Source organism: Tenrec ecaudatus, chromosome 3 (genome assembly GCF_050624435.1).
Source record: "Tenrec ecaudatus isolate mTenEca1 chromosome 3, mTenEca1.hap1, whole genome shotgun sequence".
Taxonomy (NCBI): Eukaryota; Metazoa; Chordata; class Mammalia; order Afrosoricida; family Tenrecidae; genus Tenrec; species Tenrec ecaudatus.
Window position 1 is genome coordinate 173,776,975 of NC_134532.1, and position 144,179 is coordinate 173,921,153.

General features: G+C 42.2%; 1 protein-coding gene and 1 pseudogene across 1 annotated transcript; one reads left to right on the forward strand and one right to left on the reverse strand.

The window, feature by feature from the left end:
* The first annotated feature begins 38,517 nt into the window (after positions 1-38,517).
* CORIN (corin, serine peptidase) lies at positions 38,518-119,761 on the forward strand. The gene is made up of 15 exons (XM_075543585.1): positions 38,518-38,605; positions 41,348-41,461; positions 51,588-51,695; positions 55,288-55,398; positions 58,982-59,098; positions 67,069-67,176; positions 77,286-77,517; positions 83,026-83,171; positions 83,896-84,003; positions 88,557-88,670; positions 91,472-91,582; positions 96,053-96,182; positions 116,787-116,903; positions 119,403-119,452; positions 119,583-119,761. Exons 1-15 carry the CDS (start codon positions 38,518-38,520, stop codon positions 119,759-119,761), a joined length of 1,833 nt encoding a protein of 610 aa, XP_075399700.1.
* Positions 74,500-74,825, reverse strand: LOC142443679 (macrophage migration inhibitory factor pseudogene; annotated as a pseudogene).
* Positions 119,762-144,179: the final 24,418 nt, after the last annotated feature.

Here is a 144,179-nt window from a genome sequence, read left to right on the forward strand (position 1 = left end):
ACAGATCCAAATTTTATACTTTCTCCAAAGTCTCCCTCAAGGAAGATGGAACAATATTCCTTGGCAAATGTATCCAGTCTATCAAACTTCTTAGGAACAAGCAATGGGTCCATGTCTGAACCAAGTCCCTCATGTTGCAGCATAAGACATTTCTTCATATTTAGTCCTTAATGGTGGCAGTGCTGACTCAATTATTACCTTCCACGTGGGAGGCCTGGTTCAATTCCTTGCCAATGCCCCTCACACACAATTACCATTTGTCTTCCAGTGGGAGGTTCCATGCTGCTGCGATGTCTGTTGGGCTAGATTCGGTAGAGCTTTCAGACTAAGATCCGAACTAAAAAGAAAGGCCTGGTTTTTTACTTCTGAAAAATTAATTCTATAGTTTTTGCTTATTTGGTTTTTGCTTTTTGTTTTCATATGTTTTTCTTGATATCAAATGCAGGATAGGTCAATCCACAGAAACAGTAACAGGATTAATAATTTCTTAGGGTTACAGTAACGCTTTGCTGCCATCTATAAAGTTTTCAGGGACTGGTTCCTCTGAAGCAGACAGCCAATTTCTTCTTCGTAATTTTTTCTTATTCTGGAATCTCTGCTGAAATCTATTTACTTTGGGTGACCCTCCTGGTATTTGAAATGCCAATGACACAACTTCCAGCATCACAGTAAGACACAAACCAACACAGTATGATGAACTGACAGACCAGTAGTGACACCTAACAACAAGTGTTATGGAAGGGGAGTTTGGGTGGAAATGGGGAGTTAATAACAATTAGTACATGAGAGAAGAAAATCCTCTAAAACTGATTGTGATCATGACTGCATACTCTTTTAAATATATTTAAAATATTGAATTGTATGATATATGCATTATATGATAATAAAATTATTAAAATAAAAATAAAGTAATGAAAAAATCCTATAGATCACAATGGTTCAATTTTTAACTGATCTTGGGATAGCACAGGTCCAGGCAGGGCACAGGGTTGCTATGAGTCAGGATTGACTGAATGACAGCTTACAACAACCATTCTTAATAGAGAGGGAAAAGTCTGGGCACATTCCTCCATGATATTTCTCCTGTTATATTTCAGGAATGCTATATCAATCATGATCACGGAACCAGTTTCATCAAGAGGTCCTGACACAAAGCAAATTGTGATTGTGCTGGGTGGTTTTCTTGGTTTTTTGTTTGTTAGTTTTTTTCTGGTAGCTATTCCTGATTCCATAATCATATTCTTTGATTTTAAGGACATTTGCTTGATGAGCCAGTTACTAATATAAATGTGCTACTTTGGTAGCTGAGTTTTCACTTTATGGTTATGTATGCAATCAATAGATTTTTGAATCAAATGCTTATTTGTTTATTTTAATTCCGTAGGTTGAGTGTTTTTGCTTTTACACTTTCATTTTCTATATTTTAATTATTCTAGCCTATAACATCCACTACTCATTTATCGTGTGTCATACTCTCCTTTGGACATGTTAGAAGGCGAAACCAGTCCCTGGAAAAGGACATCAGGCTGGTAAACTCGAGAGTCATGGGAAAAGAGGAAGAAGCTGAGGTAGATTGACACAATGGTTGCAACAATATCCTCAAACCCAGGAGTGATTGTGAGGATGGCACTGGGCTGGGCAGGGTTTTCTTTTGTTGTTGTTGTTAGGTGCTTGCCTACTCGATAGCATCTAACAACATCCCGCCCCACCATTATATTGTTTCATTATGTTTAATGCTATTTTCGTCCTTTTCATTGTTCTTATGTAAGCATGGTAATTCTGAACTCCCAATTCTTTAGTGTTCTCTCTGTTTCCTTAGAATTAATAAGAATCACTGTCATAAAGTCAATTCTGACCCATAGTAACCCTATATAGATTTTAAAGGTTCTACATTCTTCATGGAGCAGATAGCCTCCTCTTTCTCTGCAAGAGTGACTGGTAGGCTTGAACCCCAGACCTTACAGTTAGAAGTGCAATGTTTACCTGAAACTGCTGCCACAGCACATTATTCCATATAGTTCTAAAGAGTAAAATAATCTTTTAAAAAATCATTTTATTGGGGGCTCATACAATTCTTATCACAATCCATACATATGTACATTTGTTGCCATCATCATTCTCAAAACATTTGCCTTCTACTTGAACTCTTAATATCTGCTGCTCATTTTCTCCCACTCTCCCCACTCTCCCCTACCTCATGAACTCTTCATCATTCATAAATTATTATTATGTCATATATTACACTGTCTGACGTCTCCCCCTGCCCTCTTCTCTGCTGTCCCTCCCCCAGGAATGAGGCTATATGTAGATTTCTGTAATCAGTTCCCCCTTTCTACCCCACATTCTCTCCATCCTCCAGGTATCACCACTCTCATCACTGGTTCTAGAGGAGTCATCTGTCCTGGATTCCCTGTGTTTCCAGTTGCTATCTGTACCAATGTACCTCCTCTGGTCTAGCCAGATTTGCAAGGTAGAATTGGGATCATGATGGGGTGGCGGGTGGGGGGGGGGAGGAAGAAGAATAAAATAATCTTGAAGTGAGCATTGATTCTTATCAAACACCATTTTAAAATGTTGATCACAATAGCAACATTTAAAATGCACTTATCACTTTTCTGAGTTCTCATATTTTTGTCAAGTTTTTCTATTGTGGATATAAATAGATAATAGAAAGGTTTGGTGATTTGAAGTTAAATCCATCATGTTTCCTCCAGCTGGAAAAAAAACATCTGTCAACTTGTTCAAGATCAAGAGTTAACAAATTCTGACCCATGAACCACATCCAGCCAACAGCCTGCTTTGGTCAAATGACATTTGATTAGGGCATAATGGCTCAAATTTATTGATATAAATAATTGTGGCATAATTGAATGGTTGAAACAGAGGTCCTATGGAGTCTGAAATATTTCCTCCCTGGTCCATTACTGAAAAATTTTCTCAACTTCTGTTCTAGATTAATTTGTATTTGTTCCAGAGCATTAGAATGTTGGGAGACCTGGAATGAAGGCCTGCCTCTACTTTCTTTAAGGCCTGTGACCTTGGCCAAGTTGTTTTCTCCCTCTAACTTTTGTATATGTACTTCTACAATGGGCTGCGATCTGCATGGTTGCCAATTCTAAATCACCCACAGTTCCTTGGGTGTATAACTGGGCTTTCTATGCTTATAAACAGTTACAGTCTCAGAAACACACAGGGGGTCACTATGAGTCAGCATTGACCCGATGGCAGTGAGTGGGTGAGTGAGTTGGTATCTGGAAGAAGAGTATCAGTCTCATCCAGCTTTAAAATTTTAGAAATTCAAAAAAACTCTTGCTTTGGCTGCTGCTAATTGCTGTGGAGTCAATTCTGATTCATGGGGGCTCCACACGTGATGGTGAAACTGTTTTCTATAGGGTTTCAAGGGATGTGATTTTTTGGGAAGATCACCAGGCTTTTCTTCCAAGTGCCTCTGAATGGGTTCAAGAAGACAACTTCTTGGCTAGCAGTCAAGCACTTAATCTTTGGTGCCACTCAGGAACTCCCAGGGAACTCTATTTCATGTAAAATAATTTAAAGTTAATTATTTCCCCTTACAGATTAATTTCTATATCTATTACGAGTCCCCTTTGAGCTTACTCGGCAAACATTCAAAGTCACACACATATTCAAGGTTATAAAAATAATAATCCAGCTTGGCCATGTGAACTGCACCAAGTGCTAAGCATGAAGGCAGGCACTTTACCTTATCTCTTTTAGTCTTCAAAATAACTCTGCAAAGTGGGTGTCAGTGTTCACAGTTGAAAAATGAAGATGCTGAGATTTTGAGACTTAACACGCTGCTAAGAGGCAGAGCTGGGATTGAGCCCAATTCAAAGTGTAAGATCCAAGCCCTTGCTACTTAACCAACACTGTCTCTCTTTATTTGCCACCTTTATTTTAACTCTGCCACTGGAGCATATGGTGGTGGTGTGTGCTATTGAGTCAATTCCGGCTCAGAGCCAACCTATGGGGCAGAGTGTTTCTCTGGCTATAATCTTTATAACAGAATGGGTCTTTTCTCCTGTGGATTTGACTTTCAACCACTCACCCTCTGGTTAGCAATGGGGTCTTTTAACCATCGAGACATTGGGGCTCCTTGAATATATCATGGTGTGTTTGTCTGGGTAGACTAGAGAAACAAATTCATAGACATTCATATGTGTGTAAGAAAGAGCTCTTGTCTATAAAGCATCCCAGCCCAGTCCAGATCAAGTCCATAAGTCTGATATTAGCTCATAGGTCTGACACCAATCTATATATTACTCTTCAGATTCATGCAACACATGCAATGATGCCAAATTCGGGAAGATCACAAGCCAGAGGGTGGAGAATCTGGTGGATCCAGTGGCAGTAGAAGCATCTCAGTGCTGGCAGGGTTCTCCACCTGGCTCCTTCAGCTCCAGGGCTCTAGCATAGCTCCATGTGTCTTCTCCACAGGAATATTTCCCAGTGAGTGTCTCACCTCCAGAGAGCTATTTATCTCCTGAGCGCCTCCAAATGAAGTCATCAAGCTGTGATCTGACAGGCTAAACTCCAGCTCTTCACTCTTCAGTCTCAAATTGACTACAGATTATGTGACTACCACACATGGCCTAAACAAACAAACAAACAAACAAACAAACAAACAAACACAAGCAAACTTACTGCCATGGAGTCAATTTGTACTCATAGCGACCCTGTAGGACAGAGTAGAACTGCCTCTATGGGTTTGTGAGGTTGTAACTCCTTATCTTTCTCCCGAGGAGTGGCTGGTGGCTTCCAACTGCTGACCTTGCAGTTAGCAGGCCCGACGCATCACCCACTATGCCACTGGGGCTCCTTGTGTGTATGGCAGCACCTCCTTTATCCAAAGATCGCCACGTAAAAATTTCAGAACATTACCAATAACAAAAAGTGAGAAAAATAGTTAGCAGCCAAGTAGAGGTTCACTTCTACCCTTGAGGTGAGGCTTTTGACAACACTGTCTTCAAAAAGCAGAATTTTACTATTAAAAAAAATCTGCCCACTTCCAAAAAACTTTTACCGTATCCCTGTGAGTAGAAGCACACTCATTGGAAACAGAGAGTGGCAGAACTGCCGATGCAGGCATATCGATGGTAGTGGTTGCCAAGATTGGGTATAGAAGGGCCCGGGGGCTTACACTGCTAGGTGCGTGGTGTCTCACCTAAAGCTGGGAAGGTCAGACTTGCTCAGAGGTAAGACCTTCAGAAGACCCTGAAATACAGGTATGCAACTTCTAGGGGTGCAGTTGTACTTTGGCACACATGAGGTTGCCGTGAGTCAGAATTGAATCAATTGAAACTGGTGATGGTGAGACTGTGCATAAGGGAGGATGATAGATTCTAAAAGGCAAGAACTAGAAGCAACCACCCGTCTTAGACAGCTTAGTATCAGGCTTAATTCACCCCAAAACCACTGAGTGGAACAGAAACATAATTGCTGTTCATCATAAAAATCCTCGCGCAACCAAGAAGTGTTAGGACTCAATACACCAATTGAAAAAAACAAAACAACACAAAAAAACAACCAGAAGTCCAGGTGATGCAAGCAGTTAAGCTTGCTGCTGATGGAAAGGTTGTTGGTTTGAACCGACGTAGAGGCTCTGTGGGAGAAAGACCTGACAATTGGCTTCAGTATAGATTACAGCAAGCAAACCCCATGGGGCAGTTGACTTAAAGGTGTCTATCAACAATTTATGAAGGAGAATTAGCGATCCGCTTAACAACACAATACAGCAAATTTCCTTGATGGGGCTCTGCTAGTCATACACTTTGTAACTCCTTACAGAACTCATGATTGGATGAGGGGCATGTTAATAGATTACACTTTAAAGTTGGGTTGTTCAGGTTTGCCATCCTAAACAACAACAACAACAAAAAAACCCCAACATCACTGCCATCGAGTAGATGCTGACTCATAGCAGCCCTATAGGACAGGGTCGCATGCCCCTTGGCATTTCCCGAGACTGTAACTGTTAACCTGAGGGGCGGCTTTCTTCTGTGGGGCGGCTGGTGGTTTAGAACTGCCAACAATGCGGGTCTCAGACTACTGAGTAACCACCAAGCCACCGAAGCTCCTTTGCTTTGGTGCATTAGAATGAGTCATCTGAGAAGCAGGAGTTGGGGATCTCACTATCATTATGAAACAAAAGACAGACGGAAGTATGTCTTTTGAACCCTCATGTCACTGTGCTGAACTTCCACAATCTAGGACCCAGAGGGCTGTGAACCAGGGATGTGATTGAGAAGCAGCATCAGCCAAAGCAGAGGATCAACTCTAATAATTAGAAGCATGAGCCAGAGCAGCGATGAAGGCTTTCTGCCTGTGGAGCAAGTGAAGCGGAGTGCCTCTGGGCACGAGGCTGATTGGCAGGGTGGATTGCTCCCTGGCATTTAATCTAGGGAGCTAGGTTTGCTGTCCAATGCGGCTAGGACCAAGTGTCTCAGCCGGTGGCTTTTGGTGGACTGTCATGCCCTTTGGGCACTTAGCAGCAGCTCTAAAAGACTTTTTTGACACCTACCTGAGCACAGCAGAGCCCATGGGTCTGTGTGGCTGAGAGGCTAAGAATCAGAAAGAGGGTGCCTTATGGCAGCGGTTCTCAACCTGTGGGTCACGACCCTTTTGGGGGTCTAATGACCCTTTCACAGGGATCGCCTGATTCATAACAGTAGCAAAATGACAGTGATGAAGTAGAAACAAAAATAATTTTATGGTTGGGGGGGCGGTCATCCCAACATGAGGAACTGTATGAAAGGGTCGTGGCATTAGAAAGGTTGAGAACCACTGCTGTATGGGCATAGAGGTGCCCCTGTCCAGAACAATGGTCTTCTGAGTATTTCTGAATTCTACCCTAATGTCCCTAATAAGCCCCATACTGATGGGGACTATCCCTAAATTCTGTGCTTTCATTTCAGTGAATTATCTAACCCTGCAGAGAGGGGGTGAGGGCTTGGCAGGGGATCATTCGTGCCAGCATTGATAAAGGAGGAAAGAGGTAGAAGCGTCTGACCTCTGCCTTGTACATTTCAGTCTTAGACTGCTGTGAAGTGGATTCTCCTTCCCCATTGGAAAGCCAGACATGGCCCACACACCACGCGTGTGCACAGTCTTAATAATATTCTAAAAGGAATGCAGTGTCACCTAAAAATCAGCTTTAATTATTGGATTATTTCCTTGTGTGGAACAGTTCCTGGTTTAAAAATATGCTTAACTGTGAATTACCACCCAGTCCCCTTTATTAAAGAAATCTTTCTCCAGAATGTGACACATCTTATCTCACTTATGCATTCTGTACTATTGTATCCGTCTTTGGTCACTTTCTGGAGATGGTGCTGTAGTGATAAGCAAGTAATTGAAGTCTGAGGTCTCCATGTCATCTGTTAGCATGTTTTTCTTCTTACCTGTTTAAGTCTTAAGATTTTTCATAAACCTTTCATCCCCCAAAGTTTGAAAGAATGTATTGTTGTTTTCCTTTATTCTTTTTCATAGCAGAAGCCCATGTTCTTTCACAGCTTTTGTCATGGTTGATTTTGTTTAGTTTTCAGTATTTATTTGTGATTCGGGGACTCTGAGTGTCAGAGTCAAACTGCTTCATCGGCGTTTTTGGCTGTGTAATTTTAGGGGAACAAGTCCTACTGGTTTGGTGGTGAAGGCTGCTGAAACCTCTGAACCAAAGGCTCAAAGTTTAGTTTGAATCAACCAGCCTTTCCGTGGGAGAATGAGGTGGCTTCTGTAAAGATTGCAGCCTTTAAAACCCCGTGGGGGTCATTCTACACTGTCCTATGGGGTTACTATGGTGACTCAATGGCAACAAGTTTGGTTTGGATTTTTTTTTTTAACAAAATGATGAGGTCGGTGACACATTACAGACAGCCTTCAGCGTTTGCAACACCAATGTGTTGTATTTCAAAGGCTGATTTGTAAATGAGCTATCTTAAACATGAAATGAATTTTATCATGGAAACAATGCTGTGAGTACATCCCTAGGCTGACTTACCAGAAAAGCGTCCTTGATTGGTGCAGCCTATTAACATGCTCAGTGGCTAACCAGAAGCTTTTAATTTCAAGTCCATCCAGAGCACCTCTGAAGAAAGATCCTGAGGTCTCCTTCCAGAAAGTTAGCCCTGCAGTGTATGAAGGACACTTCTGCTGGACACACATGGAACTGCCATGCGTTCCCATCTACTTGGTGGCAGCTTGTGTGTTTTGGAGGAAAGTCAGAGCCCATACATGTAAATAAAGATTTCAGAAGGAAGGTTACCCAGAGTTCTAATGGAATGTGAAGGACCCATTTTCTTCCTGTCATCCTAAGTTTTATAACATTTATATAATCTCTGCTATATGGATAGGCAGCTAGAAAATGAGAATGAAATAATTCTCAGATTCTAATCACCTGTTGTGATGGTGAATGTTATGTGTCAACTTGGCAAGGCCAGGATTCCTAATGTTGCATGTTTTCTTCCATTTCATGATATGATGCAATTATCCTTCATTTTGTGTTGTAAATCCTACCCTCTATGTGTTACTGGGGCAAGCAGTGTTGGATTATCCACTAAGTCAACATGAGCTTGTTGTTGTTAGATGTCATCAAGTTGGCTCTGACCCATAGCAACCCTACGCATAATACAATGAAAAACTGCTCTGGTCTTGTACTATCTCACAGTTGCTCCGATGCTTGGGCCATTGTTGCAGCGACTGTGTCCCTGTGTCCCATTGAGGGCCTTCCTCATTTTTTGATGCCCTCCTACTTTACCAAGCATGGTGTTCTTCTCCAGGGACTGGTCTCTCCTGACACGGGTTTCCATGTGCTTATTTACTTACAATTTCACATTTTTTTCACCATCGTGAAGATTCTGCTATGACTTGCATTTGTCTCTCCCCAACTCCCATAGTGCTGTTCCATAGGATCAAAGCCTCTTTTCAAATTTACAATTCCTGGCTGGGAAGGAGTACCCAGTAATGAAGGTAAACATGGGTTTATTTGCGCTTACTTACTACTCTGCAGTGAACAGGCTCACATTTTTTTTTGAACCATAGATGTCATGAAGCCCTAGTACATCTGTTCACTGTAGATTAGTAAGTAATCAAACATAAGCTTTTGCTTAATATGCTTATTAGGCATTCCTCCCCTTGAGATAGAAATAGTATGGAATATATCATGAGTCACAATTGTGCAAGAGAGTCTCATCTATACTCAAGTCACACCCTACTCTCCTAGAAGAGAGCATGGGAGTATGACTTGCATCCAACATATAGGCTCTTCCTCTGGATCCTGCCTTTGGTTCCTCCTCATCTGCTCTCTGGCTCTTGGGAGTTGAGCCAGTGGCCTGCCAACTTACACAATTTTGAGATTGTCCAGCTTCCTTAAACTTGTCAGCCAATAGCATGTTTTAACTCTGTGAGCCAATAGCCTGCTGACTGTGAGTTCTTTCCTGCAACAATATGAATCAGAAGAACCTTCAACCTGATTCTTGACCCATGGGTTTGAGACTTGTCAGCTACCCCAATTTCCCGAAGCATTCCTTGAGAAAAATATCTAAGCACACACGTGCGTGTGAGCATGCGCACGCGCGCGTGCACACACACACACAGAGGCTGCAGAAAAGTAAGTGGATTTAAACAATAATTTTTTTCACACAGTTTTTGGAAGGCTTCTCACATGCATACTCACAGAACTATGTTATGCCCCTTGACCTTGGCGTCTCTCATGACTATGGTCCGAATGCCTCAAACCCAGCAACTCTTTCCCTCAAGGTGCTTGAGTCTAAGAACTTTCCATAACTTGGTCCCCTGTATCTTCCATCATGTTCATGGATATCTTTGCATCAAAATGTGTATTCATATACAAATATCCTCTGTCGACACTATATACATTCATGGTTATTCCCCCATTTCCCTACACTGACATGGTCTTGAATTTCTTAATTATTTTATCTTTGAACTTTAGTCTTGTAAGCAAGGTCAGTGAGACAATGGTGCATCAGCCTGAACAGGCATGACAGGTACCATGCCTCAGGCTCTCGGGTCTCAACAGAGCTTGCCCGTGGCTGAGCTTGAACCCCAAATGGTTTCCATGATGGTAGCAGCAGCAGGAGAAGCAGAAGCCACAGTGGTGACCTTGGGGACCATGGCCACAGCAGAGAGGAGACAATACACTTGGGAGCAGTGCTGGGATCCAGGGGCTGTCACGTCACTATCTGCGCCTGCAGCTGGTGCCTGTGGCTTCTGCACAATTCTTCACTCTCAGACCTGAGTGTTGGGACAGGAACTGCTGGCACTTAGTAAGTGGTGTCAGTACATTGTTACACAAACGTTGCCATAAAGCGGATCAGAAAGTTATCAGAACTCTTCAAAGAGTGAACAGTCTTCAGCTTTGAATGCTACAATACCGCCCCGGGAGCCTCCACAGGCTGCGAACAGAAATTAAGTTTAAAGATCATAGCAGTCAATGGAAAACAGCACTATTTTCTTTTCTTTGTTTGTTTTAAATCATTTGATTAGGGACTCATACAACTTTTTCACAATCCATACATATATCAATTGTGTCCAGCAAATTTGTACATATGTTGCCATCATCATTCTCAAAACACCTGCTTTCTACTTGAGCCCTTGGCTCCTCATTTTTCTCCCCCTCCCTCCCTGCTTCTCCCTTCCCCATGGACCCTTGATAATTTATAAATTATTATTATTTTATCATATCTACACCATCCGACATCTCCCTCACCCACTTCTCCGCAGTCCGTCCCCCAGGGAGGAGGTTATATGAGGACCTTGTCATCTGTTCCCCTTTTCTCCCTCTCCTCCCTCCACTATTTTCAAACGAAGCTTTGTATGGCACAAGAATGAATGAGGAAGATACTTTTTAAAAGGATAGTTTTTCTTGCCAAGGAATAAAGAGGCATTTTGAATTATGGGCAAACTCTGAAGCCACTTTTGATTTCTCTTTGAACCTCTGCAAGTTACAGAAAAATATTCCCAGGAAATATAGAAAGGGCATTGTGCAAATTATATTGAAAATTAAGTTCACACTTAATATGCACGCAGTGAATCCAGTCTTTTGATTTCCATTTTTCAACAATTATTAGTGCTAGCTACACTAAAATCTATATATCAAAATAATTGATCTAAAATCTCTTTCTAGCTCCAGTTAAGAGTTGCAATCAGCAGGAAGGTTCTTCTTAATAGTAAAAATTAATAGAAATTGCTTGCAATCTTGTATTTCCCAAGAGTGACTGATATTATCAATAGCACTGAGGGAAATTTGTGTTGTGGAAATTAGAAATGTTGATGATCTTAGAAATGAGTTTTCCTAAGAACAAGCCAGAAAAATCTTATGAACAATCAAGGTAGCATATTAACAGTACACCATTATTTATTATATTTTATTAAATGACAGAATATTATCTCTGTGCAAGTTGTAATTTTATGCTGTTCCTTATGTACATAATTGCTGTTATTACATTGCATAAGTAATAGGATGTTTTTAGAGGGAAAACATTACATTTCAGCACCTGTAATGGCACTTATATATTTTTTCAAATGAGAAAGAGAGGGAAGTCCAGATTTAAGCATTCCATTTTTCTGTGGGGACATTATGAGTCTGAATCAACTCAGTGGCCACGGCTGTATGCAAGGAACAAGATTCACCCCTAGAACTCCACTGGCATCTTGATTTTGGCCTAGTGGCTGCCAGAAGAATAACGAATGCGTGCTGTTTTAATCCACTAATGGTAAAAGATCATGAATGTGGTAAAGTCAGCAGTTCAAACTCACCAGCTGTTCTGTGGGAGAAAGACGAGGCTCTCTACTCCCATAGAGAATTCCAGTCTTGGGGACCCACAGGGGCAGTTAGTTCTACTGTGTCGTGTAGGCTGCTGTGGGGCAGAGGTGACTGGATGACAGTGAGCTTGTTTATTTGGTTTTGGTTAAGAGCGCACGTTAAACGAATGAAGTCCACCTGAAGGATTTCATCTCCTAAGGGCAGTATTGTAGGCAGGGAAACGTTCTTTCAAAAACTCCCAAACAAGGACAAACTGGTCGCTGTGGCATCGGCTCTGGGGAGAGCTGCCATCGGACCAGCAGGCCTTTCTTTCCGAGTGCCTCTGGGGGGTTCGGAAAACCAGCCTCCATCAGTGTTGGCACTGCCCAAGCCTTTCCAGGAGGCACTGAAATGAGGGCAGTTTTTATGAAGCAGTTGGTGCCTAGTTCTATGTACTAGGATAAGCGCTGTGGGTCTTTCTAGTGGAGAACAGTGACTGATTTTTTTTTTTCTTTCAAAAAAGCAATGTCTGTCAAAATTCCTAAAGTTTTGCAGTTTGGAGTTTGCAGGTATCACCAATTTCAAAAGAATGCTCCTGCAGTTGTGAAGAGTTCAATTTCCACCTGGGTGCCACGGTGAGACGTCGGGTTTGGAATGCAATTATTCTGGAGGCTTGATCCATGTGGGGACCCTGGCCATGGATTTTAAGCGTCCACTGTCATCCATAGCCTTCTGCAAGCCCAGTGTTCACATGATAAATTCCGATACCTTCCCCTCCTTTGGATTTGGAGTATATTATTTACAATTCTTGGGTCACACAGGTTGCTGTGCTTCTTCCATGTGGGCTTTAGTGACACCTTACTTTGGTTGAAGGCAAGCTTTAAAGATTCCAGACCCTATTTCTTCTGATAGCTGACACCATCTGGGTAAGCCTTCAGCAAATCCCCTTAAACACAGTCTAGGAATGTGAACAACCTCGCTTTCAGGCAGAAAACATGGCAGATGTAGTTAGGATACAATACAATACCTCATCATTTGATCTTCCTTTTGACCTATTTTCAAGGTGTTTCACTTTTTAATATTTTCAGCTTTCTTTTTGATTGAGATGTTTCTGTTTTGTTTAGTTATTGCTGTTGGTCCCTTCCTGTTTTTGTTTTGAATGATTTTCTGTATATGAAATCCAGAACAGGTAGATCTACAGAGAGAGTGTTCACATTATAATCAGTCACTGGATCGAGAATTTCCTACTAAGGGTGTGGCAGGGCTGGGTGGGAGGAATGGGGAACTGACAAGGAACATGAGAAGAAAATGCTCTGAAATTGGTGACGATTGCACACATCTTAATATGACTGAATGATTAAATTGCATGGCATGCGGAGGGTAGGCTAATAAAATCACTTTGAAAAAGAAATCTTTCAATAACGAATCACTTATGGAAAACTCCATTTAGTCTAGAAAAATCACAGAATACACAGTACAAGTAGATATACATCAAAAGCATGGAATGAAACTGGCAGAACAGAGACTGGGTTTCTGAAGTGATTGGTTGTTGTGACTGCAAAACACTTAACTTCTGCTATACATGCACAGCGTCTGTCTTATGAGGCATCATGCTTTTGTTTGTGTCCAAAATAAATGATAATTGTTAAAAAGAAATGTGATTTCCATTTATTTTTAATAAACAATGAAAATATAGTTATTTAAAAATATTATCACACACTTAGACCTTGCTTATAATATTGGAAAATAACTGGACCGAAATCAGTCTGGGTTGGAATCTACTTGATGACCAAGGGTTTGGTTTTGTTTGCTTCTGTTGGTCGTGTGGTCTCCCTCTGGTGGTTGGTGTTAGGAAAGGTACTGGCTTTAACAAAGACGATCTTCCCACTATCACAGGAACCCTGGTGGTATTGTGGATTATGTGTTGAGTTGCTAACTGCAAGGTCAGCAGTTTGAAACCACCTGCTGCTCCACAGGAAAGATGAAGCCTTCTATTCCTGGAAAGGGTTTAGTTATGGAAACTCACAGGGTCAATTCTATATGATCGATGAGTGACCCCCCCCCCCACTGTCATTGAGTTGATTCCAATTTTTTAAATCTTTATGGGAGCGGACAGCCTCACTACTGTTCTCCCATAGAGCATGGGAGTGGGGGGTGGTTAACTACTAGGCTTTACGGTTAGCCATCCAACTCTTATCCAGTAGCATGCCTCTGGACTTCAAATGGGCATTTGTCACTGAAACTTCAGTTTGGAAAACATCTTGAGAGGATTTTTAGCCTATTCCATTAAATCCAGGTCAAAGTGCAGATTTTATATTTTTACTATTCCAGCATTATGGGAAGCTTTCTTATTTTAACAAAAGTCAATCAATCAACAAGTCAACTAATCCGCAGCCTCCCACGTGTCACATGTCAAAATCAGACATAATTCCCCTAACTACGTAGCTCCTTTTTGCTGGATGGGTCTTGTAATTTGAACTGCTCTAGACACTCTCTGGGTTAACCTTAAAGTGCATTCAGCCGATAGTCTATACCCAACAAGAATCCTGCTGATGCCGCGGCTTAAGTGCTGATCTGCTAACTGAAAGGCTGGTGTTTCGAAACTGGCAACCACTCTGCTGGAGAAAGACGAGGGTGTCTGCTTCCATAAAGATTTAGACTTACACATTCTGCAGGGTTGTTCAACTATGTGTAGAAGCCAATACAAACTTGGTGGCAGTAGTTTGGGGTCATTATATGCCCAGTAAAGGAGCTCCCTGGTGTTGTCAGATGCCATCAAGTCCACTCTGACCCATAGCAACCCTATGCTCTCAGGACAAAATACCACATGATCCTGCACCATCCTCACAATTGTTCATATGCCTGAGCCCATTGATACAGCCACTGTGTCTATTCATCACAGAGAGTGCCTGCTTCTTTTTTGCCCCACCCCCTCCGCTTCACCAAATACGATGTTTTTCTCCAAGGATGGGTCTCTCCTGACAACATGTCCAAAGTATGTAAGATGAAGTCTTCCCATCCTTGCCTCTCAGGAGCACTCTGGCCATACTGCTTCCAATTCAGATTGGGTTGTCCTTGTGGCAGTCCATGGGAATTTCAGTCTTCTTCTCCAGCACCACAATCCAAAGGCATCAGTTCTTCTACGGTCTGCCTTATTCAATGCCCAACTTTCACATGCATATGATGCAATGGAGAGTGTCATGGTTTGGGTCAGGCCCACCTTAGTCCTCAAAGTAACAGCCTCTTGCTGTTCAATAGTCTAAAGAGGTCTTGTGTAGCAGATTCATCTAGCGCAAGATGTCCTTTAATCTCTTGACTGCTGCTTCCATGAACATTGACTGTGGATCCAAGTAAGACATAATCCTGACGTCTTAAACAGTTTATCCATTTATTATTATGTTACCTATTGGTCCACTTGTGGGGATTTTGGTCTTCCTGTAGGCTATAATCCTTGATCTTCATCAGCAAGCGCTTCAAGTTCTCCTCACTTTCAGCAAGCAAGCTTGTGTCATAGGATCCAGCTTCTCAAAAAAAAAAAATCCAGCTTCTCTCATTATTTTCTCAGCATATTATCGCATTAGTGCTCTGTCATTAGCGTTCAATGTGTCAGATCTGTTCTTCTGATGTTCTTGAAACTCAGTGGGAGAGACTCAAGGTTATATGTTTGGTCTTGTGGACTTGTTTCATTGTTCTTCAGCTTTATCCTGAATTTACAGATGAGTAATTGATGGTCTGTTCCATTGTCGTACCCTGGGCTGGTTTTAGCTGCTGATATGGAGTTTTTCCATCATATGCATATCATATACAGATACACATATATATAAAACTTATGTATACCATATTCCATCTAGGTCAGTCCATGTGTATAGTTGGATTGTTAATTTTTTTTGCAATGCACAAGTTGTTGGTTTTGTAAAATTCTATCGTGCAATCTCCAGCTTCATTCTATCACCAAGTCCATATTTTCTAATTACTGTTGCTTTCTCCTTGTTTTCAACTTTTGTGTTCCAGTCACCAATAACTATCAATGTATATTGATAGTATGTTTGATCATTTTCCAACTAAAGTCATTGGCAGAATTCTTTAATTTCTTCATCATTAGCTTTTGTGGCTGATGCATAAAGTTGAATAATAGTTGTATTGAATTTCATTGATAAAAGCTGATCACAGATAGCATTGTACTTCATGATGGATTTAGCAAGATCCTTTCAGACAATGACTGTCACTGTTCCTCTTGACCGTGTCATTCCTGACATAGTAAATCATATGGTTTTTCTCATTCAAAATGGCCAATACTAGTCCATTTAACCTCCAATGCTGAAAATATTGACCTTCATGCGTTCCATTTCTTTATGTTAAATCATTTTATTGGGAGCTTTTTAAAGTCTTATAGCATTCCATACATTGATTATATCAAGCATATTTGTACATATGTTGGCATCAGTAATTCCAAAACATTTTCTACTTGAGTCCTTGGTCCATTTAATCTTTGACTACTTCTAATTTTCTTAAAATCAGACTTTGCACATCCAGGTTCCAATCATCGGAAGATTTTTGAAATGGATTCTCTTTGAGTTGTGTCCCATGAGTAAGTGAAGATCCTGGAGGCTCCCCTCCCACAGGGTTTATTGGACTCACATCACCATGGTCAGCTCCTCTATAGTCACATTCCGAGTGTCCTCAGACCTGAGGGGGTCTATCTGTGGCAGCATCTCCGACAATGTTCTACTTCCTTTCTTTAGGCTTTCAGTCTTAGAAGATGCTTCGAAGCTTTGCACAAGGTTTTCATTGGCTTCTTCCTCTGAAGTGGTGAGCCGAGTCCTTCTTTGTCCTTTCAAAATCTGGCAGCTTCTCTGAAACCTGTTGACGTGGGGTGACCCTGCTCGCATTTGCAATACCAGGGCATAGCTTCCAGCCCCACAGCAACCCACAGGCCACCACAGTATGACACACTGAGAGACCAGTGGTGGAACTCCGTGGCAGCACAGCGGTCAAGTGCTAGACTGCCGATAAAGAGGTCAGGACTTAAAGGCCAACAGCTGCTTCTTAGCAGAATGACGTGACAATTTGTTTCTGTGAGCACCTGGCCTGGGAAACCCTTGGGATAGGTCTGCCCTATCTTACAGGGCTGCTATGAGCCATGGCTTTGGTTTTTGGCTTGGATATGTCCACCACCAGGGATGGGTTACTCATTAAGCAAGGTAAGCATGAACTAGTGACAAGTTTGTAGGGAGTAGCTTCACAGCATTTTTGATGTGGTAAAATCTATGTGAAACTGCTCTCTACAGATATTAGTAAGTACGCATAAGTAAGCCTGATCAATGATGCCTTGTCCCTGTTTGGGATTGTAGATTTGAAAGAGGCAAGGTGCTGTTGGACTGGGAGACAAAGAGTTGCCAGGCATTGCTAGAAGCAGAATCATTACTGTGGGGAAAGAGGGTAAAATTGTGCACTTCAGAGGAGTATTCCCATGTAAGCCCATGACTGCAGCCACCACACATCTGGGTGCTGGAGCTGGAGGGAAAGAACACAGATAAAGCGCCTTGCCCTCGCTGTTTCTGCGGATATATCACAGGCAGCTTACCCCATCACCAGCCACAAAGACTGACATACCTGACTGCTCATATCTGTGGATCTTTAGTTCAAAACCACTATGCACTTAGAAGACAAGTAAAGAAATCAGAGAAAATAATTGCACCAGAGAGCTCCAATATATCAATAGAAAAAGAAAACAGACAATGGGCAAAAGATATGATGAAGCAAACAGGGTGAAGGATTTTTTTATGTCTCTCTAGGAATAATTAAGGAGTCTTGGTGTTGGAGTGCTTAGGCATTGGCTGTGAGCTGAAAGGTCAGCAGTTCAAATCCACCAGCTGCTCCCAGGGAAAAAGACAGAGCTTTCTACTATCATAAAGAGTTTCAGAAACTCACTGGGACAGTTCTACCCTGTCCAATAGGGTTGTTATGAGTTGGCATTGACTTGATGGCAGTGAGTTTGGTCTGGGTTTGGTAAGAGTAATTCTATTCCACTGGCTTCTCTGTGGGAGAATGAAGAGGCTGTCTGCTCCCATAAAGGAGCCTTCAAAAGACCTGGGAGTAATTCAATCCAGATCCTATAGGTTGTTCTGTGTGGGAATGGATCCCAAGGCAGTGGGTTTGATTTTGGTTCGGGTAGTAGTAACTGGTAGATGTGAGATATTATTATTTCAAATTTGCTTCATCACAGGCTCCAGTTAAAGTATCCTCCGTAGAAAAGCCATGACTCCTTGCTCACGTGCTCAGTGAGTCTCCACAACTGCTGCGGTGGGGTCTGCCTGAATTTTCTCTGTATTTGTCAAGTAGGAGCTGTGTGCTGAGTACGGCTGCCATCTTGTGATTATGCAGGAAACTACACATGCCCTATTGACAGATGAGAGAATCTGGTCTTCTCCCAAAGGACCCACCCCTTACAGTTCTTCTAAACTGCTGACTGACTTTCCTGCCACAAAGCTTTCTGGGATTAAGCATGTTGGCCAATGAGCAGAGTTTCTTTCTTTCTTTTTTAAAGACAAGACTATATTACAATATTAAATATATATATATATATGACTTTTGATCATTTTATGTGCATAATTCAGTGACATTAATTACCTTTGCCATGCGGTACCACCATCCCCACCATCTATTTCCAAAACATGTTCAGCACCTCACACCAAAACTCCTGCACACTCCCCTCTGCCCAGCCTCTGGTCACCACCTCGCTCCTTGGGTCACTCTGCATTTGTCTATTCTAGATAGTTCTATCTAGATAGATATGCAAATAGGGCCCTCTAGTTTTGTGTGTTTGACATCTTTCACTTAGCCCGATGTTTTCAAAGGTCACTCACGTTGTTGTATGTATCAAAACCTCATTTCCTTTTATGGCTGAGAAACAGTTCATTGTATTTATAGATCACATTTTTGATCCATTCATTTGTTGCTGGATACTTGGATGGTCTCTGCGTTCTGGCAATCATGAATAATGGGAGAATCTGCCATTGTCCTTTTCTGCCACCTTGCTTTTCCTCTTTTCAAGGTTGGAGCAGACCACTCCATCATTCGATTTGGAGTCCATCTGATTGACAGATTATTTGGAACCCGTTTTTGTACATTTCCAGAGACTTCAATTTCTCTTAATCCCTCATCACCTCTCACCATCTCTCATTTTGTACCTTTTTCATGAATGGCGAAGGAACACTGGTGATGGAGTGGGCTATCCACTGTGTTTGCTAACCACAAGGCTGCCAGTTCAAACCTACCAGCTCCTCAGGGGAGATGGGGATTTTTGCTTCTCTAAAGATTTATAGCCTGGAAACCACAGGGGGAAGTTACAGGGTCACTAGCCATCAGAAAGGATCCCTGGTAATAGAGTGGTCATGAGTTGGGCTGTGATACATAAGCTCACCAGTTCTAAACCACCAGCAGCTTCTCGGGAGAAAGACGAGCTTTCATCTCTGCTTAGCAGTTGTATACTTGGAAGCTCACCCTGTCTACCTCGTCCCGTAGGGTCTGGTATGAGTGGGCATGGACTCGATGGTAGCGGGGCCTTGGTGATCATTCAGGATTGACTCAATGACAGTAAGTTTTCTTGACTATGTCTTGTTCACAGATGCTATTCCTCTTTGCCTGTACATAGGGTCATGTGAGACCTGTGAAGATTCTGAGGGGTAAAAGCTAGAAGATTTCCCCCTCCTACTCTGAGCATTTGGTTGTTGTGTACCTAATCTTCTAGCCTCAACAGGTTGGCAGCTATGATTCTGGAATGCAAGTTAATTAAATTGTGCTTAGATTTAGTCTTAGGCAAGGTTGACTTTTTCCATGTTAGGTTTAGTCTGTAACTAGGGTTACTGAGAGAGATTTTCTATAGCTGTGCTGGGAAAGGCATGCCATGGCAGAAAGGCGAAGGAAGCCGCGGAGACAGAGTTCAGGGACCTCTGTGTGTCTCTGGCATATAAATCATCTAAGCCTCCTTTCTCAGAGCAATTGGCTTCTTTTTCTGTGTACGAGTCAAACCATACGAGGAATTCGATCCCTAGATGCTGCTGTATTGGTTCCTGGGTGTGTTGATCTCTTCAGAACCATTGTTTTTTTTTCTCTCCCAGTTGTCTTGGTTGTTCCCAAGAATCCAGTTGCCCCCACTTTCCAAAGCTAAGTAGTCAGGGAAGTATTCTGCCAGGCTAGGGAATGGGAGACTCTAGTTAATCACAGGTTAACCCTTTAAGCAAAAAGACTTTCCCACAGTGTCATTATTTTTCAGATGTGAAAGACACACTTCTCAACCTTAGTAGACAGATCATTCTGCGCCTTACTTGATTTGTTGCTAGATGCTTCATATTCCGAGTCCCTGTGTGGTTGCCTGTTAACTGGAAGACTGAAGGTTCAAGTCTATCCTGAAGTGCTTGGAAGAAAGATGTGGCAATCTGCTTCTGAAAAGCCAGCCATTGAAAACCTGGTGGAGCAAAGTTCTGTCTGACACACATGACATCGCCACAAGTCAGACTCAACTCGGTGGAATCTGGTCTTGGCTTCAAAGCCTTTATTGATGACTATAATTATAGACAACCCCCAAAGGAACAATATTGTCTTCAATTTTTAGATAAAGATACTGAGACTGAATGAACTAACTTGCCCAAAGTGGTATGATAGTTTAATTCAAATTTGGTGCTTGTGTTGTGTTGCTGTTAGGTGTCATCCAGCTGACTCTGATTCATAACCAGATAAGCACATCAGAGCAAAACATTGGCTGCTCCTGCGCCCTCCTCCCAGTTGTGATTATATTGGAGCCCAGTGGAGCCATCGCCTCAGTCCACCTGGTTGAGTGTCTTCTGCCTTTTTGTTGACTCTCACTCTATCAAGTATAATATCCTTTTCCAGGGACTGGTCTCTCTTGATAACATGCCCCAAAGTATACGAGACTAAGTTTGGCCATCCTCATTTCTCAGGAGCATTCTGGCTGGGCTTCTTTCAAGACAGATTTGCTTGCTCTGCTAGCAGCCCGTGGTACTTCCATTATTCTTTGCCAACAACATAGTTCAAACACATTAATTTTCTGCAACCTTCCTTATTCATTGTCCAACTTCCACATGCATATGAAGCAATTGAAAATGCTGAGTCTTGGGTCAGGTACACCTTAATCCTTGATGTTTAACACTTAACATAGTCGTGTGCTGTATACTTGATGATACCAATGCATTGGCATCTTCGTTTGATTTTTTCCTTCTGGACCACTTTAATTTTTATATACCATGTGATATTCTGGACTACTTTCATTTGATACCCAGCTATAGATCCTGTCAGAGTGCATATTAATGTGAATGTCTCTGTGCTAATTTCTTCACCTTTCCCTTAAAAAAATCAAGATAGTGCTTACAAGTTGAAGTTAACTGATTACTTGGGGGTGGTTTGAACTTGAAGGATCAAATGGATACAAGTATCTAGGTCCCCCCTCCATTGCCTTGATGCAGCGGATACATGCTGTCACCATGGCTGCTTCAGGGGAGCCGGTTCGTGGGGTTTGTCATGATGGGTGAGAGGGATAGAGGCAGGGAAGGACACCAGTAGAGTGGCGGTGACGGGTTTCCAGATGCAGGCTGTCAGATCAGCAAGATAGGTGCATCCTACAGGGCTAGTGTTCTGAAAATGATCGAATTTTTAAGAATGAGAATATTTTAGGATATAGTTAAGTTACAAAAACCAACCATTACAAGTAGGTGGAAAAGTGATGTAGTGTGGCCTTCATGGAATGGGAAGTGAATTTGTAAACACCACAGGAATATGTACATCTGTTCTCCAAAGACAATTTCTTCCCAATGTTCTTTGCACAGTAGGTTCTAAATAGACATGAATGTTCCATTTCTGATTCTCACAAGGCACACAAGACCACAAGTTTACAGGCAGGGCCTCGAGTTTTTCCAATATAGAGAGTGAACTTAAAGTAAAGTAAATATATAAAGTGGACTTAAGTAAAAACTAAACCTTGATTAAAAATAAATGTTGTTTGTGTTGAAAATGAAAACACGCAAACTGTTAATTTGTAAAATGGAACCAATCCAATAAACGCCGCCATATAAAAGACAAAAACAACACCATGGTACCACTTTTCAAAATGATTATTTTTCTTTGTTCATCTTTCCCTTTACTCTTTCTGTAAATGCTGTCACTGATTTATATGTGTGATGAAAATATGGAAAATGTTATCGGGGTGACTTTCAGATATTACCATCTGCATGCCAGGAATTATTCTTTCCTCCCTAATTCATATCCAATGTATGTATTTCCCTTAGATTTATATGCACAGGTTTAAGTCTTTTTTGCATTTCTATATTTGTTTGAAATTTGTCAAAATAGTGTATATAATGTTCCATTATTATCATTGCAGGATTTGCAGGGAATGATTGCAAAAGGCCATTTGAGACAGCTCTGTATTTGGAGAAGCATCTCAAAAATATCTCATAATCCCATAAAATATTAATTCATTTGTTTAGAAAGTCGAGCAAATTCACAAGTAGCAACCCTAGAACCTGTCAGCCATTAGCTCTGAATGTGGCATCTCCACCTGTCTCCTCCAGAGGGTTGACTATAGCATGCAGTTTCTAAACTGTCCGTGTTCTTTAGACACTTGAAGCTACTGCACTTCTTGGCGGGAAATGATCAATAAGAGAGTCGCAGCCCAGCTCACCTCGTTGTACAAAATTCCTTTGATTCCTATTTGGGAATCTCGAACACTAAACTTGAGTAACTGTGCTAGTCTATCCTCAAAATGTGTCCTTCTGTTTGGAAATTACTCAACCCTCCCCTTTCTCTTTCCTTCCTTCCTGGCCGTCTCTGATCGTAAATCTTGATTTCCTGCTTACTTTCTAGTCTGTCTAATTAGATTTAAAACCCTCTGGGCAGCCTTGAGTCTCACTCTGCACAGTGATTTGATTTGAACTGGTGACTGGTTATGTGGAGCTGCTGTCCGTGTTTCTAAGCTAGTTTACATTCCCCTCCCTGTCATTGGGCCACGGGTTATAGACCTGGATATGCTTCATGATAGTCAGATAATTTTACACTGACTCCTATTTCTCTATAACTAGGAGATTTTTTTTATCGTGAGCTATGCTTTCAGACAGGAAGTACATATACTCTAATTCTTATTTTTTAGGAATTTTAGCTGATGACCAGGTGGCAAATCTTCCTTTGAATCAAAGCATAGGTTGATTGAGAGAGAGAAACCGAATCCAGGAGGATACCGGATCCTTAGCCTTGAGGATATGTAGTTTGAGGATTTTAGATTTCCTTTGAACTTTTGCTTGACAGAGATGGCTTCCTCCCAATGAGGACATGTTTGATGACAGACACCGAAGGGCTCCGAAGGACAGTTAGTTGTACTCCAGTGAAGAAAGAGTGCCTGCGTGGCATAAATGGTTAATGACCCTGACGTCTACCGAAAAGCTGGAGGTTTGAGTCCACCTGGAGGCATCTTGAAAGAAAGACTTGATGGTCTACTTACAAAAAATTGGTCAATGGCAATCTACTAGAACATAGTTGTACTTTTAAACCTCTGGGGTTGACACTATTTGGAGTCAACATGAAGGCAACTGATAGAACCTAAAAATAGCTAAGGCAACTGGCTTCATCTTGTCTTTGTGGTGTATTTATTGAATATACCATGGACTGCCAAAAGAACAGACAGATGTGTATTGGAAGAAAAACAACCAGAGGGTACCTTAGAAGTGAGAATGGGGCGACTTTGTCTCACTTACTTTGGATACATTATCATAAGAGATCAATCCTGGAGAAAGACTTCGTGTTTGGTAAAGCCGAGGTTTAGGGGAAAGAAGTACATTTTTAATCCTTGCTCAGTGGCTGCAGCACTGTCTACTGCTGTGAGGATGGCCCGTGGCTAGGCAATATTTCTCTCTGTTATTCATTGGGTTGCTATGAGTTGAACCCAACTCGAAGGCATCTAACGACAGCAACCCAAAGGTGTCACGTTTTATAAAAGAGGAAGCAATGGTAACATTCCATCGTTAGAATTTCTAAGTTAAGAACTCTCTATGCACACTGATTCTATAGGCATCCGCTGGCCATTTGCTATATTGTTGTTTTGGTAGCAAAATGGATAAATTAAAAGATGTCCATTGTGACATTTGTGCTGTCATCAACGTATGAAAACTCTGCGTAACTGATTGAGGAAGGCTAAAGGGAAAAAAAAGAATGGGTGTTGTGTCTATTCCCCTGGAGAGGAGACCCGCCCTCAGAGGAGAAAGCCTGAGGAGGAAGCGTGTTGGAGCACTTGATGGTGTGGGGCAGGGAGGAGGCATTGAAATGGGGGAAGTGGTCGCACAGGAAGCAGAGGGACACAAAAGATGGACACTTCTAAGGCTTGAAAGGGGACTAGGTTTTTGCATGTCCCTCACCTACTAACAACTCGTATTCATTTGTATGGAAAAGAAGCAGAATCGCAGAAGGGAGTAGCTGTGTGACTTGTCCAGGGAAGCTGGACTTATTGCTCGCAGGTCCTGTGCCCTGATTTGTCAAGGGCCAAATGGGGCCTTCAGGCTCAGTAGGAACCCTAAGAACCTGGAGACTCTGAGTCCCTCAGCATTTCCTCCAAGGCCTTTCCACTTTCTTTCGAGTAGAAAGTAATTTTCTTGGACCTTTGCCTCATCATAAGAGTAGAGAGAAGCCTCTTTGATGCAAAACATTCCTGGATTAATATCTTATCACTTTCTTGAGTAAAAACTTTTTTTAATTAAGAAGAAGAAAATGATGTGGTACTTTTTTGCACTTTGGTGTGACAGAGTAAAAGTCCAGGTCACTATTCACTGAAGATGACCATTTTGAGCTCATGTATGGTTCCAGGTCTCCATTCTAATCTTTTCTAGAACTTTCCTGAGCCCGTGAGGCCACCGCAAAAGCTATTTGTCCTATGGTCATTCCTTCAAGTCTAACTATAATGAGAAGCTAAGCATTTTATAACTAAATACTCATAATCTCATAGTTTCTCACCCCCAAATAAGAATTAAAATATAAATCATTTCAGACTTTAATTGAAAACATCATCCTAAAGGTTTGGGGGCTTGGTTCTGAAAAAAACAAATAACATTTTCTGAAGAAATCTTACATTTGAGAAATGTATAAAGCCAACAAAAAGCAGGGATTTGGGCCTGAAATAGTGTAGGATGTTTTCTTTCCGCAGATATTTTAGAGTTCTTCTGAAAACCAATTTCATTTATTCAATCATTATAAATGCTCCATTAAAAAAACTCATAGAATGTGCCAATTTCATTCTAGATTCTATGTTTAGCAGCGAGAAAAACAAATGAAGTGTCCAAGGAGATTATATCTTAGAATGGAGTGCGAGAAAGGATATAAACAAAGAGATAAATGTCTTTCTGCTAATGCTAACAAATAGATCTGTCTCGGAAGTACAGCCAGAATGCTCCTTAGCGGCAAGGATGGTGAGACTCTGTCTCATGTACTTTGGACAGGTTATCAAAAGAAACCAGTCCGTGGAGAAGGACATCCTGCTTGGTGAAGTGGACATTCCTCAAAAAGATGGCTTGACACAGTGACTGCAAATAATGGGCTCAAACATAGCAATAATTGTGAGGATGGTACAGGAACGGCAGTGTTTTGTTCTGTTGCACATAGGGTTGCTATGAGTTGGAGCAACAACAACAACAGCAGCAGCATAAACTATGGAAACCATAATTAAACAGGTTTTCAAGCCAACTGAGACTCTGACAGTCTTCAGCATCAGTGGTATTGAAGTGACTAGCTTGGTGCCCAGTGTTCAGTGAAAGTCTAATAGGTGTATTGAGGGAGAAAGACGAGGCTTTCTACTTCCATAGAGTTGTGGTCTTAAAACCCCACAGGGTTAGGTCTATCCTATGCTATAGGGCTACTGTGAGTCTGAATTCACTCGATGGCAGTGAGTTTTGGTTTGTGAGTGACAGGTACTGAAGAAATGAAGAAAATAATGAGAAGAATTTCTCAGCTTTGAAGATGTGAAGGTGCTTCTGAGGAAGTCATATGCCAACTATGGGACTAGAGGTGTAAAGATACATATGCTGGTTTCATTTAAGATCATGAATATAATCTTGATGTCAAGCATTCTGCATTTATGAGCTTCTGTACTTTTAAGGGCAGTCACTTTTTATTCAACTCATGCCATCTTGTAGGCAGAACTGAATACCTTATTGGTTCTTTTTTTTTTGCAGCAAGAGAGCCCCTCCTTTCTCAACCACTTCTCTTACTCTCTCTTCACGTTCCCCAGTCATATGCTTATCCCACCGCCCCGTGGATACGGATGCTGCGCTCGTCAGGGTCTGCACGGACACCCACTTTGCTAGATCAGTTATGCAACTTCAGTTTTCTCTTTCTGGACCTACCAATAGCATTTGACACAGTCAACCATATCCTCCACTTGGTGCGTTGTGTTCATTTTCTTGAGCTGCCACAATAAAGTAGCACTACACACCGGGTGGCTTCAAATAACCAGACTCTGTCTTCTCACGGTTCTGTGAATCGGGTGACCCCTGTGAAAGGGTTGTTCACCCCCCCCCCCCCGAGGGGTCGCAACCCACAGGTTGAGAACCGCTGCTGTAGGTGCATATACTTCTTTGTCTTTTCTTAGCAGCCCCTTTCAATCCTTGACTTTTAGAAGCATCATAATCGTACTTACCTCCTTCTTTGTATCTCTCTTCTCTCACCAGTCATATTGGATATGGACCCACCCCGCTCCAGTTAAGTTGATTGATAGCACCTTCAAAGACTCTTCTTGACAAACGAGGTCATATTCACGCCTCTGTAGATTAGGATTTCGTATTTTTCTGGGGGAGACATAATTTAATTGGCAACATTTGGTTTACAGAAAACCCTACTCAGCTTTTAGTTTTCTTTGATTGAGTTATACAATCCTCTTCATGATCTTTATTGGCTTCTCCTGTGCTCTGTAGCTATTAAAGATGAGATGCTCTAGGGTTCATCCCTTGTTCCTCCTCTTCTTGCTATCACCATGAGATCACCATGCCCTTAGTGATCTCATCCAGGTGCACTGGATTTACACCAATATGCCAATGATACATACGTTGTTTTTTAATCTCCTCTTTCCTGGATTTTGAACATATGTATCCTATTGCCTCCTAAACCTCTCTACTTGAATGTCTTCTGAGTATGTCAGACTCAACATATCTGACAGGTAATATCTGAAGATTTTCTCACAATCTTGCTCCTTTGGCAGCCCTTTCCATCTCAATGGATGGCAATTTCAGTCTCCCAGCTGGACACAACTTGAAACTAACATTGGCTCATCTTCTTCCTCCCATCTACTGAACCAGAAATATTCTTAGCGTCCAACCACACCTCAGCATCTCCGGTTACTTCAGTCACTTCTTCATTGCTATTCTTGTTTCTCTCATTGCCTCCCTAGAGTCTGTTGATTGTTTTCAACTTTTCCCTTCAACAAGTGTGTAGCAACCCTGCCTCCTCCCTCTGCTCATGGGATCCTCATTCCTTGTGTACATAGAGCTTTCTAATTCCCAAGCATTTCTACCTAAAACATCAGAATGTTAAACAAAATGAAGGGTCTGCCTGCTAATAAGACTTACCTTATTCAGAAGGCAGATCAAAGACTAAATTTTTGTTGTTTGAGCATATCGCTGGTAGCTGATGTCAAATTGGCACTTTACTCATGGTAACCTTAAGCACAACAGAACAGTGCGCTACCCATCAGATTATTGTGATTGCTTGATTCTCATTGGCTGGCTTTTAGAAATAGATTGGCAGGCCTTTCTTCCTAATCCAGATTAGTCTGAAGTCCTGCGACTTTCACTGACAGATGCACGTTAGGAGTGTTGACTGGGAATCCAACTTGGTCTCCCACATGGAAGGTGAGACCTCGATCACTAACCCCCCAGTGCTTATACCATTCATCTGGGGAAGTCAGATTGCGTAATATGGCTCTGCTGTATTCTTTGTAACTCTCACCTAGGGAGTGGTCAGTTTTGCCCTCTGCCGGGTAGAATGAAGAGGAATCCCGTAACCATGGAGAAAGAAGGACCACCAGAGCAGCATGTACAGGTCCTTACTTGACACTGAAGGCATTCGAGACACCCGAGATGGTTGGACTTAGACCATAAGACAAAGCAAAGAAGTAGCGCTGAAAGCATTAAGCAGAGTAGTGGAAGGGCTTCATGGCGGCAGAGACCAAGGCATCATGTGGTCAAGAGGCTGAGGACCAAGAGACATGCCTACCGGAACAGCTAAGAAAAGGCTCTGTGAACAAAAGAACTGTATACTTACCGTCTCATAACTTGTTGCCTTCCCTAAGAAGCCCTCGTGGGTATTTTTGTCATTGGAAAAATGGTGGGTGTCAGATTAAGGTTAAAAAAGATAGGGATTGGACACATGTCTGATCTCTGGATGTGGCCATTGGCCTTGGGCTGGCCTGGAGTTGGATTCTCCATCTCTCTACTGAAGCCAGAAGAATTCCACACCATTTTCTCATTTAGTCTCCCTGTAGCTTCCTACCTTTCACCCACATCCTTTTTATTGACCAGGTGTTCCCAAAGTCGCAGTGTTCCTCATGAGGGGAAGCATTTAATCAATTACCAAACGAAAACATTCATTCTTTGTATCTATTCATATAAACCTAAAAGATCAGAGTGTGAGTGGTTTTTAGGACCTTGTCTGTTAGTATGTCACACTTTGGTGGTTTCCTTGGTACTGTGATTCTGTAAACTATGTCAGTGAAGAAGTTTTTGTGGAACTTCCAGACTAAGAACAGATTATGAAGAAGGGATAGGCTGTCCACTTTGGAGGAATCAGTTGCTAAAAAACTTCTGAAGAGCAGCATAATTTGTCAGATGAGGATGGACATGAATCTAGAAAAATTGAAGACATAAAAATGAAATTGAATGAATAAAGATTGCTATCCTAGGCATTAGTGTGCTGAAATAAATTGGTATTGACTATTTTGGATCAGGTAATTTGATTTTGAAAAATGTGTAGTTAGTGTGCTGAGAATGAAAAACTCTATAGGAATGGTGTCTGTGATAGTAAAAATTCTAAATATATACAAGGAAATCCAGATAATACAACTATTACTCATTTATGTACCAATCACTAAAGCTAATGATGTAGAAGGAATTCTACTGACTTATGCAATCTGAAATTTATCCCAAAGTCAATTAAAATGCATTGATAATTATTGGTGATAGAATTTGAATATTGTAAACAAAGAGAAAAGAAGAGTATCTTTAAAATGTGGTCCTGGTGATGACAAGGAATTTGCAGATCCCATAATAAAACTTTGCAAAAGCAATGCTTTTGCATTACAAATACCTTTCTCTCAATAACATAAACAGCAATTGTACATGCAGAGTTCACCAGATGGAATAAACAGGAATCAAACTGAATATATTTATGGGAAAATACAATAGAAAAACTTAATATCAGCATCCAAAGTGAGGCTAGGGGCCAACTATGGGGCAGAGTTGGTCATCAATTGTTCATATGTAAGTTCAGGTTGAATTTAAAGAAAATTTAAGTCCATGACAGTAAAATATGACTCAAATATATCCTATATGAATTTTGAGAATCTCAAAAGTATTTTTGACTCATTGAACACTAATAACAGGAGACTTGATGAGCTGTGGGATGACATCAAGAATATCATACATGAAGAAATCAAACGGTCATTAAAAAATAGGAGAGATACAAAAGATTGGCGTGGATGTCAGAAGAGACTCTTAAACTTACTTTTTATCATAAAGCAGATAAAGTAAACGAAAGAAATCATGAGGTAAAAGAGATGAATAGAAAAAAGGATGGCTCTAGAAGAAAAAGTATCAAAATAAAATGTGCAAATGCTTGGAGTCAGAAGGAAGAATATTCTCAGCATATCTTTTTGTTTGTATTACAATCCAGGGCTTTGTTTTCTTTCCATCTTTTGTTTTTAAAGATCACTTTTTTGGGGGCTCTTATTGTTCTTATAACAATCCATACATCAGTTGTATTAAGCATATTTGTACCTATGATGCCATCATAATTTTTTAAACATTTAATTTCTTTTTGAGCCCTTGGTATCATCTCCTCTCCCCCCTCCACTTGTGACCCTTGATAAATGATAAATTATTATTATTTTAATATCTTACACTGATCACTGTCTCCCTTCACTCAGGTTTCTATTGTTCCTCCCCCTTGGGAGGGGTAGGGTGGGGGAGGTGGGATTATGCATCCATCATTGCAATCTGGTTTCCCCTCCTCCCATCCCCATGCACTTTCCCCAAACGCTTTTGGTATCTCTACTCCCATTTCTGTTCCTGAGGGGTTTATCTGACCTGGATTCTGTGTGTCTGGAGCTCTTATCTGTACCAATGTAAATGAACCAATCTAGCCAAAACTGAAAAACAGGACTGGGGTCATGATAGTGGGGGGGTGAAGAAGACTCAAGGAACTAGAGGGATACTGTGTGTTTTATTGGTGCTATACTGTGCCCCAGTTGACTTTTCCTTTCCTTGTGACCCTTCTGTGAGGGGATGTCCTATTATCTACAGATGGGTTTTGGGTCTCTGCTGTGACCCACCTCGTTTTCAACAGTATGTTTTTTTGTGTGTGTTGTTTTGGTTCTTCTGATGCTTGTTCCCTGATCCCATAAACACCTCTTGATCACACAGGTTGGTGTGCTTCTTCCATGTGGGCTTGTTGATTTTTTGTTACATGGCTGCTTGTTTAACTTCAAACCTTTAAGATTCCAGATGCTATATCTTTTGACAGCCAGGCACCATCAGCTTTCTTCACCACATTGCTTATGCACCTGTTTTGTCTTTAGCGATTGTGTTGGGAAGGTGAGAATGCCAGGTTGTTAGAACAAAGTGTTCTTGCATTGAGAGAGGGCTTGAGCAGAGGCCCAAAGTCCATCCACTTCCTTAATATATTGCCATATAAATGTATGTACATAGGCCAACACCTCTATTTTTATGAATTAATGTATTTATATAAAGGTAAACTTATGTTTATACCTCTATCCATAGCTTTGCCTCCTAGATATTTTCTCTGTTTTCTTTTACCTTCCTCCTGCCCTACCATCACGCTTGCCTTCTTCTGCCTCTTAGTAATTCCTCTCAGCTAGATTGCTGTTGCTCCAACACCACCGGGATCTCTTCGTCCTCCTTGCTGTTGCTTTTAATTTCCTAGTTGGTCCCCTGTCTATGGTGTTGTTTGTTCACTGCTCCTTTCCCCTGCTTCCTTCTCCCCGCAAGTCCCTTCAGAACCATTTGTCCTGTTGCTTTCTCTTAAGATTTGCTTCCCATGCCTGTCTTATACAGGTAGGCAAAACAACAATAACAGAGACAAAACAAAAAGAAAACAAACGATTGGATAAAAAGAGGGAGAATAAACAAAAACAACACCCCCCCCCAAAACTAGACACCCTCTGCCCCAAATGAAAAAACATACATATTTCCAGATCTGTCCACTGGCCTTTACCACTATCTCTCGACCAGTCCTGGGGGAATTCTGGGAACTGCCCTTCCTAGCCTGAAGCCTCTCAGGGTCTTTGAGCTCTTAGGGGTTTGTGCCTTGGCTTTGCTCCCATTGCTGATCTGTCATGTTCCCTTCTTGGTTTGCCCCACTGAGGATGGGTTGTGTGGGGTGGGAGGGGTTAGACCAGATTCACTCCCCACCCCACCCTGTGTCCCCGCAGTATTGTCCTCTGTCACAGTGTGCTCCAGTGAGTGAACATTATGTATTGAGCTATTGTAGGCCCCACAGTCCTCTGTGAGCCTTGGTAGCTCCGTCTGGGAATGTCATCCCCAGGGCTTGGTGTGCCATTATGGGCTCTAGTCCCTGGATCTCTCTTCTGTGTGGGAGTGGCAGGCTGACCCCTCTCCCCAACCTGTAGGTTTAGTGTTGTCATCTGTAGCACATACTTCTAGGCAGAGGGTCAGTTTGGCTCTCTCAGCATATCTTAAGCTTAAGGGACTTGAGAAAAAAAATCAAGGTCTAGTTGCAATATTGAAAGATTCTATGACAAAATATTGAACAATGCAGGAATCATCAATAGAAGATGGAAGGACCACATGGAATCACTGTGTGAAAAACAACTTGTTGACATTCAATCATTTCAAGAGAAAACATGTGATCCAGAACCAAAGATACTTTTTTTTTAGTTCAGTCTATGTATTACAGAATCTTTTAAAAATTTTTATTTATTTTACATTTTATTAGGGGCTCATACAGCTCTTATCACAATCTATACATATATCAATTGTATAAAGCACATCCGTACATTCTTTGTCCTAATCATTTTCAAAGCATTTGCTCTCCACTTAAGCCCTTTGCATCAGGTCCTCTTTTTTTCCCCTCCCTCCCTACTCCCCCCTCCCTCATGAGCCCTTGATGATTTATAGATTGTTATTTTGTCATATCTTGTTCTATCCAGCATCTCCCTTCCCCCCCTTCTCTGCCGTCCATCTCCCAGGGAGGAGGTCACATGTGGATCCTTGTAATCAGTTCCCCCTTTCCAACCCGCTCACCCTCCACTCGCCCAGCATCCCCTGGTCCTGAAGGTATTGTCCACCCTGGATTCCCTGTGCCTCCAGCTCCCATATGCACCAGTGTACAACCTCTGCCCTATCCAGTCCTGCAAGGTAGAATTCGGATCATGGTAGTTGGGGGGAGGAAGCATCCAGGATCTGGGGGAAAGCTGTGTTCTTCATCGGTACTACCTCGCACCCTGACTGACCCATCTCCTCTCCTAAACGCCTCTATGAGGGGATCTCCAGTGACCGACAAATGGGCCTTGGGTCTCCACTCTGCACTTCCCCCTTCATTCACTATGGCGTATATATATATATATTTTTTTCTTCTTTTTTTTTTTGCATGATGCCTTATACCTGGTCCCTTTGGCACTTCGTGATCACACAGGCTGGTGTGCTTCTTCCATGTGGGCTTTATTGCTTCTGAGCTAGATGGCTGCTTGTTCACCTTCAAGCCTTTAAGACCCCAGACACTATCTCTTTTGATAGCCGGGCACCATCAGCTTTCTTCGCCACATTTACCTATGCACCCGTTTGTCTTCAGCGATCACATCATGGAGGTGTGCAGCCAATGATATGATTTTTTGTTCTTTGATGCCTGATAACTGATCTCTTAGGGACCACATGATCACACAGGCTGGTGTCAGAACAAAAGGTACTTAAGGAAGAAGTTCAAACTGGTTGAAGGCATTAGTCAGAAAACTAAGATGACGGGAATTGATGCAATACCTGATAGAGCCATGGAAGCACTCATTCATCTGCCAACCCATTTGGAAGACATCTACTTGACCCACTGGCTGGAAGAGGACCTTGTTTGTGCCCGTTCCAAGGAAGTGAAACCCGACAGAATGCAGAAATTATTAAACATTAACATTAATATCATATGCAAAAAAATTTTGCTGAAGATCATTCCCCAATGGTTGCAGTAAGTACACTGTCAGATGGCATCTTGGCCCAAAGTAGAAAATACCAGAAAGGTGTTTACTTATGATTTATTGGCCGTGCAAAGACATTCGAGTGTCTGGATCACATCACACTGTGGACAGTATTGAGCAGAGTGGGCATTCAAGAATATTTCACTGTGCTCACGTAGCACCTGTACTTGGCAGTCATTTGTACAGAGCAAGGAGATACTGCATAGTTTAAAATCAGAAGTGTGTGTCTAGGCTGTATATTTTCATGTTACTTATTTAATATGTATGCTGAGCAAATAATCCAAGAAACCGGACTATGTGAAGACAAGTTCCGCATCAGGATTGGAAGAAGGTTTATTACCAAACTTTGATACGCAGATGACACAATCTTGTTTGCTGAAAACAAATGACAAGAAGTCAACGACTAGAGCTCAGACTTCAGGATTCAGAGATGGTTTTCATGTTTATGGAAGCTGAATGCCAGTCCTTTCTCTTGGGTATTCAAGCCCCAAACCTTCCAGATACTAATGGAGAGCAAGCCATCTGTGCCACCCAGTGATCAGGGGCAGATGATCAGTAAGTGAAGTGTAAGCATAGGCTTCCTTGTGCTTACTTGCTAATCTGGTGTGAACAATTTCACAGAATCTGGTGAAACTTGTGTGAAGGCTTCTCTCCCAATTATTAAGCAACCACCCACAAACTTGTGCTTACCCAACTTACTAGGTACTCTGTCCTGTCAATTTGGGGTTGCAAATTTCAAAAGAAGCTTTGATTTGGGATTGGGAGAGAGACAGACACCAGCCACTCCATGAACTGCTGTGAGTCAGAATTGACTTGGTGACAGGGACAGAGGAGGGGTGGGGACATTAGGACAGAGTACAACTGTTCCAAAGGAGTTCCCAGGCTCTACACTCTATGGAGCAAGCCCTAGTGGTGCAGTGCACTGCGTAAACACTCAGCCGCCAACGGAAAGATCTGTAATTCAAACCCTTCTGCGGCTGGTCTTCTTTCATAAAGATTTCCACCTACATCACCTCTGGGACAAATGAACTCTGTCCTTCAGGGTCGCTATGTGCTGAGATTGACTGACAGCAATGGGCTTTGTTTTTTGGAGTTGATCTTTCCAGAAGCTGACCCCCATGTCTTTCTCTCTTGGATCAATTGTCAGGTTCAGTCTGCCAACCTTTTACTTAACAACCAAGCACTTTTTTTATGGCTTTTATATGCTTTTTGTTTTTAATCATTTTATTAGGGGCTCATACACCTCTTATCACAATCCATACATACATCGATTGTTTAAAGCACATTTGTACATTCAGTGTCCTCATCATTCTCAAAACATTCACTCTCCACCAAGCCCCTGGTATCAGCTCCTCATTTTTTCCCCTCTCTCTCCCCTTCCCCCTCCTTCATGAACCCTTGATAATTTACAAATTATTATTTTTCCATATCTTGCCCTGTCCAACGTCTCTCTTCACCCATTTTTCTGTTGTCCATCCCCCAGGGAGGAGGTCACATGTAGATCCTTGTAATGGTTCCCTCTTTCCAGCCCACCCTCCCTTCACCTACCCAGTATCGCCACTCACACCACTGGTCCTGAAGGGATCATTTGCCCTGGATTCCCTGTGTTTCCAGTTCCTATCTGTACCAGTGGTTTAGCCAGATTTGTAAGTAAGAATTAGGATCATGATAGTGTGGTTGGGGAGAGGAAGCATTTTGGAACTAGAGGAAAGTTGTATGTTTCATTGTTGCTACATCACACCCCTACTGGCTCATCTCCTCCCCAAGACCCTCCTGTAAGGGGATGTCCAGTGGCCTACAAATGGACTTTGGGTCTCCACTCCGCCCTCCCAACCTCATTCACAATGATATGATCTTTTGTTCTGATGATACCTAATACCTGATTCCTTCGACACCTCATGATTTCACAGGTTGGTGTGCTTCTTCCATGTGGGCTTTGTTGTTTCTGAGCTAGATGGCTGCCTGTTTACCTTCAAGCCCTTAAGACCCCAGACACTATATCTTTTGATAGCCGGACACCATCAGCTTTCTTCACCACATTTGCTTACGCACCTGTTCTTTTTTCAGCGATTGTGTTGAGAAGGTGAGCATCATAGAATGCCAATTTAATAGAAGAAAGTATTCTTACATTGAGGAAGTACTTGAGTGGAGGCCCAGTGTCCATCTGCTATCTTAATACTAAACCTATAAATATATGCACATAGATCTATTTCCCCATCCTCATATATGAATATATTTACATATGGACATGCCTTTATTTAGACCTCTATATATGCCCTTTGCCTCCTCGCTCTTTCCTCTATTTCCTTTGACTTTCCTCTTGTCCCACTATCATGCTCAATCTTCATTTAGGTTTCAGTAATTCCTCTTGGTTACATTACCCTTGATCATGTCCTACCAGACCTCCTACACCCTCCTCACCACCGATTTGGATCACTTCTTTTTCCCTTGTCCTTGGGTTTGTTAACACCACTACCTCCACCACCACCCCCACTTCCCCCTCTCCCATTTCCCCCGAACTGTCGATCCCATTGTTTTCTCCTCCAGATTGTTTATCCAGCCTATCTTATTTAGACAGACCTGCAGAGATAATGACATGCACAAAAGCAAGACAGAGCAAAAGCAAGCAACAATATACAATAAAACAAAAACGACAACAAATCAATGTCAAAAAAAACAAACAGAACACAAGAAAGAAAATTTGTATTTACTTCAAGGTCTGCTTGTTGGCCTTTAGGAGTGTTTTCCATTCCAGTCTGTTGGGGCACCAAGCCCTGGCCCCAAAGTCCATCTTTGGCATTCCCTGGGGACCTTACGGTTCCATTCTCTTATTGTTCTGTTGCACCCCCTTAGTGTTTTGCCTCAGTGTGGCAAGATCAGATCGGGCACAATGCCCACATTGTGTCTGTAGTGAACAATCAAGCACTTTATCACTGCACTAGTAGGACTCTTTTGGGGGCTATTGTTTCGTGCCAATAAAGAATATTAAATCAGTTTCATACAAAGCACTTCATTAATTGCATAGTTCTACTCAAATAAACCTCACAAATGTGAATACAGACTAACAAGAAATAGAAAAATTATATAAAAATAATTCAAATTTTATGAAAGTAATGATTAATGACACTATGAACTTTTTTAAAAGACTGAGAATAAGAACACAATTTTCAATAAAGAGGGAAAAAGCCATATTGTCTCTAAAGTTAAGGGCAGTCACACAGCCAAACAAAAGAACTCCATTTCTGGTGAATCAGCCAACTCCGGGGATATCAATAATCAAAACAATGCAGGCAGTGCTGGGCTACAAATGTGATCAAGATTTGATATGACCAGGCACAAAGAGAAAGTGTTGGTAGAATAAAATATGTAGGGTTTTAAAGATGAAACCTAGATGATAGAAGTTATGTAATGTTGAGTTTTCAGCTACATTTTCTGGGGAATCATTCAGAGCCATAAGGTGAGGAATGTGATAATTCTTCTGAGAAGCTGCAGCTGCTGAAATGCAGACATATGGAATTTCAACATGTTCTAGTATAATATGGGAACAACCCCAGATTGGAAGAAACTCTTATGCTTCAAATGGCTCTTAACGTTAGAGAGAGGATATTGTATAGACAGACCCATTAAATCTTATTGTTTGGGCTTTTCATTTTGTATCTGGATTCCTGTACACCCGGTAGGAGTCTTAATGTGTTCTTTGCTGAATCCACTAACACTGCATGCAATAAACACAGTTAATAGTTTTGACTGTGAAAGCCCAGAGATGCCATTTGTACTGATAGTGAAATTGAGATTACTGAAAACAGAGATTTGATGTTGACAGCATGAAAACTGCTTGTGATGTAGTGTCATGAGAAACTTACTAATCAACTAGTACTTACCCCTTCCCTGTCCCAACCATCCAGTCAGTTCTGCCTCAACCACTCGTGGAGTGGCTGGTGAGTTTGAACCATTGACTTTGTGGTGCGCTGTCCAATACTTATGCCACTATGCCATCAGGGATCCAAAACAATACCTGACAGTCACTTCATCTAAATGGACTTCCTGGATAGGGTTAGAAAATAGCAACTTCCTTCCCCTTTCTTTTCTTCGCTTGTGTCCATATGTTGTGCTCCGTAAGAGATTGAGGTAACCTCTTCCCATCCAAGACCAAAGACCCAAGTGACAGTCATAATGCTACATCTTAGGAACAGGGTGGTGAATGAAATATGAGCTCTGGAATTCACTTGGCTTCATATCAAGGGTCAGCTCACTACGCACTGCAGGGTGCAGGTATGAGTGACAGGGGATGAACAAAGGAAAGTGTGTGAGATCAGGCATCTGACCCCACCGCTTGGCGGCACACATGCTGGCTTTGGCAGAGGCAAATTTGGGGTGGGGGTTGTATTTTTCACCCTGGAATAATGGCTAATATGCTCAGCAGCTAACAGAAAGATTAGAGGTTTGAGTCCCGCAGAGACATCTCAGCAGAATGGCCTGGTAACCACTTCTGAAAATTTAGCCTTGAGATGCTGTGGAGCACAGCCCTGCTCAGATACACGAGGTTGCCAGGGGTCAGAATCGACTCAACGGCAACTGATTGGGCTTAAATTATTCTGAAAATCGGAGTTGACAGCCCTTAAAAGCTACATTTGCTTTTCTCCCTTCTGTTTCTGATTAGAATAATGAGACCGGATCTTTGGAAGAACATTTGTAAAATACCGAGTAAAGTGTAATGAAGAAAAGAATTATCTTTAATGCTAGGGCCAGGGATAATTACAAGTAACTCAATATATTTATTTCCAGTTTAAACAGCTTCATGCTTTTTAAAAACCTTCAGTGTTTTCCAACTTAAATTATCTTGATCTTTGTCCCATGATGTCATGTATTTCCCACGAAATACTTTCCGATGGCTGCAGCAGTATTCTTTATTAACCCAACCCACTTAAACTCCTGGCCATTGAGTCGATCCAACTCATAGTGACCTCGCTGGGCAGAGTAGACCTGCTCCTGAGGGTTTCTGAAGTTGTACTCTTTAGGGGGGCAACCAGCCGCATTTTCCTCCTTTGGAGCAGCTCGCGGGCCTGAACTGCCAAGCTTCTGGTTAGCAGTGGAACACTTAACCATTTCAATACCATAGTTATTTTTAACCAGTCCCTACGGTTGGGAAGCTGTTCTTTGCCACTGTTTCTTCACTATAAACAATGGGGGTATAAAACTGCACTTATTCACCAGATTTTCTTTCTAGAATGTCCAAGAAATAAAACTTCCAAGAAATACGATGGCCAAGTTCTGCGAATTCAAAAGGCCTTTGATGCATGTAACCAAACAGCTACATTATTTAACACCCGTTGTGCTGAGCTGCTTCAGTAAGGATGTCTTTAAAAGGTTTCTAGCTCTGCCTTAAATTTATGGTCTACTGTAATTTTGAAACTTTGGAATATGTATTGAATTTGGAGAAGAAAAAGAGTACCATAATTCCAGAAACAAAGTATACCAAAATGCAAACGTGTTAAGGGAAAGAAAAATCAAAAGAAAACACAAACTAAACCCACTGCCAGGCAGTCGATTACAACACAAGAAGGAAAGCAAAAGCCCAGAGTACTTGCCGCCCATGTCGTTCCACAGTCTTCACTGCCTGGCATTTATCAGGGCAAGTCACTAAATTTCAAAAACAGGGCAGGCGGTCTCAAGACCGGTCTTCAAGGCTTAGGTGCCACCCAGTTGGCTCCAACCCATAGGGAGCCTGTGCACAGCAGAATGAAACACTGCCTGGTCCTGCACCATCCTCACATTGTTCCTTGAACTGAGGCCATTGGTGCAGCCACTGGGTCAATCCATTTTACCAAGGGCCTTCCTTTTTTGCTGCCCCACAACTTTACCAAATATGATGTCCTTCTCCAGGAACTGGTCTCTCCTGACAATGTGTGCAAAGTTTGTAAGACGAAGTCTTGCCATCCTTGCCTCTAAGGAGCATTCTGGCCTTACTTCTTGCAGTACAGGTCGGTTTGCCCTTTGAGCACTCCTTGTACTTTCAATTTTTATTTTCTCCAGCACCACAATTCAAATGCATGGATTCCTCTACGGTCTTCCTTATTTAGTGTCCAACTTTTACACGTGTATGATGCAATGGAGAATACCATGGCTTGGTCAGACCCACGTTAATCCTCAAAGTAGCATCCTTGCTCTTCAATACTCTAAAGAGGGCTGTGCAGCAGATTCACCTAATTCAACTCATCTTTTTATCTCTTGATTGCTGCTTCCCTGAGCACTGATTGTATATCCAAATAAGACAAACTCCTTGGAAATTTCAAACTTTTCTCTATTTATCATGATGTTACCTACTGATCTGTTTGTGAGGATTTGGGTCTTCCTTATATTGAGTTACGATCACTACTGAAGTCTATAATCCTTGACTATAGGAGGCTTGTGTCATCTGCATACCACAGGTTGTTAATAAGCCATTCTTCTTCATATCATTCACCTTCTTTGGTGATTTGCTCAGCATATAGATTGAACAAGCATGGTAAGAAGATTCAGCTCTGATGCACACCTTTCCTGACTTGAAACCACGCAGTAGTCCCGTGTTCTGTTCTCCATCCATGTACAAGTTCCAAATGTGCAGAATGAAGTGTTCTGGAACTTCTATTCGTCTCAAGGTGACCCACAGTTTATAATGGCCACACAGTCAAAATGCCTTTGTATACTCAATGACACACAAGTAAACATCTTTCTGGTATGTTCTGCTTTGAGCCAAGCTCCAACTGACCTCAGCAAGGAGCTCCCTTGTTCATGTCCACTTCAGAATCTGGCCTGAACTTCTGGCAGCTCCCTGTCGATGCTCTGCTGTAACCATTGTTGGGGGATGTTAAGCCACATTTTACTTGTGTGAGATATCGATGATATTGTTCCATAGTTTGAGCATTCTGTTTGGTCACCTTTCTCTGGAATGGGCACAAATATGGCTCCCTTCTAGTCACTTGGCCAAGTAGCTGTCTTGGAAATTTCCTGGCATAGACGCGCGAGAGCTTCCAGTGCGTCGTCAGCTTTCTGAAACATTACTGTGGGTATTCTGTCAATGCCTGCAGACTTGTTCTTCCACTTTGGATCCGTGAGTGGTATGAATTTTTACTATAACATTATTCGCCTTTCAGAGAGGCCCATATTAGATCGAGACTTTACTTCCATGCTTATTCACTGAATGGCACTTCACTTTGCAACGAGTTTCAGTTACGAAGGGACAGCTTTCTGTCTGATACTTTCCCCTTACATGAGTCGTGTCATATCCGAGGCCACTCTTGTACTCTGCACAACAGATGCTTTATTCTCCTGTGGGACTGCTAACCTCAGGGTCAGCAGTTCGAAATCCCTAGCTGCTCCATTGGAGAAAGACAGGGTTTCCACTCCCTTGAAGAGTAACAGGCCCAGAAGCTCACAGGGGAAGCCCTTCCTTTTCCTGTCGGGTTGCTATGAGTCAACATTGACTCGCTGGCAGTGTGCTTTGCTTTGCTTTGTTTCCTCTGGCCTGGCAGCATGGTGTGTAAGTACTGGACAAGGTCAGAGGTTCAAATCCACCAGCCACTCCATGGGAGAAAGAAGGGGCTGTCTGCTCCCATAAAGATTTACAGTCTGGTAACCCATCTAAGCGGAGCCCTGGTGGCTTAGTGGTTAAGCGTTGGGCTACGCCAGGCAGGGTCGGCCATTCCAAAGCAACAGGACTGCGGGAGACAGACTAGTCTTTCTACTCTCATGAACAGGTACAGTCTCAGAGACCCCCGGGGGGTCGCTATGAATTGGCAGGCACTCGATGGCAGTGAGAAAGCATTGAAGGAACTCGCTCTGAGTCGGATTTGATAGCAGTGGGTTTCCGTTTGGGCTAGGATTTTCCTGCAAGTGCTTTGTGTGAAATCTAGGTAACTTGTGGTGCGTGTGGCACACATGCTGAAGGCAAATGAGCGACTGTCAAATTGCAGTTTGTTTGTTTTTTTGAAATCCACGTGTGTATCAGCAAGGGATGCTTCTCTTTATTGGGATTTCTTTCTTTCTACTAATTTGAAAATAGAAACCAAGCTCACAGTGCTCTAACGCCTTGTCTCTGCCCTTTCCTGCAGGGCTCTGCGGAGGCGGCCAGCGCTTTCTGTGTGCCAGCGGCATCTGTGTCCCCAGGAACCTGCAGTGTAATGGCTACAATGACTGCGGGGACTGGAGCGACGAGGCTCACTGCAGTAAGTGACAGCAGCCCGGGCTGGTCTGTGTGGGTGGGGATCCTCTTCAGGTGCCCAGAGACCAAAGTCATTCCCTTGTCAAAGCAGACGACAGCCGTCTGGCACTCGCCCGGATGGCTTTAGGCATGCCTGTCTAAAGTGAGCGCATTCGTTGGTTTGGTTTATTTATGCTTCCTCCCGACCGGGAGATTGTTAACGGCAGACCAGACTGTGTAAAATTCCTCCCGTTGGTATGCTCAGCCTTAAACACCCCTCTGTACTTCCCGCGTTGATTTCAGTTAGTTATTTTGACTTTCTTAGCAGGTGGTCTGTTTGCTATGAATTCAGATTCCATGTTATTTTGCACCCGATTTAAGGAGGGAAATTGGTCTCGAGACAATTTCGTATGCTCTGTACCCAAAAGAGAACCATATGCAATTTTGTCCTAATTGCTTTTTAATGGTTATGTAGCCAGCAGGAGTTGCTATGGGGAGAACGGTGTTAACTCTGGCCACCTTGCCAAGGCTTTAGAACTCACAGTGGCTGCTCCCCCCCTCCCCTCCCCCCGGAAAGAGCTGTCCATGGGACAGGTGCAGCGAGGCCTCTTCATCAGCGACACTCACTTGTGGTCACTTTTGAAAGGCAGTATATATGGGGGTGACATTTCAGGCCAATGTTTCTAATCTGGCTGCCTAGCTTAGGTACTTGAGATAGGATGGATGCCTGAGAAGAAAATCAGTTTGGGAAATGCTTTCTACCAACTCTACTTATTATAGAGGGTACCCCAAAAACTGGAATATTTTCAAAGTTATGTATTTAATAAAAACATTTTTTTACGAAGCAACCTTATCACCTTCAAAGTACTCTCCATTACACTGAATACCTTTGTCAAATCTGAGATTCCATTCTTGGAAACATTTTCAAATCATCTATTTGGATGGCTGACAGCACCTCCCTCATTTTTTTCTTCACCTCTTCGAAGTCATCAAATTGCTGTCCCTTCATGTCTCTCTGCATTTGCAGAAACAAAAAGAAGTGGCAAAGAGTGAGGCCAGGTGAATCAGGTGCGGCAAGAGAGGTATGCTGTTTTATGTTAAAAACTGGCACGCTGAGATGGCTGCGTGAGCAGATGCATTGTCATGGTGGCAAAACCAGTCCCCCATCAGCCACAAATCAGGCCTTTTGTTAATGCACAGTTACACAATCCTTCGAGAACCTTAGAATGGAAAGCTGAGTAACCGTGTGACCTGGTGGAATGAACTCCAAATGCACAGTGAGTCCATATTTTTGTCTGTTTGGGAAGTTGATGGATGTCCAGAAAAAAGAAAACAACTCATAAATGTGAGTTTTTCCCATAGTGCTGTCCTTGTAAGCTGTGTTCAACATCACAACAGTTTCTGCAGCATTTTTCCCAAGCAGGACACAAAATTTCACAGCCACATGCTGTTCTCTGAAATCAGCCATCACACCAAAAAATGAGGTTACAGCAAAATTGTTTTTATAAAATAATTCACTGTGACCAGAGAGAACTTTCCCAGGTGACACCACCGGGAGCACTAACTCAGAGTGAGTTGTTCCATGCTTGTCTACTCTGTTTTTTTGGGGGGTACCCACTGGTAATTGAGAGAAAGGCTGGGCTTTCTACTCCTATGGAGTTGATGTCTTGGAAATCCACAGGGGCAGTTCTACCCTGACCTAGAGAGTCACCATGAGTTGGCATTAACTCGATGGCAGTGAGAGTAAGATACATAATTACATATAAAGTGTTCTGGAAAAAAAATATTGCAGTAAAAAAGCCCAAAAACAACAAAAAAAGCTTTGTTAATTTTGTTTCACTGGCTATTTCCTCAAAATTACTTACTCATAGGACCGCTGCCCTATTTATAATTTTCTCTCTCTCCTCTTCCTCTTTCCCCTCTTATTTCCTTCCTCTAGTGTCACGTTCCTTCTTTTTTTGCATAATGCCTAGTGTCCTGTGGAACTTTCCTTAGGCATCCCGTATTTTAGGAAATGTTATTTTCAGCAACTTGTTTGTAATTTGGAATTCCCTTTTCAGAAAAAACCTTTGGAATAATATTTGATGTATTAAAAGAACATTTTTCTAAGATTCCTGCTTACATTAGGGAGTCTTACTGGGGACTCGGGAGCCCAGGTGGTGCAGTGGTTGAAGTACCCGACTGCTGGCTGGAAGGCTGGCCATGGGAGTGCACCAGTCACGCGGCGAGAGGAAACTGTGGCAGTCGCCTTCCGTAAATATTTTGGCCGTGGACACCGACTCTGCCCTGTCGGGCTGCTGTGGTTGGAATCGACTCAATGGCTGTGGGTTGCTGGGGGATGAATTAGCACACCCTTGTGGTTGAGGAGGTTATCAAGCAGGCCAAGGACTTTCCTTATGAACAAGCCTCCCAAAAGGACCTGGTTTGGTCAGTCAAGGAGATCAGTCCCGTCAGAATTGAACACTCCACAGTTCTTTGCAAATGCTTCTGAGATATGGAAGTCTTTCAGGCCACCGTTTCTAGCATTATAAAGCCCTTGGTTTCTGAACTAGACCACTCTGGGCCTGTGGCATTTCAGGGTTCGTGTGTACCACAGGGGCCACACTCCCGTTACACTCCTGTTTAGAAGAGATATCACAAAGGACCTCACAATTGTTGTAAGTAAGCAAAATCAAAGGCCGGAAGTGCTGCGAAGAGAGAGCAGGACCACCTGCTGGAGGGTGGGCTTGGGTGGGGAGAACTGGTGGGAAAGAAAGGATGAAAGCTAGATTTTCCAGTGAGGTCATTTTTCATATCTTCCAGAATAGTGGTTCTCAGCTGGGGGCAGTCTTGGCATTTTGCAATGTATGGAGATATTTCTTGGTGGTCACATCTATGTGTATGTGTGTAGGGGGCTGCTAACCGTCCTACCCTGCTCAGGACAACCCCTTACGCAAAACCAAACCAATCTCACTGCCATTGAGTTGATGTGGACTCATGGCAAGCCTATAGGACAGGGTAGACCTACCCCTGTGAATGTCTCAGACTGCAGCTCTTTACCTAAATGAAAAGCCTCATCTTTCTCCAGCAGACAGCTGGGTGGTTTTGAACTTCAGACCTGATGGTTAGCAGGTGGCATAATTGTCATTCCACCAGGGCTCCTCAGTTCCGCACCACCCAGTCTTCAGTGTTAGCAGCTGATAAACTCTGCTCTGAAGTGAGATGTCAGTAGTAGAAAGACTCCAGGAGTCCATAAGGCTGCCTTCTTCATTTGGCTTGGCTTAGTAACAAGCTGAGCAGCTCAGACAAGTCGTTTAACCTCTCCCAACCCCCACAAATACCAACCTCACTGCCACTGAGTAGATTCCAGCTCATGGCAACCCTATGGAACACAGTAGAAGAGTGGTTTTCAACCTGTGGGTTGTGACCACTTTGGGGGGTGGGGTCAAATGGCCCTTTCACAAGGGTCACCCAATTCATAACAGTAGCAAAATTATAGTGATGAAGTAGCAGTGAAAATAATTTTTATGGTTGTGGGGGTCACAACACGAGGAACTGTATTGAAGGGTTGCGGCATTGGAAAGGTTGAGAACCCCTGCAGTAGAACCACCCTTGTGGATTTCCAAGGCTGTACCTCTTTGGGGAAGAAGAAATCCTCATCTTTCTCTGGAGGAAGAGCTGATGGTTCCGAACCGTGGATCTTTCAGAGAGCAGCCCGACAGACTCTGGCGCCAGGGCCCCCTGGTGGACTGTAAAGTGGCACACCTCCTGTCCGGTCCCTTCCTTCATTAACTTGCTGTGGGTGGAAGTTGGGCCTCTCAACTTAAATCATGAGTTCAGGCTTATTTCTGAATTTGTGTTCATTGATGATTCTATGTTTTAACCATTTATATTCACAGTCACAGAACTTGGGTGAATTGAATGAAGCCCTTGATAAAAGACTTTCTGTTTTTTCGTGTCCTGCTTGGGGTGAAGGACAATTTTGGGGGACCCACGAGAGTGGTGTGTCTGTGAGATCCCAATCAGGCATGAACAAATATTGACTTGCATAGACATGAGAAGTCACATTCTGTAGCAACAACTCATTAAGGAAAAAAAATATAGTATCGAGAAAAACATCTACCTTGGGTCATGCAAAATTATATTTGCATTGAATAAGAAAATCACAGCAGGCAGCTTTTGAAATGTTTGATTTGCTGGCCTCAAATTGCGATGACAACATCTCTTTTCAGTTCAAATAAACTCTTATTCCAATAAAAGAGGCCACTGTGGTCGTTGCTATTTGCTATGTGCTTCTGGCTGCGCTGGGCCTCTGGGGAAGGTTTGTGTATTTACAGATCACGTAGCGCTTAGTCTGGTAACAAGTTGTTTTCCACATGCAGCTAATTTTGAACCTGACCTCTGAAAATGGCTTTTAACCAAGCAACAGTGGAAAGTTGAGTGTGTACCTGGGTGAATAATGAGGACTTTTTAAGATGCCTGAGTCACCTCCATTTAAGAAACAGTTTAATAAATAACAACATCAATTGAACAAATAGTTCCCAACAAGGTACTTTACTAGGAGTTCCCTGGAACTCCAGAGTGAACTTCGCAGGGGCTGTGTGTGCATCTTTTATAAATGTTGCTGTGCTTTTGGGTTAATCAGAGTCCAAAAGGATATTCGATCCTGTGTTAGTCCATGTTGACTAGACAAACTAATCCAGACACTCATATGTGTATAGGAAAGAGCTTTATAAACAAGAGCAATTGAATCTTGAGAAAACATCCTAGCCCAATCCAGATTAAGTCCAATATTAGCTCATACCAATCTATAAAATCCTCTTCAGACTCATGTAACACATGCAATGACACCGAATGAAGGAAGATCACAGGCCAGTGGGTGCAAAGTCTTGTGGATCCAGTGGTGGTAGAAGCCTCTCAGTGCTGGCAGGGGTCTCCACGTGGCTGCTCCAGCTTCTGGGCTCTGGTTGCATCAACATGGCTCCAACAGGCTCTTCATCAGTAATGACTCATAGGGAGTGAGTGGGTGTCCCACCTCCAGCAAGCTATTAATCTTAGCGCCTCCAAATGAGGTCATCACGCTGTGACCTGATTGACAGGCTAACTTCCACCCCTTCACTCTCAAGTTTCCAATCGACAACATTATGTAACTACCTCAGATTCCCCAGCCCAGGTGAGACAGTTCCAACTTAAAGGGACCATTCATACAACAGAAGGAAACTGTTTGGTCCTGCCCCATTCTCACAATTTGTCTCTTGAACAAAGAATGAATGAATGAAATAGAATTAGAAATGCATGGTTCGTGTAAATAAAAAATGCATTAATGTGAATTAGTTAACAGTTTAATTGACCAATGCCCAATATTTTTTTACATATAGTTGTTTTTATTAAAAACCAAACAAATATTCACTAAAATAAAAGAAAATTAATGGTGAGCTTAATGTCAATAAAATGTAACATCCTATTTTTTGACAGGATGTGTTTTGGTAATACATTTTCTTCATTACAGGAAGTAGGGCAAAGCTATTTATTTATTTATAAAACATTTTATTAGGGACTCATACAATTCTTATCACAATCCATACATACATCAATTGTGTAAAGTACATCTGTATATTCTTTGCCCTAATCATTTTCAAAGCATTTGCTCTCCACTTGAGCCCTTTGCATCAAGTCCTCTTTTTTCCTCTCCCTCCCCGCTTCCCCCTCCCTCATGAGCCCTTGATAATTTACAAATCATTATTTTGTCATATCTTGCCATGTCTGGCGTCTCCCTTCACCCCCTTTTCTGTTGTCTGTCTCCCAGGGAGGAGGTCACATGTAGATCCTTGTAATCGGTTTTTTTCTGATGATGCCTTATACTACCTGATCCCTTCGACACCTCATGATCACACAGGCTGGTGTGCTTCTTCCATGTGGGCTTTGTTGCTTCTGAGCTAGATGGCCGCTTGTTTATCTTCAAGCCTTTAAGACCCCAGATGCTATCTCTTTTGATAGCCGGGTATCATCAGCTTTCTTCACCACATTTGCTTGTTCACCCACTTTGGCTTCAGCGGTTGTGTTGGGAGGGTGAGCATCATAGAATGCCAATTTAATAGAAGAAAGAATTCATGCATTGAAGGAGTGCTTGAGTAGAGGCCCAAGGTCCTTCTGCCACCTTAATACTAAACCTATAAATATAGGCACATAGACCTAGTTCCCCATCTATATATATATATATATATATATATATATATATATATATATATATATATATATATATATATATACATATATTTGCATATGTACATGTCTTTGTCTAGACCTCTATGAATGCCCTTTGCCTCCTAGCCCTTTCCTCTATTTCCCTTGACTTTCCTCCTGTCCTACTATCATGCTCCATCCCTACCTGGGTTACACCTCTACCTCTTCATTATCTTACTCTTGATCATTCCCTACCAGGCCTGCCACTCCCACCTCACCACCAATTTAGATCCCTTGTTGTTCCCTTGTCCCTGGGTTTGTTAGCACCATTTCCTTACCCCCCACCTTCCCCACCCAATATTTTTAACAAGGAGTTTTCATCCAATTTGGGATGAAAATAGTAAAGAGGTGTTAATCCGCCAGTTGTGTGGCATGAAGACTTCTACTGGTAGAGAAGCAATTAGACAGAATTCAGGTTACTGCATATACGTCAAGAGACATATTGACCACTAGTCCCTGGCTCTTTGTCAGCCAACTTGTTAGGTTCTGTCGAGTCAGTTCTGACTCTGTACAATAGAAGTAAACACTGCCCGCTCCTGCACCATCCTCACAATTGTAATTCTTGAACCCATTGTTGCAGCCACTGTGACAATCCACCTCGTTGGGTATTTTCCTATTTTGCACCACCCCTGCACTTGATCAGGCACGACGTCCTTCTCCAGGGACTGTGTCTCCTGACAACATGTCCAAAGTATGTAAGAGAAGTCTTGCCATCCTTGCTTCTAGGGAGGATTTGTTTGTTTTTTAGTGGCTCATGGCACTTTCAATATTTTTCTCCAACGCCGTAATTCAAATGCATCAATTCTTCTTCAGGCTTCCTTATTCAATGTCCAACATTCACGTACCTATGAGGGAATTGAAATGCCATGATTTGGGTCAGTCACACCTCAGTCCTCAAAGTGACATCCTTGCTCGTTCACACTTTTTAGAGAACTAGTGCAGTAGATTTTACCCAGTGCAATTGCATTGCTTAGTCTCTTGATTGCTACGTCTGTCAGCATTGATTATGGATCCAAGCAAGATAAAATCCTTGACAACTTAAATCATTTCTCTATTTATCATGATGTTACCTCTTAGTCTAGTTGAGAAGATTTGGATTTTCTTTACACTGAGTCATAATTCACACGGAAGGCTGCCATCCTTGAGCAACATCAGCAAGTGCTTCAAGCCCTCTTCACTTCCAGTCAGCAAGGTTGTGGTATCTGCATATCTGCTAATAAGCCTTCCTCCAATTTTGATGTTGCATTCTTTTTCATATAGTCCAGTTTCTTCAATTATTTTACCAGAACACAGCTTGAGTAAGTATGGTAAAAGGATGCTACCCTGGAACACACCTTTCCTGATTTTAGCCCTGCAGTGTTCCCTGACTCTGTTCAAACCACTGCCTCTTAATCTATGTGCAGGTTTTGCTCGAACACAAGGAAGTATTTGGGAATTCCCATTCTTTTTGATATTATCCATAGTAGGTTGTGAGCCACACATTCAAATGCCTTTGCCTAGTAAATAAAACACAAGTGAATATTTTTCTAGTACTCCCTGCTTTGAGCCAAGATATATCTGATGTCAGCAATTGTATCCCTTGTTTCACGTTTTCTTCGGAATCCAGCTTCAATTTATGGCAGCTCCTGCAACCATTGTTGAATGTTCTTCAGCATAAGTTTACTTGCATGTTACATAAGTAATATTATTAAATAGTTTTTACATTCTATGGGGTCACCTTTTCTTTGGATTGGGTGCAGGTATGGATCTCTTACAGTCAACTGACCAGATTTCCAAGTTCGTTGGCATAGACAAGTCAGTGCTTCTAGTGCTTCATCAGCATGTTGAACCCTTTCAGTCAGAATTCCTTCAATTCCTAGAGCCTTGTTTTTGGCTAATGCCTTCAGTGCAACTTAGATGTCTTCTTTCAGTAGCATTGGTTCTTGATCTTGAAATGGTTGAGTGTTGACTAGTTTGTCATTAAAAATGAAACAGAATGCATAAAGATCAATATCCCATGCATTAATGAGCTGCAATTGACTAATATTAGTAACTGAGTGGGATGGTTGTATAGTAAACTGCAGGGAATGAGAAATTGAAGAATGATGTCACAGTCATCCTCAAAAAGAACATCTCATGATCTATCATTGTGTTAGTCTGGGTGGACTGGGGAAACAAATTCATATACACACATGTGTATAGGGGAGAGGTTTATATACAAGAGGAATTGAACATTGAGAAAATATCCCAACCCAGTCCAGTCCAAGGTCATAAGTCCGATATTAGCCCATATGTCCAACAGCAATCTATAAAGTCCTCTTCAGACTCATGAAACACATGCAATGATGCCGAATGTAGAAGGTCACAGGCCAGTTGGTAGAAAGTCTTTGGTGGTAGAAGCATCTCAGCACTGGCAGGGGTCCCCACATGGCCATTCCAACACCCAGGGCTATATCAGGGTATATCCATATGGCATCTCCTCAGGGATGCCTCACAGGAAGTCAGCCTTGTCAATAGAAAGTCTCCAAGGGAGTGAACCGAGAGAGATAGTGTCTCCTGCAACCAAGAAGGAAGTGCCTGATTTCCTAGAATTCTCAGAAGGCCATGCCCACACAGAGGTCCCATTGGCTATCTCCAGACTGACAGCCTAGACTCCAACCCTAAACTCTTAAGCCATAAATTGACACCAGATTGGGTGACTACCACAATCATGAAATACAGTACTGTCTGTGGTAGGATGATGTCAATCATTCAAAATTATTCTATCATCTCAGAAAATAGTTTAACAGTTCTTCAAAACATTAAACACAGAAAAAAGTTTTTAAAAAAAGAACACAAAAACCATGTACATGTTAAACAAAACAGGTACATGGATATTCATAACACCATGATCCAAATTAACAAGACAAAAACACTCATCGATGGATAAAATTAATTGGTAAACAAACTGTGGTAAAAGGCTAACAGATACACTAGAGCCATGCAATGGGTTGGTATTCCATGGAGACAGTATCGCCATACAATGGGTTGGTATTCAGTGATAAAAAGATTAGACTATTGTTCTATGCTCCAGTATGGCTAAACCATATCGATCTTAATGCATCCCATGCTATTTTTGATTACTTATAATTTTCCTAGAGTCAAACTTTATACACTCCATGTTCCAATTATTGACAAGTTATACCACCTGTGTATTCCCATTTTAAGCCTTGTCCCACCAGCAAATGGAGGTCCCCAAAATTTGGCTCCATCCACATCATTGAGGTGGACTCTAATTGAACATGGCAGCCCTTCCCTAGCTATATTTAGCGTGTCGTCCAACCTGAGGGACTTGTCTTTTAGCACTTTGTCTGACAAGGCTCTGCTACTTTCCAGACAGTTATCAGTGACTAATTCCTCAGGGGTGGGAAGCCAATTCCTTCTTTTTCGTCTGTCTTAGTCTACAGTCTCGGCTGAAACCTGTCCACCTTTGACGGCACTGGTGGTTTTGGAAATATCAGTGGCTCACTTCCGGCATCACAGCAACACACAGGCAGCCACAGTATTTAAGAACTAAGAGAAGAGTAATAGGGGAATATACTCACCGCTTGTTAAGATTATCCACTTTCTGTGCACATGTGCTTCCTTACAAATACAGATTGAGAAGGTCTTACATTCCACTCTAATGGAGCTGGCAAGTGGCATATTGTAGAAGTCAGATAAGACATTTTAAGAATTAATATAAGCACTGGCCTAGGAGCCAGAACATCCTCCTCCCAGTTCTGTCGAAACTCATTGTGTGACATTGAGCCAGTCCCTGGGCCTTCTGGACTATGGTCGCTTCAGCTGTAAAACAGAAGGCATGGACCAGGTTACATTTATTATCTCCCTTCCATGACATCCTTTTGCTTCCTAATGCATTAAGATTACCTTCTGTACTCTCGTGTACTGATGGCTTCTCTTCTGTTCAGACTGCAGTGAGAAGCTGTTTCGCTGTGACACAGGCAAGTGCCTTAATCTAAGCCTGGTGTGTGACGGCTATGATGACTGTGGGGACCTGAGCGATGAGCAGAACTGCGGTAAGTGGGAGCATCATTTCCTTCAGGGCTTTAATGTAGAAAGGCGCACGTTCATAAGCAACAACCGGCAGCTCATTGCTTGTTCATATGATTAGCAGAGCAAATTGGAAAAAAAATAGTTCCTTTGTTGCTTTTTGGATGGAAGAGCCTTTTTACGTTCCCAGGTCTCAGTCATGACTTGCATGCAAATATAATCAATCTTTTGTGAACAGCCATACCAAGAAGAAGCCACAGCCTAGGGGAGGGAAGTCGTGGACAAATACTCCCCGTCCCTGCCGCCCCAGCCTGTAGCGTGTCTTGTCATTTATAAGTTTCATATGAACATCTTTATGTTTTCTTGTTTCTCTTCAAACGCGTTTTGTTTCTTTTCAGGATTTAAGCCCTTGAGTAAAACTTCGCAGATTGATATGCGAGGGGGCTTCAGAAAGTCTGTGAAAAGATACTGGAATTTTTGCATGAACTTTCTGAAGCCCCCTTGTATTGCCTGTGCCTGACTCTCGTGTATAAGCAACAACCATTCTTTTCTTTTTGTGCCGGGCACTGCAGGGATGGGAGCTCGTGGGTCATGCAAAGGGTTCCGTTAGTTTGGTGGCACAGTGGGTACACATTGGGCTGTAATCTCTAAGGCGTGCAGTTAGAAACTACCAGCCTCTCTGTGGGGGAAAGCTTTCTACTGACATAACTAGTTACAGTCTCAGAACTCACAAGGGCCATCCTACTCTGCCCTTCAGGGTCGCTATGAGTTGGCATTGACTGAATGGCAGTGAGTCAAGTTTTGGTTCTGTTTAGTTCAGTTTCATTCTGAGAAGCACTCAGAAGACATGGCTGGCACTTTGCTTCCAAAAGTATTTTTAAATAAAATCCTAGGAGAAAGATCTCTCCGGCACACAGTGGCGTGACTAGGACTCGGAGTTGACTTGTCAATGAACAAGCGCGAAAAGAACCGCTTGCAGAGCAACAGCCACACCCGGGGTTAGGAGTCCGTGTTGGGTTTCATGCACAGATGCTGACGCCAATGGCTTCTTAAGAGAGAATCCAATTTGTAAAGAGGTGTATTCACTTCTGAGTTCTCAGCCCAGTCAAACACCTCTTGCTTTTAACCTTTGGGACTTTGGGATTTGTTTTAGAATTGGACTTTAGAATAAGAAGCTGGGGGTCAGCAAGGCTGAGGATGGTGGTGGGTAATGCTGAACAGTGGTTTCCAGCACTGGAGAATATAGTGAAGATGGTTGGGGGAGGATGAGGAATGTGGTCTCATTGCTGAGAAAATAGGTAGTGTCCCTGAGCACCGGTCTGGCTGCCCCTCACTGCATTCATAAAAATATTGGGAAAATGTTCATTTGTAAAGTCATCCCACTGGTTACCAGCTAGAGGTCAATTACTTTTATAAAAGCCTTGGGGCAAAGGGTGGGAGGAAATCATTGAATGTATATATGTGTCATATAAAAATTAATTTGGAAGAAACCTTAGAAATCATTTACTCCAGCCTCTCCTCTTACCCATGAGATAACTGGGGTTCTTCGGGAAAGGGCAGAAGGTGAGTATGATTTGTTTGGTGGATTGGTCAGTGAAAATAGGCCTTACCACTCAACACAAGCTCTCTGAAGATGACAGAATATTATGAAGGCTTTACCTAGAAGGAGCAGGGGGTAGTAAGGCTAGTAGTGACAGGAGCCTGACTGTGGTTAACTGCTTGGCTATTAATCTGAAGGTCAGGGGTTCAGCCCTTCTGTGGAAGAAATGATGGTGGTTTGCTCCCATAAAGATGCCAACCAAACTCAAGACTCCCTGTCATCAAGATGACTTTAGCTCATTAAAAAAAAAAATTAGCCTTGGAAACTCTTGGGATCGGGGAGTTCTCTCTGTTCGACATAGTCACTGTGAGTGGGAATCAATGCAGCAGCAATGGGTTTGTGGGGAGATGATGCAGATAGTTACTGTTTTCACCTCCTGGTGGTCTGCCATCTTCAGGAGACTGAGAATGTGGGGACCCTTCTGTTTCCTGGCCAACGCATCCAATGTCTTCTGTCTTTCTTCCCCTTTCTGTCCTGCATATGACATACAGTCTATGCTAGTGCTTAAAAACGAAACAAAACCTCTTTAAAATCCATAAAAACACGGTTCCTCTAGATCGAATTCTGTTTATGAGAGTACACTGTTCATAGAACAAATATTAAAAATTTCTCTTTGAATCTGGTATTCACAAATCTCCATGTATTTTAAATAGGTATTTATATTCCGGTTCTAATAGCTCTGATGGCTAGTAATCTATGGGATTCTGCCCTTTGTGAGAAGAAATTTGCCACTTACCATATATACTTGAATATAAGCTGACCTGAGTATAAGCCAAGGTACTTAATTGTTAACTGGTGTGTTGGACAGGGTTCTCTAGAGAGACAAAACCAGATTTCTAGTAATTATATATAAATATACTTATAAAGATAGGTATATAATACAAGAAATGAACCGTTAAATTATATACAGATCGATAATACAAGAAATTATAAAGCAGTGAGACACTAGCAGTCCTTTAAGGCTTGAGAGCCATCAGTTGCCAGTCCCTTTCTATAGAGAGAGCTGGGCTATATATACCCAGGCAGCAAACAGCAAGGCAGGTCACCAACTGATTGACTCGAGTATAAGCCTAGGGTGGGAAATGCAGGATGTGAATTAACACAGAGACAAGAGGGGAGAGGCAGAGCACAGCCACAGACACATCCTTACCAGTTCAGCTGCCGGCGTAAGTGAATCACTACGGGTGCTTCTGTGAATTGGAGCCGTCCACGTCATAGGATAGCTCTGATTGGTTAGATGTGAGTAAACAAACATTCAAAGCCCTGCAGTGTCAGTGCGGCTTTGAATGAACAGCGGAGGAATGCAATCACCCTCGAGATGTTACACCTCGCTGGGGTACCACTGACCCATGCATAAGCCAAACCCCAGGTTTTCAGCACATTTTTTTGTGCTGAGAAACTCGGCTTATACATGAGTACAAACAGTAGTTCTCTAGCTTTTCCAGAGATGCATAAATTAGAACAGAGGGGGGGAGGGAATTACAAAAATATTTTGCTGTGCTTACCTAATAACTCTGGCATCTAAGGTTATGGATAATAAGATAGTTGAAATAGAAAACTTTATTTATGAGAGATGGTTTAAGGAGCTAACTGAGTTTCAAGTTTACCAGAGTAGGGTAAACCACAAATCTTAAGAACCCAGTAGACTGTGAAAATAGATGAATCCAATTATCTATGCTGTCAATCACAAGTCACAATTCTGTTTATTTGCCTTCGTGTAAAATTTACCCTTTTTTTTTTTTTAACTGAGCAAGAAGAAAGGGCCGCAAATAAAACAAGAACCCTGAAAACCACGGGCCCTGGGCAGGCTGGGCAGATATTGCTCTTCTGAATAGCAGGCGCTCCTTAACCCCTGGTCTCAGAAAGCATTCGTTTGGGCAGGAGTCACATCTCTGTTGTGCACTGTTTGTGATTTAAAGGCGATTGAAGGCATTGGGAAGGGTTCCCCTCAAATGGAATGAACCAGCTCCACGTGCTTGCTGCTTCTTGGCATCCTCAGGTATCTGTCATTCCTCCAGATTGCAACCCCACCACGGAGCATCGCTGTGGAGACGGGCGCTGCATCTCCATCGAGTGGGTGTGTGATGGCGACCATGACTGTGTGGATAAGTCCGATGAGGCCAATTGCTGTGAGTGCTGATTTCTTTCATTTCACTTCTATGTCCATGTCTGCCGGTTTAGACGAACCCACTCACAGTTCCCAATCTAAATGAAACATACAGTTAGAGGCCAGTATTGTTAGGTGCCCATTCCATCAAGCCCATTCCAGCCCACGGCAGCCCTGCGTGACAGAGTGGGACTGCCCCAGACAGTTTTCTCACCTGTAATCTTCACGAGAGCAAATGGTCAGGGCTTTGGGCTCTGGAGTTCTGAGTGGATTTGAACCCCTAATCTTTCAGCTAGTCGCCAAGTGCTTAACCAGGGCGCCTGCTTCTTCTCGATGCTGTTGGATTCACTGCCATCAAGGGGATTCCAGCTCACAGCGATCCTATGGGACAGAGTAGAACTGCCCCAGTGGGTTTCCAAGACTGGGTTTACAGGAGCAGAAAGCCTCATCTTTCTCTGGTGGAGCAGCTGGTAGTTTTGAACTGTTGACCGTGTGGTGAAACAGCCCAATGAGTAATCCACTACACCTCTGGGCTCCCTAGATGCTGTTAGGGAGACTCAGAAAAGCCACGCAAAGCAAAACAGTCCCCAAAATGTTCAAAGGCAAAGATGTGCTATTTTGGTTCTCATCTAGAAAGATAATGATGCAGTGGTGGCAATGACAATACGAATGCAGAGTGTCTGCTTTCCTTGAAAACCCCCAAATTCATCTACGCAACTTGGCCACTCACGGGTGTGCTTTATCTGTCATTATTCTATGTACCGCCCTTCTGCACTTACTGAACTGGGATGCTCTTCACAGAGTTGGGGACATTTCGTTTGCAAAGGATATATGAGAAGTGGGTTCTTTCTGCAGTAAGGTCCAAACATGTTTTCAGTGACCATTTGTGGGAGAACCTGGAGAGAGAGAGAGAGAGAGAGAGAGAGAGAGAGAGAGAGAGAGAACAAAACCCTTTGATGTTCAGACAGTTACACAGAAAGTGAATGGAACCAATTACAAGTTTATAACCTGTTGTGTGTCTGGATGAATGAAAACTTTTCAGGAATCGGTTACAATGTTGCTTTGTTTCCGTGGAGTCTCTGCCAATTCATGGCGGCCACATGTGCCGGCTGGAAGTGCTCTATAGAGCTTTCAAGGTTGTGTCCTTTCAGCAATAGATGATCAGGCCTGTCTTCCAAGGCACCCTCTGGGCAGGTTTGAACCTCCAATCTTTCAGCTAGTAATGGAATGTTTAGTGAATAAAAACCAGGATGCCTATTAACTTAACCCCACCTCCCCTAGAAAATTATACTTTATACTTAGTAGAGCACACTAAAAATAGCCGAACAGAAAGAACATTTTTGTTTTTAAAAAGGAATGTTTTAACTAGAGTTAATATGATGCCTTTCATTCATGCTGAAGCTAATTAAGCTTTTTATTTCATCTTTTGCTGTCTGATAAAACTACACAAGGTCGACATGTATGAAATTGAATATTTAACTTGAGACATAAATAGAAGTGCAGATTACATGGTTTTCATCTTGACACAAGAGAAGACATAAATTAATTAACATATTCAATGTGTTTCTGGAATGGCATGTCCTGCGAGTCTTTCCTTAGTGGACACAGCTCAGCCTTGATGGTTCTTGGGAAAGCAGGGACATAATGCTCCAGCATAAGGATTCTGCTTATATTTATGGTGTGCAATTCTGATACACAGCCACCCCAGGGATTTTTATATAAGATGGTAGCAATGTGGTAGCTGAGATCACATGGTATGTGACTTCCTGATGTTCTAAGTAATGTTCTAAGTGATAATAGAACTTAGAGAACCTACAGGAATCCGTAGGAGCCCCTGTAGTGTAGTGAGTTACACGTTGGGCAGCTAGCTGCAAGGTCAGCACTTAGAAGCCAACACCTGTTCTGAGGGAGAACGGGGAGGTTTATATGCCTGTACAGAATTTCAGCCTCAGAAACCCAAGAGGGGCAGGCATGTAGGGGTGCTAGTGTGTCATATAGGGGTGCTATGGGTAGGAATTGAATGAGCGGGAGTGGGTTTTGGTTTACAGGGATCCTTAGGTTAGATGGTCACTAGGTTATCCTCTTAACCATCAGCTGTCATAGGCAAGGTTTGCAATGAATTGCTTACTGTGTGTGAGGTGCTGCTTATGTCTTTCATAAACAGGTAGTTCTCACATGACAACATATTTGAATTATGAGCCTCTTAATGTGATGTTATTTGGCATAGTGGTTACATGTTGGGTGGCAAACCACCAAGTCAACAGTTCGAAACCACCAGCTGGATCTACAAGAGAAAGGCTTTCTACTCCTCTAAAGAGCTACAGTCGTAGAAACCCACAGGGACCTTGTCCTACAGGGTCACTATGAGTCAGAGTTGACTCGAAAGTAGTTTTCAGCATTAATAATATGTCTGAATAAATATGTTAAAATATATTTCTAAGTTTATATGTAGTGTTTCCAACCCCAAAGACAAATAAAGATTAGATTTACATGGATAATAAAAAGCAACAGTAATGAAAACTATTTTAAAACTATGAGGTATTGGATTTGTCTTAGAACCAACTTATGACAGTCATCGGAATGGAATTCCATCATTAATCGAAGACTACATGTCTATGACTTCCTTCTTTCATTAACTCTAGTGCAGAATTCCTGGACTTAGAGTTGAGAAGTTTGCCTACATATGGTGACCCCACTACTTCACAGCTATATCACTTTGAGACAGACACTAAACTCTTTTGAGTCTAAGTTTTCTCCTCTGTATAACAAGAATGACAATATCTGCCTGGCTCGCTTGAATGTCCGAAAGTGTATGCATCATGTACCTAGCACACTTCCTTTCATGTAGGCTAACTGCCATTCATTGGACTCCAACTCCTGCCAGCCCCCTGCTTGCCGGAGTAAAACTGTCCTCCAGGTGGTTTCCAGTGACAGATTTTCCAGAAGTAGGGTGCCAGGCTTTTCTTCCTGGGCTTTTCTGGAAGGACTTGACCTCCAACCTTTTGGTTAACTGCCAAATATGTTAGCTTAAATGGTAGCTTTCTTATTACTATTACTACTATCCTGATTAATACTTTTCTCCTTGAAGTTATCAAAAATATTATTTTTCAGTCAATGCTAACTAATAAGGTGAGGGAAATTATATATCATATATGTATAATATAATAATTATATTAATGAATAAATATAATGCATGTATAATAGAATAATAATAAATTATATGTATATACTTTCTATTCTGAAACTGCTTGGGAATTTTAAAAGGCGATGAAACAAGTCCATTCATGCTTTCATAGAGAATATTAACATATATTTGGGAGTCCTGGTGGTGTAGTGGTTACAAACTAGGCTGCCATCTGCATGGCTGGCAGTTTGAAACCACCAGCAGCTCGGTGGGAGAAAGACTGGGCTTTCCAACTTCCACAGTCTCATCAACCCACAAGGGCATCGCTATGATTCAACATCGACTCAATGGCAGCAAGTTTGTTTTGGATTTATTAACATGCGCAGCTTTTCGTTACTCAGTGGGCAGCACTTCTGTTATACACTGAGAGATAGATAGATGTCTGGACAAACACAGTGATTATGTTTCTGGCTTCTCCTAGCCTGCCACAGCCAGGGTCTGGCGGAGTGCAGAAATGGCCAGTGCATCCCCAGCACGTTCCAGTGTGATGGAGATGAAGACTGTAAGGACGGCAGTGATGAAGAGGAGTGCAGTGACAGTAAGAATGTGCTACCTTCACGGGGACATTGCTCTATGGGCCGCCCTTTCTCTGGGACCAAAGCAAAACATGTGAAAGAACTTACTGCGAGCATAGGGTTCACCCCATGTGGTTCCAAACTGCTGGATGCACTAGTCTCTGTAGAACAGCTCTGCCAGACAAATTGTGCTGCCCATACCTATAATTCTCCCGCAGCCTACACTGAAAAATCATCCCTAATGGGAAAGAGTAAAGATTAAAACTGAAACAACAGGTCAAATTCAGTGAACTGTTTTATGGGGGAAGGTAACACCATGATAAGGGAAATAGCAGAGTGTATAATATTCAATTAAATCCGATTGGATTCCAATTAGAAGGAATTGGCTGCTGAAATTAAATACCACCTCCTAAAATAACCATGTTTACAGAAGCTGCTTAATGCCTCACATTACCTAGCAGTGTAATTCAATACGCTTTCTAAGGAGTCTTATATCTGTGTGTGAAACTTTAAGAGAAAAAAAGAAAATGCATCGAATAAGTTAGTTTGTCCAATGTGACTAATTCTTTTAGGAGAGAGGTTCCAGAGAGATTGTGTCAGGCTGGGTTTTATGGAGAAACAATAGCAGGACACTTGTATAAAGAGAGAAGTTTCTAATAAGAAAGCAGCCCACACAGTGGCAGAGAAGGTGAACACAGTCCAGCGGAAATCTGTAGCCAGATGTTGCTCTGAAGACCCTTTCCAGATTCACAGAGGGATGTTCAACTAAAGACTTTTCCTGACTTGAGTGGCTGCCAGGGCTGGGAAATCAGGAAGCTAGATAAACTGCAGACTGGCAGAGGCTTGTAGATCCAAGCAGGGAAACTGGTAGGCGGCCAACATCTCCTAGGATAGGGAGGCCACATGGTGGCTGCTCGACTCAGAAGCCAAAGCAGGGTCCAAGCAAGCAAGAAGGAAAAGAGTGGCAAGAGAGCGGCCAATTCTCCATGAGGTCTCATATAATACGACCTTGCTGGCAAGGAGATTTCATCATTAAAGTGCAGCCAGGTTGACACAAAACCCAAATATCCCATTGATTATTTTAATACCTGGTTTAGGTGGAAGATCTAAGTATAGCTAAACCAAAGCATTCAAATCCACTCCCATTGTCCTTGAATCCATTCGGACACATGGTGACCGTACAGGAGAGAGAGAATACAGTGACTCCTTAGAACTTTCTAGCTGAAAGCCTCCCCTTTCTATAGCAGAGCCGCTGGTGGGTTTGACCCACCAATCTTGTGGTTAGCAGCCATGTGCTTAACCCACTACACAGCCAGATAGCTTGGTATAATCTAGTGCTTAAGAATATGAGAGTTGCAGTTCAGATGCCTGGGATCAAGACGCAGCTCTGTTATCACTACCTGGTTTACTTGAAGCATCTTACCTCACCTCTTAATGTCTCGCTTTCCTCATCTGTCAACTCTAGAAAATGATAGCCTCTTCCTGGGGTTCTTGAGAGAACTGAGCTGGTTAAGTCAACTACAAAAGCTAAATTATCACTTGCGAAATGGGGAGAACTCAATACATGTTTAATTGTTTTGACATGACCTTTTTCTTGTTCAACCATTTTTGAGCTGTGGATGCCTATGAGACAGGTCACCTGTAGCTAATTTAATTTTTTAAATTTTGAATATTGGCTATTAATATAGAATCCATTAAAATACACCACAAACTCGAAAGCTTTCTCATCATGTATGTATATAAATGTAAGTCATAAAGCATTATTAGTCTTGCCGATTTTCAACTTGAGAAGGAAATCTTTTTCTAAATCAACATCAGCTCAACCCACTACCATCAATTTGATTCCAACGTGGAATTACCGGCAGGACAGAGCAGAACGGCTCGTTGGGGTTCCTGCAGCTGTGAACCAGTCTTCCACCCTTGTTTGGCCTGTGGTTGTTGGTAGGTGTTGTCAAGTCGGTTCACACTCACAGCGACCCTGTGTACAACAGAATGAAACACTGCCTGGACTGGCACCATCTCAACCATTATCTGTATGTGTGAGCCCATTGTTGCAGCCACTGTTCCAATCCATTCTGTTAAGGGGATTCCCCTTTTCTCACTGCCCTTCTACTCTGCCAAGCATGATGTCCTTCTCTAGGGATTGGTCTCTTCTGATAATAGGTCCAAAGTACAGAGACAAAGTCTCACCATCCTTGCCCCTAAAGAGCATTCTGGCTGTGTTTGCAACAAGAAAGATCTGTTTCTTCTTTTGGCGGTCTCTGACCTTTCGATATGCTTTGCCAGCACCATACTTCAAATACAGTGATTCTTTTTCAGTCTTCCTTATTCAATGTCCAACTTGCACATGTGTGGTAGGTAGGTTTATTGTGCCAACCTGGCCAATGAACACATGTGTGATTAATTGAAGGGCGGAGAGGTAAATGGCTTAGCGAGCCTTGCCTTTCTTGTCTCTTGCTCTTTGATGATCGGACCAGTGTGGAGCTGCCTTAGCTGCTTCTCTGCCTCAACTTGCGAGCTACACTGCCCATGGGACACCGAACCCGTGGACTGTGTCACTGTAGTTTGAGGTTTCTTCAAGACCTGCTTCCCTTGAGCTGGGGACTGGAGTATATATTGCTAGGGCGGGGGACTGTTGGACCCTGTCATCTGGCTGACTGTTGGTGACCTGCCTTGCTGTTTGCTGCCTGTGGCCAGACTGCCTGAATTTCTTTACAGAGGACTCCGCTGTCTGCTTCCTTGACTTGTACCCGGCGGCCCCCAAGACTTGAAGGATGCCAGTGTATTAGGTGTCTCACAGAAGTGAGTTGCACTGAGCCATTTGTACTGCTCTATAGACTAATTAGCGGTTTATTTCTTATGTTGTATATGTATCTATATAAGTACATATATAATCATAAGTGTCCTGGTTTTGTTTCTCTAGGGAACCCTGTCTAACATAACATGCATATGAGGTGAATGAAGGTTCTGGTTAGGTGTACCTTAGTCTTCAAAATAACTACTACTGCCCCCTTTTCAGAAAGAAAAAAAATCAGCACTTCCCTGGAAACTGAAAACTTTTGAACCATAGTCTATAGTCCAGGATAAAAGTGTAGCTTTCTGCTTTTCCAAGCATCCTGAATCACTCTGATAAGCCCTGGTGGCATAGTGGTTACATGTTGGGCTGGTAACTGCAAGGTCAGCAGTTGGAAATCACCAGTTGCTCTTCAAGAAAAAGACTCATGTAAAGAGTTACAGTCCCAGAAACCCACAGAGGCAGTTGTATCCTGCCCTATAGGGTCTCTAGGAGTCAGAATCAATTAGATAGCAATGAATTTGGTTTGTTTTTTTAAATCCCGCCAGGGCCCTGCCTTGCCACTAGGAGGCAGTATCACCCACTTTGAGAAACTGCAGTGTGAACCTTTCTTCCATTGGATTTGAACTGCTGACCTCATAGTTAGTAATCCAACACTTAGCCCATTACTTCACCAGAGCTCCTTAATCACTTTTAAAGGGATAATTTGTTCTGTGCATTTTAGCCACATACTTTCTATTAGAGCGAATTGTTGCTTCTTGCTATATAATCCAGCTTTCTTAAGAATCATTTTGGACTATTCAGTGTGCTGTAGTAGGATTTAAAAATTATTTCCTACGTGTGTGAGATGTAACAAAGTCATATGATCAAATAGTCAAAGAAGTAAAATGCTAGCATCTTTATAGTACTCTTTACTCTTATGGATTCAACTTGTTGCTGCGGTTGTTGTTAGACTCACTGTCAGTGAGTCAGTTCCTACGCTCAGTGACTGTATACACAATATACGCAGAACGAAATACTGCCCCGCATCACTGACACAATCATTCCTCTGTTTGAAGCTATGGACCATCCTCTTCTATGCTGACCCTCAACTTTGCAGGGAACAATGTCTTTCTCCAGGGACTGGTCTCTCTTGGGAGCATGTCCAAAGTAGGTGAGAAAAATCTCTTCACACTTGCACCTAAAGAGTATCCTGACGGTGCTTCCTCCAACTTTTGGTCACTCTCTGGCAGTCTATGGTATAGTCGGCATTCTCCGCTAATTCAGTAATTTAAATGCTTCCATTTTCCTTCAGTCTTCTTTAGTCATGGTCCACTTTTCACATGCAGAGAAGGCCATGCATTGGGTCAGGTGGACCATAGCCCTTCAGTGGTATCTTTGCTCTTCAGGACAAAACACATTAAAGATGTTTTGCAGCAGGTTAGCTCTGTAAAGAATGATGTCTGCTTCCTTGACTGCTGTTTCCATGTTCACTGAACCCCTTTCCACGTATTGGGATGTTTCTTGCTGTTGTGAGGATCATTTTTAATATCGAGGTGCAATCCACATCAAAGTCTGTAAGTACCCGATTTCACCAGTAAGTGCTGCAAGCCCTCACCACTCTCAGCAAAAGCAAGATTCTGTCATCTGCAAGTCACAGATGCCTAACGAGCCTTCCTCCAGTTCTGACGGCAGGTTCTCTGCCCCCAAGTCAAGCTACTTGGGTATTTGCTAAGCACTCAGGTTGAAGAGGTGTGGTGAAAAGATACAAGCCTGAGTCACACGTCTCTCACTTTAAACCACTCCGTATCCCCTTGCTCTGTTCTAACAACTGCTTTGATCAATATGTTCTTGATACAGTGACTTGTGTGCTCTTTCCATCGACTTTTGAGGGCTCCTCTGTTGTTTATTGTTTTCCCCACAGAATCCTTAAATGCTGCAAATGGAAGCTTGTCGTTTTTCTTCAGTTGTTACGCTTGAGAAATGTGAATCACGTTTTTCACCTTTTGGTTTTCTACTTTGCACATTTCATTAGGAAAGTTTCTCGGACCTCCCCTTTGAAATCTGCTCAGCTCTTTGCACCATCTCTTCCATGTGCTTTAGAGACTAGCTCCCCCGTGTTCAAGAGCAAGTTTCAGAATCCCTTCTGACATTATTTTTGTCCTCTTTCCTCTCAGTTTAATGACCCTTCACTTTCTTCATGCATTATGCCCTTGCTGTCACCCCTCAATTCATCGAGTCTTTGGTCATTAACGTTCACAGCATCCAAACTATTCTTGAGATGGTCTCTAGATTCAGGTGGGTTATACTCAAGGTCATACTTTGGCTTTTGTGGACTTGTTTCCATTTTCTTTACCTTCAACCTGAATTTGCTTAATAACAAATGATGATCTGTTTTACAGTCTGACCCTGGCCTTAGTCTGCCTGATGATATTAAGCTTCTCCATCATCTCTGCACACGTGTGATCAATTGGATTCATGTGTCTTATGAAGTTAATGCATGGTCTCAGCACCTGGCTGTCAGTTTTTCATACTATAGTGGGATACCTCTTGTCCAAAATAATTGTCAGAGCTGGTGTTCTGTTTGAAAAAGCCGGTGAAGGTCGCAAGTTCCGCCCTCCCCGGGCTTTAGAACCACCGGGGGGGGGGGGGGGAGTGGGTTTGATTCGCTCCTAAAGACTCCCTGTGTGTCAGAGAGCCACTCTGCTCAATCGCGTTTTCAATGGCTGACTTTTCAAAACTAGACTTCCAGGGCTTTTTCCCCAGAAGCTTCTGGGTAGGTTTGAAGGGAACCTGCAGTCAGTCTTTCGGAAGCAGCAGAGCATTAACTGTTTACACCGCCTATGGATTCCCCGAAGCTTTGGGTCCCATTGAAGATCTAGGCCTTTAAAGCTCTTCAGATTCTCTCTCTGCTTACTGACTCTGTCTTCTTTACACCCTCCTTATTCTAGAATTTTCTTCATGGGGGCATTATGGCCTTTTATCTTTTAATGCTCAGTGGCCGCCCCTGTACCTGTCCCAATGGAACACAGAACAAAGCCCAAAACAGTTGCCATGGGGTTTGTGCTGGCTCACGGCATATACCAGATGAAAACTGTGCTCCGTCGAGTTTTGATGGTAGAGTTTTTAGAAGCAGATCGCCGGGACTTTCCTGTGGGATGCTGTCGTATAAACCAAATCCATTGTCCACTGTTGAGTCAGTTCGGATCCACAGTAGCTCTTTGGACAGAGTAGAACTGCTCCACACGGTTTCCAAGGCTGTAGTCATTCTGGACACAGACTGCCACAGTCCTCTCCAGTACGGTCACTGGTGATCTCGAATGCCCGCACTTGCAGTTGGCAGCCTGCACTTTAACCACTGTGTCACCAGAATTCCTTGCTGTCAGTAAGTGGGCACTTAAGATCTGTTAAAATATTAAATGAACATCATATTAATAAATTTTCCTTAAGATGCTAGCTCATAGAAATTAGACCGCTTTGCCTTGAGAAGTTGTTGAGTGATAACAATAGTTGATGTGCTTGGCTGCTAACCCAAAACAAGAAAGATCTGGCAATCCACTTTTGAAAAGTCAGCCATTCCTATTGTGCCACACAAGGGGTCGCTGTGCACCACGATCAACTCTACAGCAACTGATTCCTGTTGCCTTGAGAAAATGCTTGAGCCAGCTGTCACCAAGAAGAAAGAAGTATTGCAAAGAAAGTCATTTCCAGCAACCATTATTGCATTAGAATATGTAGAAACATTGCCTTGTTCTTACACACATATTATTATTTATACTTAGAAACAACTGGCAAAGGGTGCAATATAGTACCAACAAAACACACATTTCTATAGTTCCTTAATGCTTCCTCCCCCAACCCATCTACCACTGTCATGACCCTAGTTTTATCTTACAAATCCGGCTAGACCAGAGCATGTACACTGGTTCAGATAAGAGCTCTCAACACAGGGAATCCAGGACAGAGAAACCCCTCAGGACTAATAATGAGAGTTTCGATACCGTGAGGGTAGGGGGAAGGTGAGGAGAAGGGAGAGAGAGGGGAAACCAATCACAAACAGAAACATGGATGAAGGGAGCCAGTGTATGTTGTAAAATATGACAATAAAAACAATTGATAAATTAGCAATTTATGAGGGTGGGGAAGGGATGAGAAAGAGGAGCTGCTACCAAGGGCTCAAGTAGAAAGAAAACGTTTTGAAAACGATGATGGCAATGTAAGAACAAATGTGCTTGATATAATTGATGTATGGATTATTAAAAGAGCTCTAAGAGCCCCCAGTAAAATGATTTATTAAAATAAAAAAATATTAATCTATTAAAATACAACAAACAAACAAAAATGACTGGCAAGATTTTCTAACTTCCAACGGACACATTGGAAAGCTAATGGACTACAATTGGGAGAGCCGGAAAGAGGATGGGCAGTCATTTATTACTGGACCTATTTCATCTACAAGTCACTAGGAAATCAGCGGGGAAGGTCCTTTCCTCTGCAAGTGCCTTAAGGGAGAGCCAGTAGGTCAAAGGCTGACGTTAACTGCTGTCCTTCATTGGGAACCAGGAACTCGGTTCTCAGGTCATCGCAACGAGCATGATGGCACTTCCCAAGGACGTCTAGAAAATATTGACAACAGCTGCCTGTACTAGGATCAATGGCTGCTTTTGAATTAGTGCTGATACTGATTTTTTTTAATTGGAGAAAATATTTCACTTAGAAGACAAGAATTGGAAGCAAATGAATCTTTAAGACAATGTCATTCGATACTTCAGAATTTCCAGATTCTTATATTTCGCTGTTCCTAAAATCATCAGAAGTTTTTTCCCATCAAGTCCACACAAAGCATTAAACCCTGCCCCCCCCCCCCCACCCATGCAAAGTCACAACACTGTTTGTTGACCATGTATGATGGCTGCCATCAGGCAGCTCCTCCTCACAATGAACTCACGTTTTGTGCCCATCCAAAGCCCCAGCAATCTTTGTCCTTCCTTCCTACAGAATCCTTTCAGATTGCCAGGTTTAGTTGCCAGGTTAAAAAAAAAAAAAAACCAACTGCCTGCAGACAGTACCTATTCAACATGTGTTCCAATATTGTGGGGGAAATTGGAAGGAAACTAAAGCTGGGTCATTCCTCGGCTCCCCCAGACATTCTTGATCCTTAGATCCCAGTGAAAGGAATTTACAGATGCTGAAAGTGAATGTGCCTTTCCCCCCTGGTAGGTCTGACCCCATGTCAAGAAGGGGACCGAAGATGCCTCTACAACTCCTGCTTCGATCCCTGTGGTGGACCCTCTCTGTGTGACCCCAGCACCAATCCCAATAACTGTAGTAAGTACAGCAGCCGATCCCGGCCATCCCTGGCCCCGGACCGGCCTCCCCTCGGTTCTTCCCTGTGCACTTTCCAACGCTGAGGTCTGGCATCCCTCCAGAAGAGTATACCTCAATTTTCCGTTTCTTTTCCATCGGTTGTATTGGTAGCCGAAAAGAAACAAAATGGTCTGCATTAACTTAAATCAGAAACAAATGTGTCGTTGCGAACGGGCTATCAATCCACGTTGCTTAATATCATTACCATTCCTTTCAACTCAACATCAGCGCCTCGGTAGGATTTTCTTGGCTCCATCCCCAAGCAGATGCCGTGTCTTTCTTTCCTCTTGGAGCACAGCTTCAAACGTGGAGACCGTCCAAGAAGCAAGTACAAAGTCCACCTGAGTAGCCATAGCCACGTAGAATGTTGGCGGCCTGTCCATTTAATACGATTTATCTCCACCTTCCCAGGAATGGGGCAGACTGCTGATGAACCTGCACAGCATGTTCCTGTGTATTACACCGTGATGGTGTAATAGCTCCAAATGGTGTAAGCTGTTAGTCGGCTCTCTGGAAATCCATTTTAGGAGGAGGATCTCTTGGGAAAAAAGAGAAAGGAGAGTGGTGGAGCTCTGACTAGGCTCTCCTGGGCATTATTTTATGAACCAGAAATCCCCCAAGATGCTTTCTTACTCAACGGCCCAGCATTCATCTTCTACTCATTACTACTCCTCCCAACATGGACATATCCACCTCGCCTCACCTTTAGCTCATGACTAGAAATTCAGAGCAGTTAGCTTTTGGTCGGCAACTGGTTACTCCGTTGTAATACACATCCTCTTGAGCTCAACAACACTCCAAACTCCCTGCTGACAAGTGGATGCCGACTCGTGATGCCATAGGACAGGGTAGAACTGCCCCGTGAGTTTCCTAGACTTCCGTTATTGACGGGAGTAGAAAGCCCCACCTTTCTCTTGCGCAGCAGCTGGTGATTTCGAACTGCCTGTCTTTGTACCACAGTCCAATGGATAAGTCATTGAATCTATTGCTTTGAGTTGGATCCCAGTTTCACTTTGTGACCTAAGTCCAAGAGCTTAAGGGAGCATCTCTGTAACTGTTTGGGAGTCTCTAAGGAGGAAGGCCTTGGTTTGGGGGGACATTTGTGAGAGACAATCTATGAAGAACCCAGAGAGCGAGGCCTTTCTGCGTGTTTTCACGAGAACTTTGTAATTATTTGATGGAATGCACAGTATCAGAGCCTCTCACTTCCCCATATGAGAGAAGAGTTCAACTGGATATAGGCTTGCCGTTAAAAGATGTACCACCTTTCTACCTGCAAACTAATTACATATATAATTAAATGTCTATATGGCAAAAATCTGTGAATGCTGGAGCCTGTCTTTGGTGGAAACCTGTCAGAAAAAACAACTCAAATATTTTCCACAAAAATGAGAGGAAAGTGGTTGCTGTCCCTGTAAGTTCATCCACCCTGGGTTTCAATTACTGAAAAATGAAAACGCATATAAAGCAGCTTCAAAAAGGTGACCTCCAATGACATAACAGCTCTGAGATAGACCCTACTATGAACAACCACAAAAACAAGCAAAACAACATAAACCAAAATACAGAACATTTTGGAAACAAGATCGGGTCCAGTCTGCTTCATAGGGGGGATCTCCTGACAAAGTTTTCACTGCGCAGGTCAAATTTCTGCCTTTGATCTTCTAAACTCCTCTCTCCCAACCACTCTGTTTAGTGATCACTTTCCTTCCTTCCCTCGATTTTAGATCGGGGAGGTCTCCACAGGCTTATTTTCTATGCAGTTCCATAAGTGAGTCTTGGGCTCCCGCTGTCCTCCATCACCTTCTGCACAATGGAGTCTCACAATTTAGGTTCTGATACTAATCCCTCCTTTGACTTCAGATTATATGGATTCGAATCCTTTGGTGACTGATGCTGGTGTGCTTCTTCCGTATGGACTTCACTGACATCTCTCTTACATGGTTGCTTGTTTGGCAACAAGGCTTTAAGACCCCAGATGCTATTTTATCTCCACATTTTGCGATAGCACCCATATCTTCTGTGTTTCCTTCCCGAGGGTGAGTATTGGGCAGGGCCATGATGTAAGAACTAATTTTTCTTCAATTGGAGCTAGGATTTAGTGTGAGCCCCAAGCCCATTTCTGGATCTATGCCTTTTTAAACCTTTCTTTGAATTTGCTGTTATTTGGGAGTTAATACATATGCCATATCATTCCATAGTTCAATCATGTCAAGCTGAATTGTGAGATTGCTTGCATAGTCAGTCTCCAAACATGCTTTTCTTTCCTGGACCCCTTGACATCATCTACCTTTTATTTCCCCTATCCATTTCAACCCCCACCCCCCACCAAACCCTTGTTTTATGCTGTCCTTATAGACTCTCAATACTGGGTTTCATTTACTAAAAACCAGAAAAACAAATAGCACAAATTCAAGAGGGTGACCCCTCATGGTGATGCCCCTCTGAGATACACCTTAATATACGCAGGCATAATCAAAGGATTTCCAGAATAATATCTATCTTAGTACAGCATATAGGGCGTTGATGTAGCAAGATCTTGTTTGTCTGCCAACCAACAAACAGTACACTCCTCGGTACAGCTGTTGGTGAGGGGTCCTCCTGGCAAGTGACCTACACTGTACTTACCTGGAGCAGATGCTGTGTGGTTCTTTGATACTGGTCTACCTCTCTACCCGGCTGTCTGGTCCCTCACCAGATGACTGACTGCCTGTGAGTTTGAGCTTGTGCCAATCTGCTGGTTGTTCCTACCACAGTATTTGTCCTTTTGAGCTTGACCAACTTCACTCAGTATAATGTCTCCCAGAGCCCTCTGCAAGTTGAAGTGGTTCCTGGTTTCATCACTTTCTTTTAGGGATGGGTAGTATTCCATTGTCACACGTGGGTTCTTATCTAGCTATCTATCTAAAATTCATCGGATGAAAAGATATTGGAACCTTTTCACAAACTTTTTGAAACATATATTCACATTGTATATATGTATACATACATACATACACACAGATATTTAAATTTCCATGAAATTCTTTGACAGATATACTTCATGGCAGGAGGGAAAAAATGGAGTATCATAGTGAAGATACTCAAGAGATGCACATGCCAGCCAATGATTTATATATCCCTAAAAATAAGTATAAAGAGCACAAAGTGTTACCAAATAAATGAATCTGCCAGAGAATACATTTCAGATAAGCAAAATTAATTTAGTATATACTTACAAGCATTACTTACCAGTGTTTTAGATTAAGAAAAAATGCAAGCTTTGAGGAGAGAGACTGTCATGGGTATAAACTCATATTATGCATCTAGTATATTGCATAGTATAAAAAGTTAGGGAAATAGAGAGAAGCATATGCAAGGCCATTTTAAAATTCCAGTCGGTGGTTCTGTTACTGGTTGGAGTCGCCTCTCTGGCAGTGAATTTGGTTGGGTTAGTTGCGTGTAATATGGAGCATAAGCAATCACAGAGTCATCCCGGAGAATCCTGATCCGAACCCTCGCAAACTCCGTCTTTAGAGTCAGGGAGTTGCGGGTTGAAGAAAGGAGCTATAGATGTAATATAAACTGAAAAAAATCATTGCCATGGAGTCAAAATTCCAACCGGACGAGACTCTGTAGGACAGAGTGGAGCGGCCTCATAGAGTTTCCAAGGCGTGTCTTCCTGGAAGCAGCCGACACGTTGCTCTCCCACGCATTCACAGCACCAACCTTGCAACTAGTCGCCCAGAATTTAACCACTGTGCCACACGGCTCCTCTATTTAATATACATGGACAAGCCAAGCCTACTGCCATCACGTTGATTCCAACTCTCAGTGTCCCTATATAGAATTTAACAGAGAAAGGCTTAAAACAATAAGCCAATCCTACATGTGAAGTAGAAGTATTAGTTGGAATTTAAGAACCATATTCCCCAAACCAAACCCCTTCTACCTAGTCAATTTCAACGCATAGCAACTCTTAAAATTCTGTATGAGGGGATTTTGAAAAGCGTGTGAAAAGTTGGGATGGAAGGATAATCAATGTTTCCATGAACTTTTGAAGCCCCTTTGTATAGAGTGCATACACACAAAAATGGTACTCACCTTCATACACACGGTCAGCATTGACTTGATAGCAGTGAGTTTGGGTTGGCCCCTAAAAGGCCCAAGAACCATGTATCAGTGAGCATCCTTAATAAGCCTAGACTGCAGTTCTAAATATTATTTCTTATTCAGATAAACCGGCTTTGCCTTGTTGATTTTTTTTTTTTTTTTGTTTTCCTATGACTTGGCCGGTTCTAGGCCTGGGGCAAGTCATTGCCATCTAGTGGATGTCAACTCACAGTGACCCCACAGGACAGGGGGATCTTCCCCTGGGGGTTTGTAAGATTACAACTCTGTGGCAGAGTAAGAACCCCATTTGGCTGGTGGCTTTGAACTGCTGACCTTGTGGATCACACGTAACCCCTGTGCCACTAAGGCTCCTCTGGCAAGAGATGTACAAAATGAGCCAGCCAGAGACAGTGTATCGTATCAGTCGTCAGGAAGTTAGCAAAAAGTCGTATGGTCATGTCTCCTGGATTCAGGGTCAACCTGCAATGGAGCCCACTGGCTAAAAGAGCCCCAGTTTGAGCTTCACAAAGGAAAATGATGCCAGCGACTGAAATCAATCCTGAAAAAAAAAAATCCCACTGACATTGATCCCTATCGGACAGAGTAAAACTGCGCCGAGGGTTTCTAAGGCTGTGGTCTTTGGGGAAGCAGAATGGCACCTCTGTCTCCTGTGTGGTCAGACCTCCTACTTTCTAGTTCGCACCCGAGCACTTCACCATGATGCCACACAGAAGGGGTTCAAAAAGCTTGTCCCATTGTCTTTGCCATTAATTTTGCAAGCATTTTGGGAGCACTTCCTATGTTTGCATCCATAGGCTTATAATCAATACATAACCATTGATCACCTTTGGGAAATCATAGGAAACCAATTTATTTGTTTTTGAAAACTTGCAATAAAGGCAAAGAATCAAGCATTTATTTTATCTTTCTTGAATGGACTCTAATCAGTGAATAAGCAAATAGCAGACTAGAGGAATGGTCTATTCTAAGAGGCATTGCTTATCTCAAAGGAGAACAAAGAAGTGATGGGGTGAGACTCTCCCTTTCAGAAGCGCACAGTGATTAGCGTGCTAAGGGACTGAGCAAGGACAGGTGCTGATAGCACAAAGCGACAGAAACCAGACGTGATGTTCCTGGTGATGAAAGACCATCACGGCCACTTGCCGGCTTGCCAGTGGCAGGAAACTTAAACAATCCTCTGGATTCAGTTGCCAGCTTTCAGAAAATACAGAGGACAAAGGAACACACTTAACTTCACCAGGAAGGCGCAGTCAACGTCAACCAAACACTGACACATTGAACAGGTCAGATCCCAGGGCCCTTCAATGGTTAAATTATAAATGAGACCGAGAGGATTTTCAGCTCTACAAAACTTAAAAGACTAAACGAGTTTAACCTGAGGGCAAGCTGAGCCTGTAGTCTCTATAGGGTTGCAAGTTGAGGTGATAAAACTGTATACAGAACACGAACTGATAACTTTGAAACACAGTGGGTACTTGCGGGGGAGGGAGAAGATTGAGATGGTACAGGTTCATGGAGGAGTTTCTGAGGTGCCTGGAAAAGCCTTATTTCTTATAAGAATAAACTTTAGCACATACTGAATAAATAATATAAAATAAATATAATAGAGTTTAAATCAACTCTTAAAATCGTGTTAATAAAGGGGAAGCTAGAGTACCCGAATGTTAACTTTGCCACTAGCTGTAGAAAAGCGACATCTTTTCATGTCAATGACCGTCATTTCATACATGACTTCCCAGAGTAGTCTAACATGACAAGAATATAGTATTATTTCTGTAACAATCCCCTTTTAAGTTTGAGTTGAATAAATCTTGATGTCAGAGTTTGAAAGGGGGAAAATCATGGAGACTCTGTCAGGATCATTTTTTAAGCTTTTGTTTATTAACCTTCATCTGTATGAGGACTATGGTGCTAAGCACTGCATCAAACTTGCCTCACATGTCCGTGATGATCTCGCCCCCTGGTGGCAGACCTGAATCAGGCTTGTGAATGACTAATGTTTTAAGATGAAAAACCTTATTGAAATCATAAATCATAGAATTTGGGCTTGATGGGTAACTTCAGAGTGTATCTTACTTAGCACTCTGTGAGGAATTGCTTTTTGAGGGACTGAAATACAAAATCCATCCACCTTACCACATTCAACAAAGAGCTTCAGAATAATAGATGGCCATCTAGGATCCTTCATCTCCCTGAGCTCACAGACACTTAGCGGTTACATCTTATTCCACATCAAAAACGATACGCTCTCCATAGACCCAAAGAGAGAAAAATTATTCAAGTGCTGTATTCTATTAATCATCTAAGTGAAATACACCGATGCACAAGTCACACCATGTTGAGTAGTCCATTTTAAAAGCCACTGCCTCGTCGAGTCAATTCCAACTCCCGTGCACCCTAGGTGGGGTTTCTGAGACTGTAGATCTTTATGGGAGGATCCCTGGTGGCACAGCGATTCCTGTTGGCCTGCGGTCCACAGGTCAGCAGTTTGAAACCACCAGATGCCCTGTGGGAAAAAGATGGGGCTTTCTACTCCCACAAAGAGATACAGGATCAGAAACCCACAGGGGCTCTTTGACCTTGTCCTGTAGAGTTGCTAAGCTTTGGCATTGACTAGATGGCAGTGAAAGAGTAAATCTGTAAGGGCGCAGCTGGCCTCCTCTTTCTGCTGGGGAGTAGCTGGTAGGTTAGCAGCCCAACATTTACCCAACAGCTAGATGGAGGAAAAAGAAGGCATAGACAACAGCAGCAACCACAACAAAGATAGTACACCCAAACTCTGCGAGAACAGTGCCAGCTTTATAAAAGAATACAAATATGAAGGACATTAGGGGAAAGGTAATTAGACAATATAGTCAGAGCTGTACCTGCTGAGTTGAATAACGACCCTGTTAATTCACTGAGCAACAAAGGACAAGCGGAAGCAGAGGGAAATAGTACCCTGCCACTTTGCTAGAAGCAAAGAAATAACATCCCTGCCTATGTAGATTGGGATCTCAGGTGGCACAACGGTGAAGCATTTGGCTGCTCACCAATGGGCAGCAGTTGGAACCACTCAAAGTTTCTTGGGAAAGAGATGAGGTAGTTTGCTTCCATTGAGCTTTTTTTTTTTTTGTCTCTGAACCGTTTATTTCTTTCGCGGGGGGGGGGGGGGGCAGGGAACGGGGGGACTCAGGCGAAGGTGGAGCTGTTCCAGCCCACGTTGGCGGCGTTCATGTCATAGTAGTTGATGTAGATCCTGTCCGGGCTGATGCGCAGGCGCTCGGCCAGCAGGCCCCACAGCAGCTTGCTGTAGGTGCGGTTCTGGGCCCTCCGATCTTGCCGATGCTGTGCAGGCTGCAGAGGGCACTCGGCTCGGCGGAGCCCCTGAACACCATGAGCTGGTCGGGGACCACGTGCACGGCGATGTACTGGGCCGGCTTGCCGGTGACCTGCGCCAATTGCTGGGTGAGCTCGGAGGTGCGGGGCACGTTGGTGTTCACCACGAACATGGGCATGATGGCGGATGGACGGCGCGGCGGACCAGACGGGCGGACACTCGGACAGCCACGCGCGGCGACCGCAAGCCGGGAACCGGAGCTACGTGACTGCTCCATTGAGCTTTACACGGCCTTGAAAACCCTATGGGTCAGCCCTACTCAGGTGAATAAGGTCACTATGAGTTGGAATTGCCTCGCTAACAGTGAGTTAGATTGTTTTTAAGTCTGTGAGTGGAATTGCCGGGCTGGCAGTGAGTTATTGCTGTTGTTGATGTGTGTCAATGCACGTCTGTCTGCAGATGAGCAAGTGAAAGGCAGGGAAGGACTCAAGGTCGTCTGCTGACCTTGAGGGAAGCTGGGAGAAAGTGACCAGGCCGGTGGTGAGCTTTGCTCACTATGTCTTTGTACTGCTTTTATTTTTGTGAGGAACAGCTATTCTTTTGTAATTTGAAAATGTAATACGTTTAAACATTTCCCCTCTTTCAAAAACGAAAGAAAATGATTAACGGAACCAATACTGTACCACCTCTTGCCTCCTTAACCTTAAGATTATGCTAACTTTATACTGTTGTGTCTTCCCCAGGAAATTGAGTCATATTCAACTTTGTGCATGACCCGTCTAATCTGGCCAGCCTCAGGCTCCTTGGGAGCAGAATATCTGAGAAGCCCACAGAGACTGTTCATTGAGAAGCAGTCTCAGAGCTGTTTTATTATTTTACCCGATTGCATATTGCTAATCTATTTGCATACCACTTCTTAGCCAAATAATTAAATTTAGTTTGAATAATTACTCTTAATAAGGCATGAAGTCTTCAGCCTGCCGGAGCTAACTCAGCTGAGACACTTGCTTGATTACTTCTTTCAATTCAGGGAGCTTGGGTGTCCTACCACACGGAATACGGAAGGCACCGGCTGCCTCACTGCCACCTTGTATGTGTGTATGAATATGTATGTATACATATACATATGTACATAAACACCATACATATATGGAGGAGTCATCTAATAGCCTATTTAACTAAATATATTGATGTTTAAGTGACTATGAAGGTAATATGAAGACTGAAGCTAGGGTCCCCGGTGGTGTAGTGGTTTGAGTTGGGTTTCAATCCGCATGGTTGGCAGTTCAAAACCACCAGCAACTCTGCAAGAGAAAGACTGGGCTTTCGACTCCTGTAAACAGTTACAGTCTCAGAAACCCACAGGGGCTCATTACGAGTTAGCATTGACTCAATGGCCGTGAGCTAGGGTTTTTTAGTTTTATGAAGATAACAGGGAATATGCTAGTTTAGGTATAATGAATACATCAAAAACAAATGAAATGAATACAAGGTGTCATAAAATAAAGTTCCTTTCAGATAAGTTGGGTCAAATTGGAAACAAAACAAAACATTGAGAGCCTTTCCAAGACGTGCTCACCAGGCACTGTATTTGCACATCTACAAAGAGAGAGGACTTTGGTTTCCTAGCCCCTCTATGTCCTTCGGAGATAAGTCTCAGTTTGGCCTGGTAATTCCTTTTAAAACATCATCTTATTAGGGGCTCATACAACTTTTATCACAATCCATACATACATCAATTTTGTAAAACACATTTGTACATTCATTGCCCTCATCATTCTAAAAACATTTGCTCTCCACCCAAGCCCCTGGCCTCAGCTCCTCATTTTCCCCTCCCTCCCCATTCCCCGCTCCCTCATGAACCCTTGATAATTTACAAGTTATTATATTGTCATATCTTGCACTGTCTGACGTCTCCCTTCACCCATTTTTCTGTTGTCCCCCAGGGAGGAGGTTATATGTAGATCCTTGTAATCGGTTCCCCCTTTCCAACCCGCCCTCTCTCCATCCTCCCAGTATTGCCACTCACACCACTGGTCCTGAAGGGATCATCCGCCCTGGATTTTCTGTGTTTCCAGTTCCTATCTGTACCAGTGTACCTCCTCTGGTCTAGCCAGACTTGCAAAGTAGAATTGGGATCATGATAGTGGTTGGGGAGGAAGCATTTAGGAACTAGAGGAAGGTTGTATGTTTCATCGTTGTTACATCACACCCTGACTGGCTCATCTCCTCCTCGAGACCCTTCTGTAAGGGATGTCCAGTAGCCGACAAATGGGCTTTGGGTCTCTACTCTGCACTCCCCACCTTATTCACAATGATATGATTTTTTTGTTCTGATAATGCCTGATACCTGATCCCTTCGACACCTCATGATCGCACAGGCTGGTGTGCTTCTTCCATGTGGGCTTTGTTGCTTCTGAGCTAGATGGCCACTTGTTTATTGGCCTGCTACTTCTTTGAACATTTATTTGTCTTTTGACCTACCCAGAGGAGTGTCGTAAATGATTTGCATTTTAGTCTTAGCAACGTTAAAGAAAGAGGGTAATATCAATTTCAATTGTGTACATTTGAGAGGGGACAAAGTTGTACATGTACAGTTTGAAACGCATCTATCTCTGTGTATGTTTTGTCTTGCTAGGTCAGTGTGAACCGATTACCCTGGAACTCTGCATGAATTTGCCTTACAACCAGACACAGTTTCCAAATTACCTTGGCCACAGGACCCAGAAAGAAGCATCCGCCAGCTGGGAGTCCTCTCTCTTCCCTGCGCTCGTTCCAACCAACTGCTACAAATACCTCATGTTTTTTGCCTGCACCATCTTGGTTCCAAAGTGTGATATGAAGACAAGCCGCCGGATCCCTCCATGTAGGTAAGACAACGCGGTCTCATCTTGTCATCAGTTTGCTCTGGAGATAACCAAGGCTTTGGGGACTTGGTTGAGCTTAGAGAAAATAAATATTGCTAAGGAAATCCTTGTTTAAGAAGTGATGGGTTGAAAAGATAATGCATTAGACTTTCTTACTCAAATTCCAAACAAAAGCGCTAGGTATGCTTTTAATAATAGTTCCTGCACTTTAATCAAGCAAAATCAAAAGCATTTGATTTGAATGGACCATAAGCAGAATTTTACAAATACGAATTCCGAAAAAAGATACATCGGTCTCTTTCTCTGGCAATGTCGCGGAGTTGAAAATACTGCTTTTGATACCCCAAACCCACTGCCATGAAGTCAGTTCCAAAGCTCAGCAACCCCATAGGACCGAGGAGAACAGCCCCATAGAGTGTCCAAGGCTGTACAACTAGATAGGCTCCAACAATCGAGCAATATGTGGGGACTGCCCAGAACTGGGCAGTGTTTCATTTGGTGGTACACAAGGTTGCTATGCGTCGGAACTGGCTTGACGGCCCCTAAGAACAACAACCGTCTTATGAGAGTAGACAGTCTCATCTCCCTGTCATGGAATGGCTAGTGGCTTTGAACTGCTGACTTGCTGGTAGCTGAGTGCCTTAACCATCTAATAACCGGTGTTGCTTTGCATCCTGATAGCACTTAGAACATATGGACATGACACAGATAGCCCCAATGCGCTAACTTGATAGGGACTGAATACTGCAGACATGCTGAATGAAAGAAGATACAGTATAGCACGTTTGTAGCTGTGGACTCTGGACGTGAAGGAGAACCTAGTGGATCACCATCTGCAGTCATCCATCGAGAGAGCGGACCATCGCTTTTCATTCAACAATTCCTACACACTCGAATTCAGCCCTTCTCTTACTGTTGTGGAGCCTTGGGCAATATTTAGTCGCTTCAGTTTTTTGTTTTGTTTTCTCTCACTGTAAAAATGCAGTGCTATGCACAACAGCCAAAAAGTCGGAGCAGCCCAACGTCCACCAATAGACCCACAGATGAAGGGACAAAGGAAAGGTGGTGTTTCCATCCAACGCAACAGCCCAGAGCTGCAAACACCACTGAAATCCTGTTGCATGCCCCAGCACGGGTGGTCCTGGAGCACATGGTGCCCTGCAAAGTCAGGCAGAAAGGAAAACTAGTCTATGTCCTTCTTACATGCACTATCTAGAAGCACCAGGTTAGGTTTCTTGGTTATAAGGAGCTGGCGGGGTAGATGGACTCCTTGCTTAGGGGCATTAGGCTTCTGGTAAGGCTGGTACAAGTATTTGGAACAGGTAGTCCTGAAGGTTGATCAGCGAGGTGACGATGACTGTGGTCACTGAATTGTAGGTGTGACAACGTTGCCAAGGCAAACTTCTGGTTACATAAATACAACTTATTTAAGAAAATAAAAGCATCCTCTAAAAACTGAAACAGAGTAGTGACATAGCATTGGTTGTTGGACTGGGTTGTTGTGAGATTCAAATGTAATTATTAAGTGAACGAATGTACACGTAAGGGCCTTCTCCCTGACCATCTGCTAACTTTAAGGACAAGTCTGGCACGCGTTGGCTTAGTGGCAGTTTTATCTCCCAGGTGCCATGTGTTAGGGGTTCAGTCAGAGCACCTGGAGCAGGCGAGATGAATATGCAAGAGGTGGGTTGCTGCTGTCTCTGGGCTGCTGTCCATCACGTGGTGCCTGTGCAGATGGGCTAGCCTACACAAACCATATGTGGGGATCAGAAGCCGTTCGAGCTCAAAGAAAAAGCAATCACATCGTTGGAGTGGACAGATGGGAAAGCAATAAATCATACACTGAATATCAAATTGGTGACAAGGTAGGAACATCTAGAGAGTCAGAACAGGAAACAATAAAGTTGCCAAGTGAGTTGGGGGGAGGAGGGGAACATGGTCTTCAAAGAGAGAGAGAGAGAGAGAAAGCTTCGTATTGGCTTGCACACAAGTAATTCTGAAAATTTTGGTTAATACCTTTTTAATGATGAATAACAAAATATGGTCCAGTTAAATGGTTCTTTCTTATTCCATTTTAGCTGAGTAGTGTCAATAAGAGAGAACAATTGATTTTTATACTTCATTTAAAAGTGAAATTCTTTTGACTTGCCTCTCCCATTTAACATGTTTTCTTAATACAGTAGTCCCTGGAATAAATTTGTATATCCAGAAATAATTTAGAATTTGGGGGCTTACCTTTCATATTAAAATGCCTTTGATGATTCTGATCCTGAAATACTATTCAATCAATATGTTGGTGGACTTCTTTAAGATACTTTAGCTCAGTGTCTCTGGCTTACACACTCATTTTTATTTTTACCGCTAGTGTCTACTGATTTGAAGTTTATATTTTATATTTGTAAGACAAATATATTATGGCAAGAATAATATGTGAGCAAGTCATGAAGTCATAGGTGGTTACATTTGCCAAGTCTGTTTACTAATCATAAAAGTTATCTTTCAAGTTATGAGTCTGGAAGAAAAATATCTAGCATGATTGTGCCTTCAAAACCAACCACATGCCCTTTTGTGGTGTTTTAAAAAAAATCATTTTATTGGGGGCTCATACAGCTCTTATCACAATCCATACATGCATCCATTGTGTCAAGCACATTTGGACATTTGTTACCATCATCATTTTCATTTTTTTAAAACATTTTATTAGGGGCTCATACAACTCTTATCACAGTCCATACATATACATACATCAATTGTATAAAGCACATCTGTACCTTCTTTGCCCTAATCATTTTCTTTTTTTTCTCCCCTCTTTTCTTTTTATACATTTTATTAGGGACTCATACAATTCTTATCACAATCCATACATATACATACATCAATTGTATAAAGCACATCCATACATTCCCTGCCCCAATCATTCTCAAAGCATTTGCTCTCCACTTAAGCCCTTTGCATCAGATCCTCTTTTTTTTCCCCCTCCCCGCTCCCCCCTCCCTTATGTGCCCTTGGTAATTTATACATCGTTATTTTGTCATATCTTGCCCTATCCGGAGTCTCCCTTCCCCCCATTCTCTGCCGTCCCTCTCCCAGGGAGGAGGTCACATGTGGATCCTTGTAATCATTTGCCACTTTCCAACCCACTCACCCTCCACTCTCCCAGCATCGCCCCTCACACCCTTGGTCCTGAAGGTATCATCCACCCTGGATTCCCTGTGCCTTTAGCCCTCATATGTACCAGTGTACAACCTCTGCCCTATCCAGCCCTGCAAGGTAGAATTCGGATCATGGTAGTTGGGGGGAGGAAGCATCCAGGATCTGGGGGAAAGCTGTGTTCTTCATCGGTACTACCTCGCACCCTGACTGACCCATCTCCTCTCCTAAACCCCTCTATGAGGGGATCTCCATTGGCCGACACTTGGGCCTTGGGTCTCCACTCTGCACTTCCCCTTTGTGGTGTTTTTTAAACTGCATTGTGGATTAGGTGAAGGTTTACAGAGCAGATTACAATTTTACATTCAACAACTCCTACCCACTCTGATTCTGATTCCACTCCTCCATGCTATCACCTCGCTGTACCATCACTTACCACACGTCCTCTCTGAGTTTCCTGTGGCCACGCCTCCTCCTTCTCCAAACCTCTGTTCTCCTGGGTAAATACTGTCCTTTTGATCTTACATATTTGATTATTCTACTGTGGAGGGGGTTCTGTTCCAGACCTGAAAAGGAAGGACCATAGGCCCTGGGCTCTATCCAATCAATACGCCCGGTTTCTTCTGTGAGTTTGCATTCTCTTCCACATTTTCCCCCCAGTCTTTCTAGAGTCATTTCTTGTGGTCCTTCTCTGAGCAGCTCATAGTGGTAGCTGGGCACCGTCTAGTTCTCCTTGTCTCAGGGTTGTGGAGACTGATGTTTGCATGGTTCATTGGGCTAATTGTTTCCATATGGCTTTTATTTATTCAGATATTTATTCTTATTTCCATCACTCTTCTTTCTGCTGGATGGTGAGGGACCAATCGTTTCACCTTCCATGGCAGCTAGTGAACTTTCAAGACCTCAGTTGCCACTCGCTCATCAAATTAGGGTGTAGAGTCTTGTCTTGTGAGCAGGGTTTTGCCAGTTGACTTTGGTGCCCCCTGATACTCTGATCCTCATCCCCTAAGCCCACAACCAGTTCTCCTTGAGTCAATGATGATTCATGGTGACTCTGTTTGTGTTGGGGGAGGGTTTTCCATGGCTGATTTTTGAGAAATAGGTCACTAGGTCTTTCTTCTGAGGAGCCTCTTGAAATACTAATCTTTTAGTTGGTAGCTGAGCACATTAGTGCTTTATATCACCTGGAACTCCAGTAAGCCCTTAAATATGCTATAGATGTTAGGGTGGTTGTGCTGTCTCATCATCTCAATACCTATGACTGCTGGTATAATGGTTAGGGGTTGGGCTGCGATCGGCATGGTCAACAGTTCAAAACCACTAGCAGCTCTGTGGGAGAAAGACTGGACTTTCTACACTTATCAACAGTTACAGTCTCAGAAACCCAGAGGGGGTCACTATAAGTCAAACCGAACTTGTTGCCATCGGGTCAGTTTTGACTCATGGTGACCCTATAGGACAGAGTAGAAATGGCCCTGTGGGTTTCCAGGACTGTAACTCCACCGGAGCAGAGAGCCTCCTCCCCTGAAGAGAGACTGGTGCTTTCAAACACTAACCCCGCGCTTATCAGCCCAATACGTAAGCACCACGCCAGATTCCATTAGGACATTAACAACAACAAATTATTTAAGTAGTTTTGTTGTGATTTATTGAGGCAAAACCATTTCTTTGGCCTCATAGATAATAAAATATTTGGTGCGATACACTGATACCTCAATTCATTCTGGGTACCAATGAGACATCACACCCGAAAACAGCCTACATAGTATATTTTCACTTAAAAAATAATAAATACTCTATGCTTCATTTTAACCCACTGGAGCCCAGGACAGACGAGTTTGGGAGAAGCACTGAGTTCTACAGGACTAGTAGGCTAAGGTAAAGAAGGGAGAACTGGGTCATAGGTAAGCCAGGGAGGCACACTAGCAAGGCTGGCGGCCAGAGGGGTCATCCCTCAGGAGGAAGGGGTTGCCTTGACCCTTGGTGACTGAGGGTCTTCCTTGCTTGTAACAAATGGGCTACAGAACTGTCTGCTGGGAAGACCAGAGAGAATGAAGAAGGCAAAGTATAGGAAAACAAATTGTGCTGTGCAAACTTCTTTCTCTGTATCCTTACAGTGAAGTTTCTTATAGTGAAATTATGTCCCTTTAAAGAACTCTTTTTGAAGAGATGTTGCATGTTTTGGTTTCTCAAATGACAATTACATGCCTGTGCATGTCTCTTTTTCTATGTGTCTGGAAGCACATACACACCCAGAGACCCACAAGTACACGGAATGAAGCCCTCCCTCCGTCCATCACTAGCATGCCTCGCAGACGCATCCTCTTCTGCATCTCATATTTTGCCTCCCTCCCTCCCCAGAGCTCTCTGTGAACACTGCAAAGAACGCTGCGAGCCTGTGCTGGGCATCGTGGGTTTGCAGTGGCCTGAAGACACGGATTGCAGTCAGTTTCCAGAGGAGAATTCTGACAACCACACCTGCCTGATGCCTGATGAAGACGTGGAAGGTTCGTTTTAATATGAACTACCTAACATGAAGGAACGTGTCCGCTACCTTTTGAAGTCTCGCTTCCCCCCTGCCCCCTTCTCTAGTTGAAAATCCGGTTGCAGACAAGAGTGATCTTATGAACTGATTACAGTGAAGAAATGGAGCTCATTGCTTAGACATTTCCAACACTTTATAAAGGAATGGCAAAGATGAGATTAATGGTCCAGCTATTTCTCATTTTAAGCATATTTAACACCCAAAGTCCATTAATCTCGGGGGCGTGAAGGCAATGGATGAACATTAAGCTTTGGTTTCTCCACGTGCAAAATATTCAGGGATCTGAGCGGCACAGGCTCATGGGGGAGAGATGTGGAGCCTCTCACCGAATGGAAAGACTCAAACAGAGATGTAGTTTTTGACATCATGAGAATCGTTGGGTAGTCAGAAGCGTTGACTCAGAGGGATAGTTCAGGCTTGTCTAGTCAGGTTATCCATTTGGAAAGACGGTTCATTACCGGGAAGGATGCATACCCTAAACAGTTGATCACAAGAGTTGATGCCAAAGATGAAGAAGGGAACTGACGATCAGACCGAAGAAATAAACTTGGGTTGCTTCAGCTTTGGGGAGGACCCACCTTAGGTTTAGCAATGGTTTCTGGACAACATTCCCTGCGTAACTAGATGGATTAGTTATGTCCGGGTTTCGAGAGTAACGTGGCCCGTATGACATGCGGTTTTCACAGAGTGCTCGCCGAGTCACTTCAAGTGTCGCTCCGGACGCTGTGTGTCGGCATCCAGAAGATGTGATGGCGACGCTGACTGCGATGACGACAGCGACGAAGAGAATTGTGGTAGGTACAGCAGAGGGCGGTTCGCGTGCATGCGCACTGCTCCCTGGTTTTAAATGGTTGTTGGTAGTGACTAGGATTGGATGCTGATGTTCCTACTTAAATGATCTACCTTAGAGAGATGGAGTTGATAGGCGTTGTTTGTCAGTTAACGCTATTGAGTTTTCCCGGCAGCACCCCGATGGATGATCTGTTTGCAAAGGGCTCAAGGAGAAAGGCTTCACCAGTGTCAGGGATTATGTTCATTCTTATTAATTCTACAATCCCCGATCTCCTGTCTTAAAATAGAATATGATATTCAGTGTCTGTCCATATGCTTCCCATGCTATTGCATCAGCACCAAGTTCTCAAAGCTTCCATGTCCCAGTTTCCTCAGGATTCATTTCCATGCCCTCTCTGATTTCACCTTTGTTGGCAAAGAATAAAACTCTCCCTGGCGTTTTCACAATCACCAATGGAAAGGTCAGAAATGCCACTGGTAATTTAAGTGGCTTTGATTCCCATTCCCCCCCCCCCCCCCGCAATCCTTTATACTTGAAACCTCAGGAAGAGGCAGGGAATTAAAAATGGACAATGTTCTTCTCTAAACATTTTGGAATTGAGCAAAATGATGGAAGAGCTCCTAACAGCCCCTTTGGTTATGACTGTGTTAGCTTGTTCTACTTTTAAAATGTATACATTTTTGACATGGAAGCCCATAAAATAATCCATCAAAATATGATTTCATCCTCTTGGCCTTTGAGATATGAAATAGTGCCTTGCACAGACTTTTCTGTGGTAGACGTTGCCCTTTTGGTCTAGACACAATGTCAAGAGCAATCAAGTGCAACTCTATCAGCTCCTGCAAACAGGAGCCCGCGTATGTGCCGGGCAGTGAGTGTCGTCAGAATGATGGCCGGACGACCGGGATCATTGGGTTAGGAAGGAACATACAGTGTTTTGAGATCCATAGAAGACACTGTTGTTTGCTTATCTGTGGCCTTTAGGTGACGATATCAGTCAGAACTTATTGAATATCCCCTGGACAAGTGATTCATTGAGAAACGATGGGATTTGTTCACTAAGCTGTGACTTTGATGGTTTATGATGATTCTGGGATGCAGTTTCCAAGGAGCCAGGCTGCATGGTTCCAAGAGTTTACATGATACGCTATCGGAGACACTGGGCCTTGATGGATTAAAGGGGACTAAGTATTTGAGGATATCAAAGCGTTCTTGTTTTTTTTAAATGTCCTGACTACTAATAAAAGGCCAGAGGTTTTTTGTTCTCCCCGCCCCCCCACATCCCTACAAAAAAGAAATTCAAAGCCCTTATATGAATTTAGGTTACATTTCTAATTAAGTAATGACTTCTGCTAGTATTTTAATTACACAGTTAAAAGTACAATGGGAATGAGAGACTACATTGTTTAATCCTTAGCACACACTTAAATTATTAAAGGCACTCATATGTTTGGAGTTAAATCAATTGCTCCAAATAATTTGTGAGAAAATTCCTGTTAAGATCTCTAAAGCAACTAATAATAGAAAATTAGCGTTCATTTCCCCATTGGCATGAATTGATGCAATTTGAATGGGGATGACCTTTGCCCCGGTGATGGTGGGCATTATATTTAAAGTCAAATAAGGAAGTCACATCATCCACTTCCCACTCGCCTCCTTTCTCCGTGTGCCTGCTTCTCTTTCCTCGTGAATAAGCATATCACTTGGTAATGCAAATACCAGTTCAGCAACGCTGGGTTTCATCCAAGCTTTCTAATTGATTCTGTCTGTTATACTCTTCAATGCACTTAGCTGCCTGCACCTCATTGCCCTCCATGGCCCAACTTCTGCCAAATGGCAAGATGTGCTTATTTCTCAGAGTCCGTGGGGAAGTGATCATTACAATCCAAGGTATTACCCGGCTCCAGGTTGCTCTTCCCTCCACAAACTGTGCTGCTTAATCTGGAGAGGAGGAAAGAAATTATATATATATAATTTATATATAATTTATAATTATATATGTCACCTGGGGCATAAAGCCTACTAAACTGCATCCCCACTAAGTGTAATTATAAGGGTAAGAGATAACATTCTTAATCACTACATATCCACATTTCACTTGGCTAGTTTTAATTTTTATAACAACATTGCAATTTAGGTCAGAGGAGCACTATTTTTTAAGTGAGGAACTAAAGCTTTGGGAAGTTAAGATCAATGCCCCCCAACTCACAGTTCTCAAAACTCACTGCTATTGGGTCAATCCCGACTATGAGAAGCCCTTTAGGACAGGCTGGAACTGCACTTTTGGGTTTCCTAGATATTAAATCTTCTTGGGAGTAGACAGTCTCATTTCTCTCCTGAGGGGCAGCGGATGGTTTCGAATTGCTTGGCCTGTGGTCAGCAGCTCAGGGCTAACCAAGGCTTCTCTGTAAAGTGAGAGTATGCAAGGGGGAATATGGACATGATTTTAAAGCCAGACACCTGGATTTGAACGTTAGCTCCAAACCTCACCTAGATTTGAACTCGGGCTGTGTCACCTGGGGGAGCTGGGGGAGCTGCAGAGTTTTGAGTGTGAATGGCTCATTGTCACCCTCGGGGAAGACATCAGACTCTCCCTCACACCTCCTGGGACTCAAGAGCGTCTGTTGTTGTCAGAGGTGATCCATGTCGATATCTCCAGCAAGTGGAAAACTCAATCATAATTAAACTTACTTGGCTAACTGCTACCTTTTCAGAGTGTGAACGTGACTCACTGGCCCAGGGCAATCACAGTGTTCAGTTTGGGAGTCCATAATTCATTGCAGTGCCCTCCAGGGGGCAGTATAGCCCATTGCCGAGAAAGGCTGTGCTGCTCAGTGTTGGGAGAACACTGCACTTCGGCCATATTCCCAGGAGCCCCTGCAGTCGATGTTCTCGGCTCTTGGATCCAAGATCACCTAGATGCACAATTAGCGAAATACTTTGACTCTGTTTTTTAAAATGCTTTTAAAAACTCAAAGTTCCATTTTATGTCATAGTGAAAAAAAAAAATCTTGACTCAATTTGGTAGCTTTACCATAAAATAAAGCAATAATAAAAAGTTTTTCTTGTGATGGCTTCCAAGAAACCTGAGTCAATTATTTTCGAGATTTCTCTGAATTTTCTGCAGTCAGTCAGATGGTCAGTAACATTTTAAAAATAGAAACTCCTTATTTGAGCACTACTTTCTATGTCCTTGCCATTAAACTAAATTATCTTTTCCTGGCAATGGGAGACTTCTAGTCCCTTACATGAAATAAAACTCCATTTAAAATAGGTGTGTGTTGAGAGCCTGCTGAGTGCTAGACGTTGTCCTAGGCAGGGGGTGACAGGGAGCCAAAGAAGGGTGCCATTCATTGATCTCTACCCTCACACGCCTGCCAGTCTACGTGAAGGTGGTGGCCCTGAGTGAAGTGGCTGGGCTGCATCAGACGATTAGAGTGTTTTAACAAACATATGTGATGCCCTGTGTGTGAATAACATGGCATTTATGAAGTTTATCACAATTGCTTGATAGGCAAATTACAGTTCAAATGTCAACTGATTAGTTGCCAGTCAGCGGTTCTGACTTTCAGTTAGGCAGTTAGCTAAGTACGAGGTCAGCACTTTGAAGCCACCAGGAATTCCCCAGGAGAAAGGTCAGAAGCCCGCAGGGACAGTTCTCCTCTGTCCTACAGGGGGGCTAGCAGTTGGAGTCCACTGGTTGGTGGTGGATTTGGTTTGGGTTTGTTATGTGTAACAGAGCAAAGCACTGCTTCATGGATTCAATGACCATGAAGTGATTGGGCAGCTGTTGTGCTAATTTCCGTCTCCTTGAAGGATTCCCTCATTTCCACTGATCATCTATTTTACCAAACATGATCCTCTTTTCTAGCAGTCTACGTTCAGCCTTGCCTGGCTCTTGTGAAATTACGTTCATTTCTCACATGGATTGATGCGGCACCTCACCTTATATTAGATCTATGACTTCTGGAAAGCAGTGGGTCCATGGCTGGCTGGTAAGCCTGTCGTGTAAGACGGAAAGAGTGTCGCTTTTAACTGAACATGTAAGGAGGGGACTGCAAAAGGTTTGTGGAAAAATCCCACCACATTTGAATTTTAGTTTTTCAAGAATGACTCGCAGCCCCCCTTGTAGGAGGCTTCCCTGTCTGACGACTGCAATTACATTTTAAGAATCTGCATTTAGTTCACTAGATTCTGGCATATTTCCTGAAAAGCATAACATCATTTTATAGGGAAGTATTTTCTGCTGGCAAATCAACTTAGAAAGTTGCAGGAACAGTGAAAGTGGTAAGTGCTTGTGTGGTCACCTTTCCATTTCTAATATGTCACTTCTGATTTTCTCTAAGGGCAGCTGGTCCATTTGTATCGCAGCACAGAGATGATTGAGTATTTCTACTTTCAACATTATGTTATTCATGGCTTAATGGAGTCAAAACTCCTAAATAAAAATGAAAAATCACGCTTTTCTGCTGTAATCTGTCTACATTGTTTGACCCAATTAATCATTACTTCCCCTCCACATCTTCCACAAACAACCTTTTCGTCTGTCTCCAGGCTGCACAGAGAGAGGTCTTTGGGAATGTCCGTCCAATAAACAGTGTTTGAAGCACTCCGTGATATGTGATGGGTTCCCAGACTGCCCCGATAGCCTGGACGAGAAAAACTGTTGTAAGTGCTGGCGTGAATCTGTCAACATGACATTTTAATTTCAAACACAAATTACCTCTCGCTTTGGATACAAGCTATGGATGTGAATGTTGTAGCTTTGGATGCGCTCTACCTTTTGACCAGAACATACACTTGTAAGAATAAATGCTGTAAAACTGAGAGTACCTGGGGATACGTTTATACATGATATTGTAATAGTATTATTTATAACATGGAATAAGTTTAAAACACCCCAATACAGAATATATTCATCAGGCAACCATAAAATGAGATGATTTGCAAACACTAAAAATTAGAGAAGTAATTTCTTGTGAGTTCATGATATGTTACTAGTTCAAAAAGAAGTAACTAGGAAGTATTCTATGTGCTGTGCTCCAGAGTTTATAAAGTACTTATATTTACATACAGGGAAAGATCAGATAGTCATAATAAAAAGGGTTATCAGTAGGATCTCCGGAGAGAGGAATGTTAACTTTCTTATGCTTTTCTGTCTTCTCTAGATTTACTGAGAGAATGGCATTTGCTTTTAGAACTGGAACATAGTGTTATTTGATTCCTTTCGGTGTTTTAGCTTCAAGAAATAGAAAACCTACTTTGTGCTGGTTTAAGCAACAGAGACATTGCCTTTTATAATAATGCATATACAAATGTCTTACATTGCTAGATAAAAATAACAGGAGCAGGGTGGGCTCTTCAGGTTTTTTCTAATGCTGCTTTAGTTGTCCTAGGTGTCTTGCTGACTCCACAGGGTCGTAAGAGGTCTGCCCATCGCTATATCAGGCGCACCATACTTTCTCAATCACATCCACTAGGAAAGATCTAAAATATTGTTTCCCAAGCTGATTTGGCCCACTGCCCACTTCTCAGGGGGGAAAAATTACTCAGCATCTCCCTTAATCCAGGATAAAGTGTAGCATCTGCTTTTGTAGTTTCCCCCTGGATCGCTCCAGTGCCCCAGGGTGGTATTGTCCCCTGTGGGAAACACCGAACTAGAACTTTGTCCTCGGGTTTGGCACACCACAAAGGGATTCAGTCAGATTAACCAATCTGGGGCATCAGCAGAGCTGGCATCTAGGAAACCATTCAGCAAACAGCTGCATTGCGCAATCACCCCATCTGGGAAAACCAATGAGAAAAAGATGTTTGTTTAGACTGCCATGGTCTCCGGTGGGGACACATCCAGGCCAGCAGAATTTGGGTAGAGGCCATCTTGCAAACACAACTCACAAAACCTTCAGCCAAGATCATGGTCTTTGATGACATGTTGTCTCCTAGATTAAAATACGACTATAGCCAGGAAAATGCCCTGATCAGCTTGAACTAGCCAGTGATCTCCCCTCGAGCTGGGGGGTGATTTTTAAGTGTGCTAACAAAATCAGATTTTCCTTTCAAAAAAGAGGAGGAAAGGAAACTACTGCTGGGTAGGCAATCCAGGTAGTTCTCCATAGTCATTTTTTTAAACTAAAGAGAGAATTGGTCCATGATACTGAGACTCTAGTGATCATAGTTAGGGATGATTCTTTGCTTTTATTAAATGTAGAACCTAAGCATTTTTATGACTAGAGCTTGCTGTCTTTCTACAATGACGTCAGTCTGATCGCCACTGCGCGGCTCATGCTGTTACAGATGTCAGCCCTGTGCCCAGGTGGCTTACATACTGGTTTACCCTCTGGATTGCTGACCACAAGGTCAGCAGTTTGACATCCCCTGGAAGGTTTAAAGGGAAAGATAAGGCTGTCTACTTTCATACAACCTGGGAAACCCATAGGGACAATTCTCCACTATCTTATAGCATCACCATCATTTGGAATTGATTTGATGGCAGTGAGTTTGGCTTTTCCTTTGATCTAATCTTCAGGAACCCTGTTGTTCCAGTGGATTCAGGTTGGTCTACTAACTGCAAGGTTGGTGGTTCAAATCCATCAACTGCTCTGTGGGAACCCTGGTGGTGCTGTGGATTATATGTTGAGCTGCCAACCAACAGGTCAGTGGTTTGAGCCCACCTAGTGGATTCAAGGGAGATGGATGATACCTTCTGCTTCCCTGAAGATTTACCACCTTAGACACCCTTGGAAACAACTCGTTCTGCTCTGTCCCCTAGTGTCACTTTGAGTCAGAATTGCCTGGATGGGAATGAGAAATCTCTACTTGCAAAGTCCCTGAGCAGTGCAGTTGACACTCACCTACTAACCTAAAGGTTGGTGGTTACAATCTACCCAACAGGGCTGTGGAAGAAAGGCCTGGTGATCCACTTCCTTAAGATTTCAACCAAGGAAACTCTATGGAGCGGTTCTCTGTAACTCATGACACCGTCAACTCAATAGCAATGTTCTGTTGTTTATTTCATTAGTAGTTTTCTTGCTATGATATGAGAACTAGAGATTCTCATCCCTTGAAAATAGTCCCAAGCCAACAAACCTAACTCATTGCCATCTAGTAACTTCAAATTATAGCAGCCCTATAGGAAAGACTAGAACTGCCCCTGTGGGTTTCTGAGGTTGTAAACCTTTACCAGAGCAGAAAGCTTCATTGTTCTCCCACTGAGTGACTGGTGGTCTTGCCATTCATTAGCAGCTCAAAGCATAACCTGCTATGCCACCAGGACACCGTTCTATTGAAATGCTTGCTATTTGTATCAACTGCCATCTGTTCAAGGAGATTTGATCAGTTCAGGGTTTCTGACTCCATAACCTATCTGGAGTCTCAAGACCATGTTTTCTTTCCCTCATGTTCTCCTGTTGACAAATGATGGTAGGCATGGTACTGATTTCTGCCTTCTCCCCTCTCCTCCCTTGTGCCAGCGTTTTGCCAAAGTGATGAACTGGAATGTGCCAATCACGACTGTGTGTCCCGCAGACTGTGGTGTGATGGTCAGGCAGACTGTTCGGACAGTTCGGACGAGTGGGACTGCGGTAAGCTGCTCCTGTCTGTTTTCATCATGCATTCGAATGCCCACCAGCCACCTGAGCTCATGAAGAAATGCATGAATGCATCCTGAATGACTTCACTGATTTTACTGAGCACATTCATCTAGCTTTACTATGATAAAGTCTGACAGTAGTGACTTCTATATATTATTTCCCACTCATTGGAAATGTCCCCCAAGTTATCTCCTTATCTGGAATCTGCACAGAGGTGCCGTAGAAGAAATAGATGGAGAGCTGCTTCTGGAAGATCACCAAACCAAACCAATTCAGCACCATCGAGTTGATATCAACTCATAGCGACTCTCCAGGACAGAGTACAACTGCCCCTGTGGGTTTTGAGACTATAACTTTATAGGGGACCACAAAGCCCCATCTTTCTCCTGTAGAGTGGCTGGTGGCTTCAATCTGGGGACCTAATGGATCACAGCCCAACAAGTAACCACGATGGCAGCATCACAGCCATTGGAGCTAGAGGTTGGTTCTACGCTGCTACATACATATGGGGTCACTATGAGTTGGAATGGAACTGGTGGCAGTTGCCATATGTTTAAAAAAAAGTAGATTCAAATTGTTATAGCCTATAGCACTGCTAGAATTTAAAAAAAAATGCCAAGTTGATTCTGACTCATGGCAAACTCACGTGTATTGGAGCAGTACTGTGTTCCACAGGGTTTTCAATGACTGATATTTTGGCAAAAGATCGCCAGGCTTTTCTTCCGAGATGCCACTGGGAAGACTGACCCTGGAACCTTTTGGTTAGTAGTCAAGCTGGTTAACAGTTTGCACTACACAGGTCTATGTGCTGGAGAAGAATTTATAAAGAAAACCACTTTATTCTTGAGCTAGCTTCAATCATTGTTAACATTCTTTTTTTAATCATTTTATTAGGGGTTCATATAACTCTTATCATAATCCATACATACATCAATTGTGTAAAGCACATTTGCATATTCATTGCCCTCATCATTCTCAAAACATTTGCTCTCCACCCAAGCCCCTGGCATCAGCTGTTCATTTTCCCCTCCCTCCCCACTCTCCCCTCCCTCATGACCCCGTGATAGTTTATAAACTATGATTTTGTCATATCTTGCCCTGTCCAACGTGTCCTCTCACCCACTCTTCTGTTGTCTGTCCTCCAGGGAGGAAGTCACATGTAGATCCTTATAATCAGTTCCCCCTTTCCAACCCACCCTCCCTACACCCTCCCAGTATCGCCACTCACATCACTGGTCCTGAAGGGATCATCCGCTCTGTGTTTCCAGTTCCTATCTGTACCAGTGTACATCCTCTGGTCTAGCTAGACTTGTAAGGTAGAATTGGAATCATGATAGTGGGGGAGGAGGAAGCATTTAGGAACTAGAGGAAGGTTGTATGTTTCATTGTTGCTACGTCGCACCCTGACTGGCTCATCTCCTCCCCAAGACCCTTCTGCAAGGGGATGTCCAGTGGCCTACAAATGGGCTTTGGGTCTCCACTCCGCACTCCCCCCCTCATTCACTATGATATGATTTGTTAACATTCTTTTGTCATCTACACCTCCTGAAATAGAATGCAAAGTGGTCCCTCTATCTTCCCCGTACTTTTGCTCCAGATACAAATGGGGCTTACACTGTCTACTTCTTTTGAGGAAGAGGCTTTAAAGGTATCAACCACCAGCATCTCCCTAGGTGCACGTTGGTCATCTTAGTTTTGATTAATTCCATCGTCCCCCATTCAACAATCACTCCATTCACTGGTCTCTTTTGCAGTCTTCGTATCCTCTAGTCCAATCATTAGTCCGTGTGTTTCACAAATGTTCTGTGACTAATTAAACAAAGGATGCCCTTTTCAAAATAAGAGTTTGCTCATATACCAAAATATTCATTAAAAAACTTTGAAAGGAAATAATATGAATAATGTTCAACTGTGGAAACAAGCAAGGCAAAACAAACAGATAACCTAGTTTCTATTTTGACTGACAAACCTTTTTGTATTTTTAAGAATTTTAAAATATCATTTTATTGGGGGCTTGTACAACTCTTATTACAATCCATCCATCCATCCATCCATCCATCCATCCATCCATCCATCCATCCATCTATCCATCCGAGTCAAGTACATTTGTAGCCATCATCATTCTCAAAACATTCTCTTTCTACTTGAGCCCTTGGTATCAGTTCCTCATTCCCGCCCCCCTCCCTCATGAACCTTTTATCATTTATAAATCATTATTATTTTTTCATGTCTTACACTGACCATGGTCTCCCTTCACGCATTTTTCTGTTGTCCATCTCTCAAGGAGGGCGTTGTACGTAGAACATTGTAATCATTTCCCCCTTTCTCCCTCCACCTTTCCCTTCCCCTTCTGGTATAACTACTCGAGGGTTTTATCTGTCCTGGATTTCCTGTGTTTCCAGCTCTTATCTGTCACAGTGTACATGCTTTGGTCTAGCCAGATTTGTAAGGTAGAATTGGGATCATGATAGTGAGGGAGAGGAAGCATTAAAGAACTAGAGGAAAGTTGTATGTTTCATCAGTACTATACTGCACCCTGACTGGCTCATCTCCTCCCCATGTCCCTTCTGTAATGGGATGTCCAATAGCCAACAGTTGGGCTTTGGGTCTCCAATCCACACACCCACCTCATTTACAATGATATGATTTTTTGTTCTGCGTCTTTGATGCCTGATACCTGATCCTATTGACACCTCATGATCACACAGGCTGGTGTGCTTCTTACCTGTGGGCTTTGTTGCTGATCAGCTAGATGGCCGCTTGTTTATCTTCAAGCTTTTAAGACCCCAGATGCTATATCTTTTGATAGCCGGGCACCATTAGCTTTCTTCACCACATTTGCTTATGCACCTGCTTTGTCTTCAGCGATCCTGTTGGGAAGGTGAGCATCATGAAATGCCAGTTTTATATAATAAAGTATTCTTGAATTGAGGGAGTACTTGATTAGAGGCCCAATGTCCATCTTCTACCTTAGTACTAAACCTATACATATATGCACATAGATCTATTTACCCAATGTCATATATATATATACATATGTACATGCCTGTACTTAGACCTCTATAAATGTCCTTTGCCTCCTAGTTCTTTCCTATATTTCCTTTCCTTTTACTTTCCTCTTGTCCCATTATCATACTCAACCTTCATTTGGGTTTCAGTAATTCCTCTCAGTTACATGTCCTTGATCAAGCCCTTCCAGGCCTCTTATACCCTCCTCGCCACCGATTTTGGATCACTTGTTGTTCTCTTGTCCCTGATTTTGTAAACACCACTTCCTTTCCCCCACCTCCTCCTCTCCCACGCCCCCCCCCAGAATCGTTAGTCCCGTTGTTTTCTCCTCTAGATTGTTTATCCTGCCTATCTTATCTATATAGACCTGATGAGATAATAATATGCACAAAAACAAGACCGAGCACAACAAAGTAACAAAATAACAACAACAAAACCAACGACAAAAATAAAGAAAATCCTGTTAATAGTTCAAGATCTGTTTGTTGACTTTTAGGAGTGTTTTCTGGTCATTTCTGATGGGGTATCATGCCCTGGCCCCAAAGTCTATTTTTGCTATTCCCTGGGGACTTCGTTGCTCTCTTCCCCTTGCTGTTCTGTTGCACACCCTTAGTGCTTTGTCTCAGTGTGGTGGGGTCAGATCAGGCGCAATCCCCGCACTGTCTCCAATGTTGTCCCCCATAGCATTATGGGTCAGTGAGGGATGTCATGTCTCATAGTGGGGCTGGCCCTATGGTCCTCTCTGGGCATTGGCTGCTCTGAGCAGGCATATCGTTCTCAGGGGACAATCCTTACTTCTGAGGCACCTCTGTGTGGACTCCAAGTGCCAATCATTGGATTAGCATCAAAGAACAGAACTCTTTGCTCCATCCAGGGACCCTGAGTTACAGACCAAAGAAATAAACCCACTGCCATCAAGTCAATTCCAACTCATATCGACCCAATATAGGACTTCTGAGACTGTAAAGAAAGTGTGGAGCTGATAGCCTCATTTTTCTCCCATTTGGTGGCTAGTGGTTTCAAACTTCCGACCTTGAGGTTAGCAGTCTGACGTTTACCCAGCAGTGCCACCGAAAGTTAAAACTAGCTTATAATTATGCAGACTCCTGGGTAAGCTCATGGGAGTCAATCCCATCTCTGGCTACCTAATAACTCATAATAAAAAGTCAATAACTGCCCGTCTCTTTCATTAAATCCAAGGTATTTTGTTGTTGACTTTTTAAAAATCAGAGATGATATCGAATTCTTTTTTTTCTTTCTTTCACATCCTCCACCACCCTTAGTGCAGAGATTGACACGGAATAGGTATGCATTAAATGGTTCTTAATGCAAATACAATAAAAACAAAATACATGTGCAAGTCAATCAAGACACAGAAAGGTATCACTTGGTTCCACGAGAAGAACTGTTCTTAATTAGGATTCTCCTATTTTTTCTGTTTCCCCTCCCCAGTGACCCTCTGGAAGAATGTGAACTCCTCTTCAGTTCTGACTATTAACAGATCTGCCATGGCCCACCACGTGTGCGCGGACGGCTGGCCGGAGGCACTAAGTCAGCGGGCCTGCAGGCAGATGGGTTTCGGGTAAGGTCAGTAGTTTGTAGCGCTGATGATTGCTCAGAGTTGCAGTAATATCTTCTTTATGAACGTACAGCGAGGTGTGCTCTCAGACCAAGAGCCCTCCAACGCCCGGAAATGAACCAGGTGAGAGGACCCGGCGTAATTACCTGCACCTGCGCCGAAGAGCGAGGGCTCAAAACCGGCTTTGATGAAGCCTCCCAAAGTAAATGAAGTAATTGTCTTTTAAGCACTTCTGAAATGAAATGCTTTCCGTATTTATAAAAGGATTATGATGGTTTCCTCCGAGCAACTTGCGTGGAAAAACACTTTCCATCTTCCCCAAGAGGGTACTTGACAATTCTTTTTAAAGTAACATGCATTTTTTAATAAATTGGAAAACAGAACTCGAAGTTGCTGGCATTTCAATTTACCCAAAGTAACGCAGAAAATGTAAATCAGGACACAGTTCACCGTTTTTTGCTTCTCAGTAAAATGAAAAGACGTTCTCTCTGGCTTTGACACAAACACACTGAAATAGACACTAGGAGCCTTGGATCCGTGCTATTTTGGAGGGTTTTGATTTTAAATTTCCTGGAAAGCAGTAATTTGCCGGGTCTTAGATTGTATACAAGTGTGTGCATGAACAGATGCTTATAGATCTGTATCTAAATACCTTCTTTGTGTGCTTATCCACACACATACTCCTTTCCAGTATGTGTTTCGTTTACCACCCGTGTGTGACATTTGGGGGAAATGCATAAATGAAGAAAGTCAAAGAAAAAAGAGTTGTAAATTGTTTGAATTAAAAAAATAAAAAAACAATCTTATCTCCTGCATGGTGGGAACTGAATCTTGATTAGAAATTAAGATTGAGCCCCTGAGTCAGGGAAATTGAGGTTATCGTGGCTGGGATCCAACCTCCCGTTCTCTCTCCTCTAACCAGGAGGGCCCAGATTATGAAAGAGTGGGAGTCGAGGCCCGCGGACAGGCCGGCCCTCCAGAATGCTCGTGCCTTCTGCTGCTTCGTGCTCCCCCTGCTCGCCTCATTCTTTAACCCGAATTGCAAGTCTATCCAACAGAGGGCTGTGAGCCGAATGAGGCTTCCCCATGCCTGCTTCATCCCCTCCTGAGGACATTTCAAAGTGGGAGGATAGAAATGGAAAGCTCCCGTGGATACCTTCTAGGTTCTGAACTCACATTCAAAGACACTGTAAGGGAACCTCACAAGAAACTCAATTGAAATGGGATTGACAACAATCTGTGACTGTACTTCTATTTCAGCTCCAATGAAAGAGGGAGAGGGTGTAGAACAATGGTTCTCAACCTGTGGGTCGCGACCCCTTTGAGCGGTCAAATGACCCTTTCATAGGAGTCGCCTAAGCCATAGGAAAATACGTATTTCCGATGGTCTTAGGAAGAGACACTGCTCCTCTATCCTTCTCCAGGCAGGTCTGCCCACATGTAGATATGCCCACATGTAGATACGCCCACATACGGGTACACAGTGTGAAGACTGTTATCCAGGCTGCACCATGCTCCAAGGCAAAATTTCATTTATTTGTCATTAGAAATAAATATTTCACAATGTATAATTACATATTGCTTTTGTGATTAATCACAATGCTTTAATTATGTCCCATTGGTAACAATGGAAATACATTCCCCATATCAGATATTTACATTATGATTCATAACAGTAGCGAAATTACAGTTATGAAGTAGCAACGAAAAGAATTTGATGGTTGGGGGTCACCACGCATGAGGAACTCTATGAAAGGGTGGCAGCATTCGAAAGGTTGAGAACCACTGTTGTAGAAGATTCCGCAAAACTAGAGGGTTTTCCTACAGAGTCCCCAAGGGAGTTTCACAGAAGTCCTTGCTATGCAAAGAACATTGATTTTTATTTATTTCTGGAGGGAAATAAAAGAAAGTGATAGAACCCTTTCTTGCTTGGCATGGGGAGGGACGTGCGGATATGGATGGAGGCAGAATCTGTGTCTGTATTTTCAAAACATCTTCACATCATTCTGTAGGGTGTTCAGATATGAGAATTCATGTACCTTCAGGTTATACGTAACTTGAAACAGCAGCTGGAAACACTCCACCACTCCACAAGAAAGATGACACTTTCTACTCCCATCAAGAGTTACAGTCTAGGAAACCCAAGGGGGCAGTTCTAATCTGTCCTATAGGATCTCCATGAGTCGGAATCAAACTGAAGGTAGGGAGACAACCTATTAAAGAAGTCAGGAGGAGCTGATGAAGCTAAAAGTTAGCTACGAGTTGGCATAGATTCAGTGACAGTGAGTTTGGCTGGGTTTGGGTTTACTAATCAATAGGTTGGTAGTTCAAACTCAAACTGGCTCTGCAAGAGAAAGATCTAATAAGCTGTTTCTGTAAAAGTTGCAGCTGAGAAAGCTTGAGGGATCGGGTCTTCTCTGCCATGTGGGCTGCCGCGAATTGAAATGAACCCAGTGGCATCTAACAACATAACCTATGAAGTCTAGTGTGATAGACTTCAAACCAGCATTCTGATGCTTACATCAAAAATGTTCTCTGTTAACAAAATAGAGTGAATGACATTTCCTAGGGTTCCACATCTTACTCTTGAACATATACAAATGGCTCAATTATTTATAGAACACCAGATAGCAATACATATTTTTAAATTCCAGTTGGACGAACTTTTTAAATCTCAGCGTTTTGATGCCATTTCTCGCCTCTAAAGACACACATCTTTGGGAAATGGAATAAAATGGATTAATCTTTAATAAGAAAACTGTAAGCTCTTCCCGAATGGAAGAGTAGTAGGAATTTTTTTTCATAGCTTCCTTATTGTGTCTAAATGAAATAAGAAACAATAGTGGTCAGAGACAATGAAAAGCCTTTTGAATAAGCTTATTTTACTTCTTTCTTTTCCCTATGGACCCCAAATTAATTCTTCACATGAAACCTGGATTATACAGTGATAGATGGTACCACTGAGAGTTCTAAGGAAAAGTTGGAACTAACGGAGATTTTACAGCCAAGAAAGTTCTTGTGACAAGTCACGCTGAGTATAACCATTGTATTCTAGATAGAAAAAAAATCTTATTTTAAGTAGTCTGTATTTCTTCTACTTACACGTATATTTGATTTTATCTTTGTTTGGTAAAATACTCACAAAATTAACAATTTTAACGATGTTGCAGCATGTGATTCAGTGGCATTTAGTGCATTCACAATATTGTGCAACCATCACCATTATCCAGAAGTAGAACATTTTTATATTACCCTAAAAAGGTAACCTTTGCTCCCATTCAGCATCACTCCCCTCCCCTCTTATCCCATCAACCACTAATCTGCTATCTCCCTGTGAACATTTCAGATGAACTGAATCAAGCAGTATATGCCCATTTGTGTATGATTTTTTTCATGTACCACACTATTTTCATGGTTTATTCATGTTGTCACACATAACATCACCTCCTTCTATGTTATGACTGAATAGTATTCCAATCCATGGATCGATCCTATTTTGTGCATCCATTCATCACTTGATAGACATGTGAATGTGTTTCCACTTTTTGACCATTGTGTACAGATTGGACCTTTAATGAACCATTTGACTCCATTTTTTTAGCATAATGGTAAAATGAAATTTCAGTATTTCAGATGTTTTTAAATGTACAAAATATAAATAAACCTCTAGATATTTTATTTTGGGTATTCTTAATTCACAGAAGTAGTGGGAAAATCTTGGGGAAATGTGATCGGGAAATCCTATTATCTGACTGAGATAATGAGTGACAGGGTAAGTAGTGATAGATTTTCTGGACAAGTAAATCTGAACTATAAGCTTGCTGTTCCTATACTTTTGAACTTCCTTCAAATTTACTCTTCAGTTCACTTGAATTGATGGAAGTCTAGAGAGCCAGATGGAGAAGGGAAAAAGATGTGGGAACAGGCTGCTTGTGAACCCCCGTATCCCTGGATTTGTTGTAAGCTACAATCGAGTCAATTACCACCTATAGTGAACCTATGTAACAACAGAATAAAACACTACCTGGTCCTGCACCATCCTCACAATTGTTCCTATGCTTGAGCCCATTGTTGAAGATACCGTGTCAATACAGTTTGTCAAGGGCCTTTTGTCTTGCTGTGACTCCACTTTCCTAAGCAAAATGTCCTTCTCCAGGGACTAGTCTCTCCGGATGACATGTCAAAAGTATGTAAGATGAAGTCTCATCAACCTTACTACTAAGGAGTACTCTGGCTGTCCTTTTTCATCCTTTCAATAGTCTTCTTCAGTACCCAATTCAAACACATTGATTCTCTTTGGGTCTGCCCTATTCAGTATTGGATTTCACCTGCATATGAGGCATTTGAACTACAGTGGCTTGAGTCAGGTGCATTTTAGTCCTCAAAGTAGCATCCTTGCTTTTCAATACTCTAAAGAGGTATTGTATAGTAGAGGGATCTCATGCAACATCTCTTTTGAGCTCTTGTCTTCTGCTTCCAGGAGCATTGATTGTGGATCCAAGCAAGACAACTTCCCTGGCAATTTGTATCTGTCCTTCATTTATCATGATGTTACCTTATTGGTCCAGTTGTGAGGATTTGGGTGGTCTTGACATGGAGTTGTAATTTATACTGAAGGCTTCAATCCTTAGTCTTCTTTAGCAAGTGCTTCAAAGTGTCCTCACTTTCAGCAATCAGGGAGCATCCCTGTAGACTAGCTGCAAATTCACAATTGTGCCATTGATGCCTTCAGTCAGCTCCAGGTGATTCTGCACTTGGGATCATTTCCTCTAGATTCAAAGTCTATGTTGGGAAGGTCTAGGCAGGATGAGTCATTGGCCTAAACCTGAATAGTCAGAGGGAATGTCTCTCTTCTTTCTTGTAGCACGGCAGTGGCCTGTATTTACACCTTCATGCATATTCACCACCAGAAACTTGAAGTTTAAAAAGCAACTCCAACCTGTTCCATTCAGTAGACTCCTTCTCCAGAACCACACCCTATATTTAAAACTTTCCATTCATGACCTAGACCCTGTGTGGATGGTGCTAGATAGCACTAGACCCTGTGTCGAAGGTGCAAAGATAAATAATATCATAGGTCTGGAAAACACTTGTGTGTAAAAAATCCAAGAAGATAAAATTTGAAATAACATTCAGATCTTTTTCATTGGAGAATTCAGATGTATAGTACATAGCAGTTTTATAAATATACCAGAAAGATATTAAACTGTAATCTTGATATTAAAATATACATCCATTCATTCATTAAGCAAATTTTGTAGAGAACACCATTTTAGGTAGTGTCCAAAATCAACATACCCAAACTCTAAGTGGGTCATTCACCTACATGAGGTGGTGCACTTTAGAGCGAGTTCATCTAACATGAAAATCTACCCCAAATTTCATGTTTTGCATGGATGTTACTGAAATGCGTTCATGATGAAAGCAAATGATTAAAAAAAAAACCCTTGCATTTAGAGTTTTTCAGACACAAATAATGTCTTACAGCATAATGCTGGGCTTTCAATTAAGAGCTTGTTCAAATTTCAAGTTCATTATTGAATTTGAAAACCTTTTACCCACCCTCGCACCTGTAGGCCCCTCAAGAGTTTTCCCATGTTGGAAGTATAGTGACTATCTGATTAAATAAGTGTATAAATCGACCCCAAAATTTTCATGACAGTTTATGGACTTTGCTACCTGTGGGTCTGGTATAAAAAACATATGGACATTTATCTAACCAACAATATAAATCAGATTTTAGACTGCCCTCTAATATTTGCCAAATGCTCAGTTGAGACATCTGGTATTTGAAGCAGTTGGTCCAATGGAATGTGTCTCCCTATAAGGTTAAATCATCTAGAATCAGTATTTGAACTATCCTATTTCAGCAAAAATTTCTTTTTGGGGTTAATGATGATTTGATTGTGTGCCTCAATTTTTTAGATCTGGCCAATAGAAAAAAAGATCGTGAACAGGCATGTTTTGGTGCTGTCTTGGGCAAACACTACAGTCAAAGGCAGTGTTTATCATGTTACCTCCTCATCGTTGTTGTGACCTGTGGACACTGTCAAGTCCTACCCCGTCCTCACAATTATTGCTACGCTTGAGTCAATTGTTGCAGCCACTGTGTCAGTCCACCTAGTTGAGCATCTTCTTCTTTCTTTGTTGATCGTCTACTTTACCAAGCATAATGCCCTTCTCAGGGACTGGACACTCCTCATACAATGTCCCAGGTCCCAAAGATGAAGGTTCACCATTCTCACTTCTAGGCAGCACTCTGTATGTACTTTTCCCAAGACTAACTTGTTTGCTCTTCTGATAGTTCATCACATAGTTAATATTCTTTGCCAATACCATAATTCAAATGCATGCGTTCTTATTATTTTACCTGACATAAGATTTACATTGTAATTCCCTCTTAAATTTTACTATCTAGAAACTTTTTCTTTTCACTTCAGAGCTCTTTTGTCTTGTAACCACAATTTAATTCAGTATGACTTCTTTATTGATTTACTTCAGTGAAGATCAAAGCCAAGGTGACTGGTCCAATCTATACATGTAAGCTGTGGAGAAGAAATTTGGAATCTTCTGTTCATTTCTTGATTGATCTATAATTTAGATATAATGAAAATCAGTATTTAAAATTATGCAGTTCTGTTTTTAATAACTTTAAAAATTGTACAAATACCACCACTATCTTATTCTATGTGTGAGCATTTCCCACATGTTTTCCTGGTCTTATTATTTGTAAATCCACTTTTTTTTTCAAACCCTAGACTCTGGCAACTACTAATCTGCTTCTAGCTTGATGGATTTGCCTCTAATGGACATATTGCACAAGTATGTCACCTTTTATGTTTGACTTCTTTCACTTAGCCTAAGAATCTGCCAGATAGTTTTCCAAACTGTGAGCACTATTTTACGTTCCCAGCAGTAAAGTATAAGGACATCACTCTCTCCCTATCTTGAGCCAACACCACTATGGTACTGATTTGCATTGCCTAATATGTTGAGAATCTTCTCATGTGCTACTTGCTCATTGTCTTTTGAATAAATGTCTATTCAAATTCTTCACTTTTGCTTTAATTTTTTACTAACATTTCTTGTCACCCCTCATTACATAGGCAGTTATAAGCCCTGTTATGTTCTATCAAAATGTTTATTCTGTTCCTGGTTTTTTTACCCCATTTTGTCATTCGATAAATATTTACTGCATGACTATCATGTGCTAGACCCTGTTCTGAATGCTTGGGACACACTAGTGAACAAATAGACAGGAATCCCATCTTTGTTCATGTTCTGGGCCAGCAATTCAGTGCCCACTTGCAGTGACTCCGTGACCAACCAAATGCAGACCTGCCAGCCCCTGCACCCTCCTCTCAGTCTTTGTTAAGTGTGAGTCCCTTGTTGCAGCCACTGTGTCAGTCCACCTCCTTGAAGGGTTTCTTCTTTTTCACCGACCTTCTGCTTTGCTAAGCATGACATTCTTTCCCAAGAACCGATCTCTCTTTATATGCCCGAAGTCTAGGAGACGAGTTCAAGCCATCCTTGCTTTTTAGGAGTATTCTGGCTGTACTTCTTCCCGGACAGATTTGTTTAGTCTTTTGGCAGTCCACAACATTCTTCACCAACACTGTAATTCCAATGCCTCAATTCTTCATCCTTCCTTATTCATTGTCCAACTTTCACATACGTATATCCTACCTTCTGTTCTATGAAATCATAATGAAGAAGTCAATGAAATCAGATTTAAGTACATGGCAAGTGCTTGTTTTTTGTTTTTTGCTTTTAATGGAGGGAAGGCAGGAGGAGGACATAACAGTCCAGAGTACCAGGACTCGTGGGCACTGTAGCTTTCAGGATTACAGATATAGGATGATCAGATAGGTAAACCTCATTAGAAAAGTGGCAATTTAGCACAGGTTTGAAGGAGGTGAGTGAGTTTGCAAGTAGACATGGGAGAAGCCGTCCCAGGCTGAACAAGCGGTGACAGTAAAAGTGTGAAGGGATCCAGGCAACAGCAAGGAAGGTGGTATGGCTGGAACAGAGTGAGAGGGGGGAAGTGGTAGGAGATGACTCAGAGAGACAATTACCTGGAAGTTTCCATTTTGTTGATCATAGGGGCTCTGTGAGTGGGAATTGAGATCTTCCAACAAGTAAACACTGGCGGGGTTCAGCAGCAAAGGAGAACAAAGTAATGTGAGCAGTGAGTGATGAAGAAAGTGAAGTTACATGGAGCTTTGCCAGCTGAGCTGCCTATCTTATAGGTGAATTCCGAATCGATATCCGCTTGTCATCATACAACCATCGTGCTAATTAAATAATTCCTGTCAAAAATTGCCTCAAATGCCAAGTGTGAGCATTTTCAAACTTCATAAGTTTGGACATTTCTCCCCAACTTCTGAGCCTACCATACAAGAGTTCAGCTGTCTTTAATTGCATATTCTTGTCTTCCCCCTACGCCTGATGCTAAGCTGCCTTTTCTTTGTATTCCACCAGCACCTTACTCTCTGCCTCTGTCTCTGGGTTCATACAGGCGTCATTGTCTGACACCCTTTTTAAATCCTTCTGGGCCTCACTGAAACCAAATGGTTTCTCTAAGCCTTCCTCGTTGTGCTTGATTTTCTGAAATCCTTTGGTACATTGAAGTTGCTATTATTCAATTTTCTTCTTAACTCTACAGAGCTGTACATATCATTTCTAAAAATCTGTGTCTCATTTTATAGAATGGGTTATATAGAATAGTAATGATGACCCTTAATGATTTGTTAGCCTGGACATGTATTTATCACACCATAGTCTCGCAAGAGAGTCCTGGGAGCATTGAGCTGCTAACTGAAAGACAGGGAATTCAAACAGAGTAGTCACTCTGGGAGAGAAATGTGAGACTGTCTGGTTTCATATAGATTCACAACCTTGGAAACTCTCTGAAGCAGTTCCCCTCTGTCCTTCAGGGCAGCTATGAGCCAGAGGGACTTGATGGCAATAGATCTGGGTTTGTTTTCTTTGTTTTTATAGCTCTGTAAGATCTGTGATATAGTTGTTTTTACTTTACATGGGATGAGACAACAGCATAACAAGAATATGGGGTTTTCTGGGACACAATTGCAAAATAGGGAGCCCGGATGCAAATCCAAACAAGGACCTCTCAGATACTAGAAGTAGACCCAATGAGGCACCAATGTATTCCATACATATGACCTGTTTCATGTGGCCAAGCAACATTAGAGACATCAATTCAGTTCAGTTTTGTTTTTTGCATTGCAGCTTTGTGGCAAGTCTCAACATCACCTTGTGATTTTATCATTGTAGGTTTTAGATTTTTTGTTTTGAGTAGATAGTGATGCTGTGTGGGGGATAAGGAAGGTTTATCATGCAGAATCACAATCCAAGTATTTTTAACTTTTGAAAATTAAGTTATCCTAATAAGCCCATGCTTCTCATATTCTGAATAGGGGTCAGCAGAAGCAGAAGGTGTTAATTTCTTTCACACAGCCATTTCATAACTTTTCTGACAGGCATATGCCTTGGGTACAGAGTATTGATTTCCTACGAATTTGTAGTGGACAAATAACTCCCAGAGTGAGAATGGGATCAGGGAACCCCATGTGTGGATATAGTGTTTCCTAGAACGTGCTGTTCTGGGTGTGAGAAGAATAATACAACCTTTACTAAACAAAAATAAAGGTTGTCTACCAGTTGTGCTCAGAACATTTCCATCTGGTCATTATCAGGAAGTCCTGCCAAGAATTTGTCTTTGGATATTTATTAACAGACTGAATCTCAAATTGAGCCAGTTGAGTTCATGTATAATTTATGCAATTAAATGGAAACTTCTCAGTGGTGTAGATATATTTAACATTAATAGCAGGGATGGAAGTAGGTAGGATTCCAAATTAATCAAAAATAATTTTTAATAACTCTCTTATGATCCATTTTGTAGTGGAAATGTTATTTATTAAAAAAATTTCTTCACACTTGTCAAATCAATGATGGTTTCCATTGGTTCTTCAGAATTAAGTCCTTCCAAGAGCCAGCTTTAGCTGCTAGTCCTAGACCCATAATACCCCTAATGGTGAGGGCGAAGTTTCTGACATGGGAAGAATACATTTCTATGACATCCTTGAGGATATGACCTCCTTAGCCATCACAATAGATATTGCATTGGCATTAGATATGAATATGAATGTGTCCTGGACAAATCAGAATCTGAAAGATCCATCAGGAAAAGTCCTGAGCTATTCCTGTTCAAAGTCCTTCCGTGCTCGCCTCCTCCTTTTGGAAGGATGCACCAGGGATGACGCCGGCAATGGCATAATCTCAGCTGTGGTATCTTCTTCGTGTTGTCTTTGAACTACACTGATCTGGTTTTTACCTCCAAGATAGGACTGACAGCAACCATATTGTCTAAATGACAAGTTTGCTGACCTTTCTGTTTGTTATGCAATTTGACCTCAAAATCTGATGTTTGGGGTTTGTTTTTACCCTGGCCCACCACGCATCGGGTAATCTGGTCCCTGTCTTCCTCTGTCCCGTTTTGTCCTAATTGTGCCCTAATAGACACTGTGACCTGGTTTCTGGCATTCAAACATTTCCACCTTGGAATCTGTGCCTCACTGCTGCTGCTTCTTGGAGTGCTGATCTCTACACCTTCACAGGGTGGCCTCTCCTCATTGTTCATGCCCATTCCTTAGAGGGGGGGCTGTGCTGGACCCTTCCCCCCGCCGCCCACGGAGCTTTGGAACTCACCAAGAAGGCAGAGGCTTAGCTCTTTACACGGTGGCCTCGCCCCATCATCCATGCCCATTCCTCAGAGGGCTGTGCTGGACCACTCCCCACTGGAGAGGCTTCAAATGCACCAAGCAGGCAGTGGCTTATTTTGTCTCCTACAGAGCATTTATCCGTATCTGAAAAAGAAAAGTATTCCTATTTAACATGTTTGCAATGTGTTCTTCACCCCAAAATGACAGCTCCTTGAGTGGAGAGCCTCTGATAAACTGCCAACGTGCTCTTTCCACATCCATCACATCTTATTAGCCAGCGACAGTCCCTTTCAACTCTGGGCCATCTGCTTTTGTTTAAACTCTGCCAGGGTAACATTCCTTCTGGGATCCAGTTCACTTTATAACATCAGCCAGAACGCTCACTGATTAATCATTATATCATTAGTAAACATAAGTCAACTCTAATTTTAACCCAATCTTTAACCCTTCCTACATCTTCCAAAACAAACATGTAGCATCTTGATCTTAAGGTTTAATAATTCTTTCAATAACTCAGCTAAAGTCCCTGTAGCAAACATTTGTTGTTTCGCTGACCTACGTTCGTCCTTTCTGGGGCCATTAGCTCCTCTTGTGAGGCAGACCCAACTTACTTCCAATGGTAGCCTGAGATCCAAATGGGGAAGCTAAGTGACAACTTTGGATGTAATTTTACATTCTTGATCTCAGTGATTGGTTAAGAAGTTGGTACCTAACCCACACTGGGACAATTAAAATACTCTACTCTGTAGCTACAATGAATGGTTTGAGGATACTAAAAAGTTCTTCACCAGGATTTTTTTTAATTGGACCTGGGGGAGATTGTTTTTTTTTTTTTCCTTTTTGGTCACGAAGGTGAAAGGATATAAGTTAAGAGTTTAGAGTTGTGGGAAGCCGCTCCCCGACTTCTACAAAAGTCACATGGAGAGAATAACCACTTCTCCACCCAAAGAAGTAGAGATGAGAGATGGAGAGTTCTGAGGGTCCTTAGGTACCGGCACTCCTGAAAATCCTCTACATCCCTTTAGTGATCCTGTTCTATCCTCAGATATTTCAGTGTTCTGTTCAGATACCAAACTACTGTTGCTGTTAGTGTCATATTGTTACAATAACAACAATAACCAAAATAAAACAAAAACCTGGAGTTTGATCATTTATCTTCCAGTATAACCAGAGAATCAGATGCTCTTTTAAAATTTTGAATTGAATAAAGTTACATACCATTTTGGAAAGAATTCTTGTATACTTATATAATATAGTAAAAGGTAAATGGAAAAAATAAAACATCTGTTAGAACAATAGATTCTATTCTGGTTAATAGTCTTTCTGAGCAAGCGGACTAAAACATAGCACAGTGAAATTGATACTAGTACTCTCTAGCTTTGCATGATGTACCACAGAAGGTGACGACAAAGATGAAATATTTTCTTTGAACCTAAACTCAAATTTCTGTCAGTAGAATGTTGGAATTCTCTCCTAAAAAAAAGTTCCAATAGTGCTTCTCCAAGTTATTAAAAAATGTGATGGGATTTTTTGAAGATAAGATATCCTGGCCCACCAAATCCCTAGGATGATATTCCTACTCAGAGCAGCCAATGAACAGGACCATAGGAATGGCCCCTCCATGAGACACGATGTTCCTCACTGACCCTTAGCACTCTAAGGGACAATACTGGAGACACAGCGTGGGAATTGTGCCTGAGCTGACCCTACCACACTGGGGTGAAATACTAAGCATGTGCAACAGAGCAGCAAGGGGAGCAAAGCAATGAAGTCCCCAGGGAATACCAAAAATGGATTTAGTGCCAGGGTGTGGCACCCAATGACTCAACAAACAAATATTTTATAGGCTTTTCTTTTTCTTTTTTGTCATCAGTTCTTTTGTTAGTGTTATTTTGTTGTTTTATTTCGTTGCTTTATTTTGCTCTGTCTTATTTTTGTGCTTCTTAATGTCTCTGCATGTCTATCTAGATATGATAGGTGGGATAAATCTGGAGGAGCAAACAATGGGACCAGTGTTTCCTGGGGGACACGGGAGAGGGGGAAGCAGGGGGAAAAAAGGGGGATGTCAACAAACCCAGGGACAAGGAACAACAAGTGATCTAAAATTGATCAAGGGCAATGTAGCTGAGAGGAATTAGTGACACCCACATCAAGGCTGACATGATAGTGGGACAAGAGGAAAGTAAAAGGAAACAGAGGAAAGAAGTAGGAGACAAAGAACAATTATAGAGGTCTAAATACAGGCATGCACATATGTAATTATATTTTTATATAACAGGAAATCAATCTATGTACATATATTTATATGTTAAGTATTAAGGAAGCAGGCAGACACTGGGCCTTGACCCAAGTACTCCCTCAATGCAAGAACACTTTGTTTTAATAACCCGATATTCTGTGATGCTCACCTTCCTGACATGATCGCTGAAGACAAAATGGGTGTACAACCAAATGTGGTGAAGAAAGCTGATTTATCACCTGGGGTCTTAAAGGCTTGAAGATAAACAAGCGGCCATCTAGCTGAGAAGCAAAAAAGCTCACATGGAAGAAACACAACAGCCTGTGTCATCATGAGGTTTCTATGGGATCAGGTATCAGGCATCAAAGACCCAGAACAAAAAATCATATCAATGTGAATGAGGGAAAGGATGGAGTGGAGACCCAAAGCCCATCTGTAGACAATTGGACTAAGGGTTTACAGAAGGGTCACAAGGAAGAGATGAGCCAGTCAGGGTGCAGTATAGTTTGTTGAAACACAAGAAGCATTTCAGTTGTCAATTTCCGGGAGCTTTGTGTTTCTGCTGATGCCTGCAGGGCAGCTTGTACATCTTCCTGTGGTGCCATCCGCTCCTGACCACATGCCACCTCTTGACATGGTTGAATGTAGACCATTCATTTTTGATACAGTGACTGTGTATACTTCCACCTTCATTTGATGCTACCTGTGTTGTTCAATAGATTGCTCACAAAACGCACTGCCTTTGAGTTAATTCCAACTCACAGCAGCTCTCTGTAAGATTTCAGAGACTTTGTAAATCTTTATGATAACCGACCAAAACACTCACTCCCATTGGGTCCATTCTAATTCAAGGTGACGCTATAGGACAGAGTCAACTGCCCTTGTAAATTTCTGTGGCTGTAAATCGTTATGGGAGTAGAAAGCCTCATCTTTCTCCCACATGGAAGCAGACAGCCTTCTCTTTCTCCTATCGAGTGGCAGGTGGATTTGAACCACTGACTTTGCAGCTAGCAGTACAATATTTCTCTGACAGTGCCACCAGGCCACCGTAAAATCCTTCAATATTTCAATCTCAGTCTTGATTTTTTTTTCTTATACTCATTCAGGTTGAGAAATGCCAAATGTGTGCCTCTATTTTGGTTTCTAAACTCTGGGTCTGTTTATATTTCATCTTTTCAAGCCACCTTTTGAAATCTATTCAGGGCATTTATGTCATCATTTTTTTCTATCCACTTTACCTACTCTGTGTTCAAGAGCAAGTTCTAGAGTCTCTTCTGAGATCCATTTTGCTCTTTTGTATCCTATCTTTTTAACGAGCTTTTGTTTTCCTCTTGTATAATATATTTGATGTCATCCCACATTCTACAACTCCTCTGGTCTTTGCTCATTACTGTTCAGTGTGTCAAATTCAGATGGGATCTATTAAAGTTTATACTTTGTTCTGCAGTTGGTTATATTGAGTTTTCCCATCATCTCATGAAATGCAGACTTAAAGCACTTAGTGATAAAGAGCAAGACTACAACTTTGCAGTGTGAACCACACCTCAACACAGAGCAAATACAAATCATCGCAACTGGACTAATGAGCAATATCATGATAAACAAAGAAAATACTGAGATTGTCCATGATTTCATTTTACTTGGGTCCATAATCAAGGCCCATGAAAATAAGTTTAGGTATAACATACTATATTGGGCAAATTCATAGGTGAGATCTCTGTAAAGTGTTAAAAATCAAAGATACTACTTTGAGAACTAAGGCGTGCCTGACCAAGCTATGGTATTTTCAATCACTTCATATGCATGTCAGTGCAGGACAGTGAATAAAATCTACCAAAGAAGAATTGATACCTTTGAATTATGGTGTTAGCAAATACATATATATATATATGCGAACACCATAATATATATTTTATTATAATAATATATTATAATATTATATTTATTATAATATTCTATTTATTATTATATAATATAATATATATATTTGCTGGAAGAACTAGCAAATCCATCTTAGAATAAGTATAGCAGGAATGCTCCTTAAAATTGAAGATGGTGAGACTTGAACTCACATGCTTTGGGCATGTTATCTGGAAGGACTAGTTCCTTGGGAAGGACATCATATTTGGGAAAGTAGAGGGAAAGATCCTCAGTGATTCGAATGACTAAAATGGGCTCAAAAGCAGGGATAATTGTGAGAATGACAGAGGCCCAGCCATTGTTTCTTTGTATTGAGAAGATAGGGTGGCCACGAGCTGACTTGACGGCACCAAACAAGCACTCTATAGGAACCAAGTAGGGCTGATGATACTGTGACCAGGTTCCAAGAGAGGTTTTTGAAGTCAGATACTAAATGCTTGGAAATGTTCCAATTCTGAGCAGGATATTTCGAATTTCAAATAATTCATCTTGCTATACAAACAAGGCATCTGTATTTCAAAACCACCTGTCAAGGACTCAGGATGAATACTCACGTGTCTTGTTTCCAGGGACTGACACTGGAGGTTAGGCCTTCTCCTCCTACTGACAAGGGGGGCACCTCAATTTAAATGATTTCTTCCCATTCTCATTTTTCACAGTCAGAGCCCTTGACTTTGGTGGAATTATGCTGACTTTCAATTTTTTAATTGGCAGCCCCAACATAATAATAATAGTTTTAAAATCCCTTCTATTGAACACTAGGTGACTCCATGAGCTTGGGAGAACAGAACAATTTGCCTACTGATATAATTTTCTCCTAAGCAAGACTTCCAGGATACTTCAAATTTTCTGACAAGTTCCGTTCTACCATTTCAACAGAGAAAAAAAAATACGTGTGTACATATTTAGATTTGGCTCGTGACTATACTATTCTTCAAGAAACAAAATGTGAAACAAAAATCTTCACCCTCCGTATAGCATTGCCTATAGCTTCAGATCAAAATGGCCTTGAACTGGCGCCAAGAATTAGAGCATTTGTACTCAATTACAAATGACTTGATCCCAAAGATGCGTTTGGCAATCTTTGAAGCCATTCTTGGATTGTCAAGCCCGAGGTTATGCAGGGCTACAGGGACATCGTGGGGAGCTGTCAGGGATGCTGCTGGACATTCTGCAACACCAAGGACAGCCCCATAGATCAGTGAATGATCTAGTGCAAAATGTCAATCCGGTGAGCAGGAGAGACCTGGATTTAGAGTGATTGATTATTCCGGCCCTGCTCCTCCAGCCATGTCTCAACTCCTGGTGGAAAAATGTCTGAGTCACCTTTCCCCTGGAGTCTGATCCATGTTCTATAACACTATTTTCAGAGTTCTTCCAAAGCAGCAGCAGCAGCAGCAGCAGCAACAGCATGTCCTAGGATCTTGATTTAGAAAGACAGTTTTGTTTTGTTTTTGCCTTACAGGTTGAGTTAGATCTGCTCTGCACCTGTTGCCATTGGGTCAACTTGGCTAATGGCTCGCCGTGTGTCCCAGGTAGAACTGTGCTCCACAGGGTTTTCATAGAGTTTTGGAAGCAAGTTGTCAGCTCTATCTTCCAAGTGTCTCTGGGTAGGTTTGAACTGCCCACCTTTTGGCACAACACTGTTTACGCCACCGAGGAACTCCTAGGCCTGATTTTATACCTACATAATGCAAAACGCTAGGGCTGGGTTCCAGAAATCTGTGTTGTAATGGGTTCGCTAGGTGATTCTGCTGAAACCCTAAATTCTGAAAAGCACCATTCCAAGGATTCTGCAGGGGAAGCTAGCAGCTATGTGGATTGAAGCTGGGGGCTACAACAGCTTGTAACTTGATTTATACCATCTAAATTCATAGACACATGGTCTGTGGGTCTCTATTTTTACTCTTGCCCAAGGCCCCACACTTATGTGGGAAGGGTATCAGAATGATAAATGAGGGTACTGGTTAGAACATTCCTAAAATATCCTTTGCATTATATGGCTCCAGGGTTTCTTTTGGTCACTTGAGTCTGACTGTATGCCCTATAGAGGCTCTCATAGATAGGCACAGTGATTTCAGTGCTTAATCATGGGCAAAATGCTTTTTACTCCTTCGTCCTCTTACTCACTGCCATTGAGACAATGCTGATGGATAGGAACCCCCTGTGGTTTTACAAAGCTGTAACTCTAGGAGTAGAAAGCCCAGAGTTTTCCCCAAGGAGCTGCTGGTGGTTTTGAACCGCCAACCATGCAGATCCAAGTCCAACGCGCAATCACTACACCACCAGGGCCCCATTTTCATCATCTACCCAGGAGCATTTCTTCAAATTTGTCTTGATATAATATACCAAAAAACCCCAACACAACCCAATATCATTGAGTCAATTATGACTCATAAAAACCCTATACATGGTTTATAAGACTAAATATTTATGGGAGCGGATAGCTTTGATTTTCTTCTACTTGATAAACTCTGGGGTTTCAGAAACTGTAAATATTTTCTGAGAAGCAGATGTTGTTGTTATTGTTGTTAGGTGCTGTCCAGTTGGGTCCATCTCATAGTGATCCTGTGCACAACAGAGTGACACACTGCCCGGTGCTGTGCCACCTTTACAATTGTTGCAGCGACTGTGCCAGTCCATCTTGTTGAGTGCCTTCCTCTTTTTTGCTGCCCTTCTGCTTTACCAAGCCTGATATTTTTCTCCAGGAACTGGATCTACTTATCCAAAGCATGTGAGACAGAGTCTCGCCATCCTGCAGATAGTCTCATTTTTCTTAATACAAAGCAACACAACCCCCCTGCCATTGAGCTGATTCCAATTCACAGCCATCCTATAGGGCAGAGCAGAACTGCTTGTTTGGGTTTCCGAGGCTGTACTCTTTATGGGAACAGAAAGTCTCCTCTTCTCTAGTGGAGTAGCTAGTTGGTTTGAGTGAGTGACCCTATGGCTGGCAATCCAACACATAACCCACTGAACTACTAAGACTCCTTTGATTTATTATAGAAGATTTTACTTGTTTATGTCAAGAACAGTACAAATGGACAAACAACAACAAAAACTGACTACTAAGTTTCTGCTGTTTTCTAAAAGCATGGTATATTACATGTATAGCTTCAAGAATTAATAGGTACAGACCATATTTTAGATGAGTATATAAGTTGGCATTACTCTTTGAAGAATAATAGTATTAATCCACTAAATTTTATTTAAAATCATTTTTTGATTTGAGGATTTTATTTCTAGGATTTTGTTATAGTATTGTGCTTGAAAGTCAGTGCAATGGGGTATGCTTAAGATTGTTAACGACAACTTTTTAAAATCATTTTATTGGGGGGGGTGTCATGCAACTCCTATCACAACCCACACATCCATCCATTGTGTCAAGCACACCTGCACACCTGTTGCCATCATCATTGTCAAGACATTTTCCCTCCACCTGAGGCCCTGGCATCAGCTCCTCAACTACTGTTCTTTGCTGTCGCCCAGGAGCGGAAGTAGCACATGTGCATCCACAGTGTATTGGTTACGTCAGGACTGGGATATTCATTTCTCTGAACACTCTGCTGTTCTTACATACTATAGGGAGTAAATTTCAACTCATAGTTACCCCATGTGGGACAGTAGAGCTCCTCACGGGATTTTCTTGACCTTAATCTTTATGAGAGCGCATTGCTAGTCGTTCTTCCTGGAGCTGCCAGGTGGGGTAGCAGAGAGTGCTTAACCTTTGTGCCGTCCCAGTCTTTAATGGGACACTAGGAAGCTAAAAGAGAGCACATGTGCTATGAATGAAGGGAGATCACGTAGCATTCTATGCTCAGAGACATTGTTGCTAAACCAGAGAGATTTAAAGCCCTCTTCTGCCACATGCTAGATGTACCATCATGGGCAAGTTACTCGTTCTCTCTTTGTCTCAGTGTTACTTCCAAAATGAGGAATATTAATAAAACTTACTTAACAGAGGGATTGGGGGGACTAACTAAGATTAAATTAAATTAGTCTTTAAGTGCTTTCCATAAAGAAAAGAAATCAAAAACAGTTATTTTTTTATGACTTTCAAGACTTAGCATTAAATGAAAATATTATCCACAACACAGAGAATAGTGTGCATAGACTCAAATGATAAAAGCATATACAAGGGAGTTTCACAAGTTTCATGAAAAAAATGAAAAGATAGTGGAATATTTTCAATGAACTTTTTAAAGCCATACACATGAATTATAGAAAAATTTCATCAAGGACACTCAAACAATGTTTTCAGTATTTTTATTGGCATCGGAGATTGAAAGGAGCCACTTTTTCATTATACAAATATATTTTCATTTGATCATGTATAAGTATTACTTGATCTTGAATGTAGATTAGCTAAAAATGGAAGAAATAAAATTGTTAACAGAAGTAAAATAGCTAATTTCAAATGACAGATCATGAAGAGTCAATACAAAAGTTTTAATGAAATGTGCAATGAATTGGAGTTAGAAAACCCAAAGAAAAACCATGCTCAACATTTCTCAAGCTGAAATATCTGAAGAAGATAATTCAAACCTCACGTTGTCATATTTAAAGATATATGGGCAAAATATTAAACGACACAGGAAGCTTCAAAGAAGGTGAAAGGCATGCCCAGAGTCAGGTTGCCGAAAAGACCGACCAATGTCCAAACATTTCAGGCATTACTTGGGATCAAGAACTAATAGGATCGAAGGAGGAAGTCCAAGCTGCACTAAAGGCATTGGTGAAAAACGAGGCTACAGGAACGGAGGGAATACCAATGGAAATGTCTCAACAGATGCGTGCAGTGATGGAAGGGCCCACTTGTCCACTGCAAGAAATGTGGAGAACAGCTGGAAGAGATCCATGTACATGCCCGTTCCAAAGAAACACGCTCTAATGGGCTGTGGAAATTTTAAAATCAATCCAAAGTTTTTCATTCAAATATGGGTGGCCTAAGAAAAGAAACAACTATTTTATGAATAATGTACATAAAATTCTAAATTCTTTTGAATGCTAAGGTTTTAAATCTTGGAAAAGGTGTAACCATATTATTCTCATTATTGAATGAGACCCTGGAACATATTGGTGGAATACAAATTAGTAAGAACACAGGGGAAGGGGAAATACTGTATAATTCTCATCTGTATTGTCCAGAGTCCTTAAATTTTTATGTGTGGAATGTATTTTTTTAGCATAATGATTTTGAAAGATGTTGAAAAATTCTAGTTCCAATTTATATACTGTCTAAATGGACACTGAATGAGTACTGATTATCTTTATTTTTAATTTATTTTATTTTATGGCATTATTTGTAATATTGCGAGATTGCCCTGGGCAAGGAGAACCGATAAAGTTCAATAGGCAACCTTTATTTTATGTTTGATCACTGCTTAAAGTTGCTCCATTTTTTAAGCGTTGTAAATTCTATAGAATGCATTTTCTATCACCTCTCAAAGTTCAAATACATGTCAGTAGACAGAATGATGAAAACAGCTGTAAATATTTGAGCTTTATTGTCGCTGTCACAGCTATGAGCTCCATCCTCCTCATGCTGCTCTCCTTCCAGGCAAAATCCCTCCTCATGCAAATCTCTTTCTTGAAACATGGATGCATAATTTCATGCTCTTTTTTCTAAGTGCTAAATTATTTAAGGCCTTCCTGGAGACTACTGTATTTCACATATTTGTCTGCTGTTTGTTCGTATGTCAGAGAGGCATCTGTGACAGTGTCAGTACAGGAACAGGAGCAAGACTGGCCATGGCTGAGCTTACATACCAACTGGGAGGACCTTCATGGGACCACTGTGCAGGGACTGCTGGTGGAAGGGTAAGAATCCCTGAAAGGGCCTGGGTGGAGTAGGAGAGGCTTTCTGTTGTTTCTAGCTTTAAGATAACTCAAATCTGTTACATCAATAAACAACTCCCATGAGATGTCTATGGGCCTTTCTGGGTGACCATTGTTTGCCTTTTTTCTAGATGTAGATTCTTTCTAGATGTAGATTTTCTTCTCTTGGTTAATAATTGAATTTTTATGATGATTCCAGAGATACTATGTGGTAAAGAGAGAGAGAGAGACTTGGTTTCCAATTCTTTGTAATTTTAAAAATCCTCATCCGATTTATACTAAATTCTCATGTCTTCATTTTCTACCTTTCCTATACACCGCTGGTTAACCAAGGGAATTGACGTCATAATCACAGCTAGAACTGGGAGAATCTGAGAGAAGATTCGAAGGCAAAGAATGAAATTATTCTCAAGGAGCATTGAGAGTCTACTTCTAAATATTTTCCTCTCTTACATCACAGCATCTCAAATAGAGCTGCTTCCTTTGCCTATGGTCATGGTTAGAATGTGAGATGCAGGAAGAAGATAAGTTAAAGGAATTCACAAATGCAATGCTTATTACATTCCAGGGCTAACGTTAGGTATTTTTGCACAAATTAACTCGTTTATTCCTCACAACAGACTCAAAATAGGATTGCACCTATTTTTTTGCAGACTGTAAAACCAAGGTTAGAATAAGGAGCTTACTAAAAAAGCTCACAGCCCATAAATGATGACAGTTTCTGAATCCAAACCAAGCTTTGCTGTCTCCAAAGCTTATAAAAATGCTTAAAGACACGATCTCTTAAGAATTCTCAAAGTGAAAAATTCATGGGGCCATGTCCCTTTACAATGTCTTGACGTTTGGTTCAAAAGTTTGACTTTATTGTCTCTTCAGTCAAATTTTTACATTTTTGTCAATTGAAGGACTTCCTCTAAATCAACGACCTGCATCTTTCGACAAAGTGAATGTACTACCACACACTGAGACTGGCAGGAAAGTTTTCTCAGATCAAATTAGCTGATTGATTTAAATTGGGAGTTGGTGCACCTGGCTCTAATCTTATCCTACTCACCGGATGTATGTTCTTACAACACACTTTAGACCGCCATTTTCTATCAAAGAGTTTAAGATGGATAGTGTTTGATGTCTTTTCTAGTTCCTGAAAGCTATCATACTGTGATTTAGTAAATAACTTATTATCAAGGATATCCTCTATCCCACGTTCAGTTCTAAACTTTGAAGGGATGGAAAACTAAATGAAGGAGACAAGGGTTTTGATCTCGAGGACGATCCATGTAAGAATGAGGAGAGGATTGAGAAACTAATACAAGAACTTTACATTTAAAAAAGAGATTTTGGCAAGTGCTACAAAGCAATGAATGGTTCTGAAACGGAGAGTAAGAACAACAGTAACCTTAGCTTGTGGGAAGGTAAAAAGCAAATGTGTTTTTCTCTGTATTTTATAATTTATAGTAGACAAAAAATCATATATGTTCCCCATGTACATTTTATAGGAAATAAAACCTAGTAAATCTTCAAAAAGGAATATACTAGTGATATATTTTTAAATTATTTTATTTTTCAATTTTCCTCTCAGAGAACTAGGATTTTATGTACAGCCCAGTACTTTAGAAAGCCTCGATGTGGTTTATGCTTCATTGTAAGTGGTAAATAGATGCTTATTGATTGGAGGAGAACTTAGGAATTGAAATATCACCTGCCCAAGCTGTTAAACAAGTGTATTGAGACACCATGAATCTGAGCCAACTCGATGGCATCTAACAACAAACTGAGTTCCTTTGTCCAGCCACAAGGACAATCCTTCCCCACCGGCCATGTCCCTGCCTGCAAAGGTGACCTCTGTTCTACTGTTCTTCCCCTCCTAAGCCCACAGTATAACTATGGTGCTGAGGCTGCCACCTACAGTTAGATGGAAGAGATGTTTAGCTTCTCTTTTACCTGGTTCTCTTATCCCTGAAATAAAACATGACAGTCCTGTCAGGATGCTTTCAACATTGATTTCCTTGATCTGACTTTCAAGGTTTTGAAATAGTGTTTTATTTTCAGATTCAATATTTGTGGGTGTTTTTGAACCCATACCTCCTCTCCAAAAGTATACCATTCCGACATGCTCTCTCCTCAATACAGATTCATAGAATAGCCCCAAGCCCCGCCTTCCTTCCCTCTCTCTACCTGGAGATTCATGGTTTCAGCGAACATTCTGGGTGATACTGGTAGCCAAGAGAGTGTTGAAAATCTTTGCTAATGACAGCTTCTCTCTCTTAAAAATGTGAACCTACATCATTATAATAATTTTTAAGTATGTATTCACCATGCAACCCCACCAGAGGTGATATCAGACCACACCTCTACCTTGAACATCTCTTCACTAAGCATCATTGTTCAAAGACAAATAGTCCAACCTCCTTCTTTTGCTTTGCCCTGACAAAGTGTTTGGAGTGCAATTAATATGATGCCATTTTCTATCTCCAAATCTAGGCAGTCTTGCCGGAGCAGCAGTGCAGTTTCCCTCCTGTGCACGAAACAAGGTGAGAGCGATCTTGAATTGTGCTCGCTTGGCTTAGGGGGAAGCACACTTGTAAAGGACAGTAAAGAGCCTTGTATTTAGCTGTGCTTGGCGATGAATCACAACGTGTGTCTTGGCCTGCTCCTTGGTAGACTGTGGCCGCCGCCCTGCTGCCCGAATGAACAAGAGGATCCTGGGTGGTCGGACGAGTCGCCCCGGAAGGTGGCCATGGCAGTGTTCCCTGCAGAGTGACCCGAGTGGGCACATTTGTGGCTGTGTTCTCATTGCCAAAAAGTGGGTCTTGACGGTCGCCCACTGTTTCGAGGGGTAAGCTGCACTCTTTCAGTTTCACTTTGCCTGAACGTAAATCTCTTTGTTCGTTTGGGTCTTCTCCGTGGTACAGTTCATTCTGTAAAGGCACTTCAGTGCGAGTCACCAGTGATCTCCTTCCCCGACACCCTTTCCCTGCCTTTCCTTCATCCCTGGTGCTGATATTCAATACACGCGCTGCTCAATCAATGGCCGGCAAGGGAGGTGCATTGCTTCGGATTACATCCTAAGGCAGGAGGAATGGGAAGACGTTTAGAAGGCTGGTCTCCAGCCAGCTTGACTCCCTTGTTCTACCCCTCTTGAAAGAGATCATTTTCTTGGATCCTAGTGACGTTCAATGAAAGAAGAGCTGGTGAATAGTTTAGGCAGGAGAATTAAAATACAGTAAGCTTAAAGGAAACAAAAATGAGACCAAGAGCAAACTTGCGGCCAAGTAACAAAGGTTACTGCAGAAGTTCTCCTCCTAAGGTTCCAACACTGTTACCGTGTCATATAGGAGCATGAAAGAACCATGTATGACGCTCATGGTTTCTCAGGGTCAGACATGGGGCCAGTACAAGCTGGCAGAGTGGGTCTCTGCTCAACAATGTCAGGGGCTGGAAAGTGCAAGGCTGGGGACTGAAGTCATCTCATCTGGTAGTCGCTAGTGCTTATTGACGGGGACCATGTGGAGCTCACTCCCAGCAAGGCGGTGGCATCCCCCAGAGGGAGCTTCCCAAAGAGCAGTCTGAAGGAAGCTCTCGCTCTTTTTGTGACGCAGCCTCTAAAGTCACAATGAATCCTTGCTGCTATATGGTGGAGGAACGCGTTCACAAACCCTCGCCCAAAGGGAAGAAACATTGACCTCCTCTCTTAGCAGGGCGTGTTCAAAAGATTTGAGGACATCTTTTAAAAGCCATCATACCACACATTCTATTATATTCCTTTTTTCATACTTTACTTTATTTTAAAATAATATTAAATAATACCCCAAATCTAAGACAAAATTACCCACAGTCCTTTCACCTAATTAAATGTTTTCATTGGACCAACCTATTTTTTATAAAAATTAAAATTTCTCCATCCACTCTCCCCCACCAATTTATTACTCCCCCCACCAATTTATTACTCCCCCCCCTGCTTTGTCACTTACTGACTGTGTGACCACGAGTCAGTTTACTAACTTCTCTGGGCTTTCTTTCCTCATTTGTGGAATGGGAAAGGTGACCATCCTTACCTCACAGGGTTGCTGTGGGTATTCAGTGGGACAGTCTATGTAAAACTTCAAGGATCATATGGAGTATCATTAAAGGTGAATTTCTGTTTTTAAATAACTATTGCATCAGTTATTAGCTTCTTATTATGTGGCACTCATTTTTGTAGTGGGTTAGCATTTTTGTTTGTTTACACACTTTACTGTGGATATGTAGATACAGCAAAAAGTTTGCCACCATGACCAATTTTAAGTATGAAGATCATTGCCATTAATTACTTCACCATGTTTACTAGGATTTGTCTACAGAAGTTTGTCATCCTCCCAAACAGAAACTCAGCACCCCTTAATTACTCCTATCCCTTCCACGACCTTTGCACCTGTGACCACTTAGTGGATTTTTGTCTCTCTGCACATACCACTTCTAGATATTCCTAAAACTAGCATCACACAATATTCATTCTTTGTATCTTATGTATCTCACATGGAATGATGTTGTCAAGGTTCATTCATCTCATGAAAAACAAAACAAGACGAACAAAATCCACACTTAACTGCCATCGAGTCAATGCCGACTCATCGTGGCCCTGTAGGGGACAGGTTGAATGGCTCCTGTAAGTTTCAAGGCGACTCCTCTTAACGGAAGTAGAAAACCCCATCTTTCTCCCATGGAGAAGCTGATGGTTTTGAACCACTGACCTTGTGGTTAGCAACCCACCTCGCAACCACTCAAAACATCAGCTTTCTTTATGACTGAATAATAGTCCAGTGTATGTTTTGTTTATCCACTCAGTTGACCAAAGATGCCAGTTGTTTTGACCTGTGGGCTATTGTGAATGGCCCTATGGTGTGCGGAGGCGTGTACTTTCTGATCACTCTCAAGTTAGTCTTTGTTACAATGTGGTTTCCTTTAAAATTTCCTTACAATTTCACAGGAATGCACCTTTGTCACAGGAAAGCATTGCTATTTTTACAATATGGAAACAGATTCTATCCTTCTGTGTGTAAATTGTATTTCTCATTTAGAAATGTGTCAAGGTCACCCCTACAGATCAGTTGACACAGCTCCAGCACTTTCTTTCTGGAAGCTACATTATAGTCTGTAACAGAGAACATCTACATATATGAAACCGCTCAGTTGGTGAGCAATTTGGATTAGTTTTCGTTTGCTGCCATGTTAGCAATACTGTAGAAAGCTGTCCTGTAGAAAGATACATATGTCCTGTCACCCTTGCTTTAGAGATGAGAGTTCTAAAGCACAATATATATATACTGGGCTGTACTGAGGGAGTTCAGAGACACGTGCATGTCTCCTTCCTTGAGGAACTGACCGTGTGAGGGGACAGACACTTAAGCCGGTAATTAGAAGATGATGTGATTAGTGATTATAAAACGCAAATGTGCAAGCCCAGCTATTGGATTGCTCTTTGGGCGTCATATGAAAAAGAAAGCACTGCCTCTTCTCGAGCTGTTAAACGCTGTACACTCAAGGATTGGAAGAGTCTGCATCAGCTCATGAAATGACAGTGACGTTAGTGCTTTGGAGGAGCCAGATGCTTCTAGATGTCTTTTCCAGTTCGTATTTATAGCTACATGATAAGAAGATGATACCAGCAGGAGTATATGCATCAAATGATGATTACAGGTCGTTCAGGGCCAGCCCTCCGTGTGTGACCCTTACTCCAGGCTCACTCTGTTATTTCGATATGTGGTGTCACCGTTTCCTCTGCGACTGACAGAGCTCTGTGAAGTGAAAGCAAAGGCTTGGAATCAAGAAGAAAGGTGTGTTTTTAATTAAGGAAATGGATGTGGTATCAGAGATTTCACTAAACTTAATGGAACTGCCAGAATGGGTCTGCTTCTTCCATACGAAGTTAGAAATTACCCCACTTCTAACATACTTTTGTTTGATTGTGTGTGCATAATCCTGATTCTGTTTTATAACCTCTCCAGTGACCCTGAAAGCTTTGGGGGACTTCTCATGGCAAGCCTTGCTCTCTGCTGGAGCCATCAATTGCTGCAATTAATGGGATTTACTTCACATCCTGAGCCCATATTTTGGCAAGGCCCAGCAAGACCCATCTGCAGGTCTTCTCAAGCCCGTCTCTTCTAATTATATCGGTGCAAAAGGACAAGTTTGTTTTGCTCTTCAAGGGAGAGTCATTTGAAAATTGCAAATGAAGATTAAAAGCAGAATAAGGGATACTACTTTGACCAATTCAAGCCCCACACGCCCTAGTCACATTTCAATTTCTTAAGTTCTAAGTAAGCATGCCTTGGAGCGTCAGGGGTAACTTAATAAATAATGTTCTTACCTTCTTCCACCTCTGAAAGATTTAAAGACAAACTTCACAGAACGATTGTTTTGAAACTGTGGCTTCACGATGTGGGCCCAGCTCTCCCAGACCAACCAGGTCTGACTCTACCACTGCAGCTCTGCATCTTCACCAGCCCTGGGGATGCAGTGTCTGCGTGCTCCCTGCCCTCGGAGAAGTAGCTCCGTGCATTCATCTTCCTCTGATCTCCTTCCCTGCCCCAGCCCACCGTGTTCCCGGGACTCATCACTTCATTTTTCTCAGGAGCACCTTTCCCTTCTTCAACCCTACCCCTTCCTACCAAATCCCAGCTCTAGACTGGGATTGGAAACCTCCAGCTCGGGGATAATGTAAAGACTTTGTTTTCTAAACGTGTATGCATGCCTTTCAGACCCTGGAAGAACATTGCCCAAGCATGAAGGTTAGTGTTGTGCTCAGTTTTCAGTATCGGTTACCAAGATCAATGGTTACCAAAATCTCATGTTTCCATATCAGTAAGCCCTTCCCCATTATTTGACCACTATATTATTTTTAAAGTAGTAGTTTCAATTTCTTTCTAGAATAACAACAAAAACTTCTTGTCTTCCTCGTACTTCACTGACCTAGCCATCTTTTTTCACCCACTTCCTTTTCTGGATCACTGAGTGGTCTACTGCTCTAGCGCCAACTCTTTGGTCTTTGTTTTCTGTCTACACTCACTCATTGGGTCACATGGATTTAAACATTATCCCTTTGTGTGGGATTTTCAAATTTCTATGTTCATCCTAGTCCAGACTCCTCCCCACCGAACTCACACCCTTCCACCAACCACCAACTTCAAACACACATAATATATTCTCTTTGGAGACAACTCCCTCTCTCATTGTCCACAGAATTGTCCATCTGTCTCTGGTCTAGTAGCCTTCTGATGCACTGAAAAAAGACGTAAAAGGTCTATTCTTTTTCTCATACAGCCTGTGTTGTCTCTCCATAAGCACATCTTCAGCTTCCAGGCATGTCTTAACTAGGCCAGTCGTTCACAATTTCTTTTTCTAGTTCAGTGGTTCTCAACCTTCCTAATGCCATGACCCTTTAATACAGTTCCTTGTGTTGTGGTTACCCCCCACCATACAATTATTTTCATTGCTACTTCATAACTGTCATTTTGCTACTGTTATGAATCATAATGTAAATATAAGATATACAGGATGTATTTTCATTGTTACAAATTGGACAAAATTAAAACATAGTGATTAATCACAAAACAATATGTAATTATATATTGTGAAATATTTCTTTCTAATGACAAATAAATGAAATTTTGTCTTGAAGCATGGTGTAGCATGTGTAACAGTCTTTGTGCCGGGTACTCGTATGTGGGCATGTCTGCATGTGGGCGGACTCGCTTGGAGATGAATCAGGAGCAGTGTCTCGGTTCCTAAGATCATCAGAAATATGTGTTTTCTGATGGTCTTGGGAAACCCCTGTGAAAGGGTCGTTTGACCCACAGGTTGAGAACTGCCGCTCTAGTCCATCTACTTGAGAGGTTTGATCAATTCCTATCAGTAATAATGTCCACTAAAGCAAAACATTTCCATTTGAATGCCGGACTTCCTGTGGGGTACTGTTTATCACTGGGGAGTGTGCAAGTGCGCTTTTAGAAAATGCATAGAACTCTGATCTGATGCCCTCCCTGTTCCTGATGGATATGGAGATGTTGTTCTCAGCCATCTTTCTCTTAGTTAATGGAGAATGTCGGAGACTACGATGTTCCCTAAGAACACCGGTTGTTCAGTCGTTGCACACTCACCTGGTTTGCATTCACCAGCTGCTCAATGGGAAAAAGACGTGGCAGCCTGCTTCTGTTAAGATCACAGCGTGGAAACTCTGTGGCTCAGTTCTAGTCTGTCCTATGGCATGGAACCTACTCGGTGGCAGTGGTTTTTGTTGAAAATATTACTGGTTGTTGTTGTTAGGTGCCATTGAGTCCATTTGGACTCCTAGCCAACTATGTGTACAACACAGAGAGTGTACAACACAGAGAGTACACAACACAGAATATATAACACAGAGAGACAGAGAGAGAGAGAGAGACCCACCTTCAGAGAGAAAGAGAGAAAGCTCCCAGAATCCTCATGAGAAGGCCATGCCCACAAGTATGCATCATGGGGTTGTGACCTGTTTGACAGGCTAGATTCCACCACTTCATTCTGAATATCCTCAAGTTGACACGAGAGTATGTAACCATCACAGTCACATACCCTCAATAGTCCTGATGGCACAATGGTTAAGCACTCATCTACTAACTGAAAGGTCAGCTGTTTGAACCCACCAACCACAACACAGGAGAAAGATGAGGCAGTCTGCTTCTGTAAATATTACATACAGTCTCAAAAACTCAATTGGGTAGCTCTACTCTGCCAATATTTGTGTGGTTGCTATTACTTGGAATCAAAGTCTGATGAATGATATGTCCCCACTCTGACTGAACTATGTTCCTTCTTTTAATAGACTTTACTTCCGACAGTATCACTTCTATCTAGTATAATCGGTGTCAACTTTTGGATGGCCTTAAAATGACTAATCTTAACCCTTCTCTTAACATAACTCTCCAGCCACTGTAACATTTCAGCTATCAACCCCCTAACAAGTTTTCTACGGTCACTATCTTCACTTTGTTAACTTGCATTTTTCCTCAACCCACTCTAGTTGGGCTTTCATCAAGAACTGGCCCTTAAAAGTGTCCAGTGGGTTCCATCTTGCCCAATTCAATGGTCAATTCTCACTTTTCAAATCACGGGAACACTTCAGTACTTGATTGCTACATCCTTCTTGGAATCCTCTCTTTGTTTTTCTTCTAGAGAGCAAAAAGACGGGAACTTCTTTTGCCTGCACTTCGTGGACCTCCTCTTCTCCCTCTCATTTTTATCAGGTCGCTCTGTGGGCTGTGGTTTCGAGGTCTGATAGAGAAGTAGAAAGTCGTCCGCTTTATGTTGGAGGTGTTCAGTTGGGCTTTTTGTTTAGTTCTATTTAGCTTATTCACTAAAAGAACCACGTGAATGGAGCCTGTTCCCTGAGTATGTTTGAGCAGATACCAATCACTTGTGGTTTCAAGTTGGCAGAAATGCTTCTAGGTCTTGACTGCCACCCGGAGGCAAGGATGGGGTTTGGAGGCACAGTGGCTCAGTGACTGGCTGCTAATGGAAAGGCCAGCCATTTGAGGCCATTGATTGTTCTTAGAAAGAAACACCTGGCAATCTGCTCTGGGACAATTACAGCCGATAGGGTGGTGCAAGGTTTGGTTCTGGGTTTAGAGACAGGCATGTCTCCACCATTATTTCTTACTTATTTTTTCCTGGCACAAAGAAACTGGTATAGAACACTTTGCCATTTCAATATCTCCCCCATTCAAACATCATATTCAAATAAGAGCTCCCCTTTCCAACATCATATTCTTTTGTGTTCCTGGTTTCTTCCTGACTCAGAAAACGAATGAGGATACCTCCTTATTCTTAACATCACACTGAAAACAAAACCAACAGCCCCTCACTGGCAGACAAGGAGAAGTACCGCATATGAATACCTATGCGCTTTATTCTTGTGTGCTCTGCCTTTAATTCTTGGTTTTGTCTTCACATTTGGTGCCTATTAATGCCACACGGATAGATGTTTATGTAACAAGTGGTTACTGGACACAAGTTAATGACACTCAGAACTTTCATTGATGCTTCTGTTTATGTAACTTTTAGAATTAGTTGAACCCTAATACACTTTGGGGTTTTGACATTATTTCATTTTATTACAAATAATGTAGAGTTCTCAATTGTTTGAAATACATTTTTATGATTTAAGCTTTGTGCCAGGAAAAGGATGGATCACTGTTTGCCATGACCAAAAATTGAGCAGTTCTGCCTCAAATGTGGTATGCGATTAAATAAGCAGAGGTTCGTGGTAATTGCTCAGTTTCACAATTCTGAAACAAGATGAGCTCCCAAATGGGCATGTGCTTACTTCTTTAGATTAAACAAAAGAAAAGAAAAGAAAGAAGGAGTGGAGGAAGAGGCAGGAAAGGAAGAAAGAGAAATAGCGAAAGAAGAAAATATTCTGCAGCATCTTAGAATGCCCTTCAGATAACACTCGCTGCACTTTATTGTAATTGTCTCTTTAACTGTTCATTGGCACTCAAATTTTAAAGTGTGCATGGGCAAGAATCATGTCTTGCTTGGTTAGTTCTTTAGTCCCTATTAATGAAATGCCCGGGAGACATGAATATTATTTTCCAGAGTTCAGAGAAAAACCCCATTATCTTTTCATTTTCCACAATTTTTGAATGTCTGAAATTAGTTCTATTTAAATTGAAAAAAGGGCAGACTGTATATTATCACACTTGTTCAGTGACCCAGGATTCTGAATGACTAAATTTTGTCCTGTCATGACTCCTCTTTCCAAGGTTCTTGAAGAAATTAGATGCTCAGGAGATAAAACCAGGCCAATATGTAGCTGGTTATTTCTAGAAGGGGTGTGCTCACCTTTAGTGAATTTCCTTTGCTTACACACGTGACTCCTTTGGCTCCCAGATGGGCTGTGTGGTGGAGACTCGTAGCAGAGTCTGGCCTGAGTAGCCAATCATTCCACAAGTAAGTTGAGTCCTGGCCAGAGTACATTTCTTTCTAACTGGGAAATGTCAGCCTTTGAGCCTGTGCCATGCTGATGGTGAAAAGGAGCATGCCAATGGGTATGGATGGGCTTGCCCTGAAGCTTCCTAGGGAACTGCTAAAAATACCAGTACCCAGGCTTCACCTCAAGTGCTTCTGTTTCAATTGGTCTAAGGTGAGTGGAACTGCTGACAGTGGGGTTAGCAGGAGTCCTTGGTATGCACCCAGTAAATTGTAGCCTTTATCCAACTTCCAAATAAGTATGCTGAATAGACATTTATTCTATTCAACTTGGATATTCAAGTCTGCAACTTAGGAGAAAGGCTGTACCTGGGGAGAAATGTTTGGGAGTCAACGTGACATTGATTCAAGTTAGTGGCCTGGATTAAATCATGCATGGTTAAGTCTGTAACAAGAAGGGAAGGTTGATGGTAGAGTCATAGGACACTTCAACATAGACCTCCAGAGCAGAGTAGGACCAGCAGCGAAGAAGACTGAGAGGAGGTCTTCTGAGTCCTGAGATCAGATTAAGTTCTGGAGTGTGGGCCTACAAGGAAGTCAAGTGATGAACACGTGTTGAAGTAGGAATTGCCTAGAATGTTGTTGGCAAGTATTTGAAAACAATGGGGCCTGAGATGGGTAACTTGGGAGTTATGAGTGACCTGTTTCGGTCCCTGTCTGGACATTTTCTGAAGGCTCCCCCACCTTCCCAGCTTGATATTTCTCCCAGGCCCATGTCCTTTCTTGGTCACTTAGCTGTGGCTTTTTAGGTTCTTTCATCATTCTCCCCTTTCTCTTCTGTCTCTTCTGCAGTCTTTCCATTACATTCCCCTTCAACCAAAGAAGTAGCTACTTTGCCTGCCTTTAAAAAAGAATGCCTTTTATTTTTTCAAATAGTTCCCTTCGAGAAGCATGAACTTTGTTTTCCACAACAATAATGTTCACTGGTCATCCAGGCCAATATATCAGCAACGCTTTTTACATGAATATGTTCATGAGTCAATAAGTACGATTCGATTATTTTTAAGAATCATATGAATTGTAATAGAGAAAGCGGGTGTGAAGTTGACAATCACCCTTGAAATGTTATTTCAGGAGAGAAAACCCTGCACTCTGGAAAGTGGTGCTGGGCCTCAACCACCTGGACCACCCTTCGGCCTTCATGCAGGTGTACCACGTGAAGACCGTCATCGTACACCCCCGCTACAGCCGCGCCGTAGTGGACTATGACATCAGCATCGTGGAACTGAGCAGAGACATCGATCAGACAAGCTATGTCCAACCCGTCTGCTTACCCCGCACGTATCAGTCTGTGGAACCTGATACATACTGCTATATCACAGGCTGGGGGCACATGGGCCACAAAAGTAAGCCAGGATCCTCATGAACCCTTGCCTTTCAGTTCATAATGGAAAAAATCCTGTGTTACTTTGAAGTCCTTGGCCACGTTTTTCCATGTTCAAGTATAAAAATGCAGCCACAGACGGGAGATGCTTGGCAGATGTGTCATGCTTTCCCTTCCATGTAAATTGTAGTCATCCTTATAGCATGTCACTTATGCCTGCCCATTCCAGATGTAACCTCAAAAACCTTTCTCCCCACCTCAGAATCTTTCCCCAGGGAGGAACTCCCAACACTTCAGAGTTACTGTGCTTGATGAGACCTGTCAGCCACCCCTGCCTTTATCAACAACGGGGGTCTACTTCTGCAGTTAAGCTGCTAAGTCAACTTCCAGTTCTGTAATAGAATTTGACCAATCCTACAGCTGTAGCCCAGTCTCTAAGTTTGGTTCTCTAGATAATTTAAACATTATTTAGATATGTTCTATATAAATATGTATATGATGCAGGGTAGTTACATGGGTTACGACAGAGAACTGTGTGACATACGGTTCTCTTGGCAGTAATCTTTATGGAAGCAGGTCATCAAGGTTCCCTTCTTTGGAGCCAGTGAGTGGGTTTGAGACAACAACTTTCAGGTTAGCCAATCACAACTCATTTCCACAACCCAGACTCCTTTGATAAAAATATATAAGGATTGAACATGTGTATAATATGCTTCCAACTCTCAGGGTGAGCTCTCTCATTCTGCATGATTTATTAAGAATGTAAAATAAAAATTAAGCCAGCAAAACATTTTCTGTAACTGCCAGCGCTGACCATAAAGACTATATTGAGTGTTTTACCATGGCTCTTGGAATGGGTGATGTGTATTGGATGTGCTGTTATGAATCTGGTGTGTGTGTGTGTGTGTGTGTGTGTGTGTGTTTGACACTGAGTTGATTTTTGCTCTTATCAACAAAATACAACTGCCCATAGTGTCTCCAAGGTTATAAATATTTTAAAAATCAGATGGCCTCCTCCTTCTCCCACAGAGCAACTATTGAGTTTGAACCACAGATATTTCCGTTCGCAGCTGAGCAGTTAACTATTGAGACACTGGGGCTCCTTCTGGATCTATCTTGTCTGACACTGCCTGGTGACTCCCTTCATCCACTTTTCTGTTGCTCACCCCCAGAGAGGAGGTCACATGTAGATCCTTGTGATCAGTTCCCTATTTCTAGTCCCACTTCCCTCCCGGTGTCGCCGCTCTCACCGTTGGTCCTGAGGGGTTCATCTGTCCTAGATTCCCTGTGTTTCCAGATCCCATCTGTACTGCTGTGCATCCTCTGGTCTAACCAGGTTGGAAGGTAGAATTGGGATCATGATAGTTGCGGGGAGGAAGCATTTAAGAACTAGAGGAAGGTTGTATTTCATTGTTGCTACACTGAACCCTGAGTGACTCATCTCCTCCCCACTACCCCTCTGCAAGTGATGTCCAGCTGTCTACAGATGGGCATTGGGTCCCCATCATGTGCTCCCCTCATTCACGATGATATGATTGCCCACCCCCCACCTTTGTTGCTTGAAACCTGGTCCCCTCGGCCCTTCATGATCACACATGTTGGTGTGCTGCTTCCATGTGGGCTTTGTTGCTTATGGGCTAGATGGCCGCTTGCTTACTTTCAAGCCTTTAAGACCCCAGACGCTGTATCACTCGATAGCCGGGCACCATCAGCCTTCTACACCACACTTAGTTATGCACACATTCATCTTCAGTGTTTATGTGGGGAAAGTGATCACACAATGATGGTTTTTGTTCTTTGGTGTCTGCTACCTGATCCCTTAAACACCTCGTGTTCACACAGGCTTGTGTGCTTCTTCTCTGTGGGCTTTGTTGCTTCTGAGCTAGATGGCTGCTTGTTTGTCTTCAAGCTTTTAAGACCCCAGACGCTATATCTTTTGATAGCTGGGCACCATCAGCTTTCTTCACCACATTTGCTTATGCACACATCTATAGCAATCATGTCGGGAAGGTGAGTATCATGAAATGACCGTTTAGCTGAGCAAGGTGCTCTTGAATGAAGGGAATATGCACAAGGAAGCCCAATGTCCACCTGCTACCCTATTACTAAACCTATAAATATATGCACATAGGTCTATTTCCCCCATAATCATAAATATATTTACATATGTACATGTCTGTATTTAGGCTTCTATGTATGCCCTTTGCCTCCTACTCCTTTCCTCTATTTCCTTATGCTTTCCTCCTGTCCCACTGCCATGTTCAGCCTTCATTCTGGTTTCAGTAATTCCCCTCAGTTACCTTGCCCTTGATCACTCCCTACCAGACCTCCCACCCCCTCCCTGCCACTGGTTTTGAACCACTCATTGTTCCCTTGTCCCTGGGTTGGCCAACACCTCTTCCCTTCCCCTATCTCCCACACTCTCATGTCCCTTCAGGACCGTTGGTCCCATTATTTTCTTCTCACATTGTTTGTCCAGCCTGTCTTATCTAGGTGGACCTGCAGAAATATTACTATGTGCATAAAATTGAGGATGGCTTTGACAGCACCAAAGTGTCACATAAGAACACCACGTTGACGGCAGCAACACCGACATGCTAACAAACAAAAAAAGCCACTGACATACAAAATTTAAGAGAAAAAAAATAAAACAAAAAGACAGAAAAAAAAAGCCTGTTAGTAGTTCAAGGTCTGTTTGTTGACCTTTAGGAGTGTTTCCGGATGATTCTGATGGGGTGTCACATCCTGGCCTCAAAGTCCATCCTTTATACTCCCTCGGGACCTCCTTGTTCTGCTTCCCCTGCTGCTCCATTACACACCCAAGTGTTTTGCCTCAGTGTGGTGGGGGCAGCTCAGTGGCACATCCAACATTGTGTCTCCGGTGCTGTCCCTTGTAGGGTCATGGGTCAGTGCAGGATGTTGCATCTCGCCGTGGGGCTGGCTATATGGTCCACTCTGTACATTGGGCCCTCCAAGCTGGGCTATCGTTCTCTGAGCTTGGTGGGCCCAGGTGTGCTCCGCTCTGTTCTTCCTCTTCCTTTGCTTCAGCTTCCTTCTGGGTGTGGTGGGGTAGGTCAGTTCCTTTCCCACAGCAGGCAGTCTATTTTTATTTTCTGTGGTACTCCCTTCCATGGTGGGGGTCGAGCTAATTCTGGTTAGGAACGGCATCTGGTCCAGTCTCTTTGTGGATTCCTCTGCACGTTACGTTGCCCTCCTGGTTTGGCGTGTCATGGTGGGGTCCGTATGCATGTTCCAGTTCTGTGGGGACATAACCAATACTCTCCCCCGGGTGGGTTAGTGCCCTGTTCCCTCCGTGCCATCAACTCAGTTTCTCCCCACCCTGCTTCTCCCTCCCCCTGCCCCACTTCCCCTTCTTTATGCTGGGCTCTCATGTACCTCCCTAAGTGTGGCCTGCCCTCCCTTCAACTATCTATGCTTCCACCCATTTATTGCGAGATAGGTGTTTATTCTTCTATTCCTGGAGTGCTGATTGTACTTACCTCAGGGAACTCATGTTATACCTGTCCTTTGAGTTTGGCTTACCTCACTTAATATGATTCCTTCCTGCTCTTCCCACGAAACGGCATGTTTCCTGTGATTGTTTGTGCTTTTCAATGCTGCATAGTACTCCATTGTGTGTATGTGCCAGAGTTTACTAATCCACTCATCTATTTATGGAAACTTAAGCTGTTTCCAAGTCTTTGTGATTATGAATTGTGCCACAATAAACATTGGAGCACAGATGACTGGTTGTGTTTTATTTGTTGCTTCCACCGGGTTGTGCCCAGTAGAGGGATGACTGGGTCATAAGGTAGATCAATTTCCATTTTCTTTAAGTATCTCCAGATTGCTTTCCACAGTGGCTGTACAAATCTACACGACCATCAGCAGTGGAGGAGGGTTCCTAATTCACCACAGCCCCTCTCTGATTTGCTGATTTGGGCTAGCCTCAGGAGTGTTAGGTGGTATCTCATGGTTGTTTTGATTTGCATTTCTCTTATGGCTAATGAACTGGAACACTTTCTCATATGCTTATTGGCCATATGGGTCTCCTCCCTAGTGAAAGTTCTTTTCAGTTCTTTTGCCCACTTCCTTAGGTGGTTAACTGATTTGTTCTTTTTTGCAGGTCATGATGGTGTTGTAGATTTTAGTAATGAGCCCTTTGTCCGATGTGTCTTTACTAAAAATCCTCTCCCAGTCCGTGGGTTGCCTTGTCACCCTCTTGGTGAAATCTTTTGAGGTGCACAGGTGCTTTATTCTTATTAGATCCTATTTGTCGATTTCCAGTTCACCTGTGTGTGTACCCTTCCCTATTGCCTATGAGTTCCCTGGGCCAGTGCTCTGAGGTTAGTCCCAATTTCCTCCTTGATTGTCCTGATTGCTTGGGGTTTAACTTCTAGGTCTGTGATCCACCTTGAGTTTATTCTTGTGCATGGGGTGAAGTAAGCGTCTTGTTTCATCTTTCTACATGTGGATATTCATTGTTTCCTAGCGCCACTTGTTAAAAAGAGCATCGCATCCCATTTGATGATTTTGGGACCCTTGTCAAAGATCAGTTGTCTATATGCTGATGGTTTTATTCTTGGGCTTTCTATTCTTTTCCACTGGTCTGAGTGTCTGTCGTTGTGCCAGTACCACGCTGTTTTGACCACTGTAGCTGTGTAATAGGCATTAAAATTGGGTAAGGTGGGTCCTCCAACTGTATCCTTCTTGAGGAGTTCTCTGCTAGTTCTGAGTTTCTTCCCTCTCCATATGAAATTGGTGGTCAGTTTTTACAAGTCTTTCAAGAAAGTTGATGGTATTTGAATTGGTATAGCATTGAAATTGTAAAGTGCTTTAGGTAGGATTGTCATCTTTACTATGTTAAGATTTCCAATCCACGAGCAGGGGATATTCTTCCATTGTGGAGGTTGCTTTTGGTTTCCTGTGGTAGGGTCTTATAGTTTCCCTTGTATAGATAGATCTTTAGTTTTGTTGTTGTTGTTGTTAAATATATTCCTAGGTATTTCAGTTTGTTCTTAGCTACTGTGAAGTGTACTTCCTTCTTAATCTGATTGCAGAGTGTTAAAGTCATCTACTAAAATTGTTGAGTCTGTGATTTCTTTTTTCATCTTTTTAATAGTTTGACGAAATTCGCTGCACCATTATTAGGGGTGTAAATATTCAATATGCTAAGTGCTTCTTGGTTTACTGAACCTTTGAGCATTATGTAGTGTCCCTCTTTGTCTCTCTTTATGGTTTGGGTCTTGAGGTCCATTTTGTTGGAGATTAAGATAGACTCCCATGCCTTTTTTGAGTTACAATTTGATTGGTAAACTTTCTGCCAAACTTTATTCTTAGCATATTCTTGTCTGTGCACTTAAGATGTGTCTCTTGCAGGCAACAGGTTGATGGATTATGTTTTCTGAGCCAGTCCTCAAGCCTTTTTCTTTAAATGTATGAATTGGGTCCATTGGAATTCAGAGTTATTATCACTATCTGTGGGTTCATAGTTGTCATACCCTGTTTTGTGTTTTGGGTCTTTACCTATCTCACTTCATATCAGTGTGCTGTGTTTGAGTGGAGAGTTTCTATCTTGTCCTCTTTTCCATCTGAGACTCTGTTGTCCTGGTAAATGTTGTTGGCACAGTGTCCCGTGGTGGTGGCATCCTAGTGACCCAAGGTGTCCCATAAATCAGGTTCTGAATCACCAAGGCCCCGGCTCAGAGAAAATGTGTGGGGTGGGGGTAGGGCGCTGTCCCAGGGGGATATTTCACTCACCAGACTCCTACCACTCAGCTACCTGGACATCAAACCCGCCTTGTTTGAAAGAGCTCTCAGAGTATGCGGGATCCCTGGTCTGCTATCTTCCCATAAGTCCCAAAGAACTTTATTTTTAATTTAGTCAGATAAATTTTGAGCTCTGCTGTTTTTCTCCTATAACATTAATTTAGAATACCAAGGGAAAATTGGTAGACAGAAGTAAATGAATGACTTTTTAAGAGCTTACAAGTAAGACCTTTGAGAGCAATATTAGGCATTTTCACACACCTTGGTTTTTAAAATTCACAATTAGCAGTTATACTTTAAGCACAAAATGCACTTTGTAGTTCCTTTATTTACATTGTTCTCACAGTATTCCTATCAGTCTCAGAGCCATGGGTCAATACATTATCTATAGTATCTATAGGGTATAGCATGCAAAACAGAGGTCTGAATCAGTCAGAAAGATCTAATTGCGTGAGCTCATCTGTTGTTGAGTTGGGTCCGTTGTACATCAGAATAAAACACTGCTCAGTCCTGCATCACATTACAGTCATTGCTTTGTCAGAGCTCATTGTGGCAGCTACTGCGTCAAACCAACTCAGCGAAGGGCTTCTTCCTTTTCGCTGCCCCTATACTTAATATAATGCCTTTCTCTATGGATGGGTACACATGTTCAAAGTACCATGTTTCCCCAAAATAAGACATACCCATAAAATAAGCCATAGCAGGATTTCTAAGCATTTGCTCAATATAAACCTTCCCCCGACAATAAGACATAGTGTTGGGCGAGGCTCTGCAGCTCACCGGTGCAGAGCAGTCACGAAGATGGGAAACCTTTCTCCTCTGCCCCATCGGGACAGCTGTTGTCTCAGAGGGGACCGGACATGGGCCACAGCCCCATCCACAAGGTCGGCTCCCTTTGTCTGGTCCCGGTCACTCTGTGCGGGCTGCAAGTTGAGCCAGAGAGGGAGACATGGACAGTGAGAGTCAGTCTCCTTGGTGACGTGAGGAGCAGGACACTCTGCTCTGGGGATTGTGTGTTCTCAGGGGAAGAAGGAAAGCTGTGGCTGCCCTTTGACTCAGCACTGTGGGTGGATGTTCCGGACAAAGACAACCTAATTATATTTGAATAAATGTAGATTGTTGTACCATACTTAATAAAAAATAAGACATTCCCTGGAAATAAGCCATAGTGTGTCTTCTTGACGAAAAATAAATATAAGAGATAGTCTTATTTTCGGGGAAACACAGTATGTGAGATCAAGTCTCGCCATCCTAAGGTACATTCTAGCAGTACCTGTTACAAGATAGATTTGTTGGTTCTTCTGAAAGTCCATAGTATGGTCAATCTTCTTCACCAACACCACAATTCTTCTCCAGATTTCTTTATCCATTGTCCAGCTTTCACGTGCATGGAATGAATGGAAATACCTGGCTTGCATTATGCACACCTTAGTTCTCAAGGTATCATGGTTGCTTTTGCTTAATTGAAAGGAGCCTTTTGTAACAGAATCGACCAATGCAGTTGTTTAATTTCTTGACTGCTGCTTCCATGGGTGTTGATTGTGGAGCCAAGTAAAACGAAATCATGGACACTTCAGTCTTTTCTCCATTTATCACGATGCTGTTTATTGTTCTAAGAAATGGGAAGAATAATAGCAACCATCTAAGGTTCTGGATGATCGTCAGGAGTAAATGCAATAATTCCCAGGAAAGTGCCCAGTGCAGGTGGCTGGCCGGCTGCAAGTAAGCAATAAAAGTCAACGTTTTCATTACCAGTGTTTTGACTCCTTTCAAATTTTCCCTGGTGGTGTAGTGCTTAAGCAGGTGGCTGCAATCTGCACAGTTGATAGTTCAAAACCAGCAGCAGCTTCTCAGGAGAAAGACTGTGTTTTCTACACCCATAAATAGTGACAGTCTCAGAAACCCACAGGGGGTCAGCATGAGTCAGCATTGACTTGATGGCAGTGAGTTTTAGTGAGAGTTGATATTTCCCCCCCAAATAATTCTACATATGCACTGTTTTACCAAATCCAAAACCAAACTCACTGCCATCATTTTAATGCTGACTCAGTGTGACCCTATAAGACAGGGTATATCTGCCCCTGTGAGTTTCCCATGCTGTAACTGTTAATGAGTTCAGAAAGCCCTGTCTGATATTGAACTACTGACCATGTGGGTCACAGCCCAGTGAGTAACCACTATGCCACCAGGGCTCCACTGCTTTACCATCATTGATGAAAAGGAGATTGTGTCGAATTTTGTAGAATGGTTATATGGCAAATGATTTGCATTGTCTTCATTCAAGGGATCTTTTGTTATACTTCAAGAACTTTCAAGGAAAATGGAATTGACATACTCTCTCTGCTCACATCATGAGATGGCATTGTCCCCTTTAACATCTCTCTGCCATGTCCTCTAGGAACAACAGCTTTTGCATCAATAAAAGGTACTGCAGCACATGGGAAGACACCTTTTCCTCGTCACTGTAGGGTAATCCTTCCCCAGTTAGATTTTACAGGTGTTCTGTACCTAGGTCAAAGCAGGACCAACATGCTGAGCCAACACTGAACTGGCCACCTCTTATCTGGAGTAGAACCCTGGCTTCATTTTTATCCCTTTATTTTTGTTGTAGCTCCTGTTTTTGTGCAGACAGAACAAGAGGAGGAAACGACCAAGTTACTTAGCCCATCTGTGCCTCAGTATTTTCATTAATACACAGAAAGTGTTCCACTGAATGACTACTATAAATACTTATAATTGGAAAAGTCTTAAGATCAGAGAGAAATCAGATTTGGGTAGATGTAGTTAGGCTTAAATGAAGCACCTTATCATTTGATCTCCCTTTTGACCCATTTAACATTTGTTCTAGATTTTTAATATTTTCTGCTTTCTTTTCTTTTTTCCAATTTATGATATATTTATTTACTCCTTCATAAAATTATTTTATTCCAAACATCCAGTAAGTATGAGTACCTTCATTAAAAAAAATCATTTTATTAGGGGCTCATACAACTCTTATCACAATCCACACATAAATCAATTGTGTAAATCACATTTGTACATTCATTGCCCGCAACATTCTCAAAACATTTGCTCTCCACTTAAGCCTCTGACATCAGCTCCTCATTTTTTCCCTCTTCCCCCTCTCCCTTCTCCCTCATGAAACCTAGATAATTTGTAAATTATTATTTTGTTGTATCTTGCACTGTCCGGTGTCTCATTTCATCCATTTTTCTGTTATCCATCTCCCAGGGAGGAGGTTATATGTAGATCCTTGTAATCGGTTCCCCCTTTCCACCCCACCCCCCTCCACCCTTCCGGAATGGCCACTCTCACCACTGGTCCTGAAGGGATCATCCTCCATGGATTCTCTGTGTTTCCAATTGTTATCTGTACCAGTGTACATCCTCTTGTCTAGCCAGATTTGTAAGGCAGAATTTGGATCATGATAGTGGTGGTGAGGGGGGATGGGAGGGTGGGAGGGTGGGAGGGAGGAAGCATTTAGAAACTAGAGGGAAGTTGTATGTTTCATCATTGCTACACTGCACCCTGGCTGGCTCATCTTCTCCCCACGACCCTTTCATAAGGGGATGTCCAGTTGCCTACAGATGGGCTTTGGGTCTCCACTTTGCACTCCAGGCATCATCAGAACAAAAAATCATATTGTGAATGAGGAGGAGTGCAATATGATTTTTTGTTCTGATGATGCCTGATATCTCATCCCTTCAACACCTTATGATTGCACAGGCGAGTGTGCTTCTTCCATGTGGGCTTTGTTGCTTCTGAGCTAGATGCCCGCTTGTTTACCTTCAAGCCTTTAAGATCCCATAGCTATCTCTTTTGATAGCCGGTACCATCAACTTTCTTCGCCACATTTGCTTATGCACCATTTGTCTTTAGTGATCGTATCAGGGAGGTGAGCACACAATGATATGATCTTTTGTTCTTTGATGCCTGATAACTGATCCCTTCAGCACCTCGTGATCATGCAGGCTGGTGTGCTTCTTCCCTGTGGGCTTTGTTGCTTCTGAGCTAGGTGGCCGCCTGTTTACCTTCAAACCTTTAAGACCCCAGACACTATATCTTTTGATAGCGGGGCACCATCAGCTTTCTTCACCACATTTGCTTATGTATCCGCTTTTTCTTCAGCGATTGTCGGGAAGGTGACCATCATGGAATGCCAGTTTAATAGAACAAAGTATACTTGCATTGAGAGAGTACTTGAGTAGAGACCCAATGTCCATCTGCTACCTTAATACTAAACTTATATATATATGCACATGGATCTATTTCCACATCCTCATATATAAGTATATTTACATATGTACATGCCTTTATTTAGACCTCTATAAATGCCCATTTACTTCCTAGCTCTTTCCTCATTTTCCTTTGACTTTCCTCTTGTCCCACCATCACGCTCAGCCTTCATTAGGGTTTCATTAATTCCTCTCAATTACATTACCCTTGGTCATGCCCTACCAGGCCTTTCTGCTTTTTTTTCAATTGAGGTTTTTCTGTTTTATTTTGTCATTGTTGTTGGTTGTTTTTTGTTTTCTTTTATTGTATGTTTTTCTTATAGAGCGCCTACAGTAGATAAATGTATAGAGACAATGACTGGATCAATAATTTCCTAGGGGGATGGGAGGGGAGGTTGGGGTGAAACGAGAAGTCAACAAGGATGAGTACAAGAAGGAAGAAAATGCTGTAGTGATGATTGAGGTGATGATTGTATGAGTGTTCTTGATATGATTGAACTCTTGAACTGTGTGAATCATATTGCAAAACTTTTCAAAATTATATCTCCTTGCTATAAAAATATAAGTGAATATTTGGCTAGCCTCACTTTTGAGAGGTTTTAATGAATACACACACACATATATATGTGTATATAGAGAAAGAGACATAGATACACATACACATACACGTGTCTTATTCTTCTCTTTTAATTCAGTGCCTTTTAAATTGCAAGAGGGAGAGGTCCGCATTATTTCCCTGGAAGAGTGCCAGTCTTTTTTTGACATGAAGACCATCACCACGCGGATGCTATGTGCTGGCTATGAGTCTGGCACAGTGGACTCGTGCATGGTAAGCTGCTTTCTGGCGTAGCTCAGATGATTCCATTCAGCAACAACTCCAGTGAGTCTATATCCACCCTTCATTAGCATTGTATTTATTCCCAAATCTTGGTTATCTATAGTGTGCTTTGTTTAACCCAGAGCTTGTGTGACCCTCATATCTGTTCTCCTGTCCTCTGCTTGCGTTGCCCTCAGCATTCTCAGGGGTGTGTGGGAAGCAGTATCTGTGATGAGCAACAGGAGGAAGACAATTGGCTCCTTTCTCTTGACCACTCTAATGGCAAGGACAAAGGGGGCTCACAGGGGAGCTAGCTATAACCATGGCTTGCAGTAACTAAGTGTGGAGGGACACCAGAGGATGTGCTATCAGTCATGAAGGCATGGACTCACCTAACACAATTAAATGACGTGTTTGATGAGCAGTTTCAGCATGGGCCAACCAGAGGATTGAAAGTGGTCCAGTGGTAAGTCTCTGAGCAGTTCTTTAGATTTCCCTTAGAAACCATGGCCACAAGTTACCCAGCAGCCAGAAGAACTATTGCCTTCTATGATAGAAGCCCGGATATGAGTCCCCTTGTCAAGAAAATTATTTTATGAGGAGCTGATTGCAAGGGCTCAAGTAGAAAGAAAATGTTTTATAAATGTTGATGGCAACATATGTAAAAATGTGCTTGATACAATTGATGTGTAGGTTATTGTAAGGGCTGTAAGTGCTCCTAATAGAATGATTTATTAAAATTTAAAAAGAAAATTATTTTAGAAGATAGCATGGCATTCAGACTGAAACAGAGAAATTGGAGCACAAAAGAACTATGTTCTGACTCATAGCAATCCTATGTAAGAATGAAACACGGCTCAGTCTTGTAACATCCTCACAATTGTTCTTTGTTTAAGCCCATTGTTGCAGCCACAGTGTCAATGCTTTCCTCATTTTCAATGCCCTCTCTACTTAACCAAGCATGTTGTCCTTCTCCAGGGACTCATTCTCCTGATACCATGTCCAAAGGATACGAGAGCCTCACTATCCTTGCCTCTAAGGAGCATTCTGGCTGTACTTCTTCCAAGACAGATTTGTTAATTGTTTGGATGTTCAGTATATTTCATCAACACCCCAATCAAATGAAATGATTCTTCATCAGTCTTCCTTATTCAGTGTCCAACTTTCACATTCATATGAGACATAGAAGATAGCATGACTTGTGTCAGGGACACCTTTACCTTAGTCTTCAAAATAACATCCCACTGTCCAGCACTTTAAAGAGGTCTTGGGCAGCAGATTTACTTTACAATATGAGTCTTTTTAATCTCCTGACTGTGACTTCCATGAGCATTGATTATGGATCCAAGCAAGAAGAAATTCTTGACACCTTCAATCTTTTCTCCATTTATCATCAGGATTTGGGATTTCTTTACGTTGAATTGTAGTACATACTGAAGACTTGAATCCTTCATCTTCATCAGCAAATTATTCACATCCTCTTCATCAGCAAGTGAGGTTGTGTCATCTGCATATTACAGGTTGTTTATAAACCTTCCTCCAATCCCGATGCCACATTATTTTTGTATAAACCAGCTTCTGTGATAATTTGCTCAGTGTGCAGATTGAACAATATAGCGAGAGGATACAAGCCCTGATACCCAATTTCCCTGATTTTAAACCATGTGTTATTCCCTTGTTCTTTTTGCACAATTGCCTCTTGATCATGTATGTACAAGTTCTGTAGGAGCACCATGAAGTGTTGTGCGGAATTCCCATTCTTCTCAAGAATACCCATAGTTTGTTATGTTCCACACAGTCTAATGTGCCCTGGCATAGTCCATAAAACAGAAGTAAACATCTTTCCGGTATTCCCTCTTTTCATGCAAGATCCATCTGACATCAACAGTTATATCCCTTGTTCTATGTCTTCTTCTGAATCTGGCCTACACCTATGGCAGCTCCCTGCCTATGTACTGCTATGAGCATTGTTGGATGATCTTCAGCAAAATTTTAGCTACATCTGATATTAATGATATTGTTCTATAATTTGAACATTCTTTTGGGTCACAAATATGGATCTCTTCCAGTCACTTGGCCAAGTAGCTGTCTTCCAAAATTATTGATATAGACTAATGAGTGCTTCCCGTGCTTCATCCGCTCATTGAAACATTTCAGTTGATCTTCCATCATGTCGTGGAGCCTTGTTTTTGGCTAATGCTTTTAGCGAAGCTTGAACTTCTTCCTTCAGTACCATTAGTTCTTGCTTATATACCACTTCTTGAAATGGTTGACTATCAACTAGTTTTTCTTTTCAGTACAGTGATTCCACATTCATCCTATCTTCTTGTGGTGATTCCTGCATCATTCAACATTTTACCCACAGAATCTTTCAATATTGCAATTTGCAACTTGTATTTCTCTTGAGTCCTTTCAGTTTGATATATGCTGACCATATTTTTCCTTTTGGTTCTAACCCTGTGAGATAACATCAGTGTTTTCCATATTTTACAGAACAAGACAATGAGCAATCAGAGAGGTTAAGGTCACGCAACATGAAGGTAGTTCAGTGAGGCCAAGCTTCAGGACGCATGTGCTCAACTAAGATGCTGTCCTCATAGCAATGATTACTGTGAATAAATTTCTCCCTCTCCCAGCATCATTTGTAGTCTACTTAAAACTATTGCCTCGGTACATATGTAAATATATTTATATAAAATGATAGGAAAATATATCTATGTACATATATTTATATGTTAAGTATTAAGGTAACAGACGGACATTGGGCCTCTGCTCAAGTTCCCCATCAATGCAAGAACACGGTGTTCTAATAACCCCATATTCTGTGATGTTCACCTTCTTGACACAATCACTGAAGACAAAATGGGTGCATAAGCAAATGTGGTGAAGAAAGCTGATGGTGCCCACTATCAAAAGATAAAGCATGTGGGGTCTTAAAGGCTTGAAGATAAATAAGTGGCCATCTAGCTCGGAAGCAACAAAGTACACAAGGAAGAAGCACTCCAGCCTGTGTGATCCTGATGTGCCGATGGGATCAGGTATCAGGCATCGAATACCCAGAACAAAAAATCATATCAATGTGAATGAGGGGGAGGATGGGATGGAGACCCAATGTCCATCTGTAGACAATTGGATATCCCCTCACAGAAGGCTCACAAGGAAGAGATAAGCCATTCAGTGTGCAGTATAGCACCAACAAAACATACAACTTTCCTCTAGTTCTTTAATAATTTGCACACACACACGCACAGAGCCCACTATAAATCTGGCTAGACCAGAACATGCATACTGTTATAGATAAGAGCTCGCAGCACAGGGAATCCAGGACAGCTAAACCCCTCAGGATCAATAATTAGAGTAGTGATACCAGGAGAATAGGGGGAAGGTTGGGGGAGAAAAGGGAGAACGGATCACAATGATCTACATATACCCCCTCCCCCCACCAAGGGGGACAAACAATAGAAAAGTGGGTAAAGGAATACAGTGGTTGTGGTAAGACATGAAAAAACAATAATTTATAAATTATCAAGGGGTCATGAGGGAGGGGGGAATGAGGAGCTGATACTAAGGGCTCAAGTAGAAATAAAATGTTTTGCAAATGATGATGGCAACATATGAACAAATGTGCTTGACACAATGGATGTATGTATGGATTGTGATAAGAGCTGTAAGAGCCACCAATAAAATGATTTTAAAAACAGAACAAAAAACTATTGCCTGTGGCAGAAAGTTCAAGTCAACTCTTGGTAGTTACTACAGGAGGACAAGAGCAGTGGTTCTTGGAAAGGAATTGAAGACCCAGATACGGACACATGCATGTGCATATCTGGGTATCTAATAGGAAGTCACTGGTGGTGCAAATTGTTCACCTGATTTAGTACCAGTTGAAAGTTTGGAGGTTCTATTGAACTCAGGTGCATCTGAGAAGACATGCCTAGAGATGTATTTCTTTAAAAATCAGCCATTGAAAACCCAAGGCAGTACAATTCTACCATGTGCTGTATGTTAGTCAGAGTACTTTAGAGAAGCAAATCCACAGAAACTCATGTATAAGAGAGAGTTTTACATAAAGGTTAAGTGTGCATTAAGAAAACATCCCAACCCAGTGCTGC

What these genes read in the sequence shown, in the direction of transcription:
- CORIN (XM_075543585.1), top strand. Translation starts at nt 38,518, where the DNA reads ATGGCCAAGTTCTGCGAATTCAAAAGGCCTTTGATGCATGTAACCAAA. An exon ending in TGAAGAGGAGTGCAGTGACA is followed by an intron (nt 59,099 to 67,068) that starts GTAAGAATGTGC and finishes CCCCCCTGGTAG; the next exon opens with GTCTGACCCCATGTCAAGAA. An exon ending in GCCTGATGAAGACGTGGAAG is followed by an intron (nt 83,172 to 83,895) that starts GTTCGTTTTAAT and finishes CGGTTTTCACAG; the next exon opens with AGTGCTCGCCGAGTCACTTC.